The 127148-nt window shown below is 44.3% G+C and overlaps 2 protein-coding genes across 4 annotated transcripts in view; both read right to left on the reverse strand.

Moving 5' to 3' along the window:
- Positions 1–14901, reverse strand: part of LOC130290395 (C5a anaphylatoxin chemotactic receptor 1-like) — a 66257-nt gene extending 51356 nt beyond the window's left edge. Inside the window, exon 1 of the mRNA XM_056537982.1 lies at positions 14818–14901. The gene's annotated coding sequence lies outside the window, so the exon portion shown is untranslated. The remainder of the gene's footprint in view (positions 1–14817) is intronic.
- A 22094-nt stretch (positions 14902–36995) lies between these two features.
- Positions 36996–121578, reverse strand: CCDC9 (coiled-coil domain containing 9). 3 transcript variants are annotated; one of them, XM_056539120.1, is made up of 14 exons: positions 121332–121578; positions 119223–119280; positions 116152–116256; positions 105002–105145; positions 97808–98218; positions 96957–97040; positions 93374–93544; positions 93090–93271; positions 92933–92985; positions 92401–92521; positions 91974–92091; positions 81413–81869; positions 50143–51167; positions 36996–38341 (listed from the first exon to the last, which is right to left on the reverse strand). In XM_056539120.1, the coding sequence occupies exons 1-14, from the start codon at positions 121364–121366 to the stop codon at positions 38312–38314; spliced, it is 2994 nt and encodes a 997-aa protein (XP_056395095.1). In that variant the 5' UTR covers positions 121367–121578; the 3' UTR covers positions 36996–38311. The 3 variants fall into 3 exon arrangements, with proteins under 3 accessions (XP_056395095.1, XP_056395094.1, XP_056395096.1); XM_056539119.1 differs by having other exon boundaries at positions 93090–93274; positions 121332–121569; XM_056539121.1 differs by having other exon boundaries at positions 93090–93274; positions 121302–121398.
- Between the last annotated feature and the right edge of the window lie 5570 nt (positions 121579–127148).

A 127148-nucleotide genomic window follows, 5' to 3' on the forward strand; every position in this document is an offset into this window, starting at 1 on the left:
GAAATTAAGGGAACACTAGTACTGTGTAAGATACAAAGGGGTCTCTACTACTATGGGGGGGGGGGCAAAAAAGGGGCCTCTATTTTTGTGTCAGCTACTAAAGAATTCATCCCTATGAGTCCCAGGGTATGATATATTTATCAAAGTCCCTCGGGGTGACACCCCTAGGGGAAAGAAGCTGTGGTGTCCCGGCACCGTATTGCATACCGTACCTCGTATGGTGGTCCCCAAAGTCATAGTCACCACGTTCAGGTAGGGTCCCCCAGCTGGGACAGCCCCTAGTCGCCTCTCCTCTACTCTAATTTTATAATGTTTCTATGTACATATTTAATAATAGTGTATATTTAATATAATGTATAGTACTTACCTTCGGTCATGTGACTATGTTAATTCCTCTATGGTATGTTAGAGGACCTTTGGAGGTCCTTGGGTAACATGCTACCCATAATTCTATGTGAAGGTGAATGACGGAAGTATTGGACCAATTAGCTCTAGTCCAGCCCCTGCCCATATAAGGGAGCTGTAGACAATGATCGCTCTCTTGGGTTGTTGCTCTCGTGGATGCCGGACTAGCAGGACGGATCTGCGCAACTTTCAAAGACAAGCTAGGCCAGAAACCTACCGGCCTCAGCCTAAACTAAACTGTGAGTTCTAAACTAATCCCCGCTAAAGCTAGCATGACTACTGGACCGAAACTAAATCCCCTTAATCCAGTGGAACAACGCATTTCAGTCTAAGGACTCTAAGTCGCTTAGGGTCCCAACCACTGTCAATCTCCAAGAGACTGTTTAGAAACTGTTCCGGTTATGAAGCTTGCATAAAGTTTTCAGTAAAAGTTCCAACTGTTTTCAGCAAACTCTCCGGTTGGGGACATTCAATTATTCTATACCTCCCTATCTCTCTTGGGAAAGGTGGCGGTAGGACAAGCATTACAGAGGAGCCCTCACCCTGGCATCACGAATAGACAGGGTTACCTAGACACCCTTTAGTCACCGCACAGCTACACTTCATATACCCTATTCCCCCAGGCTATCACAAAGCCTTCTACTTGGTACACACTAAAATATTACTTTTATTGTGTTTGTTAAAATAGGAAAATAATAGAAAACTCACACGTGATTAAAATTATCTATGGCCTGTCTCACTTTTGCATTGGGATTGACTCTCATCCCTTTTACATATACACCCCCCACATACTATTTTGAATCAGTGGGTGGTCTCTCACACCTTCCCAATTGGAGTTTAAAGGGGTACTCCGGTGAAAAGCATTTTTTTTTAATTAACTGGTGCCAGAAAGTTAAACAGATTTGTAAATTACTTCTATTAAAAAAAAATAGTTATCATTCCAGTACTTTTTAGCAGCTGTATGCTACAGAGGAAATTCTTTGCTTTTTGAATTTCTTTTTTGTCTTGTCCACAGTGCTCTCTGCTGACACCTGATGCCCATATCAGGAACTGTGCAGAGCAGGAGAAAATCCTTAGCAAACCTATGCTGCTCTGGACAGTTCCTGACACGAACAGAGGTGTCAGCAGAGAGCAATGAGGACAAGGCAAAAAAGAAATTCAAAAAGCAAAGAATTTCCTCTGCAGCATACAGCTGCTAACAAGTACTGGAAGCATAAAGATTGTTTTAATAGAAGTAGTTTACAAATCTGTTTAACTTTCTGGCACCAGTTCATAAAAAAAAAAGTTTTCCACCAGAGTACCCCTTTAACAGCTCTCTCTATTGAACCGTTGGATGTATATTATGCCACCTTCTATCAGGCTATTGTTATGGAGCGACCATTGTTTAAAATCATTAGCACCAGCCTCCCCGACGTTTCGCCAGACCAATGGCTTTGTCAAGGGTTCATGAGACTACTGGCGATCATGGTGCTGGTTTGGCTATTTATAGTCTTTTATCGTCATGTCACTTTCGGTTCAGTTTTTCCCATATTTCCGGTTTAGGACTACTAGATCTAAACCAATTAGTGTTGAGCGGCATAGGTCATATTCGAATTCGCGAATATTCGCGAATATATGGACGAATATTCGCGAATATTCGAATATTCGTAATATTCTCGTTTTATTTTCGCATATACGAATATTCACGTGTGCGAAAATTAACATATGCGAAAATTTGCCTATACAAAAATTAACATAAGCGAAAATTCGCATATGCGTAAATTCGCATATGCAAAGTTTCGCATATGCGAAAATTCGCACACCAGTCTCACACAGTAGTATTAGAGCCTTCTTACACCACATAAGCTGGAAACAGAGAGGGATGATCACTGTGATGTGTACTGTGAAAAAAAAAAAAAAAAAAAAAACGAATATCCGTAATTACGAATATATATCGCTATATTCGCAAATATTCGCATATACGTAATATTCTCGTTTTATTTTCGCATATACGAATATTCGCGTGTACGAAAATTAACACATGCGAAAATTTACATGCAAAAAATTAACATAGGCGGAAATGCGCATATGCGAAAATTAGCATATGCAAAGTTTCGCATATGCGAAAATTCGCACACCAGTCTCACACAGTAGTATTACAGCCTTCTTACACCACATAAGCTGGAAACAGAGAGGGATGATCACTGTGATGTGTACTGTGAAAAAAAAAAATAAAAAAAATACGAATATTCGTAATTACGAATATATAGCGCTATATTCGTGAATATTCGCGAATATGCGATATTCGCAAATAAAATTCGAATTGCGAATATTCGCGAGCAACACTAAAACCAATTAGAAGTTGCTACCACATAGTGTTAAACGCCCACTTCACTTACCAACCAATAAACTAATGCCACATCTCTATCTCTTATGTCACGTGATCGTCACCTGATGTCTAATGCCATGCGCGTAGTCTCGCGATCTTCCAGGACCTATCATGTGATAGGTCATGTGGTCATTTGAACACCGGAGCAACATCCACGATCAGCGCTTCTCACTGTGCATGAGCGCGATCTTGCCTAGCTACTAAAGAGGCATTTATTCCTATGCCGTGCACTTATATAGTAAGTGCAGTACGGCGGTCTTAAAAGCGTTATCCTGGATTATGCTTTGTGGCATTGCAGCTCAGTTTCACGGAGGTAAGTTGTAATACCCCACACAACTTAAGGACAGGGGTGGCACTTTGCTTTTTTGTTTTTTTTAAGATTAAGAAGCAATTTTTTTTCAGTCCGCATCAGCCTATAAAAGCCATCACCCTATACACCATTGTTTCCTAACCAATGTGCCTCCACCTGTTGCAAAACTACAACTCCCAGCATGCCTGGCCAGCCGTTGGCTCTATATCAACAGTGTCCAACCTGGTATGGTTGGGAGTCGTAGTTTTGCAACAGCTGAAGGCACAGTGGTTGGGATATTCCACTATATACATTTCACTTCTCTTACATACCTTATTTATCTTATCTGTTTCTCCTTTTTCGAGGTTTATCTACGTTTTAACATCTAACAGAAGATTAAAAAGAGAGAGTCTAATCTGCACCCTCCAGCTGTTGCAAAACTACAACTCCCAGTATGCCCGGACAGCTGTTGGCTCTATATCAAGAGTGTCCAACCTGCGTCCTCCAGCTGTTGCAAAACTACAACTCCCAGCATGTCCAGACAGCTGTTTGCTCTATATTAAGAATGTCAAATCTGCGCCCTCCAGCTGTTGCAAAACTACAAATCCCACCATGCCCAGACAGCTGTTGGCTGTCCGGGCATGGTGGTGTGGTGTCCCAGTACCGCATCTTATACGGTCCCTATGTATGTGTGAGTCCCCATAGCCAGAGTCCCTAGGACGTAGGGTTCCCTGTCACTTAATTAACGCCTTGTCGCCTCTATTTCTACTAATAGACCAGTGGTCTATATAAGGTTAATGTAAATATAATGATATATCTGTAAATAAATGGTTAATTACCTGTGCCATAGCATTGCAGGACCTGTGGGTCATGTGACTAAGTGAACTCTATGGTATTAAGCTTAAGGACCATTGGAGGCCCTGTGACGTAAGCATTCCCATTACTCTCTGTAATGGTGAATGATAGATATTCAGACCAATCGGATTCACCCCGCCCCCTGCCCATATAAGGGAGCGGCGGCCATGTTTCTCGCTCTTACCTCATGGGCTGTCATGAGAGAAGGATCTGCGCAGCAACTAACGCAGTGAGTTAGGTCTGAGCCTTGCGGCAACGGCTGAACAATTCAAAGTCTAGAGTGTATCAATCCCCAGACACTCTGCAGCATCACCGGACCTAATAATACCCCTAAATCCGGACGAATCTGCAAATATCTACCCTAAATTCAGAGACTGTATGACTAGCTCAAGGTCCGCAACAACTGCCAGTCACTAAGCAAGATAAGGACTGTTTGTATGAGACTGTTACTGTGTCTTGGATACTGCAAGCACTTAAGTAAAGTTGTTCAAGTTCAATCTCTTTGTGGACCTTCAGTCATTTCATGCACCTATCATTACTGGGAAGGGCAGCGATAGGCCGGAGCATTGACTCAGCATAACAGCCCTCGGCCTGGCGTCACGAACTATAGGGTTAACATTAACCCCTCCTATACCGATACCATACCCCCACTACCATACACACCCCCAAGGGCTACCACAGTGGGAGTTGTAGTTTTGCAACAGCTGAACGCACCCTGGTTGGGAAACACTGCTATACACTGTTGACCCCCCTTACATACCTTATTTATCTTATCTGTTTCTTATTTTTCTTGGTTTATCTACGTTTTAACATCTAACATAGGATAAAAAGAGAGTGTTCAATCTGCACCCTCCAGCTGTTGCAGAACTACAACTCCCAGCATGCCCGGAAAGCTGTTGGCACTATATCAAGAGTTTCCGACCGGCGTCCTCCAGCTCATGCAAAACTACAACTCCCAGCATGCCCAGACAGCTGTTGACACTATATCAAGAGTGTCCAACCTGCGTCCTCCAGCTGTTGCAAAACTACAACTCCCAGCATGTCCAGACAGCCGTTGGCTCTATATCCACAGTGTCCAAGCTGTGTCCTTCAGCTGTTGCAAAACTACAACTCCCAGTATGCCCGGACAGCCGTTGGCTCTATATCAAGAGTTTCCGACCGGCGTCCTCCAGCTCATGCAAAACTACAACTCCCAGTATGTCCAGACAGCTGTTGGCACTCTATCAAGAGTGTCCAACCTGCATCCTCCAGCTGTTTCAAAACTACAACTCCCAGCATGCCCGGCACACTGCTGTACACTCTTGACCCCTCTTATGTATATTATGTTATCTCATCTGTTACTCATTTTTCTAACATAAGATAAAAATAAATAAATGTACTTGTCAGATACAACTGGATGATTATGATAATGGGATCTGTGTCCGATATGTTATTCCGCAGATCTGACCTAGTTTACTGCCCTGGTGACGACCACTCGGCCGGATTAGACTTCCCATTAAATATGTCCCAGGGAGTAGGGATGAGGTTTTAATCCTAAATTCATTGCTACTCCTGCAGAAGTAGAATAATCTGCCTTGTAGCTGCTCATACAGCAGCCGCACAACCTCTGCCTGACAAGGGGAGGGAATTCATCTGCATCACTCTCAAGTTCTTTTAATATAAGAATATGTGAATAAAATGATTCAACATTAAAGGGGTACTCCGTTTTTGTTTTTTTGTTTTTTTTTATGAACTGGTGCGAGAAAGTTAAACAGATTTGTAAATTACTTCTATTAAAAAATCTTAATCTTTCCAGTACTTTTTAGCAGCTGTATTCTACAGAGGAAATTCTTTACTTTTTGAATTTCTTTTTTGTCTTGTCCACACTGCTCTCTGCTGACCTCTGCTGTCCATTTTAGGAACTGTCCAGAGCAGCATAGGTTTGCTATGGGGATTTTCTCCTGCTCTGGACAGTTCCTGATACGGGCATCAGGTGTCAGCAGAGAGCACTGTGGACAAGACAAAAAAGAAATTCAAAAAGTAAAGAATTTCCTCTGCAGCATACAGCTGCTAAAAAGTACTGGAAGGATTAAGATTTTTTAATAGAAGTCATTTACAAATCTGTTTAACTTTCTGGCACCAGTTCATTTAAAAAAAAAAAAAAAAAGTTTTCCACCGGAGTACCCCTTTAACTCCTTCAGGACGAATGGCATAACTGTATGCCCTATGCCCGGTGTTTAAAACGGGGTCACACTGTGACCCCGCATCACACCGGGTCAGTCCCGGCTGCTAACGATAGCCAGGAACCTGGGCTAATAGCGTGCGGCACTGATCAGACCAATCAAAGTTGATCACCGTGTCTAAAAGTGAAAGTAAACGCTTCGTGGCAGCTCAGTCGGGCTGATCAGGACATCGCGATAAAATCGTGATGTCCCGATCAGCTAGCACACGAGCGGAGGTCCCCTTACCTTGCTCCGTCACGTCTGATCGGCGTTTGATTGCTCCAAGCCTGAGCTACAGGCTTGAACAATCGAGCCCCTATCTCGCTGATCCGTGCAAAGCTATGGCTTTACAGGGATCAGTGTAAAAGATCAGTGTGTGCAGTGTTATAGGTCCCTATGGGAGCATAAGAGATCAGTGTGTGCAGTGTTATAGGTCCCTATGGGAGCATAAGAGATCAGTGTGTGCAGTGTTATAGGTCCCTATGGGAGCATAAGAGATCAGTGTGTGCAGTGTTATAGGTCTCTATGGGAGCATAAGAGATCAGTGTGTGCAGTGTTATAGGTCTCTATGGGAGCATAAGAGATCAGTGTGTGCAGTGTTATAGGTCCCTATGGGAGCATAAGAGATCAGTGTGTGCAGTGTTATAGGTCCCTACGGGAGCATAAGAGATCAGTGTGTACAGTGTTATAGGTCCCTATGGGAGCATAAGAGATCAGTGTGTGCAGTGTTATAGGTCTCTATGGGAGCATAAGAGATCAGTGTGTGCAGTGTTATAGGTCCCTATGGGAACATAAGAGATCAGTGTGTGCAGTGTTATAGGTCCCTATGGGAGCATAAGAGATCAGTGTGTGCAGTGTTATAGGTCCCTATGGGAGCATAAGAGATCAGTGTGTGCAGTGTTATAGGTCCCTATGGGAACATAAGAGATCAGTGTGTGCAGTGTTATAGGTCCCTATGGGAGCATAAGAGATCAGTGTGTGCAGTGTTATAGGTCCCTATGGGAGCATAAGAGATCAGTGTGTGCAGTGTTATAGGTCCCTATGGGAGCATAAGAGATCAGTGTGTGCAGTGTTATAGGTCTCTATGGGAGCATAAGAGATCAGTGTGTGCAGTGTTATAGGTCTCTATGGGAGCATAAGAGATCAGTGTGTGCAGTGTTATAGGTCTCTATGGGAGCATAAGAGATCAGTGTGTGCAGTGTTATAGGTCTCTATGGGAGCATAAGAGATCAGTGTGTGCAGTGTTATAGGTCCCTATGGGAGCATAAGAGATCAGTGTGTGCAGTGTTATAGGTCCCTACGGGAGCATAAGAGATCAGTGTGTACAGTGTTATAGGTCCCTATGGGAGCATAAGAGATCAGTGTGTGCAGTGTTATAGGTCTCTATGGGAGCATAAGAGATCAGTGTGTGCAGTGTTATAGGTCCCTATGGGAACATAAGAGATCAGTGTGTGCAGTGTTATAGGTCCCTACGGGAGCATAAGAGATCAGTGTGTGCAGTGTTATAGGTCCCTATGGGAGCATAAGAGATCAGTGTGTGCAGTGTTATAGGTCTCTATGGGAGCATAAGAGATCAGTGTGTGCAGTGTTATAGGTCCCTATGGGAGCATAAGAGATCAGGGTGTGCGGTGTTATAGGTCCCTATGGGAGCATAAGAGATCAGTGTGTGCAGTGTTATAGGTCTCTATGGGAGCATAAGAGATCAGTGTGTGCAGTGTTATAGGTCCCTATGGGAGCATAAGAGATCAGTGTGTGCAGTGTTATAGGTCCCTATGGGAGCATAAGAGATCAGTGTGTGCAGTGTTATAGGTCCCTATGGGAGCATAAGAGATCAGTGTGTGCAGTGTTATAGGTCCCTATGGTCCCTAATAAAAGTTTGAATCACCCCCCCCACCTTTTCCCATAAAAAAAAAACAGTGTAAATAAAAATAAACATATGTGGTATCGCTGCGTGCGGAAATGTCCAAACTATAAAAATATATAATTAATTAAACCGCTCCGTCAATGGCGTACGCGCAAAAAAAATGCCAAAGTCCAAAATAGTGTATTTTTGGTCACTTTTTGTATCATGAAAAAATGAATAAAAAGCGATCAAAAAGTCTGATCAATACAAATATGGTACCGATAAAAACTTCAGAACACGGCGCAAAAAATGAGCCCTCATACCGGCCCGTACGCAGAAAAATGAAAAAGTTATAGGGGTTAGAAGATGAGAATTTTTAACATATAAATTTTCCTGCATGAAGTTATGATTTTTTCCAGATGTACGACAATATCCAACCTATATAAGTAGGGTATCATTGTAACCGTATGGACCTACAGAATAATGATAAGGTGTCATTTTTACCGAAATATGCACTGCGTAGAAACAGAAGCCCCCAAAAGTTACAAAATTAAATTTTTTCTTCAATTTTGTCGCACAATAATTTTTTTTTCCGTTTTGCTGAAGATTTTTTGGTAAAATGACTAATGTCACTGCAAAGTAGAATTGGTGGCACAAAAATAAGCCATAATATGGAGTTTTAGGTGCAAAATTGAAAGCGTTATGATTTTTAGAAGGTGATGAGGAAAAAATGAAAACGGAAAAACCCTGCGTCCTTAAGGGGTTAAAAGTCGAGTACAGAATTAGAAAAACATGTCTGCTTTCTAATAAAAGCGCCTCGCCTGTTCACAGGTTGGGAGTGGTATTGCGGCTCTGTTCAACCTTCTTTAACACCTTAAGGACCATGGACGTGTATACACGTCCAGGCAGGATGCACATTCCCCCACCAGAACGAGTATACACGTCCATGGTTCACGTGGGTGCTGCCCAGTGCACCCACGAGATCGCGGCAGGGACTCAGCTGTAACACACAGCCGAGACCCTGCCGCACTGCCGGTACCAAAGTAAACTGTGATCCCAGCAGTTTAACCCTTACAGCCACGGTCGGAAGTGACCGCGGGCTGTAAGTGTTTTGACAAAGGGAGGGAGCTCCCTCTGTCTTCCCTGCAGCGCCCCGCAGCGCGATCGCGGGGTGCTGTGTGTGATCCCCGGCGGGTGGGGACCTGCCGCACTGCCGGGACCGAAGAAAACTAAACAGACTGGTACTGTGTAGGAAGATGATTTGTACAGTACAGAAATATAGATGGCATGAGAGGGGAGAATGTGGTAATTAAAGCACTGGCATAGCAATGTGCTATGTGAGCTGAAAGGATCACAGCAAGGAAGGGGTTACATCACAGAAACTGGTCTAAGCAGGGGACTGATGATGATAATAATAATGATGATGATGATGATGATGATGATGAACAGAATGGCACTGTGTTGGGAAATGTTTTACACAGTACAGTACTATAGATGGCATGTGATGGCAGAACGTGGTTATTAAAGTACTAGCATGGCAATGTGCTATGTGGATCACAACATGAAGGGGGATACATCAACAAAGCATCCCTAGTCTAAGCAAGGAACTGATGATGATGACGACAATGATGATGGCAAGGTAAACAAGGGTCAGCTGCCCAGAACCTTATGGTTAGTCAGAGATAGAAAGCCTTGCTTTACCTTACAGTCACAGTGCAGGCCCTCTGGAGGAGGCAGACAGGTTTACTATTCATGTACAAAGTCCAAGCTTTCTGCTACACATAACAGTATCTGAGCCTTCCCACACACACACTTCCTGTGTTCTGACCTGGCCTTTCTACTACTGGAGGCGGAATTCCCCTAACAACAGGCAGTGCACAGCAGTTTGAAGGTGCGACGCCTAGTGGCCAAGACTTTAGACCATTTTTCTGGGGTAAGGAGTTATTTTGGTAAATTAAATGATAAGTGATTTACAGATATGTTAGAAATTACATAGTTTATGACATGGAGGAAAGTAGTTATAAACGACGGTGACTATTTATAGAGTAATTCTGTGAATTTAAATGAAACCTCAAGTCATCGTACTTCTCATGCAGTCATGTTCTAGGCCGCTATTGAAACCCAAGTTGGAGAAGATGTTCGATACTGATGTCACCAATACACCCTGGTTTGTCCCTCACTGATAGAGTTAATTTTTTAAGGGAATATGAGTAGTAAAGAACATTGTTTGAGGAATAAGACCTATTATCACTGATAACATAAGTCAGCAGACAGCTAGATCCTGTCCTAGAATTCATAAGATTGGAGGAGATGTTTTACCTTTCAATATTCGGAGGTGTAAAGGATTTAGGCAAACTAGAAGAATGGTCAGAACTCTGGACACTGAAATGTAATGTGGATAAGTGCAAGATAATGCGCCTGGGGTGTAAAAACCCTCGGGCAGAATATAGATTATTTGACACAGCCCTGACCTCAGTATCTGAGGAAATGGATTTAGGAGAAATTATTTCAGAAGACTTAAAGGTAGGAAGACAATGTAATAGAGCAGCAGGAAACGCTAGCAGAATGCTTGGATGTATAGGGAGAGGTATAAGCAGTAGAAAGAGGGAAGTGCTCATGGGTGTATAGGGGGAGGTATAAGCAGTAGAGAGAGAAGTGCTCATGCCGCTGTACAGAACACTGGTGAGGCCTCCCTTGGAGTATTGTGCGCAGTACTGGAGGCCGTATCTCCAAAAGGATATAGATACTCTAGAGAGAGTTCAAAGAAGATACTAAACTAGTACATGGATTGCAGGATAACACTTACCAGGAAAGGTTAAAGGACCTTTATATGTATAGAAGAAAGAAGAGACAGATGGGATATGATAGAGACTTTTATATACATAAAGGGAATCAACACGGTAAAGGAGGAGAACATATATAAAAGAAGAAAAACTACCACAAGAGGACATAGTTTTATATGCAGGGTTTCTGCAGTAATATCAGAAAGTATTCCTTTACTGAGAGAGTAGTGGATGCATGGAATAGCCTTCCTGCAGAAGTGGTCGCTGCAAATACAGTGAAGGAGTTTAAACATGCATGGGATAAGCATAAGGTTATCCTTCATATAAGATAGGGATAGGCGTAAGGCTATCCTTCATATAAGATAGGAATAAGCATAAGGCTATCTTTCATATAAGATAGAGATAGGCATAAGGCTATCCTTCATATAAGATAGGGATAGGCATAAGGCTATCTTTCATATAAGATAGAGATAGGCATAAGGCTATCCTTCATATAAGATAGAGATAGGTATAAGGCTATCCTTCATATAAGATAGAGATAGGTATAAGGTTATCCTTCATATAAGATAGTGATAGGTATAAGGCTATCCTTCATATAAGATAGAGATAGGTATAAGGTTATCCTTCATATAAGATAGTGATAGGTATAAGGCTATCCTTCATATAAGATAGAGATAGGTATAAGGCTATCCTTCATATAAGATAGGGATAGGTATAAGGCTATCGTTCATATAAGATAGGAATAAGCATAAGGTTATCCTTCATATAAGATAGGGATAGGTATAAGGCTATCCTTCATATAAGATAGAGATAGGCATAAGGCTATCCTTCATATAAGATAGTGATAGGTATAAGGCTATCCTTCATATAAGATAGAGATAGGTATAAGGCTATCCTTCGTATAAGATAGAGATAGGTATAAGGCTATCCTTCATATAAGATAGAGATATGTATAAGGCTATCCTTCATATAAGATAGGGATTGGTATAAGGCTATCCTTCATATAAGATAGGGATTGGTATAAGGCTATCCTTCATATAAGATAGAGATAGGTATAAGGCTATCCTTTATATAAGATAGAGATATGTATAAGGCTATCCTTCATATAAGATAGGGATTGGTATAAGGCTATCCTTCATATAAGATAGGGATTGGTATAAGGCTATCCTTCATATAAGACAGAGATAGGTATAAGGCTATCCTTCATATAAGATAGTGATAGGTATAAGGCTATCCTTTATATAAGATAGTGATAGGTATAAGGCAATCCTTCATATAAGATAGTGATAGGCGTAAGGCTATCCTTCATATAAGATAGGAATAAGCATAAGGCTATCTTTCATATAAGATAGAGATAGGCATAAGGCTATCCTTCATATAAGATAGGGATAGGCATAAGGCTATCTTTCATATGAGATAGAGATAGGCATAAGGCTATCCTTCATATAAGATAGAGATAGGTATAAGGCTATCCTTCATATAAGATAGAGATAGGTATAAGGTTATCCTTCATATAAGATAGTGATAGGTATAAGGCTATCCTTCATATAAGATAGAGATAGGTATAAGGTTATCCTTCATATAAGATAGTGATAGGTATAAGGCTATCTTTCATATAAGATAGAGATAGGTATAAGGCTATCCTTCATATAAGATAGGGATAGGTATAAGGCTATCGTTCATATAAGATAGGAATAAGCATAAGGTTATCCTTCATATAAGATAGAGATAGGTATAAGGCTATCCTTCATATAAGATAGAGATAGGCATAAGGCTATCCTTCATATAAGATAGTGATAGGTATAAGGCTATCCTTCATATAAGATAGAGATAGGTATAAGGCTATCCTTCGTATAAGATAGAGATAGGTATAAGGCTATCCTTCATATAAGATAGAGATATGTATAAGGCTATCCTTCATATAAGATAGGGATTGGTATAAGGCTATCCTTCATATAAGATAGGGATTGGTATAAGGCTATCCTTCATATAAGATAGAGATAGGTATAAGGCTATCCTTCATATAAGATAGAGATATGTATAAGGCTATCCTTCATATAAGATAGGGATTGGTATAAGGCTATCCTTCATATAAGATAGGGATTGGTATAAGGCTATCCTTCATATAAGACAGAGATAGGTATAAGGCTATCCTTCATATAAGATAGTGATAGGTATAAGGCTATCCTTTATATAAGATAGTGATAGGCATAAGGCAATCCTTCATATAAAATAGAGATATGTATAAGGCTATCCTTCATATAAGATAGAGATAGGCATAAGGCTATCCTTCATATAAGATAGAGATAGGTATAAGGCTATCCTTCATATAAAATAGTGATAGGCATAAGGCTATCCTTCATATAAGATAGAGATAGGCATAAGGCTATCCTTCATATAAGATAGGGATAGGTATAAAGCTATCTTTCATATAAGATAGGGATAGGTATAAGGCTATCCTTCATATAAGACAGGTCCAGGGACTATTGATAGGATTCAGATTATTGGGCAGACTAGATGGGCCAAATGGTTCTTATCTGCCGACACATTCTATGTTTCTTACCTGGTAAGGGTGCGTTCACACATACAGGATCCTGCGCAGATTCGATGCGCAGGATTTGTAACTGCCGATTAGAAGCTGCGCTCAGTCATTAAGTTTACATTGAAATCTGCAGCAGAAAATCCTTTGCATCAGACCTACATGTGAACGTACCCTAAAGAAACTTTTTCATACATGATCTACAAATGACCGATTCCTTATATCCCTCTTCTAAGCCCAGGTTCACATATCACCACATCTCCAGCATAGTTGCCCTAGACCTTGGTTTTTCCCAGATAAAAAAGAAAAACTATTGCACGCAGCATTTTTTTTTATCAGAGGCAACTAAGCAACTATGTCAGTAGGTCTAAAGGTTTGACGCCATGCTGCCTTTCCACCAATGGGGGACCAGATAGGATGCTAGATGAAACAGATCCAACTTGTTGCCTCCAGCATTCCCAAGCATAGGACACCTTTGAGTTTTCGGACATACGTGCATCCTCCAGAAGTCACACTAGAGTAGTGGTCTCCGAACTGTGGCCCTCCAGATGTTGCAAAACTACAACTTCCAGCATGCTGTCCGCTGGTTGTCCAAGCATGCTGGAAGTTGTAGTTTTGCAACATCTGGAAGGCCACAGTTTGCAGACCGCAGTACAGTGATCCCTCAACTTACAATGGCCTCAACATACAATAGTATCAACATACAATGGTCTTTATTGGACCATTGTAACTAGAAAACAGACTCAACATACAATGTACGGACAGTCCAGATCTGTGAAACGTGTCAATGGCCGGAAGAACCGATCAATCAGAATAGGCATTTTACTAATAAAACCTCTGTATTACTGAAGTGCATGCACTGACTGGTGTCTGGTAGCGCCCCCTACAGTACAGGGAGGTATTACATGTTCTGTACTCTTTACCTGTATTACTGAAGTGTCTGCACTGACTGGTGTCTGGTAGCGCCCCCTACAGTACAGGGAGGTATTACATGTTCTGTACTCTTTACCTGTATTACTGAAATGTATGCACTGACTGGTGTCTGGTAGCGCCCCCTACAGTACAGGGAGGTATTACATGTTCTGTACTCTTTACCTGTATCAGGAATAGCTGCTCCAGATGGGGGTGGCTCCATTTTTCTTTTTTAGGACACTGTGTGTTCTGTACAGGACCCTGAAGAAGCTCCTGTCCTCTACATAGACAGTGATTACAGCTCCCAGCAGATCTTTCTTACTTTTATATATAAGGATTTGCTTTATCTATATTAGTTATCTACTTATTTCTCTTTAATCCTCACTTTTTCCTATTTTTGGGTGACATTTTGGGGCTTCAGAACCAATTTCCAGGTTTCCATAGAGTTCTGGTCTCAACATACAATGGTTTCAACATACAATGGTCGTCCTGGAACCGATTAATATTGTAACTTGAGGGACCTCTGTATTAGATATAAAGACTAGAAGTTTCTCAGGTCCCAAATCCACATGGTCCTTCTAGTTCTATCTGCTTTCAGACAGCACAGGACAATAGTACTTACGTTCACAGAGGATATTCTGGAGACGATATTTCAGGCATCTATACTCCGCTCTCGTCTGTGGAAGTATTCCAGGACCCCAGAAAATATAAGTCATATCTATTTTATCATCTCCAAAGGGTTTGCACTGGAAACTTGCCTGGCTACATAGGTCAGATGCAAGCAGGCATGCCACCAAGTGGAAAAGATGAGTACTACACCCATCGTCTAGAAAGTACAGTGGTCCCTCAACATACGATGGTAATCCGTTCCAAATGGACCATCGTTTGTTGAAACCATCGTATGTTGAGGGATCCGTGCAATGTCAAGTATAGGACAGTGGTCTACAACCTGCGGACCTCCAGATGTTGCAAAACTACAACACCCAGCATGCCCGGACAGCCAACGGCTGTCCGGGCATGCTGGGAGTTGTAGTTTTGCAACATCTGGAGGTCCGCAGGTTAAAGACCACTGGTATTGGAAGTTATACTCACGTGTCCCCGCCGCTCCGGACCGTCACCGCTCGTCACCGCTGCCCTGGATGTCGCCTTCCATCGCTGTGGCCGCGTCCCCGAGGTGTCCCCGACGCTCCGGCAAGGCCTCTGCTTCCCCGACATCCTCGCTCTCCGTCGCCGCCATCACGTTGCTACGCACGCCGCTCCTATTGGATGACGGGACAGCGTGCGCAGCGGCGTGATGACGACGATGGAGAGCGCCGACGATGCAGGGGATCCCGAAGAGGACGCGCCGGAGCCCCGAGGACAGGAAAGTTGATGCTGCCTTCACCATGTGATGGCCTCTGAGACACCATGTTGAAATGATCGTATGTCGGGGCCATCGTAGGTCAGGGGGTCACTGTACACAGTGTTGCTGTATTTATACTCATAGGTTGTCATTTCTGGTATTGGAAAATATTTACTTTGTGGGTTTTCTAGGGAGAGACATTACCGGTAGCAACAACTCATGAAACCAAACATGATTTTTCCCACGACTAGTGTAGCAGTAAAATATGTTCACCCGGGAAAAAGACATGGAGGGGATTTATAATTGGTTTTATTTGGTGTATATTTTTGGTGTATATTTTTGGTGTATATTTTTGGTGAATATTTTTGGTGTATATTTTTGGTGAATATTTTTGGTGTATATTTTTGGTGTATATTTTTGGTGAATATTTTTGGTGTATATTTTTGGTGAATATTTTTGGTGTATATTTTTGGTGTATATTTTTGGTGAATATTTTTGGTGTATATTTTTGGTGAATATTTTTGGTGAATATTTTTGGTGTATATTTTTGGTGTATATTTTTGGTGTATATTTTTGGTGAATATTTTTGGTGTATATTTTTGGTGAATATTTTTGGTGTATATTTTTGGTGTATATTTTTGGTGTATATTTTTGGTGAATATTTTTGGTGAATATTTTTGGTAAATATTTTTGGTGTATATTTTTGGTGTATATTTTTGGTGAATATTTTTAGTGTATATTTTTGGAGTATATTTTTGGTGAATATTTTTGGCGAATATTTTTGGTGAATATTTTTGGTGTATATTTTTGGAGTATATTTTTGGCGAATATTTTTGGTGTATATTTTTGGTGTATATTTTTGGTGTATATTTTTGGGGAATATTTTTGGTGTATATTTTTGGTGTATATTTTTGGTGTATATTTTTGGGGAATATTTTTGGGGAATATTTTTGGGGAATATTTTTGGGGAATATTTTTGGGGAATATTTTTGGTGTATATTTTTGGAGTATATTTTTGCATGATTTTTTATTCATGAATTTTTGCAACACCAGTCTCCCCCATGTGATGTATGAAACAGACTACACTGATAACAATGCTTCTGTTGGGTCGTCATTTTAACAAAACAAAAAAAATGTATCAATGTCAACAAAGAAACTAAAGTTTGTTAATTGACTTTGTTATTTTTAAAGGGGTGCTTTGCCCCTAGGCATCTTATCCCCTATCCAAAGGAAACAAGATAAAATGTCTGATCCCAGGGGGTCCGGCCACTAGGACCCTCCGTGATCTCCGGGCCGGCAGAATACGGCCATGGTTGTGACGTCCCTTTTATGTCTATGGGAGGGGGCGGGACCCCCGCGATCAGACATCTTATCACCTATCATTTGGATAGGGGATAAGATGTCTAGGGGTGGAGTACCCCTTTAGGTATCTTACTTTATGTGAATTAGTTCTTAAAGGGGTACTGCGGAATGTTAAAGGGGTACTCTTGCCCTAAGATGCCTGATCGCTGGGGTCCCGCTGCTGAGGACCCCCGCAATCTTTCATGCAGCACCCCGCTATCATCAGCATCCAGAGCGAACATCGATCCAGGTCTCATGAATTACGATCCGCCCCCTCAATGCAAGACTATGGGACCTTCTATGGGAGGTTTGTAAATGACTTCTATTTAAAAATATTCCTCCTTTCAGTACTTATCAGCTACTGGATGCTCCACAGGAAGTTCTTTTCTCTTTGAATTTCTTTTCTGTCTGACCACAGTGCTCTCTGCTGACACTTCTGTCCATGTCAGGAACTGTCCAGAGCAGGAGAGGTTTAGTATAGGGATTTTCTCCTGCTCTGGACAGTTCTTGACATGGACAGAGGTGTCAGCAGAGAGCACTGTGGTCAGACAGAAAATAAATTCAAAGAAAAAAAAACTTCCTCTGGAGCATATAGCAGCTGATAAGTACTGGAGGGATTAATATTTTTAAACAGAAGTAGTTTACAAATCTGTATAACTATCTGGCCCCAGTTGATTTGAAACAATTTTTTTCCCACTGGAGTACCCCTTTAAAACATACTTTTTAAGATTACAAGAAAAACATTATATTTTGAGTAATCTAAACAAAGCTTTTAAGCCAGGTTCATTTTTTTTTTTAATTCAAATTAAGTTACTTTTACATAAAAATGCTACCATTAGATTTGACTGGTGAAATGTAGGAAAAGTTGTTAAAAAAAATACATATACAGTCTTATTAGTCAAAGCAGGTTTAGTATTCTTAACTTTAATGGGCACTGTCAGATTCAGAAACGATGATGTGTTGTAAATTTTCTGCAAAATATTTACCTTTCTAATATACTTCATAAAAAAAATGTCTTTCCTTTTTATGTCGTCATGAGGGGGCGGGGCTATGACATCTCTAAGGTTCGCAATAGTTTGTTCCAAACGCTGAGCAGCGGAGTACCCCTTTAAAGGGGTACTCCGGTGGAAAACATTTTCAATTCAACTGGTGCCAGAAATTTAAACAGAATTGTAAATTACTTCTATTAAAAAATCTTAATCCTTCCAGTACTTTTTAGCGTCTGAATGCTGAAGAGGAAATTCTTTGCTTTTTGAAATTTTTTTTTTGTCTTGTCCACAGTGCTCTCTGCTGACACCTGATGCCCGTATCAGGAACTGGACAGAAACAGGAGCAAATCCACATTGCAAACCTCTGCTGCTCTGGACAGTTCCTGATACGGACAGAGGTGTCAGCAGAGAGCACTGTGGACAAGACAAAAAAGAAATTCAAAAAGAAAAGAATTTCCTCTGTAGCATACAGCTGCTAAAAAGTACTGGAAGGGTAAAGATTTTTTAATAGAAGTCATTTACAAATCTGTTTAACTTTCTGGCACCAGTTAATTTAACCAAAAAATGTTTTCTACCGGAGTACCCCTTTAAGTTGCAGAGGTTTTTGTGATACCTGACTTTCTACTCATCCTGTTTATAAAGGAATAGTAATACCGCAGTCATCTGTTTTACCCATCATGTTCATAAAGGAAAAAATGCCAATACCACAGTGATCCATCCATGTTCTTTCTGCAGTTCCTTGACCCCTGAGGCTCAAATAAGACTTGAGACATGGTCACTTCGGCAATCCGTGTGCTTTTAATCTCTTAGTGCGACATGCAAACACACAAATACTGCATCATTGGCAAGAGTGAGTGACAGATGTTATGTCCTGTAATCGTCATATGGTTGTATTTTAGCTATGACAGGTCTTAGACATAATAGTAAAATATATGGCTCTATGTTTCAGTATAGCTACATGGACATCTCTATACATAGACATACGTGGACATCTCTATACATAGACATACGTGGACATCTCTATACATAGAGATATGTGGACATCTCTATACATAGACATACGTGGACATCTCTATACATAGACATACGTGGACATCTCTATACATAGACATACGTGGACATCTCTATACAGACATACGTGGACATCTCTATACATAGACATACGTGGACATCTCTATACATAGACATACGTGGACATCTCTATACATAGACATACGTGGACATCTCTATACATAGACATACGTGGACATCTCTATACATAGACATACGTGGACATCTCTATACATAGACATACGTGGACATCTCTATACATAGAGATACGTGGACATCTCTATACATAGACATACGTGGACATCTCTATACATAGACATACGTGGACATCTCTATACATAGACATACGTGGACATCTCTATACATAGACATACGTGGACATCTCTATACATAGACATACGTGGACATCTCTATACATAGACATACGTGGACATCTCTATACATAGGATACAAATAAGAAAAAATGACCTTGGCAGCAGGCGCTCAGGATCCCAAAGGAAGTGGTCACACTCAGGTCATAAAGTGGCAAAGTGCAGCAACTTTATTTGATGTACAGCAATAAAACAATGACGCGTTTCGGGGTGAAACTACCCCTTCATCAGATTGACTGTACTACAGTCACTCTGATGAAGGGATGGTTTCACCCCAAAACGCGTCATTGTTTTATTGCTGTACATCAAATAAAGTTGCTGCACTTTGCCACTTTATGACCTGAGTGTGACCACTTCCTTTGGGATCCTGAGCGCCTGCTGCCAAGGTCGTTTTTTCTTATTTGTATCCAGTTTATCTACAGGACACCATCCGGCTGCACCTCGGACCTTTGCACTGCACAGATCCACACCATATTTAATAACCCCATACGGGGTGATATGCATATTTCCTATATGCTTAAGGGGAGCTGCTAATTTATAGAGCCCGCAACCCCTTCCCGCAAGGGAAAATCCCCCCTCCCTCTATCCAGGGTAACGCACGAGGCGCCACCTTCCGGTCTCTCTTCCCCCCCCCCCCCCCCTTTCTACATCATCTCTATACATAGACATACGTGGACATCTCTATACATAGACATACGTGGACATCTCTATACATAGACATACATGGACATCTCTATACATAGACATACATGGACATCTCTATACATAGACAAAAATGGTTCCTACTAACACAGAGACATGAAAATATCCCCAACATATAAGTCCATATACATTATATTTAAGATACGTGAAACTGGATATTACATGTCACCATGGAGGAGGCATGTAAACCTATGGCTGACCACAGACTAGCATGTCTGTCCATCTCCCCTGATGTGTTCGAAATGTGTACAAAGTCCATTCTGACCCATTCAAGTCAAGGAGGATTGAATTAAGACAGTAATGACAGAATGCGCTCCTTTGGCTTACACCTTGTCACGAGAAGGCGTTCCCGACCCACCATCATTGTCATTAGTCACAAGCAGCTTGAGCTCCACTGGCTTCTTCTGAGGTCCCCCCTGGATGGTCTGTGCCCTCCATTGCTTTAGAGCCACATTTAGGCGTCAGGGGCCCTCCTTCTGACTTGGTGTTGAGCTCCACCGGGGTATGGAGAGGTGTTGGAATCCTCTTTCGAATGTGCAGAAGATGCCCCTGCCCATCTGATCCAGAACTTTGGACTAGGAATGCTTTGAATCCTCTCTTGGATCTACCACTCAAATCGGGCTCCTTGATATGTGATGGCTGGAGGACGAGGGTGGCAAGGTTTTTTCCATCCGGGCTTTGGACCAAATTTCCAGGAGAAGACTCTACCGGGCTCACCTTAGGAGTCGGAGTCCAAATGAGACCATAGATGACGGCCAGAACAATGGCACCAAGAGAAACACACAAGAAATAAGCCACAACGGTCGCAAGCCTGACCCACTGCTTGTTGTTGAGTGCGGAGGTCTTCACCTTTTTGTCCCCTGAAAAATTTGGGTCCTGGTTGGGCATGGCAATGGAATCCATATCCCTGTGCGTCATTGTCTATCCAGTGTGGGGGGAAAGATTGACTAGGATCTGGTTTATCTAATCCACATTCTAGACGGTTATTTCAATGCAGAGGACGTCAGCAAGAGAGGAGACGCAGGAACGAGTGACCATCAGTGCAGCTGACGGGCTGAGAATGCGAGCACTGCTGTGTATTCCCGGGGAGAGGCTGGAGTCTCATCAGCACCACCATCACATCCACCAATCACCAGCCTGCCGCAAACCCCCCTGTGCTCTGCGCATTTGGTCTATTCTGCATGTACCCTAGAGGAGAAATGAGAATTACATTTACGTCAGAAGGTTCTCTGCTACATCAGGCTGTGTCCTCCCTGAGCTGAGCGACAGACACAGACAGCAGGGGGTTAAACCAGTGTCTGACTAAACAGCTTCATCCTGCAATATTGTCTGATACTGTACATTAAAATATAGACAATAGAATAATGAACAATATGTGTAAATGAACTCACAGGATATAAAGAAATTTACTGTAATCTGGTTCCTGGAGTATAAACTAGGATGTATACACACACACACACATATATATATATATACACACACACACACATATATATATATATATACACACACACACACATACATATATATATACTCACACATACATATATATATATATATACACACACATACATATATATATATATATACTCACACACACACACACAAATATATATATATATATATATACTCACACATACATATATATATATATATACACACATACATATATATATATATATACACACACACACACACATACATATATATATATATATACTCACACATACATATATATATATACACACACACACACACACATACATATATATATACTCACACATACATATATATATATGCACACACATACATACATATATATATATATATACACACACACACACATACATATATATATACTCACACATACATATATATATACACACACACACATATATATATATATATACACACACACAAACATATATATATATACACACACACATATATATATACACACACACACACACACACATATATATATATATATATATATATATATATATATATATTGTGAGAGAGAATCCAGAGATTTTGTGTGTACACATATTTGAAACCAGAAGTTTACATACACTATATAAAAAGACACATACCCAGTTTTTCTCACTATCTGACATGAAATCAGAATAAACCTTACCCGCTTTAGGTCAATTAGGATGAGAGAGAGAGAGAGGTGAGAGCATTTTTTAAGACATTTTTATTACTTTCTGCAAAGTCAAAAGTTTACATACATTTCATTAGTATTTGGTAGCATTGTCCTTAAAGGGTAGCTCCCACCATCCATTTTTTTTCTGTCCCTGCCTATTGTCCATCTCTCCCTAACCCCCTCCCTGCCTTTAATTTTTTTTTTTTTTACTATATAATAATGCATTTTTGTCCGCCTGGTAGTGTGCTCACTACCAGGCAGACTTCCCCAGCAGGCACCACGTCACTGATGCCTGCCGGGGCCAACACTTCTACCCGTAGTTCTTCTACACAGGGTGCCTCCAGCTGTTTCACCACTACAACTCCCAGCTTGCCCTGACATCTATTGGCTGTCAGGGCATGCTGAGAGTTGTAGTGGTAAAACAACTGGAGGCACCCTGTGTTAAAAACAATATCCTTCCATGGCCGCGGCGCACCAACCGTCTCCCAATCGCCCCCGCCCCCCTGCCACCTTGTCAGTGTTTTACGCAAACACCCCCCCCCCCCCCCCCCCCCGGAACCCCACTACACGAACCCCGCCGCGCAATTCGCTCCCTCCCTCATACCAAACTGCAGGACAGTCCGGCAGCAGCTACGGGATGCCGGGAGGCCGGGCCGGCATGTGAGGCCAGGGGGCAGGGGAGCCAATGAGCACTTCTTCTGTTCTCAGTGCTCGCTCCCACCTGTCTGATTGACAGGCAGGGAGTAAGCGCAAGCTGAATGAATTAGGACCAATTGCCTGGCCGGCATCGGTCCGAATTCAGGCGTGACGTCGCGCCAGGCTGCAGCCGGCCACTAGGAGAGAGACCCCTAGTGGCTGGTTTTCAAATGTAAAATACACATTGTTAATTAAAAAAAAAAATGTACTACAATTAAAAAAACTGTTGGTGACAGTTAAAAGGGGTACTCCGATGGAAAACAAATATTTTGAAAATCAACTGGTGCCAGAAAGTTAAACAGATTTGTAAATGAAAAATATCAAAATAGATGGACAGCTCACAACTAAAATTGTACGAGGTGAACTGGGTGCAATGTGAAATGACAATGGAATGTAAAATAATAGAGTTCCCAATCCTCAAATACCTCAGCCAAAAAGGTTGTACAATGGATGTTTGGAAAGATGCATAAATTTTATAATAAACAACTTCTACACATAACATTTCTCACAGGACCCGTGTGATATAACATAAAAATATACTTGATAATAAATGGACAATCTATAAAAAGGGAAACCTGTCTTTGTTGTTGTTTAAATCTTAAACTTGGAGGTGTATAAACTCCACATTTAATGACGGGCGATACAGGGGACGGAGCGGCGTGATGTCATGGCTCCTCCGCTTGTGACGTCACGGTCCACCCCCTCAATATAAGTCTATGGGAGGGGGTGTGGCGGTCATCACACCCCCTGCCATAGACTTGCATTAAGGGGACGGGCCGTGAAGTCACGAGGGGCGGAGCCATGACATCACGCCGCTCCGTCCCCTGTATCGCCCGTCATTACGCACAGAGCGAACTCGCTCTGTGCAGCAATGATAGCGCAGTGCCGCAGCGGCGATCCCAGGGGTCCCCAGCAGGGGGACCGCGGCGATCTGACATCTTATCCATAGTTTCAGGTGCTGCACATCTCGTATCTTCACAGCATAGACAATTGCCTTCAGATGACCCCAAAGATAAAAGTCTAAGGGGGTCAGATCGGGAGACCTTGGGGGCCATTCTACTGGCCCACGACGACCAATCCACTTGATGTGTTTCCCTCTTTATGCACTGAAGCTGCACGTTCCCTGAGTTTTTCCAGCAAGATGGTGACCACCACATTAAGGGTGTCAGGTCCAAGCATTCCTAGATGAACAGTTTCCTGGAAAGTGGATTGGTCGTCGTGGGCCAGTAGAATGGCCCCCAAGGTCTCCCGATCTGACCCCCTTAGACTTTTATCTTTGGGGTCATCTGAAGGCAATTGTCTATGCTGTGAAGATACGAGATGTGCAGCACCTGAAACTACGGATACTGGAAGCCTGTGCTAGCATTTCTCCTGCGGTATATATAGTAGTATATAGCAGTGTATATGGATACTGGAAACCTGTGCTGGCATTTCTCCTGCGGTGTATATAGTAGTATATAGCAGTGTATACGGATGCTGGAAGCCTGTGCTAGCATTTCTCCTGTGGTGTATATAGTAGTATATAGCAGTGTATATGGATACTGGAAGCCTGTGCTAGCATTTCTCCTGCGGTGTATATAGTAGTATATAGCAGTGTATACGGATACTGGAAGCCTGTGCTAGCATTTTTCCTGCGGTGTATATAGTAGTATATAGCAGTGTATACAGATACTGGAAGCCTGTGCTAGCATTTCTCCTGCGGTGTATATAGTAGTATATAGCAGTGTATACAGATACTGGAAGCCTGTGCTAGCATTTCTCCTGCGGTGTATATAGTAGTATATAGCAGTGTATACGGATACTGGAAGCCTGTGCATGCATTTCTCCTGCGGTGTATATAGTAGTATATACGGATACTGGAAGCCTGTGCTAGCATTTCTCCTGCGGTGTATATAGTAGTATATAGCAGTGTATACAGATACTTGAAGCCTGTGCTAGCATTTCTCCTGCGGTGTATATAGTAGTATATAGCAGTGTATACTGATACTGGAAGCCTGTGCGAGCATTTCTCCTGCGGTGTATATAGTAGTATATAGCAGTGTATACGGATGCTGGAAGCCTGTGCTAGCATTTCTCCTGTGGTGTATATAGTAGTATATAGCAGTGTATACGGATACTGGAAGCCTGTGCTAGCATTTCTCCTGCAGTGTATATAGTAGTATATAGCAGTGTATACGGATACTGGAAGCCTGTGCTAGCATTTCTCCTGCAGTGTATATAGTAGTATATAGCAGTGTATATGGATACAGGAAGCCTGTGCTAGCATTTCCCCTGCGGTGTATATAGTAGTACATAGCAGTGTATACAGATACTGGAAGCCTGTGCTAGCATTTCTCCTGCAGTGTATATAGTAGTATATAGCAGTGTATATGGATACAGGAAGCCTGTGCTAGCATTTCCCCTGCGGTGTATATAGAAGTACATAGCAGTGTATACGGATACTGGAAGCCTGTGCTAGCATTTCTCCTGTGGTGTATATAGTAGTATATAGCAGTGTATACGGATACTGGAAGCCTGTGCTAGCATTTCTCCTGCGGTGTATATAGTAGTATATAGCAGTGTATACGGATACTGGAAGCCTGTGCTAGCATTTCTCCTGCGGTGTATATAGTAGTATATAGTAGTGTATACGGATACTGGAAGCCTGTGCTAGCATTTCTCCTGTGGTGTATATAGTAGTATATAGCAGTGTATACGGATACTGGAAGCCTGTGCTAGCATTTCTCCTGCGGTGTATATAGTAGTATATAGCAGTGTATACGGATACTGGAAGCCTGTGCTAGCATTTCTCCTGCGGTGTATATAGTAGTATATAGCAGTATATAGAGAAGAGGGTTGCATTGACAATCCAACACAATGGGCAGCACATTGAACACATTTTATAAGTGGTCAGAAACTTGTAAATAACTCATGAAAGAATAAAGTTGCGTTAAAACCAAGAACACCATTGTTTTTCTTGTGAAATTCCCAATAAGTTTGATGTGTCACATGACCCTCTTCCTATTGAAAAAACAAAAGTTGGATTCAAATTGGCCGACTTCAAAATGGCCGCCATGGTCACCACTCATCTTGAAAAGTTTCCCCCCCTCACATATACTAATGTGCCACAAACAGGAAGATAATATCACCAACCATTCCCATTGTATTAAGGTGTATCCATAGAAATGGCCCACCCTGTATAACTGCATTTGGGGTTGAGCCCCTCCTTCCATTTGAGACCACATCTTTATTGTTGTTTAAACCTGTAAGATACAAGAAAAGTGTCCAGTGTGTATGGAAGGATACTTCTGAATATATATATATATAACTGCAAGAGTGATTGGCCGCAATTCACATTCAATAGCAGTTTGTATTAAATAATGCAGTATCTGAATAACTGATGGTACTATGTACCGCTCACCGCTCCTTGAATAATCGCCGTCCACCACTCTGTAAAGGCTCAGCTGATGTATGTAAAAATGACCGGTGTACAGTAAAATATTGCGACTCTGCCAGAACAGTATACAGCCAAGGTGCTCCTTGGTTTCTGACCACAGTGCTCTCTGCTGACACCTCTGTCCATTTTAGGAACTGTCCAGAGCAGGAGCAAATCCCTATAGCAAACCTGTCTTACTCAAGACAGTTCCTGACATGGACAGAGGTGTCAGCAGAGAGCAATAGTCAGACAGAAAGGAAATTCAAAAAGAAAAGAACTTCCAGTGGAGCATACAGCAGCTGATAAGTACTGGAAGGATTAATTTTTTTTTAAATATAAGTAATTTACAAATCTGATTAGCTTTCTGGCATCAGTTGATTTAAAAGAAAATGTTTTCCAGTGGAGTACCCCTTTAAGTAATTCTAGGAGCTGTAGTTTTAAATGGTGAAAACTTCTTTAGCGCTTTCCTCACTGCTGCATACCTAATGTGGGGGTACTATGCTGTCTACCTAATGTGGGGGTACTTTGTTGTCTACCTAATGTGGGGGTACTATGCTGTCTACCTAATGTGGGGGTACTTTGTTGTCTACCTAATGTTGGGGTACTATGCTGTCTACCTAATGTGGGGGTACTATGCTGTCTACCTAATGTGGGGGTACTATGCTGTCTACCTAATGTGGGGGTACTATGCTGTCTACCTAATGTGGGGGTACTATGCTGTCTACCTAATGTGGGGGTACTTTGTTGTCTACCTAATGTCGGGGTACTATGCTGTCTACCTAATGTGGGGGTACTATGCTGTCTACCTAATGTGGGGGTACTATGCTGTCTACCTAATGTGGGGGTACTATGCTGTCTACCTAATGTGGGGGTACTATGCTGTCTACCTAATGTGGGGGTACTTTGTTGTCTACCTAATGTCGGGGTACTATGCTGTCTACCTAATGTGGGTGAACACTGCTTCGGGGGGGGGGGGGAGGGGGAAACAATTGCCTGCCCAGGGTCCAATCGAAATTAAAGATGGCCCTGGACAGAGGTGTAAGCAGAGCGCACTGTGGCCAGACTCTTTCTATATATATATATATATATATATATATATATATATATATATATAAAGAGATGATATTCTTAAAACCAGAAGCAGATGAAATGCGTTAGCAAACCTCTAATATCCTTGCATGTAAATTTGATAATCTATAAATTTGATAATCCAAAATATTTAATAATCCAGCACCTATCAGGCCCCATTGATGCCGGGTAGAGGGAATATAGTTGCTTATTTTCTTCTATATATCATGGTTGGTGGTTGCATTAGGACAAGTCTATGGCCAGTGAGGATCTTCCTTCTATCTATCAGCTGGAGTGTAATGTATGTGAGATCAAGCGCTTGTGATTACAGATCTATAGACTCCATATATGAGCCCCCACAGATAATCTCATTCTGGGAGTGAATGGATGACACAATGGGAGGCTCCCAGACTCGTAATACACTTCAGGGAAAGGCCATTCACTCTACAGCATTTACTATAGAGTCAGGATGACATTAATATAGTGAGATTTAAAGGAAATGTATCACCTAGTTTTTTTTTATATTTTCTTATTGCAATTTTATTTATACTTTTATTTTTATTATTATTATAATTTATCATTATTTAGTGGTCAGTAATCTTGCCTGAGCTTTTTAATTATACCAGTGTTTTCCATATAGTACGTTTTCAGCTGTTTCAAAACTACAATTCCCAGCATGCCCAGACAGCCTTTGGACGCACTGTTTGAAAAACACTTAATGATTTGCTTTACAGCAAGCCCCATGGACATAGACCCAATAAACATCCCCAGACCCTATTGTTTGTATGGGACACGTTTGTAAGCATGCTCTGTGACCTGTGCAGAGAAGATGGGGAGGCTGACCTGCTATTGTCTTCTCTATGTACAAGTGTCACCTAGTAATTCTGTACAGATCACTTTCCAGCAGCCTCCTTCTTATCATCACAGACAAAACAGGAATGCTAAGCTTAGGATTAGGTTTACCAATATTTTTCTAACCAATAGTTTGTCCCCATATTAGCTAGGCAGGAGCATAGTGTCCCCCACATTAGCTGAAGGCAGCAGAGTTTCCCCACAGTAGGTGTAGGCAGCAATGTTCTCCCACAGTAGGTGTAGGCAGCATAGTCCCCCCACATTAGGTGTAGACAGCAGAGTCCCCCCCACAGTAGGTGTAGGCAGCATAGCTCCCACACAGTAGGTGTAGGCAGCAGAGTCCCCCCACATTAGGTGTAGGCAGCAGAGTCCCCCCCCCCCCACAGTAGGTGTACGCAGCAGAGCTCCCCCACAGTAGGTGTAGGCAGCAGAGTTCCCCCCATTAGGTATAGGCAGCAGAGTCCCCCCACAGTAGGTGTAGGCAGCAGAGTCATCGTCGTCGTCCCCATTAGGTATAGGCAGCAGAATTCCCCCCCCCCCCCCCACCCCTATTCCGCATTGTAATAAGAGAGATTGAGCAAAGTGCAGACTGACCCAATTGGTGTTTTTAAAGCCTATTGGAGAAACAAAAGTAAGGAACCCTGATAGGACAGGAGTGAGCACAGAGGAGTGCTAGTCCCTCCCTCACTTAATGGACTTTGTCCCTGCCTGTGCATCAGCTTGGACAAAGATGAACCAGTATTAGAGAAATCGTGTCCTGTGTGTGGCGTCCTCGCCGGACTATGCTGCATTTTTAACGCACGAAAAATAAAGACTGCATTCCACTTCAGCGGTAAGTGCCTCCCGAATATATCTTTTTTTTTATGTTGGACAAAGATGATGCTGCAGCTGGACAGGATTATGTTCTGGGTGGTATGGGGACCCCTAGTGGTGTCTTTTATAAGCCATGATATCTATAAAAAGGAAATAAAATGTTCTTATGAAGTATATTAGAAAAGTACATTTCCATTTAATGATTACATTATTAAACTGTTTGCATCCCCTTTCCCAACAATCCACCATGATGGTTACATCTAAGATTACAAAGAACTAAAGATCGTCTTTTCGAGTACCATGTCTGTCAATTGATCTACCTTTGCTGTATTATCATTAATCTTGTCTGCATTGTTAGATGTTTGGGGGGCGCTTGGTGGCCAAATTATTATTATTATTATTATTATTTTTTTTTTAAGAGCCAAGGCAAGTGCTCTCTATCACCCAAAGTGCAAGAAAAAGTGCAAACGTGTTACACTAAAAAAACGTGCACAGAGGATGGGGTCTATCGCTAAACTCTTCTCCAACAGGAGAGCGGCCCCCCAACAAACCTACCCTTCACCTCCGGGCCAAAAGGCACCTGCAAGGATCCAGGTCCGATGCCCCTTTTTCGCCGAAGCTACTAAGGGGCCGAAAATGCTCCTGGCTTCAACCTAGGCGTTAACCAAGGTATCAGCCAAGGAGCCGTATACTGGTTGTATCTTGACCAAAGCCAAGATGCCCAGGGGTTGCATGGAGGTGCGGAACCTAATGGCCACACACCCCTCCCCTAGACCGCCAGGAGGGACACCCAGAAGGGCTACCGCATCCTGCCAATCCTGTGTACAAAAAACGACACATAAAACTGGCACAGTGACAAACAAAAAATAAGTGGAGGAGTGCAGATATACTGCCCAGTCATCCGGCCGGATCTATAAAAATTTCCCGGATCCTAGCCAGAAGGCCGGGATACCAAGGGTGAGTGCCAAAGGTGAAGAGTAATGGTGCAGTGCGTTCACTCAGTGAGTTATAACACCCAGTGAGTTTCGGCACCTCAGGGTCACCACTCCCCGAGGCACAGAAGTACCTCGGCTCTACACCCCTCTACCTCATAGCGACACCTGGAGGAAACAGGTCATATCAGGACAGCCGTCGAGCTGGTTACATGGCACCAGCCCCGGAACGCCCCGCTCCTCCATGCAGCACCCATCCTACATCAATGGCAGAGACTAAACCACTGATAAGAACAGATACTACACTTCATCTCAGCCAAAAGGCCGCTTGGTGGCCAAATTCCCTACAAACTGCCCACAGGTGACTGCAGACACTAAGGCCACGGTTCCCACAAGAGTATTGCCACCATTACTTTCCAACACCATTCCCATTGCAGAGACAAATAACACAAGACGCGGTTGTTTTATGCTTTATTGTCATATATTAGAGTTACAATGTTTGCTGCAGAGCAACGCAAAAAACTACATATAGAAAGTGCAAACCCTACATAATGCAGCATGGCAGGGAATAGATACCAATGTATAGAAGGTCGGTATATACAGAAATACAGAGCAGGGTTGCTGTGGGATCCACTGGGTATAAATACATTTCCATACATTAAAAAAGAACTCACAGTGTATATATGTTATGTGAACACCCCCTTGTGATGTCACACCACGCCCCCTCCATTCATGTCTATGGGAGGGGGCGTGTCGGCAGACACGCCCCCTCTCATAGACATGAATGGAGGGGGTGTGACGTGACGTCACGAGGGTGCATGTCCGTGAGGTCATGACCACTGCCGCAGGAACCCGGCGTTTGTTTAGAACGTCGGGTGCTGCGGGACATCGCGGGGGGCCCCAGCAGCAGCAGGACCTCTTATCCCCTATGTCTAGCAGTGGAGTACCCCTCCCGTGGAAAACTTTTTTTTTTTTCTTTTTTTTTTTTTAAATCAACTGGTGCCAGAAAGTTATACAGATTTGTAAATCACTTCTATTAAAAAATCTTAATCTTTTCAGTACTTTTTAGGGGCTGTATACTAAAGAGAAATCCAAAAAAGAAATGCATTTCCTCTGATGTCCTGACCACAGTGCTCTCTGCTGACCTCTGCTGTCCATTTTAGGAACTGTCCAGAGCAGCATATGTTTGCTATGGGAATTTTCTCCTGCTCTGGACAGTTCCAAAAATGGACAGCAGAGGTCAGCAGAGAGCACTGTGCTCATGACAGAAGAGAAATCCAAAAAGAAAAGCATTTCCTCTGTAGTATACAGCCCCTAAAAAGTACTGGAAGGATTAAGATTTTTTAATAGAAGTAATTTACAAATCTAAAAGAAAAAAGGGGGTGTATGTGCAGCTCACAATCACAATACACACTGAGGTCAAACTGGGGCATGCAACTATACCCTAATTGCACAAAAAAGACAAGCCAATAGAAAAGAGTTGCCCGGACCTTCTAAGTGAGTAAATAATAAGAATACGGATAATTTAATGAGAAATATTAAATAAATGATTGTCTGGATCGTGCTTCAATGATAATAGTATAAACAGTTTAATAAGATAGGATAAATAGACTGTGGTTAGTTACTTCTCACAGGGCCCATGTGAGAAGAACATATACAATAAAAACAACCTTTAGGTAATAATGTACATGAAAAATATAAAATGACAATAATGCCAAAAATAAAGATAATGTTATGGCATGCTAATATCACTGGCATATAGTGAGTGCAGCTGGTATTTAGCCACTGATATCTACGTGCACGCTGCACAATGTTTTCAACAATTTATGACAGTTTTCAAATGAATGTTACCGGTCCTTTAGGCAGCAGCCTGGGCAAAAAGCGCTGCTTACACAGTGTGTAGATGGTGCCGGTACACTGCGTCCTCTGTGCAACGTCCCAGATGGTATTGGTAAGGTCCAGTGATGTCCTGGTAAGAGCGGAGGCGATTGGCGCTGGCAGGCGCCGGTGATTGCAGATCGCCGGGAGGACGTTGGCGCTGGCAGGCGCTAGAGGTGGAAAGTCCTCACCGCTGGTTAGATGTGATCAGGATCAAACACTGGATACGAGGAGCTCACCTCGTGTTGTCGGCGTGTGACGTCAGCTGCTGCTGGAGCCGAGTTCGTTGCACTGGAGGTAGTTGGCAATGGTGGACCGGACTGGTGTCGGACTGGATGTCCTGATGGTCTTAGTGGTTTAAAAGCGATGAACCAGCTTAGATGGATATGCTCAATATGTATGCCAGTGATCATGCCCAAGTGGACTAGACGCGTTTCAGGGTTATTTAATGTAACCCTTTCCTCAGTAGTCCTGTCTTTAATATTTCTCATTAAATTATCCGTATTCTTATTATTTACTCACTTAGAAGGTCCGGGCAACTTTTTTCTATTAATTTACAAATCTATTTAACTTTCTGGCACCAGTTGATTTAAAAAAAAAAAAGGTTTTCCATGGGAGTACCCCTTTAATATAGTAAATGATGAAGAGTTCATGCAGAACCTGCCAGAAAGGGTTCCCTTCCCATGCAGTGCCCCCACAGGAGAAATAAAGTATGACATAGTACCCATTAGTGTCAATGGCCCTTCTGCATAACGCACGCGCATTACAAGTCCTCCAGGGAGAGCGACTTTTTTGTAGATGCTTTCTGCTTTGACTAACAGAGCTGTAAGAGCCAATTCACACGGCAGAACATCCGCCCAGAAGAATTCCAGGCAGAAATTCTGCAGGTTGTCGCTGACAAATCAGTCATCACTAGGACTCGAAAATCTGCCGACTCCATAGAAGGCAATGCATTCGGTTTGGAAATTCTGCCGTGGGCCCTCATTATTGACCCAATGCCCTAACAGATCTAAATACCATCCAACGGTCTAAAAATAGGTTTCATAAACGACCATGCGACCAGTAAAACATAACGGTGTCCAAAGGTAAACATACCCTTTAAGGGTTAAGTATTATTTATTTTGTTTGTTTTTTTACGACCTTCACGGTTACGTATGTATTCAGTCAAGAGCACAAGAGAGACGTCTGCCATGAACATGATGGTCCCCACAGCATCCCTCTTGTCAAAGATGATTTGTTTCAACAAAGCGGAAACATAATAAATTAAAAATGAATCATAAAAAGCGGATTCTGGGACGCGGTTCAAGTAAGAATACAATAAATAATGATCATGTCCATACACTTCATCACTGTCATATGTACATAAGATGCATAGTGCCGGCTCCTGATACTATGGTAGAAGAGAGATACGATCACTAAAACATCACGTACCAACTCCTGAAGACTAAAAAGAACGGAAAAGAAAGGATCTTGCTATAAAAATAAGATACTGTTAAAGGGGTTATCCAGGAAAAAACTTTATATATATATATATATATATATATATATATATATATATATATATCAACTGGCTCCAGAAAGTTAAACAGATCTGTAAATTACTTCTATTAAAAAATATTAATCCTTTCAGTACTTATGAGCTGCTGAAGTTGAGTTGTTCTTTTCTGTCTAAGTGCTCTCTGATGACACCTGTCTCGGGAACTGTCCATAGTAGAAGCAAATCCCCATAGCAAACCTCTTCTACTCTGTGCAGTTCCCGAGACAAGCAGAGATGTCAGCAGAGAGCACTGTTGCCACACAGAAAAGAACAACTCAGCTTCAGCATAGAAGTAATAAACAAATCTGTTTAACTTTCTGGAGCCAGTTTATATAAATATTTTTTTTTTTCTGGAATACCCCTTTAACATTGAGACAATGCAGCAAGTAGGTGACAAATCTTAAAGGGGTATTCCAGGAAAAAAAACTTTTTCCTTCCAGTAGTTATCAGCTGCTGAAGTTGAGTTCTTTTCTTTCTGACAACAGTGCTCTCTGCTGACACCTCTGTCTGTCTCAGGAACTGTCCGAAGCATTGCTTGCTATGGGGATTTGCTCCTACTCTAGACAGTTCCTGAGACAAGCAGAGATGTCAGCAGAGAGCACTGTTGTCAGACAGAAAAGAACAACTCAACTTAAGCAGTTGATAACTACTTTAAGGATTAAGATTTTTTTAATAGAAGTAATTTACAATTCTGTTTAACTTTCTGGAGCCAGTTGATGTAAAAATAAAAAAAATAAAAACATTTTTTTCCTGGAATACCCCTTTAAGATTTGTCACCTACTTGCTGCACAGTCTCAATGTTAAAGGGGTATTCCAGGGAAAAAAATGATTTATTTATATCAACTGGCTCCAGAAAGTTAAACAGATTTGTAAATTACTTATATAAAATAATCTTAATCCTTCCAGTAGTTATCAACTGCTGAAGTGGAGTTGTTCTTTTCTGTCTGACCACAGTGCTCTCTGCTGACACCTCTGCTTGTCTCAGGAACTGCACAGAGTAGGAGCAAATCCCCATAGCAAATCTCTAATGCTTCGGACAGTTCCTGAGACAGACAGAGGTGTCAGCAGAGAGCACTGTTGTCAGAAAGAAAATAACTCAACTTCAGCAGCTGATAACTACTGGAAGGATTAAGATTTTTTAATAGAAGCAATTTACAAATCTGTTTAACTTTCTGGAGCCAGTTGATATAAAAAAATATAAAAAAAAGTTTTTTCTTGGAATACCCCTTTAAAGGAGTAGTGCAGTGAAGCATAATTTATCTTAAGGATAGGGGGCATAAGTTATAGATTGCGGGGGTCCGACCGCTGGGACCTCCGCGATCTCCTGAACAGGGCCCCAGCAGTCTGCCGGAAGCGGCCACTCCAATCCTTGCAGGAAGCTGCGGCCAACAAGCCCCCTCCATGTATCTCTATGGGATACATAGAGGAGGCGTGTCGGCCACCACTCCGGCCACCACTCTGGCCACCACTCTGCCGAGGCCCTAGTCAGGAGATTGAGGGGGGGTCCCTGCGGTCGGAGCCCCTGCGATCTATCTAACTTATCCCCCCTATCCTTACAGTATTCCTTTAAAGGGGTATTCCAGGAAAAAACTTTGTTTTAAATATATCAACTGGCTCCAGAAAGTTAAACAGATTTGTAAATTACTTCTATTAAAAAATCTTAATCCTTTCAGTACTTATGAGCTTCTGAAGTTAAGGTTGTTCTTTTCTGTCTAAGTGCTCCCTGATGACATGTGTCTCGGGAAACGCCCAGTTTAGAAGAGGTTTGCTATGGGGATTTGCTTCTAAACTGGGCGGTTCCCGAGACACGTGTCATCAGAGAGCACTTAGACAGAAAAGAACAACCTTAAATTCAGAAGCTCATAAGTACTGAAAGGATTGAGATTTTTTAATAGAAGTAATTTACAAATCTGTTTAACTTTCTGGAGCCAGTTGATATATAGAAAAAAGTTTTTTCCTGGAATACCCCTTAAACCCCTGAAGGATACAGCCTAGTATGGGCCACAAGGACACAGCATTTTTTTGGTTTACTTAGACCAGTGTTTCCCAGGTTGTAGTACACTATATGACCTTTTTCTCTCTTTAAGTTCTTCCAGCAAGTTTAAGCTTCTAGGACAGTGTTTCCCAACCAGTGTGCCTCCAGCTGTTGCAAAACTACAACTCCCAGCATGCCCGGACAGCCTTTGGCTGTCCGGGCATGCTGGGAATTGTAGTTTTGCAACAGCTGGAGGAACGCTTGTTGGGAAACACAGCAACAGCTGGAGGAACGCTTGTTGGGAAACACAGCAACAGCTGGAGGAACGCTTGTTGGGAAACACAGCAACAGCTGGAGGAACGCTTGTTGGGAAACACAGCAACAGCTGGAGGAACGCTTGTTGGGAAACACAGCAACAGCTGGAGGAACGCTTTTTGGGAAACACAGCAACAGCTGGAGGCACGCTGGTTGAGAAACATTGCACGTGTCGGATGGTCTTAAAGTGAATGCGCACCCTTACACACAAGTTTTTTTAACATGAGAATTTCCACTTGGTTTTTCTATTTTTTTTGTTTTGAAAAACACAGCGGCCAAATGTTAGCTGAAAATTAATAGGGATTTACGATATGCCAAACCCACTCTGCGTTTAATTTTTTTTATTTTTTTATTTTTTTGCTCCTGGTGTTTTTTGCAGTTTTTGGCTCAGTGGCAGTTTTCTAAAATCCCAGCATGTTGAGACTATGGTGTGTTTTTTGGACAAAATCTCAGCATCTCTCTCCCGGAGAGCAAGAAAAATGCCATGTGGGTTTAACATTGGTGTTTTTTTTTTTTTTTCAGACGTCTCCCCCTCCCCTCAATTTTTTCAATAAAAATCCTTGAAGTCACATGGCTTGTCCTGGTAAAAATGAAGGGAAAAAATGCCAAGACTAAAACCCACTATTTTTGAAAAAAAAAATTTGGGAAAATTTTGGAAGTGCAAAATAACAGGGCAGTTTTTTTTTTTGTTTTTTTTTTGTGGCTTTTTTTTCGGCCAGAAAAAAAAAAGTGGAGACCATAGCCGAATAGATGCAAAATTCTGTGCTGTTTAAAGGGCAACTTTTGTTTTTCCGAAACAGAGCTCCAGATTTCCGGCTGAATTACGGTAATTGATAATGTCTGCCTATAGGTGGCAATAGAGATAGGTGGCTTACTTTATAATGGTTATGCATTGATTTAAAGGGGTGGAAAAAAGTTCTATAAAGATGCCCAGGCTGCCTAATTAAACAAAAGAACAAAACTTATATTTACCTTTCATGCTCCCCCGCTGCTTCCTGTATCGCTGCTCCCGGTCTCCACCACGCTCCTCTTCCCGACGCGGGGTGTCAATACTTCAGCATAGCCAATCACTGGCTAAGACAGGACTGCACCTATCCAGATTGGCTAAGCTACAATGTAAAGTATTGACACTAGAGATGAGCGAACTTACAGTAAATTCGATTCGTCACGAACTTCTCGGCTCGGCAGTTGATGACTTATCCTGCGTAAATTAGTTCAGCCTTCAGGTTCTCCGGTGGGCTGGAAAAGGTGGATACAGTCCTAGGAAAGAGTCTCCTAGGACTGTATCCACCTTTTCCAGCCCACCTGAGCACCTGAAAGCTGAACTAATTTATGCAGGAAAAGTCATCAACTGCCGAGCCGAGAAGTTCGTGACGAATCGAATTTACTGTAAGTTCGCTCATCTCTAATTGACACCCAGCACCAGGAAGTGAAGAGTGATTGAGACCAGGAACAGTGATACAGGAGGCAGCGGGGAAGCAGGGGAGGTAAGTATAGTTTTTATTTATTTAAATATGCAGCTAGGGCATCTTTATTGGAAAAAAAACCTTTCCGCTGGAGTACCCCTTGAAGTTCTTCAAGTGCTGGGTCGGCACTTAAGCCAATTACTGGTCGCAGTGAAGTTCCACCTAATCCAGTGATTGGCTGAGCAGAACTCCCAGAACCAGGAAGGGGAGGCAGGAGGCAGCAGGGGAGCACAGGAAGTAAGTATTTTTATTTTAAATTTTTTTTGTTAAGCAGATATCCTGAGCATTTTTTTTTTTTTTTTAAATCTCTGCTTATTCTAGGCTAAGTAGTCAAGTGGGCTCGGGCAAGTGATCAACAGAAAGCTTTCATGGTTTTACAAAGTGAAATTTTACATCAAGCGTGTTTCATGGAAGTAGAAAAAAAGTGGTTCCTGTTTTTCCAAACAAAATTCTCACATGAGCAGGTGGATTCAACATCTAGTCAGTAATCTGAATGGAGAGCTATGGCCTGCTGATGTATTACAGAACAAAAGAATACTTAAAGGGGTACTCCGCCCTGAGAAATCTTATCCCCTATCCAAGGCTTCGGGCGACCGTGGTCGCTCGTCAACCGGCACGCATTGGAAATTGCTTTGTGCATGCGGATTACCGGGGTGTCGGCCCAGAGATCGCAGGGGGTCCCAGTGGCCGGTCATCAACACTCCCCCCCCGTTATCAGGTATCCTATTCCCTATCCATTGGATAGGACATAAGATGTCTAGGGGCGGAGTACCCCTTTAATACTAATCCGGAACATTGCCCCTTTGCAGCAAACACATTTTGCCCAAAAAGAAAAGATGAAATCTCCCAAAATGCATTCCCAAAAATAATAATATATATTGTCTACTAATGTGTATGTCACTTGTAGTGCACGGACATAGCCCAGATTGCTTATACGCAGGATCATGGGATGAAGACACTGAAGTGATCATTGGAGGAAGACCCCGAACCTTCCCAACCATCGATCTTCCTCATTTATGTAAAATTACCCAAAGACCCCTTCGGCAAGTATTACCACCAGCCATGTGAACACCGGGCGTGATGTGAAGCAATAAATACTGTAGTGGACTAGAATATAAGTGTCAACCCAAGACTAAAATTTTCGGTAGGTCAATGCAATAGCCCAAGCTCGTCTTCACAGGATAGGTGCCGGAGAAACATCCACTGGAGATGTTGACACGTAGTTTGGTCAGGATAATGGTGGAACCTCCATATTTTGCTACAAGGAAGAGAAGAAAGACAAGATGATTGGTTACGATAATGTTGATAGCGATCACCCTAGTCGTGGCATTGTATATACCACTGGTCTCCAAACTGTAGACCTTCAGATGTTGCAGAACTACAACTCCGGCAAGCCCAGACAGCCGTTGGCTGTCTGGGCTTGCCGGAGTTGTAGTTCTGCAACATCTGAAGGTCCACAGTTTGGAGACCAGTGGTATACACGATTTATAAACATAAACATGGTATATATGCAATGTAAAGATAGATGGCATAGCAATGAAACAAGTAGCATGCATAGGTAAGCCGTGCAGCCACTATGCGACCATGCATTCAGCAAATCATGTACCCACCGAATAATAGTAACCTATCGCCAGGTCGTTGTACATGGACATGTACTCCCAAAACCTGAAGAATTAGGGATTGGACCTCCGAACAAAAGTGTCTCAATGCAGGACAGTCCCAAAAAATATGTTGTATAGAGCCAGGTCCAACCTGACACCTCCAGCATAGAGGGGATACCTGAGGGAAGTATATTTGCTTGAAACATTGCCTGTCCAGGTCCCCAAAACCATGCTAAAAAAGCTTCATTCTGAAATGTTTAAATTTATCTGGGGTGGGGGGCCACCATAGAATCCCTGCATCCGTCCTCACTACTTAAAAATCTTATTGAGGTCTTGCTGTGCCAGATCTACATAAATATTACTTAGTTGCCCACTTAGGCAGAATCCCATCCTGGTCAACTTTTCTGGCCTTTAACAAATGGATGGAGGTAGAGAAGATGTGGGTCTCCCCTATACACCCGAGTTTTTTTATATGGTCTAAAGAGTGCAGTGAAAAATAACTTATCCTTTATCCAAAGGATAGAGGATAAGATACATCGCAAGGGGTCCGACCTCTGGGAAGCCCCCCCCCCCCCCCGCGCGATCTTCTGAACAACAGTCTGCCGGAAGTGGCCGTTCCGACCCCCACAGGAAGCCGCAGCCGACAAGCCCCCTCCATGTATCTCTATGGGATACATGGAGGTGGGGTGTCGGCCGCCGCCCCGTGCAGGGGTCGTCACGCCTTCTTTCAGCAGACTAACGGTGCCCATTCAGGAGATCACGGGGGGCCCGGCGGTCGGACCCCCCGTGATCTATAACTTATCCCCTATCCAAAGGAGTTAAATATAATTTATATTTCACTACAGAACTCCTTTAAAGGGAGTGCTGTTAATCTCAGCTTGTTACCTTTATAAAAGATACCTGTCCACAGAAGCATCAATCAGATTCCACACTCTCCACCATGACCAAGACCAAAGAGCTGTCCAAAACCAACACAAGGCTGGAATGGCTACAAGACCATCGCCAAGCAGATTGGGGAGAACAACAGTTTACGCGATTATTCACTAATGGAAGAACACAAAATAATTCTCAATCTCCCTCGTTCGGGGGCTCCATGTAACCTCTCACCTTGTGGCGTTTTAATGATCATGAGAACGATGAGGAATCAGCCTAGAAGTACACGGGAGGATCTTGTCAATGATCTCAAGGCAGCTGGGACCATATTAACAAGAAAACAATTGGTAACACACTACAACGTGAAATCCTGCAGCGCCCACAAGGTCCCCCTGCTCGAGAAATCACATGTACCGGGCCGTCTAAGATTTGCCAATAAACCTCTGAATTATTTGAAGGAGAACTGGGTGAAAGTGTTGTGTTCAGATGAGAACAAAATAAAGCATCATATTTCGAGGAGAAGCCTATGACCCCAAGAACATCATCAAACATGACAGACGTCACGCCCCCTCCATAGACTTGCATTGAGGGGGCGTGGCGGGACCCCCGTGATCCGACATCCAAAGGATAGGGTATAAGATGTCTAGGGGCGGAGTACCCCTTTAATGACTTAAGATGTAAGCAAATTTGGTGGTCAACAACAAGAGTTTTGCCAACAAGTATTGAGTCATGTTTAGCAAAGGGATCAAATACTTATTTCACCGAATAAAATGCAAAATGAATTGATAACTTATTTGAAATGTGTTTTTCTGGATTTTTTGTTGTTTTTCTGTCACTGTTCAAGAAAACCTACCATTAAAATTCTAGATTCTAAAATTCTTTCTCTGTCAGTGGCACCTACAAAATCACCAGGGGATCAAATCATTTTTTCCTTCACTGATCTGAACAAAGATCTGGTGTACCATGGAATGGCTGCTATTAAGTTGGAGGGTAATGTTTGGATGGACCTTAGAAACACCTCTTGACTGTGCATTTAAATACCTTGGCGGACCATGATAAGAGATCTGTATATTTGTAGATAGGACCCATGATAAGACAATATATGTCCTCCACGTTCAATGCATTCATAATGTAAAGTAGTAGGTCCTGACATGAAAAGTATATTCAAGCCAATCACCAACATCTACACAGGGCCGGCTCTGCCTATAGGCAAAATAGGCAGGCACCTATGGCGTCCTCTTGAGGGGGGCGCTGCTCTGCCCTCTGCAACAAACTTAGCCAGCCAGCATCTGAAGCACCCACTCACAGCCAGCACCACTCCCACCGAACCGTCATCCCGACAGCGCGCACCCAATACACCAGAACCCCCCCCCCCAGTACCATAATAATTAGCATTCTCTGGTCTGCAATAGGGGCGCAGCACCACTGCATGCAATTCTCCTCTCTGAGGTCTGTAGAGCATCCTGACAGCGCTTCTTTCTAATAACATCCGTCTCTCCGCCATCCCCCCTCCCCAGTGTGGTAGCATGGAGACATTACATGAGGAGGAGGTTTGTTACAGTGTGTCACCCCAGTAGTAAGGAGATTACATGAGGAGGAGGTTTGTTACAGTGTGTCACCCCAGTAGTAAGGGGATTACATGAGGAGGAGGTTTGCTACAGTGTGTCACCCCAGTAGTAAGGAGATTACATGAAGAGGAGGTTTGTTACAGTGTGTCACCCCAGTAGTAAGGAGATTACAGGAGGAGGAGGTTTGTTACAGTGTGTCACCCCAATAGTAGGGTGATTACATGGGGAGGAGGTTTGTTACAGTGTGTTACCCCAGTAGTAAGGGGATTACATGAGGAGGAGGTTTGTTACAGTGTGTCACCCCAGTAGTAAAGAGATCACATGAGGAGGAGGTATGTTACAGTGTGTCACCCCAATAGTAAGGTGATTACATGAGGAGGAGGTTTGTTACAGTGTGTCACCCCAGTAGTAAGGAGATTACATGAAGAGGAGGTTTGTTACAGTGTGTCACCCCAGTAGTAAGGAGATTACATGAGGAGGAGGTTTGTTACAGTGTGTCACCCCAGTAGTAAGGAGATTACATGAGGAGGAGGTTTGTTACAGTGTGTCACCCCAGTAGTAAGGAGATTACATGAGGAGGAGGTTTGTTACAGTGTGTCACCCCAGTAGTAAGGAGATTACATGAGGAGGAGGTTTGTTACAGTGTGTAACCCCAATAGTAAGGTGATTACATGAGGAGGAGGTTTGTTACAGTGTGTCACCCCAGTAGTAAGGTGATTACATGAGGAGGAGGTTTGTTACAGTGTGTCACCCCTGTAGTAAGGAGATTACATGAAGAGGAGGTTTGTTACAGTGTGTCACCCCAGTAGTAAGGTGATTACATGAGGAGGAGGTTTGTTACAGTGTGTCACCCCAATAGTAAGGTGATTACACGAGGAGGAGGTTTGTTACAGTGTGTCACCCCAGTAGTAAGGAGATTACATGAAGAGGAGGTTTGTTACAGTGTGTTACCCCAGTAGTAAGGAGATTACATGAGGAGGAGGTTTGTTACAGTGTGTCACCCCAGTAGTAAGGAGATTACATGAGGAGGAGGTTTGTTACAGTGTGTCACCCCAGTAGTAAGGAGATTACATGAGGAGGAGGTTTGTTACAGTGTGTCACCCCAGTAGTAAGGAGATTACATGAGGAGGAGGTTTGTTACAGTGTGTCACCCCAATAGTAAGGTGATTACATGAGGAGGAGGTTTGTTACAGTGTGTCACCCCAGTAGTAAGGTGATTACACGAGGAGGAGGTTTGTTACAGTGTGTCACCCCTGTAGTAAGGAGATTACATGAGGAGGAGGTTTGTTACAGTGTGTCACCCCAATAGTAAGGTGATTACATGAGGAGGAGGTTTGTTACAGTGTGTCACCCCTGTAGTAAGGAGATTACATGAGGAGGAGGTTTGTTACAGTGTGTCACCCCAGTAGTAAGGAGATTACATGAGGAGGAGGTTTGTTACAGTGTGTCACCCCAGTAGTAAGGTGATTACATGAGGAGGAGGTTTGTTACAGTGTGTCACCCCTGTAGTAAGGAGATTACATGAGGAGGAGGTTTGTTACAGTGTGTCACCCCAATAGTAAGGTGATTACATGAGGAGGAGGTTTGTTACAGTGTGTCACCCCTGTAGTAAGGAGATTACACGAGGAGGAGGTTTGTTACAGTGTGTCACCCCAGTAGTAAGGAGATTACATGAGGAGGAGGTTTGTTACAGTGTGTCACCCCAGTAGTAAGGGGATTACATGAGGAGGAGGTTTGTTACAGTGTGTCACCCCAGTAGTAAGGATATTACATGAGGAGTGGGATTGTTACAGTGTGTCACCCCAGTAGTAAGGAGATTACATGATGAGGAGGGTTGTTACAGTGTGTCACCCCAGTAGTAAGGTGATTACATGAGGAGGAGGTTTGTTACAGTGTGTCACCCCAGTAGTAAGGAGATTACATGAGGAGGAGGTTTGTTACAGTGGGGCGTCAATGGCTGGGGTCAAGGGGGTGGCAATATTAGCTTTTGCCTAGGGTGGCAAAAATCCTTGCACCCGCCCTGCATCTACATCTATGGAAGATAATAAACATTTCTTATCGATAATAACGGTGAGAAAAGTGTTGAAGTTGTCGGCACATAAACACCTCCCAGCAATACAGTAAACCAGGATAAAATAAGCCGACTGCAGCATTAGAGAAAGGCTTAATGGACGATCGCGGCTCTTGTCATGTATTATTAACTCCCCTCACTCTCTGCAGCTTGTAAGAAAAGGCGAAAACTATATGTAATGTGGAAATATCATCACTTCCTGAACACCCAGTAACCATTAAAATGCCACATTGAATGGTGAACTACAGATCCATCATTGGGGTTATATATCTGGAACAATCCATCATCTCAGAGAGTCCGCTATATCAGAAGTCCCCAACCCGGTCCTCAAGGCCACCTACATTCTGAATTCCCTGAATGACTCCATTGGAGTCACTAAAGGACTGATTGGTGGCCTTGAGGACTGGGTTGGGGGTAGGGTTGCCACCAGGGTTTCCCAACCAGAACACCTCCAGCTGTTGCAAAACTACAACTCCCAGCATGCCCGGACAGCCAACGGCTGTCCGAGCATGCTGGGAGTTGTAGTTTTGCAACAGCTGGAAGCACCGCTGGTTGGGAAACACTGACCTATACTATTTTCTACTATATAGTCCAACATGCTGGGAGTTGTAGTTTTGCAACAGCTGGAGGCACCCCTGGTTGGGAAACACTGACCTATACTATAGACTACTATATAGTCCAACATGCTGGGAGTTGTAGTTTTGCAACAGCTGGAGGCACCCCTGGTTGGGAAACACTGACCTATACTATTTTCTACTATATAGTCCAACATGCTGGGAGTTGTAGTTTTCATTTGGGGCAGCTGCTGAGCCACAGGCTGCATTAGGGCATGCTGGGAGTTGTAGTTAGTAACTAACTGCAACTCCCGAATTTAATAAAAAAGCGATCAAAAAGTCCCATCAAAACAAAAATGGTTCTGTTAAAAACTACAGATCGGGGCACAAAAATGACCCTCATACAGGCCCCTAAAAGGAGAAATGAAAAAGTTATAGGGGTCAAAATAGGACAAAGTTTCCCCCACATACGTGTATCCTGTGATGTCACGCATATATAATTAATTATGCAAATTAGCATGGCAAGAAAGGTGGCAACCCTAGTTGGGGTCTCTGCCTATATGATGAAAAGGAGGTGGTAGCATGTAAAGCTGGTCCTACACATCAGATAGCTGCCATTAGGCCAACAGCCATCTCGCCTGATCCCCCATATATACAAACCCTCACCTCTGGTGAGTGTGCACGTACGTGTCCTGAATGGATAGGGGGGGAGGGGGAGCTATTAAGACTCCTTTGGCGGCAGATTACAACAACATGTCCAATCCTTTTCTGTCCCCCAATGTCTATCATCCCTATCCACATTAGATGGGTTTAGTAGACTTATGTTCCATGTGAATGGCCAGCTTAAAGGGGTACTCCGGTGGAAAACTTTTTTTTTTTTTCTTTAATTCAACTGGTGCCAGAAAGTTAAACAGATTTGTAAATTACTTCTATTAAAAAAATCTTAGTCCTTCCAGTACTTTTTAAGGGCTGTATACTGCAGAGGAAATGCTTTTCTTTTTGGATTTCTCTTCTGTCACGTCCACAGTGCTCTCTGCCGACCTCTGCTGTCCATTTTAGGAACTGTCCAGAGCAGGATAGGTTTGCTATGGGGATTTTCTCCTGCTCTTGACAGTTCCTAAAATGGACAGCAGAGGTCAGCAGAGAGCACTGTGGACGTGACAGAAGAGAAATCCAAAAAGAAAAGCATTTCCTCTGTAGTATACAGCCCCTAAAAAGTACTGGAAGGATTAAGATTTTTTTTTAGATTTAGATTTTTTTCTGTTTAACTTTCTGCCACCTGTTGATTTAATAAAATAAAATAAAGTTTTGCACTTTAGTATCCCTTTAAGAGTCAATAAACCTACATTCGCCACAATTGGGGGAAATTGTATTACAAGCCAGCCAATCAGATGAATTGCCAAGCCCATACATTTTAGGTACAGTGACAGACAACAAGGTGCTAAATTGGAAAGGTAGAGGATGGGTATTATAGTAGGGTAGGCTAATATAATAGGTGGGTACTACCACTCATCATTTACCACATATTTGATCAATTATTTATTTGCACTCTATAAAAATCACATATTGAAGTTTACATAATGTATAGATTCCATAAGGAATTACTAATTCATACCCTAGGGATTTACATGGGCTATAGATACATTCCTATTGAAACCCATGCAAATTGGGACTGTGGTATGGTGCAAGCTTTGGTACACTATATCCAGCCTACAAACTACATCCTTCCAATAATTATCAGCTGCTGAAGTTGAGTTGTTCTTTTCTGTCTGGCAACAGTGCTCTCTGCTGACATCTCTGCTTGTCTCGGGAACTGCACAGAGTAGAAGAGGTTTGCTATGGGGATTTGCTTCTACTCTGGATATTTCCAGAGACAGGCGTCATCAGAGAGCACTTAGACAGAAAAGAACAACTCAACTTCAGCAGCTCATAAGTACTGGAGGGATTAAGATTTTTTTAATAGAAGAAATTTACAAATCTGTTTAACTTTCTGGAGCCAGTTGATATATAAAGAGAGAGTACCCTAGGGTTGTTGTGCAAGAGGTATAAACATAGAAAGCAGTGTATACAATGTACAGTAATAACATTGCTCTCTCCATATACCTGGGAGCTCCGACCATTCTATTTATAGGAGATAAATCACAATGATCATGTAGCTTGAATGGGGAAAAAAAAACATTCAAGACATGTTTGTGACTATGGCCGGTTTCACACGAGCGTATTACGGACATATATTTACGACCCTAAGTCCCAGCCTGCAATGACCCAAAATGTCGGATGTCAGGCCAGGGTTTGCAGTCTTAAAGGGGTATTCTGGCTTTATACATCTTATCCCCTATCCAAAGGATAGGGATAAGATGTATGATCGCAGGGGTCCCGCCGCCAGCATTCTGTGCGGGGTGCTGCCTCCAAGACGGGGACGTGATGTCACGGCTACGCCCCCTAGTGACGTCACCCCACGCCCCCTCCATTCATGTCTATGGGAGGGGGCGTGCCAGCGTCACGCCCCCTCCCATAGACATGAATGGAGGGGGCGTGGGGTGACGTCAATAGGGGGCGTAGCCGTGTCGTCACATCCCCGTCTCGGAGGCAGCACCCCGCACAGAATGCTGGCGGCGGGACCCCTGCGATCATACAAATAAAAAACCCTTACGCTAATTGCCCATTTGTAGACATCATTAAAGGGGTTATCCAGTGAAAAAAAATAGAGCTGATTTCTCCCAAAAACAGCACCACACCTGTCCTCAGGTATAACAACTTGGATTTATTCACCTCAATGGAACTGAGCTGCTGTACTATACACAATCTAAGGACAGATGTGGAGCTGTTTTTCTTTTTTTAAAGAAATTAGCTTTGTTTTTTTCTTCCTGGATTACCCCTATAAAGACAGGCAGATGTCCCTATTTAAAGGGGTACTCCACTGGAAAACATTTATATATTTTTTTTTAATCTACTGGTGCAAGAAAGTTGAACAGATTTGTAAATTACTTAAAAAATCTTCATCCTTCCAGTACTTATCAGCTGCTGTATGCTCCACAGGAAGTTCTTTTCTTTTTTAATTTTCTTTTCTGTCTGACCACAGTGCTCTCTGCTGACACCTCTATCCATTTTAGGAACTGTCCGGAGCAGGATAGGTTTACTATGGGGATTTACTTCTACTCTGGACAGTTCCTAAAATGGGCAGGGGTGTCAGCAGAGAGCACTGTGGTCAGACAGAAAGGAAATTCAAAAAGAAAAGAACTTCCTGTGAACCATACAAGTACTGGAAGGGTAAAGACTTTTTAATAGAAGTCATTTACAAATCTGTTTAACTTTGTGGCACCAGTTGATTTAAAAAAAAATGTTTTCCAGTGGAGTACCCCTTTAAATAGGGACATCTGACTGTATTTATAAGGGTAATCCAGGAAGAAAAAACGGAGCTAGTTTCTCCCAAAAACAGCACCACACCTGTCCTCAGGTATAACAACTTGGTTTTATTCACCTCAATGGAACTGAGCTGCTGTACTATACAAAATCTAAGGACAGATGTGGTGCTGTTTTTGGAAAAAATTTGCTCTGTTTTTTTTCTTCCTGGATTACCCCTAGAAAGACAGTCAGATGTCCCTATTTAAAGGGGTACTCCACTGGAAACTGGAACTTTTTTTTTTTTTTTATCAACTGGCGCAAGAAAGTTAAACAGATTTGTCAATTAATTCTATTTAAAAATCTTTGTCAGCAGAGAGAAAGGAAATTCAAAAAGAGAAGAATTTTATTTTTGAACCTGTGGAGCATACAACAGCTGATAAGTACTGGAGGGATTAAGATTTTTAAATAGAAGTAATTTACAAATCTGTTTAACTTTCTGCCACATGTTGATTTAAAAAAAAAAAAAATTATAATAATAATAATAATAATAACTTTTCCACCTCTTTAAAGCGTCCACGTTCCATGGCAGTGGCACTAAAGTGTAGCCCCTTCGGACAATCCCTTTTTTTATTAGAAGTATCCCACAATAATGAACTGATCACAGAGCGCTGAGACCACCAGTGATCAGCTGTCATCTATGGTAGGACCTGACTAAAACTTTTCAGGTACTCCGTAGCACCACCACAGGGGAAATGAAGAATTACAAGTTGACAATTAGTTGAAATGGGCTGTCCATGTCACACACAGACAAGCTGGGTCCTCCATAACCAGAGAGGATCTTAAAGGGGTACTCCGTTGGGAAAAAAAATTTTTTAAATCAACTGGTGCCAGAAAGTTAAACATATTTGTAAATTACTTCTATTGAAAAAATCTTAATCCTTCCAGTACTTATTAGCTGCTGAATACTACAGAGGAAATTCTTTTCTTTTTGGAACACAGTGCTCTCTGCTGACATCACGAGCTCACGAGCACAGTGCTCTCTGCTGACATCTCTGTCCATTTTAGGAACGGTTTTCTATGGGGATTTTCTCCTGCTCTGGACAGTTCCTAAAATGGACAGAGATGTCAGCAGAGAGCACTGTGCTCCTGATGTCAGCAGAGAGCTCTGTGTTCCAAAAAGAAAAGAATTTCCTCTGTAGTATTCAGCAGCTAATAAGTACTGGAAGGATTAAGATTTTTTTTTAATAGAAGTCATTTACAAATCTGTTTAACTTTCTGGCACCAGTTGATAAAAAAAAAAAAAAAATAATAATAATAAAAAATAAAAAGTTTTCCACCGGAGTACCCCTCCTCTACACTCTGGCACAAAAAACAAAACAAAACAAAACAAAAAAACATTTTTTTCAATGAGGTATTTGAAAATGGGTTTCCTAAACCAGATACATTCATGTGTTGTCTATACCGTATTTATCGGGGTATAACACGCACTTTTTAGGCAAAAATTTTTAGCCTAAAGTCTATGTGCGTGTTATACGCCGATACACCCCCAGGAAAGGCAGGGGGAGAGAGGCCGTCGCTGCCCGCTTCTCTCCCCCTGCCTTTCCTGGGGTCTAGAGCGCTGCTGCCGGCCCTTCTCTCCCCCTGGCTATCGGCGCCGCTGCCCGTTCTGTCCCCCTGACTATCGGTGCCGGCGCCCCATTGCCGGCGCCGATAGCCAGGGGGAGAGAAGCAGCGCCGACAGCCAGGGGGAGAGAAAGGGCAGCGGCACCCATTGCCGGCGCGGCTGCCCCGTTGCCTCCCCCCATCCCCGGTGGCATAATTACCTGGGTCGGGTCCGCGCTGCTGCAGGCCTCCGGCATGCGTCCCCAGCGTCGTTGCTATGCGCTGCATGGCGCGGCGCATGACGTCAGTGCGCCGCGCCGTTCATAGCAACGACGCAGGGGACGCGCGGGGTATACCCCGATAAATACGGTAGTTCTTGTACAATAAAATATTCAACTAGCTTTCACTTACTAAAGCAGTGTTTCCCAACCAGGGTGCCTCCGGCTGTTGCAAAACTACAACTCCCAGCATGCCCGGACAGCCTTCGGCTGTCCGGGCATGCTGGGAGTTGTAGTTTTGCAACAGCTGGAGGCACCCTGGTTGGGAAACACTGAACTAAAGACTGAATGACCTTCAATTACCAGTCAGAAATATACTTATATAAACATATCAATTGTCACTTCCCATACCCCACAGGTACCATAAAGCATAATGAATCAGAATAAGGCTGCATTCACACCACGTTTTTGCAGTACAGTTCCCGTATCAGGTTTTTGATGAAAACTTGATTCCTCAAAACCTGACTAAACTGTATCAAAACGTGTGTACACATTTTAACCCGTATACGGTTAAAAAAAACGTATACAGTTTGAAAAATTTTGTGCGGTTGCATCCATTTTTTAAGAAAAAAACGTATACGTTTTTAACTTTTCACTCCATTATGAATAAAGTTTCACTTGTTTGATTGAAATTCAAAGAAAAAAAACTGTGCAAAGTCAAAAACCGTTCGGTAAAAACCGGCAGGAACCGTACGCACATACAGGTCTCTACGGTTCCCATTGACTCCTATGTTAAAAAAAAAAAATGTATACGGTTTAATACGGTTTTTCACCCGGACCAAAAACCGTGGTAGACTACGGTTTTGGGTACGGGAAAAAAAAAAAAGGAAAAAAACGTACAAGACGCAAAACGGATGCAACTGGATGCATCATTTGGAATACGGTTTTCAATGGAGAGTCAATGCATACGGTTTTCAATACGGTTCCGTACGGTTTTCACATTGATAACGTATACGGGAACTGTAGTGTAAGAACGTGGTGTGAATGCAGCCTGACAAAGCATGCAGAGAAGAAGCACAGATAGTGAGCGAACATTGCCAGAATTACAGCCCGGGACAACACACTGAGTGATGCAGAATAACGGCATGCCATAATGGAGGAGAGTGCATGACAGGAGAGGAGAGACGTGAGCGGCTATGTTCACACAGACGTCTTTCTGTAACAAACCGTTTCAAAGTCAGCAATGTGCACGGATTTTGCAGCAGCAGCATCCAGCACTTCCACAGCTGGCGATGTCTCCTGAGAGATTGCTTGAGCCTCGTGTGAGATTTCTTGGGCGTTTTCGGAAGCTGATGATGTCTCATCTACAGCCGGGGAGGTCTCTTTCAATGGCTGGGTTTCTTTTACAGCTGGTGAGGTCCTTTCTGTAGGTAGAGGGGTCAATGATTCAGCTAAGGAAGTCCCTTCTACAGCTGGGGGGGGCACAGGGGTGGACACTGCTTTAGCTGGGGAGGACACTTCTTCCGCAGGGGAGGTCACTGTTTGACCTGGGGAGGACCCTTCTTTAGCGGGGTAGGACACTGATTGAGCTGGGGAAGACACTTCATCCACAGGGGCGGTCACTGATTCGGCTGGGGAGGACACAGCTTTAGTTGGGGAGGACACAGCTTCAGTTGGGGAGGACACAGCTTCAGTTGAGGAGGACACAGCCACAGTTGGGGAGAACACAGCCACAGTTGGGGAGGACACAGCTTCAGTTGGGGAGGACACAGCCTCAGTTGGGGAGGACACAGCCACAGTTGGGGAGGACACAGCTTCAGTCGGGGAGGACACAGCTTCAGTCGGGGAGGACACAGCCTCAGTTGGGGAGGACACAGCCACAGTTGGGGAGGACACAGCTTCAGTCGGGGAGGACACAGCTTCAGTCGGGGAGGACACAGCCACAGTTGGGGAGGACACTGCTTCAGTTGGGGAGGACACAGCTTCAGTTGGGGAGGACACAGCCTCAGTTGGGGAGAACACAGCTTCAGTTGGGGAGGACACAGCTTCAGTTGGGGAGGACACAGCTTCAGTTGGGGAGAACACAGCTTCAGTTGGGGAGAACACAGCTTCAGCTGGGGAGGACACAGCCACAGTTGGGGAGGACACAGCTTCAGTTGGGGAGGTCACTGCTTTAGCTGTGGATGACCCTCGGGATAAAGAAGTCTCTTCGTCAATAAGAGTGGTCTCTCCTTTTGCGGGTGAGGTTTTGTCTGAAAATAAAAGTAAGAAAAGCGGAATATATTAACAAGGTAGCTACAACGTGCTCAAAAGCCACATTGAGCTCCAGACTACACAAGTCAAACAAACAGCGGCCCCAGATTCAAGGAGGTAGTTATGGATTCTTGAGACTATACTGGAATGGAACACACATCTTTTCTATGCAGTATTTCCGACTGTTGAGACAGACAAGGAAAGATGAGACAGCTATGTTGTGATAGAGCTGTTTTTTCATGCACGTTATGGTATGAACAATTCAGTGTTGAAAGTATTGGGCAAGCACTATGGGGGAGATTTATCAAGGCCTGTCCAGAGGAAAAGTTGCCCAGCTGCCCATAGCAACCAATCAGATCGCTTCTTTCATTTTTAACAAAGCCTCTGCAAAATGAAAGAAGCGATCTGATTGGTTGCTATGGGGAACTGGGCAACTTTTCCTCTGGACGGGTTTTGATAAATCTCTCCCTATTCCTGCACCCCTCCAATGGTACATAATTTAGGAAAACCTGCAAAGTGGAACTACTGTGTAAATACTATGTGGCCCTAGTATGAGGACACCCTGCTATGGGTTGGAGTTACTCAGGTGTATCATTCAGGTCATCTTTGGGCTAATACCAAGATACTCCGGCATGTAGATGTGATCATACACATTAGACAGATGTTGGATTGTGGTTGAACAATTTGTCCACTATAGTTTCACCAATACAGCCGTACACATTATAGTTGTTATTGGCCATTACAGGTGTCCAAACTGGCCATACATGATCACAAAACCAAGATCTTCTGGGAACATTGGTGAAAGGGAAAATCATTTCCAAACGAAAGATCTTTGACCCTACTATCGGACAAAAATTTCAAACATGGCCGACTTTACACGGCCATCACGCCCCCTCCCATAGACTTGCATTGAGTGGGCGGGGCGTGACGTCACAATGTGTATGGTAAGTTTTACAGATATAACAATAATACTATTAAACATAATAGGCATACAAAGGAAATGTTTGTACATCATTTGATCCTACATTATGATTGAGCCCCTCTGAGTGGCGAGGCAGATCTAAGGCCGACCTTGGTATATGACATCACAAGGTTCAATAAACTCAATAAAACTTGTATTTTTATAATTTTGCTGTCCTATTATGGACATAATTCTCTCCATATGGCAAATCTGCTACTTTTTCTTGTTCTGAAACAGTCAAGACACCATACAACTTGTTTTTATCTAAGGTTTTTATCTAGGGCTCAAGTCCTACAGGAACGTGTGGGAACTAAGTTCCTGTACTTTTTCCTCATCAGGAACACCATTTCCATTAGCAGAGGTCCTGTAGGAACAGCTTTTGAGTAGAAATCTTGAGTTAGTTCCCACACTTTTTCTCCCAGGACTTGACCCCTGTTTTTATCTGACACTAAGGGTGCGTTCACACTACCTAATTCCCGCGGAATTCCGCTCTGTGAACCTTAAAGGGAATACATTTTTTTAAAGTCAACTGGTGCCAGAAAGTTAAACAGATTTGTAAATGATGTATAATGGAGAATCACCTGAGCTGCCCAATCTGACACTTATACCCTCAGTGTCCGTAATAACAATATAAACTATAAAAAAAATATTAGGGCTCAAGGTCTGAGATATCTGTACACAATTTATTAAACATTTAATATATTTCCATACAATGGAGTATAAAATGACTCCCTTGTGAGTCATCAGGGACATATCATAAAATAAGTAAAAAAAAATGTTTACAATAAGATAAAAACCTTAATTGAGACCAATAAAAATATATAAAATTGTATCCACTGTAGAAGGTCTGGGTTATATTCTAAGTACTTGTTGCTCCCGATCAGCCACAGGATACAAAGTGGATACAATGTATTGAAGTAAATTAGCTCTTGTAGTAAACTTGCAACAATGTTTCCTTTTGCAGTCACCAATTGACAGATCAATTATTACAGTAATTCAGTTATCACAGTCTTTATGAAAACAGAAACTGCTGCGCTGGTAGCTGAGAAATAGTCTTTGCAAGTATAAAGCAATAATGTAGCAATTCTGTGATAATAAAATAGTCTTTTATATCTTTCTATAACCACTGGGTCTGCTGCGCTGACAGCCCGTATATGTTCTGTGATAGATGGACAGATATAACAGTTATATATGTGCCCAGATCGGCAATAGTAGCAGTCGAAAATAGATAATGTCTCACACACAGCGTGTGCGTGTATGCTCACCGGTCCCTCGGGAAAAGATATTGAACTCTCCGGTGGATATGAGTCCTGCGATACCCGGTATGGTGTAGATGTTGCGATCTCCCAATACCGGTCACGCTGGAACACAAAAGGCCTCCTGCTGGAGTGGGTGTAGTGCGGGCACACCGCTGGAGACTCTGCCTTCTCCTATATCGCGGTGCGGCACAGCCGTGGGCCAGGAGGTTGGGGACTGCAGCGCTTATGCTATTTCCACTGTACCACGTTAGCGGCGTCCTCGTGGAGGTTTGCGCGCGCTACACATGAGATGTGATTGACAGGTATCTGTCTTTGATGTTAAGCAGTGAATGGTGACTTGCGCTTATTGATAATAGTTAGATGGTCTCAATCGTAGATATTGGGGGGGGGGGGGTCGCTGGACACATTTCAGGACCTTCGTGGTCCTTTCTTCAGCAGCTTTAAATAATCATGTGTGTCGGGAGTAAGTATCTTAACATATATACCAATAGTACCTCCCCTACCAATTATGACCTCCCATCCAGTGTCAACAATAGTAGAGGTTACAATTTATGAATGAATGTGAACAAATCCTTCTATGTGGGAAAATAAGATATTTATCAGGACTGTAAATTGTAGGGCTATTGTGTGGACTAGCTTAAATGTACAAAAATATAAAGAATGTTACATGAGAAATGGAAAAACTACAATAAAAATAAAAAGATATATATAATTATATGTAAGTTCCACAGAAATATGAATAATATATATGAGTTCCACAGAACCCATATACAGGTTCTTCTAAAAAAAATAGCATATTGTGATAAAGTTCATTATTTTCCATAATGTAATGATAAAAATTAAACTTTCATATATTTTAGATTCATTGCACACCAACTGAAATATTTCAGGTCTTTTATTGTTTTAATACTGATGATTTTGGCATACAGCTAATGAAAACCCAAAATTCCTATCTAAAAAAATTAGCATATAATGAAAAGATTCTCTAAACGAGCTATTAACCTAATCATCTGAATCAACTAATTAACTCTAAGCACCTGCAAAAGATTCCTGAGGCTTTTAAAAACTCCCAGCCTGGTTCATTACTCAAAACCGCAATCATGGGTAAGGCTGGGTTCACACCACATTTTTCAAATACGGTTACCATATATGGTTTTCCGCTAAAAAACGTATGGCAAAAACCGTATGCAACCGTATACAACCGTATGACTCCAAATTAAAACGTATACGGTTTTTCCCCGTACGGTTCTATCCGTTTGCATCAGTTTTTGCCAACGGTTTTGCTATTTTGTTGGAATTAGTTTTCCAGCAATTTAATAAAGTTACTATTGTTCTGTTGAAATTCCAATCTGCGCATGAGTCAACTCCAAAAATGGATTAGAAAAACCGTGTGCAACTGTATTCTGAAATTCTGTGTACGGTTCTCATAGACAACAATGTTAAAAGAACCGCATACGGTTAACATACGGTTTTCCAACCGGAGGCAAAAACGTGGTCAATAGCGTTTTTGCCTACGGTTGAAAAATCGGCAAAACCGTATCCGAGGCAAAACGGATGCAACCGTACACAACATTTGGAATACGGTTTACAATGCATTCTCTATACATACGGTTTCGGATACAGTCGTATACGTTTTTTTGCGGAAAATTGTATACGGTTACCGTATTTGAAAAACGTGGTGTGAACCCAGCCTAAGACTGCCGACCTGACTGCTGTCCAGAAGGCCATCATTGACCCCTCAAGCAAGAGGGTAAGACACAGAAAGACATTTCTGAACAAATAGGCTGTTCCCAGAGTGCTGTATCAAGGCACCTCAGTGGGAAGTCTGTGGGAAGGAAAAATGTGGCAGAAAACGCTCCACAACGAGAAGAGGTGACCGGACCCTGAGGAAGATTGTGGAGAAGGACCGATTCCAGACCTTGGGGGACCTGCGGAAGCAGTGGGCTGAGTCTGGAGTAGAAACATCCAGAGCCCCCGTGCACAAGCGTGTGCAGTAAATGGGCTACAGGTGCCGCATTCCCCAGGTCAAGACACTTTTGAACCAGAAACAGCGGCAGAAGCGCCGGACCTGGGCTACAGAGAAGCAGCACTGGACTGTTGCTCAGTGGTCCAAAGTACTTTTTTCAGATGAAAGCAAATTTTGCATGTCATTCGGAAATCAAGGTGCCAGAGTCTGGATGAAGACTGGGGAGAAGGAAATGTCAAAATGCCTGAAGTCCAGTGTTTAGTACCCACAGTCAGTGATGGTCTGGGGTGCCATGTCAGCTGCTGGTGTTGGTCCACTGTGTTTTATCAAGGGCAGGGTCAATGCAGCTGCTATCAGGAGATTTTGGAGCACTTCATGCTTCCATCTGCTGAAAAGCTTTATGGAGATGAAGATTTCATTTTTCAGCACGACCTGGCACCTGCTCACAGTGCCAAAACCACTGGTAAATGGTTTACTGACCATGGTATTACTGTGCTCAATTGGCCTCCCAACTCTCCTGACCTGAACCCCATAGAGAATCTGTGGGATATTGTGAAGAGAAAGTTGAGAGACGCAAGACCCAACACTCTGGATGAGCTTAAGGCCGCTATCGAAGCATCCTGGGCCTCCATAACATCTCAGCAGTGCCACAGGCTGATTGCCTCCATGTCACGCCGCATTGAAGCAGTCATTTCTGCAACAGGATTCCCGACCAAGTATTGAGTGCAAAACTGAACAGAATTATTTGAAGGTTGACTTTTTCTTGTATTAAAAACACTTTTCTTTTATTGGTCGGATGAAATATGCTAATTTTTTGAGATAGGAATTTTGGGTTTTCATGAGCTGTATGCCAAAATCATCAGTATTAAAACAATAAAAGAACTGAAAATTTTCAGTTGGTGTGCAATGAATGTAAAATATAAAAGTTTAATTTTTATCATTACATTATGGAAAATAATGAACTTTATCACAGTATGCTAATTTTTTTTTTAGAAGAACCTGTATATGGGTTCTGTGGAACTCATATATATTATTCATATTTCTGTGGAACTTACATATAATTATATATATCTTTTTATTTTTATTGTAAAATTTGGTGCCTAAATCAGCAATTTTGGCGCAAAAAAAGCCAATATGGCGACAACCAAAAAATTAGCCCCGCCGGGAAGAAAAACGTCACACTGCCGCTCAGCCTATCGCCGGCCGAGTCGGGACTTCGATGCGGCCGGTGATTGGCTGAGCGCAGTATGACTCACTGACCACCGGCAACCAGGAAGAGGAAGACCGGAGGCATCGGGGGAGCGAAGGAAGGTATGTACCTCTTAATAATTTTTCTGCTGGCAGTATGTATGACAAATTTTCCTATTCTGGAGTGCTCCTTTAATGTTTCTTCTTAAAGGGGTACTCCTCGCAATCTCCCTGCTGCACCCGGCGTTCGTTAAGGGCATTGGGTGCAGCGCCGGAGGCTCATGACATCACGGCCATGCCCCGCTCTTGATGTCATGGCCATGCCCCCTCAATGCAAGTCTATGGGAGAGGGTGTAACAATCCTCACGCTCCCTCCTATAGACTTGCATTGAGGGGACGTGGCCATGATGTCACGAGCGGGACATGACCATGACGTCACGAGCCTTCGCCTCAAATTGCCAGTCATCCGGCACGGAGCAAAGTTCGCTCCGTGCATCGGATGTCTGGGGTGCTAAAGCCAAGATCGCAGGCGTTCCCAGTGGCGGGACCCCCACCATCAGACATCTTATCCCCTATCCTTTGGATAGGGGATAAGATGTCTAGAGGCAGAGTAAGGATAGCACCACACTGGTGTGTGGAGTCTTATAGGCCATACAATGTTTAACTGGGAAATATGCATAATAACATTTCATCATATAGAATAGAGCTTGTGCTTTGGCGCCAACTTTTGGAGGTAGCAGCCCTATAAAGAGCCTTGAAACAAAAACTGGGAATTATTAGCCAATCTCTTCCAGGAGAAAGAGTTACCCATGTATATAAACCTAATTTTTATTAAACACATATGCTCAAAATAACAGACACTTAAAATCACATAAAAACAGGATATCAGAAAAAGGTGCAGGAGGATCGACTGAAATGGGGGCTACATGCATGGGGATCAGCATATTAACTGAAATACAGCCACATCAGAGCATCATACAGTTTAAGAGCAAGAGCGCTAAAAAGAGGAGGTATCCGGTGGTAAGAGCGCTCAGAAGAGGAGGTATCCAGTGGTAAGAGCGCTCAGAAGAGGAGGTATCCGGTGGTAAGAGCGCTCAGAAGAGGAGATATCCAGTGGTAAGAGCGCTCAGAAGAGGAGTTATCAGGTGGTAAGAGCCCTCAGAAGAGGAGGTATCAGGTGGTAACAGCGCTCAGAAGAGGAGGTATCCGGTGGTAAGAGCCCTCAGAAGAGGAGGTATCAGGTGGTAAGAGCCCTCAGAAGAGGAGATATCCGGTGGTAAGAGCGCTCAGAAGAGGAGTTATCAGGTGGTAAGAGCACTCAGAAGAGGAGGTATCAGGTGGTAAGAGTGCTCAGAAGAGGAGGTATCAGGTGGTAAGAGTGCTCAGAAGAGGAGGTATCATGTGGTAAGAGCGCTCAGAAGAGGAGGTATCCGGTGGTAAGAGTGCTCAGAAGAGGAGGTATCAGGTGTTAAGAGCCCTCAGAAGAGGAGTTATCCGATGGTAAGAGCCCTCAGAAGAGGAGTTATCAGGTGGTAAGAGCGCTCAGAAGAGGAGGTATCAGGTGGTAAGAGCGCTCAGAAGAGGAGTTATCAGGTGGTAAGAGTGCTCAGAAGAGGAGGTATCAGGTGGTAAGAGTGCTCAAAAGAAGAGGTATCCAGAGATAAGAGCCCTCAGAAGAGGAGGTATCCGGAGATAAGAGCGCTCAGAAGAGGAGGTATCCGGAGATAAGAGCGCTCAGAAGAGGAGGTATCAGGTGATAAGAGTGCTCAGAAGAGGAGGTATCAGGTGGTAACAGCGCTCAGAAGAGGAGGTATCCGGTGGTAAGAGCCCTCAGAAGAGGAGGTATCAGGTGGTAAGAGTGCTCAGAAGAGGAGGTATCAGGTGGTAAGAGCCCTCAGAAGAGGAGATATCCGGTGGTAAGAGCGCTCAGAAGAGGAGTTATCAGGTGGTAAGAGCACTCAGAAGAGGAGGTATCAGGTGGTAAGAGTGCTCAGAAGAGGAGGTATCAGGTGGTAAGAGTGCTCAGAAGAGGAGGTATCATGTGGTAAGAGCGCTCAGAAGAGGAGGTATCCGGTGGTAAGAGTGCTCAGAAGAGGAGGTATCAGGTGTTAAGAGCCCTCAGAAGAGGAGTTATCCGATGGTAAGAGCCCTCAGAAGAGGAGCTATCCGATGGTAAGAGCGCTCAGAAGAGGAGTTATCAGGTGGTAAGAGCGCTCAGAAGAGGAGGTATCAGGTGGTAAGAGCGCTCAGAAGAGGAGTTATCAGGTGGTAAGAGTGCTCAGAAGAGGAGGTATCAGGTGGTAAGAGTGCTCAGAAGAAGAGGTATCCAGAGATAAGAGCCCTCAGAAGAGGAGGTATCCGGAGATAAGAGCGCTCAGAAGAGGAGGTATCCGGAGATAAGAGCGCTCAGAAGAGGAGGTATCAGGTGATAAGAGTGCTCAGAAGAGGAGGTATCAGGTGGTAAGAGTGCTCAGAAGAGGAGGTATCAGGTGGTAAGATCGCTCAGAAGAGGAGTTATCAGGTGGTAAGAGCGCTCAGAAGATGAGGTTTCTGGTGGTAAGAGCCCTCAGAAGAGGAGGTATCCGGTGGTAAGAGCGCTCAGAAGAGGAGGTATCCGGTGGTAAGAGCGCTCAGAAGAGGAGGTATCCTGTGGTAAGAGCTCCCAGAAGAGGAGGTATCCGGTGGGAAGAGTGCTCAGAAGAGGAGGTATCCGGTGGTAAGAGCCCCCAGAAGAGGAGGTATCCGGTGGTAAGAGCCCCCAGAAGAGGAGGTATCCGGTGGTAAGAGCCCTCAGAAGAGGAGGTATCCGGTGGTAAGAGCCCTCAGAAGAGGAGGTATCAGGTGGTAAGAGCGCTCAGAAGAGGAGGTATCCGGTGGTAAGAGCCCTCAGAAGAGGAGGTATCCGGTGGTAAGAGCGCTCAGAAGAGGAGGTATCCGGTGGTAAGAGCGCTCAGAAGAGGAGGTATCCGGTGGTAAGAGCGCTCAGAAGAGGAGGTATACGGTGGTAAGAGCCCTCAGAAGAGGAGGTATCCGGTGGTAAGAGCCCTCAGAAGAGGAGGTATCCGGTGGTAAGAGCCCTCAGAAGAGGAGGTATCCGGTGGTAAGAGCCCTCAGAAGAGGAGGTATCCGGTGGTAAGAGCCCTCAGAAGAGGAGGTATCCGGTGGTAAGAGCCCTCAGAAGAGGAGGTATCCGGTGGTATGAGCCCTCAGAAGAGGAGGTATCCGGTGGTAAGAGCCCTCAGAAGAGGAGGTATCCGGTGGTAAGAGCGCTCAGAAGTAGGACATGGACCTCGTTCTGAAGATCGCGGAGAGTCCCGTGGTCGCTCCCCTCGCGATCACACACACCTGAGGATAGGGGATACATTTTACATAATCGGAAAACTCCTTTAAACAATGATAGACTATTCTTCAAACTGAGCTGCAAAACCAGGTATCCCACATGACACAGACAATACATTATTTCAAATCAACAGTATGTAATGCTAACTTTCCCCTGAGGTGGCGCTGCATAGAAATTGTACGCTTTTTCCAATATTTATGTACAAATTACAGATGATCACTAGAGTGATCTGCTTTGTAATAACAAGTAAGGATTGTCCAAATTGGAGAACCCCGGGAAATCTTATCCAAAGTATAGGGGATAAGATGTCTGATCGCGGGGGTCCTGCCGCTGGGACCAGACATTCTTTTAGAACACTTGGAGCAGGCGGGGTCATGATGTCACGCCCCCTGAATGCTAGTCTATGGGAGAGGGCATGGCAATCACCACGCCCCCTCCCATAGCCGTGCATTGAGGGGCGTGACAGGATATCAGGAGGGGCGTGGCGGTGACATCACAACCCCGCCGAGTGGATTACCCCTATAAGACCGAGGTACCCATGTTTAACCTGTTCTGAATGTAACCCCTCATGGTTTTACTGAACCAAACAGAACCATAGATCTGTAAGTAAGTTGTGTGTTACTGGTTCAGTAAGATCCAAATAACCCCAAGCAGGCCCAGAATATGTCCTTGGGCATGCAGCTTTAAAAAATAAAAAAAAGCTGTGGGCAACTTCCCAAAAGATTTAGATTTTACTGTCAATAAGCTTATAATGAGCTTAGGGCACCCAAATCGCACACATTTTAAGTTTCTTGACATGCCCTTCAGTTCCTGAGGTATGTGAGTTTATAGTTTGTCTGACAATTCAGGGGATCATTTAGATGGAAGTGAACTTAATTTTAAAAAATCAGAGAGACAATCAGGTGATGGGCGGGATTATACAATCAGGGGGGGGAGAATGTTGTACACTGAGGGGCTTGTATGCCAAATACATACCCTCTGACGGTATATCCCCACCCATCACCTGTTAGTCAATCCAAATATTAAAATTAAGTACACGCCCATCTGACTGATGCCCTGAATTGTCAGACATACTATAAACCCTCAAATCTAATGAACAAAAGGGTTTATCAAAAAAAAAACTGTAAGAAAAAAAAATCAGGGCGCCCTAAAATATTTAAAGATTACCTGTCATCAAACCATATTTTCTAAACTAACTCTGATTATATTCCCTAATTACTCCTAACACCTGTTCTGCCCTAAAAAAATAAAAAATTCTGAGCATTAAAAAGCTCTGTATCATACCTTCCCCCTTGCTCACATTGTGTGAGCTCCCGGCAGCAGAAAGTGGGCGTTCCCCAGCAGGGGCAACATCACTTAAGCCTGCAAAAGCTGTGACTCGCCATGCCCGACACGCACTTCCTGAGTTTGGACTTCTGCAAGTCCGGGTGGAGACCAGATTAACTGTTTGGGAACAGAACAGAGCCACCTAGTGGCCGTTTTTTCAATCAAATTAAAAACATATAAAAGGTTGAGAATTTTACCGGCAAGTAAATAGCAAAGTGTCTTATAATAACATAAGGAACAATACATTAAAAGTTTAGTTTGGTGACAGGTACACTTTTTTTTTTTTTTGGGGTGGGGGGGGAGGTGGGGGGGGGGGTATGTGACCACAGATCCTCTTCAAAAAGAAGGCCAGTGTGACTCAACCTGAGTTGGGCTTTATCTTCTCATATCCATATTGGTCAAATCCGCCAAGAGGTATTATGCAATTGTAGAAGAAGCAGAGGGTGTTACCACATACCACGTTGGGAAATATGCTGAAACACTCAAAAAGTCAATCAGCAAAAACAACCATCACAATGTTCTTTGAGAGATATTATAGGGCAAAGATGATTTCCCGAAATTGTGAAACCATATGAGTTAATCTGCGGCTGAAGACACAATTGTAGCTATTGTTGCTAAGCACTTTCATATATCATTTTTATTTAATTTACTGTGGTCCTGCCTCCTTTTTATATTTCTTTGCAGAACAGAAGTGCACAATAGGAGAACATTTCTATTTATAACATCCTTTTTGTTAAGGGCCAATATTTTGGTTATTAGTCTGTAGTCGCCCTACGGGTCACCACCTAGTCTTTCCAGTTATTGAAAGTGAACCTCTCATGTAATTCATTTTGCATGATCTAAAAACAGAGGGAGAGAAGTATATAGGTAAACCTGGTGGGAGAGGAAAAGCAACAATAATGCTCTTATCCAGTTCTCAAGGGGCGTGGCTGTATGGGACTTTTGGAAGGGGCGTGGCTTTATGGGGCCTGTGTATGGGGCGTGGCTTTATGGGGATTGGGTATGGGGCGTGGCTTTATGGGGCCTGTGTATGGGGCGTGACTTTATGGGGCTTGTGTATAGGGCGAGGCTTTATGGGGCTTGTGTATGGGGCGTGGCTTTATGGGGCTTGTGCAAGGGGCGTGGCTTTATGGGACTTGTGTATGGGGCATGGCTTTATGGGACTTGTGTATGGGGCGTGGCTTTATGGGGCTTGTGTATGGGGCGTGGCTTTATGGGGCTTGTGTATGGGGCGTGGCTTTATGGGGCTTGTGTATAGGGGGTGGCTTTATGGGGCTTGTGTATGGGGCGTGGCTTTATGGGACTTGTGTATGGGGCCTGGTTTATGGGGCTTGTGTATAGGGGGTGGCTTTATGGGGCTTGTGTATGCGGCGTGGCTTTATGGGGCTTGTGTGTTGGGCTTGGCTTTATGGGGCTTGTGTATAGGATGTGGCTTTATGGGGCTTGTGCATGGGGCGTGGCTTTATGGGGCTTGTGTATGGGACGGCTTTATGGGGCGTGGCTTTATGGGGCTTGTGTAAGGGGCGTGGCTTTATGGGACTTGTGTATGGGGCGTGGCTTTATGGGACTTGTGTATAGGGCGTGGCTTTATGGGGCTTGTGTATGGGGCGTGGCTTTATGGGGCTTGTGTAAGGGGCGTGGCTTTATGGGGCTTGTGTATGGGGCGTGGCTTTATGAGGCTTGTGTATAGGGGGTGGCTTTATGGATCTTGTGTATGGGGCGTGGCTTTATGGGTCTTGTGTATGGGACGTGGCTTTATGGGGCTTGTGTATGGGATGTGGCTTTATGGGGCTTGTGTAAGGGGCATGACTTTATGGGGCTTGTGTATGGGGCTTGTCTTTATGGGGCTTGTCTTTATGGGGCTTGTGTATAGGGGGTGGCTTTATGGGGCTTGTGTATGGGGCGTGGCTTTATGGGACTTGTGTATGGGGCGTGGTTTATGGGGCTTGTGTATAGGGGGTGGCTTTATGGGGCTTGTGTATGGGGCTTGGCTTTATGGGGCTTGTGTGTTGGGCTTGGCTTTATGGGGCTTGTGTATAGGATGTGGCTTTATGGGGCTTGTGGAAGGGGCGTGGCTTTATGGGGCTTGTGTATTGGGCATGGCTTTATGGGGCTTGTGTATGGGGCGTGGCTTTATGGGGCTTGTGTATGGGGCGTGGCTGTATGGGACTTTTGGAAGGGGCGTGGCTTTATGGGGCCTGTGTATGGGGCGTGGCTTTATGGGGCTTGTGTATTGGGCTTGGCTTTATGGGGCTTGTGTATTGGGCTTGGCTTTATGGGGCTTGTGTATAGGGCATGGCTTTATGGGACTTGTGTATGGGGCCTGGCTTTATGGGGAATGTGTATGGGGCGTGGCTTTATGGGGCCTGTGTATGGGACGTGGCTTTATGGGTCTTGTGTAAGGGGCGTGACTTTATGAGGCTTGTGTATGGGGCGTGGCTTTATGGGACTTGTGTAAAGGGTGTGGTTTACAAGCCAGACCAACACATTCACACAGAAATGCCAGCTTGGGGTGTAAGGTAGGACTGAGCTGTAATGAAGTGATCGTGGTTGAAGGACCTGTGATGTGGGTATATCAGGCGTATTCAGGATACTGTGAATAGGGGATAAGTACTTACAGTGGGGCAAAAAAGTATTTAGTCAGCCACCAATTGTGCAAGCTCTCCCACTTAAAAAGATGAGAGAGGCAGTAATATTCGTCATAGGTTATAACCTCAACTATGAGAGACAGAATGAGAAAAGAAAAATACATAAAATCACATTGTCTGATTTTTAAAGAATTTATTTGCAAATTATGGTGGAAAATAAGTATTTGGTCAACATATAAAGTTCATTTCAATACTTTGTTATATACCAACCGACAGAGGTCAAACGTTTTCTGTACGTCTTCACAAGGTTTTCACACACTGTTGCTGGTATTTTGGCCCATTCCTCAATGCAGATCTCCTCTAGAGCAGTGATGTTTTGGGTCTGTCGCTGGGCAACACAGACTTTTAACTCCCTCCAAAGGTTTTCTATGGGGTTGAGATCTGGAGACTGGCTAGGCCACTCCAGGAACTTGAAATGCTTCTTACGAATCCACTACTTTGTTGCCCAGGTGGTGTGTTAGGGATCATTGTCATGCTGAAAGACCCAGCCATGTTTCATCTTCAATGCCCTTACTGTTGGAAGGAGGTTTTCACTCACAATCTCACAATACATGGCCCCATTCATTCTTTCCTTTACACGGATCAGTCGTCCTGGTCCCTTTGCTGAAAAACAGCGCCAAAGCATGATGTTTCTACCCCCATGCTTCACAGTAAGTATGGTGTTCTTTGGATGCAACTCAGCATTCTTTCTCCTTCAAACATGAGTTGAGTTTTTACCAAAAAGTTCTACTTTGGTTTCATCTGACCATATAACAATACTCTTCTGGATCATCCAAATGCTCTCTAACAAACTTCAGATGGGCCCAGACATGTACTGGCTTAAACAGGGGGACACGTCTGGCACTACATGATTTGAGTCCCAGCCTGGTGCAGGTCTACAATTTTGTTTCTGGTGTCCTTCGACAGCTCTTTGGTCTTGGCCATAGTGGAGTTTGGATTGTGACTGTTTGAGGTTGTGGACAGGTGACTTTTATACTGATAAGTTCAAACAGGTGCCATTAATACAGGTAACCAGTGGAGGACAGCGGATACTCTTAGGCTAGGTTCACTCTACAGAATTCCACTTTGAAATTGCAGGCAGAAATTCCACTTGCTAAAATGTATAGTGTAGTGAATGGTTTTCCGTTCACAAATTCACACTTTGAAATTTGTGAAGCGGAATTTGTGAACGGAAAATCCACTTGGAAATTTCCACTTGATGAATAGCGTTGCTCATTCTTCAGGCAGAAATACTCACAGAACACATTGCAGTCTATTGGGGACTGCAGTGGCTGTGCGGTCCTAGTGCAGACTGATTCAGTAGGTGCTGGCCGCACTCTGAATTTCCAGGCAGAAATTTTCTGCTCGAGGATTCTGTAGTCTCAACCTAGCCTTAAAGAAATTGTTACAGGTCTGTGAGAGCCAGAAATCTTGCTTATTTGTAGGTGACCAAATATTTATTTTCCACCATAATTTGCAAATAAATTCTTAAAAAATCCTACAATGTAATTTTAGGGATTTTTTTTCTCATTCTGGCTCTCATAGTTGAGGTATACCTATGATGAAAATTACAGGCGTCTCATCTTTTTAAGTGGGAGTACTGACTAAATACTTTTTGCCCCACTGTATGTACCAGAGTGCCACTTTAAGGGGCAGAGTGGTACAGTTAATTGGGGGCTGGGGAACAGTTTATTAGTGGAGCTCAGAGCTTTGGTATCATTCATTGTTTCAGGAGCACAGTATGTGGCAGTATTATATTTAGTAGCAGTGTGGGGCAGATTATATTCAGGAGCACAGTGTGTGGCAGTATTATATTCAGGGGTACAGTGTGTGGCAGTATTATATTCAGGAGCACAGTGTGTGGCAGTATTATATTCAGGAGCACAGTGTGTGGCAGTATTACATTCAGAAGCACAGTGTGTGGCAGTATTATATTCAGGAGCACAGTGTGTGGCTGTATTATATTCAGGAGCACAGTGTGTGGCTGTATTATATTCAGGGGTAGTGTGTGGCAGTATTATATTCAGGAGCACAGTGTGTGGCTGTATTATATTCAGGAGCACAGTGTGTGGCTGTATTATATTCAGGAGCACAGTGTGTGGCAGTATTATATACAGGAGCACAGTGTGTGGCTGTATTATATTCAGGAGCACAGTGTGTGGCTGTATTATATTCAGGAGCACAGTGTGTGGCTGTATTATATGCCGGAGCACAGTGTGTGGCTGTATTATATTCAGGAGCACAGTGTGTGGCAGTATTATATTCAGGGGCACAGTGTGTGGCAGTATTATATTCAGGGGCACAGTGTGTGGCAGTATTATATTCAGGGGCACAGTGTGTGGCAGTATTATATTCAGGGGCACAGTGTGTGGCAGTATTATATTCAGGGGCACAGTGTGTGGCAGTATTATATTAAGGGGCACAGTGTGTGGCAGTATTATATTCAGGGGCACAGTGTGTGACAGTATTATATTCAGGGGCACAGTGTGCGACAGTATTATATTCAGGGGCACAGTGTGTGGCAGTATTATATTCAGGAGCACAGTGTGTGGCAGTATTATATTCAGGGGCACAGTGTGTGGCAGTATTATATTTAGTAACAGTGTATGGCAGTATTATATTCAGGGGCCCAGTGTGTGACAGTATTATATTTAGTAACAGTGTATGGCAGTATTATATTCAGGGGCACAGTGTGTGACAGTATTATATTCAGGGGCACAGTGTGTGGCAGTATTATATTCAGGAGCACAGTGTGTGGCAGTATTATATTCAGGGGCACAGTGTGTGGCAGTATTATATTCAGGGGCACAGTGTGTGGCAGTATTATATTCAGGGGCACAGTGTGTGGCAGTATTATATTTAGTAACAGTGTATGGCTGTATTATATTCAGGGGCACAGTAGGTGGCAGTATTCAGGTCATACTGGGAACAATAGATGACATCTTCCATACTTCAGTAGTATTAGGGTGATAATAAGGTTCTGCTACAGACAGCGCCTCTAGGTGTGAACCAGATCTGAGCAGTGAACATGGACCTTCACCCTATGGTAGACCTGGATAAGTGGACTAACACAAATATCTGTACAGAGATCCCACAACTTACAATATTTTCACCATAAAGTGGAAAACCGCATGCAATGTCACATACACAGTTGATGTTCAATAAATGTGACTGGATGGAAAGTCAACCAGTAAGCATGAGGATTTCCCCAATAAAACCTTTTGTACTGTCCTTTTCCTGTGTCAGGATGAGCAGCTTCTTTAGGCAACATGATGATGATCTCCGTGTCATTTCTCTAGCACACTGACCCTCATTTACAGAGACTTGAGTGTCGGTTGGGTTATTTTTTTCAGTGTACTCGTCTTTTTTTTCCCTTGTGATTTACTAATCTGTCGCCCAATTTCCCTTTCTTTCTGTCTTTCTGTCGCAGGTTTTTTTTCTGTCGCACAAAATTTATTCTCTGCGACAGAAAAAAGTCTCTGCAAATTCTGACTACATTAGTGCTTGTACTACTACCCCCAGCATGGAACAGGGTCTGTTCCATGTTGGGGGTAGTAGTACAGGGGCTGGGGGATTGATTGCACCGGGTCTCACTTCTGAGACCCGATCTGATCAGAAGTTATTAAGCAGGGGAGCGGGCGGCATGTTCCGATCCCCTGCAATGTACTGTAAACTTTCATTTTTAAAAATTCCCCACCAGGAGCCCTGAATAGCCGGGACCGAGGAGCCAATCAGGGCTCCTGGCAGGGTTTTAAAATAGAAGCGCTGTGGTGGGCAAAGATGTATAGAATCGCGCGGGGGGGGGGGGGGGGTATATATCTGGCCCCTCCAGCGTTTCTATATATATTTCCCCCTGCTACGCTATATCAAACTTAGTGCCCGCTGTGCTTGAATAAATGTACTGCCCCCCCAGCGCTATTATACATCTATACTGACCCCCGCTGTGCATATATATATATATATATATATATATATATATATATATATATATATACATATACACACACACACACACACACACACACACACACGCTGCCAATGAATGAAAACTCTATTAGCGGGGGAGCGGAGGGCTGCTACCTGCTCTCGCTGCTAAGAGTTTGTCATTCATAGCGGGCAGCAGCTGCATATCATGCTGTGGGGGTCAGACATATGGATATATGTCTGACCCTCACATCATACATATACAAATGCCGGCTCACCTCTATGAATGACAAGTAAGCTTTTAGCAGCAGCGCAAGCCTCCCTGCACTGCTTTACTTGTCATTCATAGAGGTGAGTCGGCATTTGTATATGTATGATGTGAGGGTCAGACATATATCCATATGTCTGACCCCCACAGCATGATATGCAGCTGCTGCCCGCTATGAATGACAAACTCTTAGCAGCGAGAGCAGGTAGCAGCCCTCCGCTCCCCCGCTAATAGTTTTCATTCATTGGCAGCCAGGGGAGGGAGAAGATGAAGATTAATTATGCGCAGCTTGGGGGGGGGCAGTATATACATAAATATATATGTGCAGCGGGGGTCAGTATATGCGCAGCGGGGGTCAGTATAGATATATAATAGCACGGGGGGGGGGCAGTACGTTTATTCAAGTGCAGCGGCCACTAAGTTTGATATAGCGCAGCAGGGGGAAATATATATAGAAACGCTGGAGGGGCCAGATTTATACCCCCCCAGCGATTCTATACATCTTTGCCCACCATAGCTCGGCCCCGGCCATTCAGGGCTTCTGGTGGGGAATTTAAAGATTAAAGTTTACAGTACATTGCAGGGGATCGGAAGCTCCCCTGCTTAATAACATCTGATCGGGTCTCAGAAGTGAGACCCGGTGCAATCAATCCCTCAGCCCCTGTACTACTACCCCCAACATGGAGCAGACCAGGATTCACTCCGTTTTGAGTAATTTCCCGACAGCTTTGAGCTGTCGGATTTCTGTGAAGCAAAACTCACAGGTTTTCCTGTGAGTTTTCTTCACACTGGGAGTCTTTTTTTCTCTTTTTGTCGGGAACACGCCCCTTTTGTCAGGAACACGCCCCTTTTGTAATTTTTTTTCACTCTGAGGGATTTTGATTTTGTCGGGTTGTGCACCAGATTCTGGCGCAGACAGAATTCTGGCGCAAAACCCGACAAAAAGTGTCGGGATCCTGTTAGTAAATGAGGGCCACTGTGTATACTGTACAGGACCCTGAAGTTGCTGCCATTTACTGCTCCCAACCTTTATTTCTGACCTTTATATAAGGACCTCTGATCTGTATTCATTCTCTCCTTATTTACACAGACCATATCCGCACATATTTTTGACGTCTGTAATATGGGCCAAGGATTTGCAGCCGTATTTAGAGATATAAAAATACATCCTGATTAGTGTGAACGCAGCCTCCTGATACTATAATTTTCTAATTACAATGGTCACCCTGAAATAAATTAAATGTGAAACATGAGGAGCCACTGTGTAAGTAAATTTTCTAACTAATGTTCGAACGATGACACCTGCAGGTTACTTTTTTGGACTTAAAAGGGGTACTACGGTGGAAACTTTTTTATTTTATTTTTTTATTTTTAAATCAACTGGTGTCAGAAAGTTAAAACAGATTTGTAAATTACTGCTATTTAAAAAAAACTTAATCCTTCCAGTATTTATTAGCTGCTGAATACTACAGAGGAAATTATTTTCTTTTTGCAACACAGAACTCTCTGCTGACATCTCTGTCCATTTTAGGAACTGTCCAGAGTAGGAGAAAATCCCCATAAAAAGCATATGCTCCTCTGGACAGTTCCTAAAATGGACAGAGGTGTCAGCAGAGAGCACTGGGCTTGTGATGTCAGCAGAGAGCACAGTGTTCCAAAAAGGAATACATTTCCTCTGTAGTATTCAGGAGCTAATAACTACTGGAAGGATTAAGATTTTTTAAACAGATTTGTAAATTACTTCGATTAAAAGGTAGGTCCCACCATTTTTTTTCCTGTCCCTGCCTATTGCCAATCTCTCCCTATCCCCCCTCCCTGCTTAAATTTATAATTTTTTTTTTTTTAACTATATAAACAAATGCCTTTTTGTCTGCCAGGTAGTGTGCTCAGTACAAGGCAGACTTCCCCAGCAGACGCGACGTCCATGATGCCTGCTGGGGGGGGGGCCCGACTTCCGCCCTTAGTTCATCTACACAGGGTGCCTCCAGCTTTTTTACCACTACAACTCCCAGCCAATAGATGTCAGGGCATGCTGGGAGTTGTAGAACAATACATTTGTTATGGCCGCGGCGCTAATCATACACCCCCCCTAAAGGATAGGGGATAAGAGGTCTGATCTCCCTGCTGCACCCAGCGTTCATTTAGAGCGTCGGCTGCAGCGCCGGAGGCTCGTGACATCACGGCCGCGCCTCCTCAATGCAAGTCTATGGGAGGGGGCCGTGACATCACACCCCTTCCCATAGACTTGCATTGAAGGGGGCGCGAACGTGATATCAAAAGCCTCCGGCGCTGCACCCGACGCTCTAAATGAACGCTGGGTGCAGCAGGGAGATCAGACCTCTTATCCCCTATCCTTTAGATAGGGGATAAGATGTCTAGAGGCAGAGTACCCCTTTAAGTCCAAAAAAGTAACCTTCAGGTTACTAAGCTAAAAATAATTCCCGTTTTTTTTGGAACCAAGACTGTATCTAACCAGAATATTAGTGATAAGACTTGGACCATATTCCAGCCACCTCTGTAGAAAATGGAATACCGGATATTAGAATTTTTGTATATGAAAGTGATTGTACAGAAGTAACTGACTGAGGTTTTCGCATTTGTGCTGGGATTTCCTGATTGTAGAGAAAAAAACCAATGATATAGTGTCTGGACACAACTTCTCACCTTATTGATGCAAATGACACTGTAAAAAAATTGTTAGAAAACAATAATTAAAAATACTAAAGCCATTTTCTATGGAGCAGAGAGAAGTTTCCATACATTATTGTCCACTATGGGGGAGGAGTTATCAAAACCTGCGCAGAGGAAAAGTTGACCAGTTGCCCATAGCAACCAGTCAGATCACTTTCATTTTTAAAAAGGCCTCTGAAAAGTTAAAGAAGAGATATGATTGGTTGCTATGGGCAACTGGTCAACTTTTCCTCTGCACAGGTTTTGATAACTCCTCCCCCTATGATTCTGCATTTTCTCTTTAAGTCTAACCAGCAAGTTTAAGGTTCTAGGACAGTGTTTCCTAACTAGAGTGCCTCCAGCTGTTGCAAAACTACAACTCCCAGCATTGCTGGACCGTCAAAAGGCACTACTGAACTGTTTCTCATTTACAAAATAAAAAAACGTATTTTTCGCCGTATAAGACGCACCTTTTCTTCCCCGAAACTGGGGGGGAAAAAGTCGGTGCGTCTTATACGGCGAATAGACACCTATCGCGGCGGTCCCTGCGGCCATCAACGGCCGGGACCCGCGGCTAATACAGGACATCACCGATCGCGGTGATGCCCTGTATTAACCCTTCAGAAGCGGCGATCAAAGCTGACCGTCGCGTCTAAAGTGACACTAACCCGGCTGTTCAGTCGGGCTGTTCGGGACCGCCGCGATTTTACCTCGGCGGTCCCGAACAGCCCGACTGAATAGCCGGGTTAGTGCTTACAGGACACCAGGGGGGACCTTACCTGCCTCCTCGGTGTCTTCTCCATTCAGGGATCCCCTGTATGGCCGGCGCTCTCCTTCCTCGGCATCACGTCGTCGCGTACGTACGTCGGCGTGCGTAACGACGTGATGGCGGCGACGGAGAGCGAGGATACCCGGCTGGCAGCAGAGATGATCCGGAGCGACGGGGACACGGCGACAGCGATGGAGCGACATCCAGGGCAGCGGTGACGGGTCCGGAGCGGCGGGGACATGTGAGTATTACCTCCTATGCAGTGGTCTTCAATCTGCGGACCTCCAGATGTTGCAAAACTACAACTCCCAGCATGCCCGGACAGCCAACGGCTGTCCGGGCATGCTGGGAGTTGTAGTTTTGCAACATCTGGAGGTCTGCAGGTTGAAGACCACTATTGGGTTCAAAATCTTTATTCTTTTTGATTTTGCACCTATAAATTGGGTGCGTCTTATACGCCGGCGCGTCCTATAGGGCGAAAAATACGGTACTTTTTTTTTTTAAAGGGATTTAATTTCCGCAAAATGTGCAAGTAAACAAAACAAATACCTTAAAATAAAAAATTATACCCTCAGAAATGCATAAAATAAAAAAATATTTGTCCATACCTTTTACAAAGATATGTACAACACACACGAGAAAAATACTCAACACCTTTACTTTTACAGTAACACCAAGTATTTCATTAAAGGAGAACTCCAGTCAAATGAGAATTCAGATGCGGCTCTTCCCCTCCAAGTTGTGAGAAGAGAAGAAAAGAATGCAAAAATAAAATATATAATAATTTTTACACACACACTATATATTTTATACACTGCTCAAAAAAAATAAAGGGAAGACTTAAACAACACAATGTAACTCCAAGTCAATGACACTTCTGTGATATCACACTGTCCACTCAGGAAGAAACACTGATTGACAATCAATTTCACATGCTGTTGTGCAAATGGATCAGACAACAGGTGGAAATTATACTCAATTAGTAAGACACCCCCCATAAAGGAGTAGTTCTGCAGGTGGTGACCACAGACCACTTCTCAGTTCCTATGCTTCCTGGCTGATGTTTTGGTCACTTTTGAATGCTGGCGGTGCCTTCACTCTAGTGGTAGCATGAGACGCAGTCTATAACCCACACAAGTGGCTCAGGTAGTGCAGCTGATCCAGGATGGTACATCAATGCGAGCTGTGGCAAGAAGGTTTGCTGTGTCTGTCAGTGTAGTGTCCAGAGCATGGAGGCGCTACCGGGAGACAGGCCAGTACATCAGGAGACGTGGAGTAGGACGTAGAAGGGCAACAACCCAGCAGCAGGACCACTACCTCCGCCTTTGTGCACGGAGGAGCAGGAAGAGCACTGCCAGAGCCCTGCAAAATTACCTCCAGCAGGCCACAAATGTCCATGAGGGTGGTATGAGGGCCCGACGTCCACAGGTGGGGGTGGTGCTTACAGCCCAACACTGTGCAGGACATTTGGCATTTGCCAGAGAACACCAAGATTGGAAAATTCGCCACTGGCACCCTGTGCTCTTCACAGATGAAAGCAGGTTCACACTGAGCACATGTGACAGACGTGACAGAGTCTGGAGATGCCGTGGAGAACGTTCTGCTGCATGCAACATCTTCAGCATGACCGGTTTGGCGGTGGGTCAGTAATGGTGTGGGGTGGCATTTCTTTGTGGGGCAGTAATGGTGTGGGGTGGCATTTCTTTGTGTGCTTGCCAGAGGTAGCCTGACTGCCATTAGGTACCGAGATGAGATCCTCAGACCCTTGTGAGACCATATGCTGGTGCGGTTGGCCCTGGGTTCCTCCTAATGCAAGACAATGCTAGACCTCATGGGGCTGGAGTGTGTCAGCAGTTCCTGCAAGAGGAAGGCATTGATGCTATGGACTGGCCTGTCCATTCCCCAGTCTGGGAGGACATCCCTCAGGAGACCATCCACCACCTCATCAGGAGCATGCCCAGGCGTTGTAGGGAGGTCATACGGGCACGTGGAGGCCACACACACTACTGAGCCTCATTGTGACTTGTTTTAAGGACATTACATAAAGTTGGACCAGCCTGTACTGTGGTTTTCCACTGTGATTTTGAGTGTGACTCCATATCCAGACCTCCATGGGTTGATAAATTTGATTTCCATTGATAATTTTTGTGTGATTTTGTTGTCAGCGCATTCAACTATGTAAAGATGAAAGTATTTCATACGATTAGTTCATTCATTCAGATCTAGGATGTGTTATCTTAGTGTTCCCTTTATTTTTTTGAGCAGTGTATATGCACATATATATTTGACCAAATGTTCAAAAACAGACTGAGGGGGAGAGAAAAGAAGAAAACAAACTGAATTTTTATCACATGGTAGAGCTCTCCTTTAATGCAATATTACAGCTAGCATTACAAAGTACAATATTCACAATAAGACAATTAAAAAGAAAAATAAGTATAACATTTATTCAGAAGAATAATAATAAAAATAAAATAATAATTCTACACTTAACACTGCCTTGTCTGAATTGACTGCTTTATGGCAGTGTGTTATATCAGGTTACAACCAGCAGGGGTCACTGCCACACAATTATAAGCAGATATGACACTTCTACATACAAGAGGATATGAACATAATAAAGTCTGATGGATTTTCCATGATTCTGTGCTAGAATACAATATTTCATCACAAAACTAAAAAAAACACAAGTAAACAAACGTCATTAAAAAGTTTTACACAATTTGGTAAATAAGACTTGTGCAATAACGGGAAGTAGAAGATGCTGACTGAGGGCTGCAAATTCACTGAAATGTTTCCAAGCTGCCATACCTGACACTGCGCATAAAACAGCGTTTAAACAACCAGGTGCTTCCAGCTGTTGCAAAACTACAACTTCCAGCATGCTCGGACAGCCAACGGCTGGTTGACCACGATTTTCGGCCTGAGTCCAAAGTCAAAGGCGCTCGGAAAATTACCCGAATGTAGTCACTAGGCGACTACAATCGGGTCCGTGCGGCTATAGTAGGGAATGCACACATAGGATTGCAGCTGGTTAGCGATTAGAGTTTAAGAAGTCGTATCTGTGCCACAAAAGGCACTCATTGTAATGTGAAAATGCCTAAGATTCATCGCTGCGTGATTTTCTTTACTTTCCAACCCAGGGGAAGCAGAGAATTATTATATTATATTATTATATATATATTATATATATTATATATATTATATATATATTATATATATATATATATATATATATATATATATATATATATATATATATATATATATATATATATTATATATAAAAAAATATATGATTATATATATATATAATTATATTAATATATATATATATATATAATTATATTAATATATATATATATATATATAATTATATTAATATATATATATAATTATATTAATATATATATATTAATATATTATATGATTATATATATAAATAATTTTTTTTTTTTTTTTTTTTTTTGCTAGTGCATGGGTATGGTAGAGCCTGCACAGGTTCCTGTCCAGACTAGTACAGATACACAAGCTATTAGGCCTACATTGTCCATGGTAGTTTCTAATTCAGTTGCATTGCAGTGAATCCAGTAATATTTTACATTTTAAACATTTTTACACATCCAGCATTTACTGTGTTTGAGCATATGTAAAGATAAAGCAATATTAAAAAAAAAAGGAATGCATGATTGGAGCATGGGTAAAATTATGACAAATACCAGCGGTCTCCAAACTCTGGACCTCCAGCTGTTGCAAAACTTCAACTCCCAGTATGCCCGGACAGCCTACGGCTGTCCGGGCATGCTGGGAGTTGTAGTTTTGCAACAGCTGGAGTTCCAGAGTTTGGAGACCACTGGCCTATACTAAGAATAGGCCATCATTATCAGATCAGTGCGGTGCAGACACCATTAACCCCTGCAGATCAGCTCCAAACATGGTTTAGTTGCCAGGCAGGGTTACTGCGGCTTAGCACACATTTAGGTTAAAAAGGGGTACTCCGGTGGAAAACATTTTTTTTTTTTTTTCAAATCAACTGGTGCCAGAAAGTTAAAACCAATTTGTAAATGCAAAACTCTCGAAATAGAGAAATGAATCGCACTCACCACGTTTGAAGTCCCGATTTGATAAGATGTTTTATTCCATAAATGCTGGTGCAGACATTACAGGATGATGTAAAACCATGGTGTTACAGAGAGAGAGAGCGCGCGAGACAGAGAGAGAGACAGAGAGAGCGCGCGAGACAGAGAGAGAGAGAGCGCGCGAGACAGAGAGAGAGAGAGAGCGCGCGAGACAGAGAGAGAGAGAGAGCGCGCGAGACAGAGAGAGAGAGCGCGCGAGACAGAGAGAGAGAGAGAGCGCGCGAGACAGAGAGAGAGAGAGAGCGCGCGAGACAGAGAGAGAGCGAGAGAGCGCGAGACAGAGAGCGAGAGAGCGCGAGACAGAGAGCGAGAGAGCGCGAGACAGAGAGCGAGAGAGCGCGAGACAGAGAGCGAGAGAGCGCGAGACAGAGAGCGAGAGAGCGCGAGACAGAGAGCGAGAGAGCGCGAGACAGAGAGCGAGAGAGCGCGAGACAGAGAGCGAGAGCGCGAGACAGAGAGCGAGAGCGCGAGACAGAGAGCGAGAGCGCGAGACAGAGAGCGAGAGCGCGAGACAGAGAGCGAGAGCGCGAGACAGAGAGAGAGAGCGAGACAGAGAGAGAGAGCGAGACAGAGAGAGAGAGCGAGACAGAGAGAGAGAGCGAGACAGAGAGAGAGCGCGAGACAGAGAGAGCGCGAGACAGAGAGAGCGCGAGACAGAGAGAGCGCGAGACAGAGAGAGCGCGAGACAGAGAGAGCGCGAGACAGAGAGAGCGCGAGACAGAGAGAGCGCGAGACAGAGAGAGCGAGAGACAGAGAGAGCGAGAGACAGAGAGAGCGAGAGACAGAGAGAGCGAGAGACAGAGAGAGCGAGAGACAGAGAGAGCGAGAGACAGAGAGAGCGAGAGACAGAGAGAGCGAGAGACAGAGAGAGCGAGAGACAGAGAGAGCGAGAGACAGAGAGAGCGAGAGACAGAGAGAGCGAGAGACAGAGAGAGCGAGAGACAGAGAGAGCGAGAGACAGAGAGAGCGAGAGACAGAGAGAGCGAGAGACAGAGAGAGCGAGAGACAGAGAGAGCGAGAGACAGAGAGAGCGAGAGACAGAGAGAGCGAGACAGAGAGAGCGAGACAGAGAGAGCGAGACAGAGAGAGCGAGACAGAGAGAGCGAGACAGAGAGAGCGAGACAGAGAGAGCGAGACAGAGAGAGCGCGCGAGACAGAGAGAGCGCGCGAGACAGAGAGAGCGCGCACGAGACAGAGCGCGCACGAGACAGAGAGAGAGAGGGCGCGAGACAGAGAGAGAGAGAGAGCGCGCGAGACAGAGCGCGAGACAGAGAGAGCGCGAGACAGAGCGCGAGACAGAGAGAGAGAGAGCGCGAGACAGAGAGAGAGAGCGCGAGACAGAGAGAGAGAGCGCGAGACAGAGAGAGAGAGCGCGAGACAGAGAGAGAGAGCGCGAGACAGAGAGAGAGAGAGCGCGAGACAGAGAGAGAGAGCGCGAGACAGAGAGAGAGAGCGCGAGACAGAGAGAGAGAGCGCGAGACAGAGAAAGAGAGAGCGCGAGACAGAGAAAGAGAGAGCGCGAGACAGAGAGAGAGAGCGAAACAGAGAGAGAGAGAAACAGAGAGAGAGAGAGAGAGCGAGACAGAGAGAGACACAGAGAGAGACTGGGAAAAGGAGAATAAATGCATTTATAGGCTGCAGCGGTGCCTGATGGAAATTTCTATTTCTCTTGCCTGAGAAAACAGATTTGTAAATTACTTCTATTAAAAAAATCTTTACCCTTCCAGTACTTATTAGCAGCTGTATGCTACAGAGGAAATTCTTTTCTTTTTGAATTTCTTTTTTTGTCTTGTCCACAGTGCTGACACCTGATGCCCGTATCAGGAACTGTTCCAGAGCAGGAGAAAATCCCCATAGCAAACCTATGCTGCTCTGGACCTTTCCTGACACGGACAGAGGTGTCAACAGAGAGCATTGTGGACAAGGCAAAAAGAAATTCAAAAAGAAAAGAATTTCCTCTGTAGCACACAGCTGCTACTAAGTACTGAAAGGATTAAGATTTTTTTTAATAGAAGTAATTTACAAAAATCTGTTTAACTTTCTGGCACCAGTTCATAAAAAAAAAAAAAAAAAAAGAAGGGGTGTTGGCACCAGACTGATTTTGATATTGACAAGCTGTCCTAAATATAGGTCAGTAAATGGCCAGCTTTTGTGCCGACCCCAGAGAGGAGATTCGAGCCCCCATTATGGAGGTGACAGGACAGGGGATAAATGTCTGATCACAGAGAGGACTGAGCTCTGGGAGCACCTAGAGCAGTGGTCTTCAACCTGCGGACCTCCAGATGTGGCAAAACTACAACTCCCAGCATGCCCGGACAGCCAACGGCTGTCCGGGCATGCTGGGAGTTGTAGTTTTGCCACATCTGGAGGTCCGCAGGTTGAAGACCACTGCCCTAGAGCATACATTGGCAAATACTGGCGTACCCTTTAACCCTTTAAAAAATACTTGCACATAATCAACACTTTCCAGCCTTGATTATAGTTGTGTAGCGAGAGACTGTATACCTGCCCCTTACCAGACGAGCAGCCCGTAGGGTGGTCTATGTTACATCGGGTTATAAATGCACATCAGCATGGCATGAAGAGAATTCACAGACAGGTGATGGGACCAAAGCCCCCTGACTTCAGCCCTGCGATTCTGCGCCCGATGCCATGCATAAAAACGGGATTTACTCGCCATATAATCCATGCAGATCAAACGCATACGGCCAATCATTCACTATCCAAATCACAAGCGCTGCGGGAGGACACCTGGCAGGAAGCGGAAGGGTTAATAGCTGACTTTGTGCTGTCTCCTCTCATAGCCTGCGGGTTTGGGAAGAACAGAAACTTCAGTCCATGTGAAAATAAAAAATATATTTATGAATTATATATTCCATAATTCCATCCCCATCATCCACCCATCTTCTCCCAACATGTGTTCGTACCAACTATGCAACTCTTAATCTACAGTGGTCCCTCAAGTTACAATATTAAATTGGTTCCAGGACGACCATTGTATGTTGAAACCATTGTATGTTGACACCATAACTCTATGGAAACCTGGTAATCGGTTCCCAAGCCCCAATAGGTCATCCAAAAATAGGAAAAAGTGAGGATTAAAGAAAAATAAGTAGATAACTAATATAGATAAAGCAAATCCTTATATATAAAAGTAAGAAAGATCTGCTGGGAGCTGTAATCACTGTCTATGTCAGTGTTTCCCAAGCAGGGAGCCTCCAGCTGTTGCAAAACTACAACTCCCATCATGCCCGGACAGCCAAAGATTGTCCGGGCATGCTGGGAGTTGTAGTTTTGCAACAGCTGGGGGCACCCTGCTTGGGAAAACACTGGTCTATGTAGAGGACAGAAGCTTCTTCTCCTGTACAGTGCACAATGTCCTAAAAAAGTGACATGGAGTCGTCCTCACCTGGTGTCCAAAGGAGCAGGTAACCCTGGCACAGGTAAAGAGTACAGAACATGTAATACCTCCCTGTACTGTAGGGGGCGCTACCAGACACCAGTCAGTGCATGCACTTCAGTAATACAGGGGTTTTATCAGTGAACGCCCATTCTGATTGGTCGGTTCTTCCAGCCATTGACACATTTCACAGATCTGGACTGTCCGTACATTGTATGTGGAGTCTAGTTTCAAGTTACAATGGTCTAAAAAAGATCATTGTAAGTTGAGGGATCACTGTATATGCTGCTTACATGCGTCAGATCACTAAAGATTTCGGTATCAATGCAGTGTGTATAGAGCTCAATATACATAGATTGAACTGCATCCAGACATGGACAGGAAATTGTGCATGTCATGCCAGACTTCCTCCAGCAGGGGGTATCTGAAGGAAATCAGGACTAAACTTCCTGTTCAACTTGTGTCTGTACGCCAGTGTTTCCCAACCAGGGTGCCTCCAGCTGTTGCAAAACTACAACTCCCAGCATGCCCGGACAGCCTTTGGCTGTCCGGGCATGCTTGGAGTTGTAGTTTTGCAACAGCTGGAGGCACCTTGGTTGGGAAACACTTCTGTACGTGGTGAAAAATCTAAACAAGCAGAGCAGCAGTGTAAAGCATGGAGGATGTATAGAGTTACTGAATAGACAGGAGGCATCTTTCAGACTCTCATAGCTAAAAAGCAGCCAACCCTAAATAATCTCTATAGAGAGTAGGCACTACCCAAGCTCCTCATCCCAATCGCTACACATAAAAGCAATGGTAGGTTTCATTTAGATGCAACGTCAGAACCATCTTGAAGACCCTTCTCTTCGGGAAACGCTGAATTTCGGCATGTCTGAACAACCTGCAGCTCTTCAGCTATTGTAAAGCTACAACTTCCAGCGTGCCCTAAGACAGTGTTTCCCAATCAGGGTGCCTCCAGCTGTTTCAAAACTACAACTCCCAGCATGCCCTTGGCTGTCCAGGCATGCTGGGAGTTGTAGTTTTGCAACAGCTGGAGGCACCCTGGTTGGGAAACCCTGCCCTAAGAGCTTACACCCATCAAGGCTTATATTGGTGTTATAATTTTGCAACTTCTGGAGAGTCACTGGTTGGGGAGCACTGCCCTAATTTACAGGGTCATGTGACTGTTCCCCACTGCTGCCACTAATTCTTAAAGGGGCACTCCAGTGAAAAACACTTTTTTTCTCTTCATCATCGTCATCATCAACTGGTGCCAGAAAGTTAAACAGATTTGTAAATGACTTCTATATAAAAATCTTAATCCTTCCAGTACTTAGCGGCTGTATGCTCCACAGGAAGTTCTTTTCTTTTTAAATTTCTTTTCTGTCTGACCACAGTGCTCTCTGCTGACACCTCTGTCTCATGAACTATCCAGAGCAGGAGAGGTTTGCTATGGGGATTTGCTCCTAACTCTGGACAGTTCCTGGACAGAGGTGTCAGCAGAGAGCACTGTGGTCAGACAGAAAATAACTTCCTTTGAAGCATACAGCAGCTGATAAGTACTGGAAGGATTAGGATTTTGAAATAGAAGTAATTTACAAATCTGTTTAACTTTCTGGCACCAGTTGATTTAAAAAAAATAAAAAATATAATAAGAATAATAATATGAATAATAATAAAATAAAAAATTATATATATATAGTTTTTCACCAGAGTACCCTTTTAAAGTGCAAACTATAAAAAGGCTTTTTCTTCCTTTAAAATGATTGTGCAACTTGTTATGAGCCGGAGTCTCCTAGGTAAACCTAACCGTGCAGGATCCAGCACTGTAGAAATGTAATGGTGTTGGGTCTGACGCTGGTACGGAGACCAAGCAGGAGGCTCATAATGCATTTCGATAGTTGCTAAGGACTGGGTAAGTGGGGGGGGGGGGGGTTGGTGTGCGGTCACGCCGATAAAGGTATTTAGATATCAAATTTGTGAAGCATGTAATCTTGACAAATATACTATAGTTCTAATATATATGGCTGCACTATATTCAAAACAAAAACACTGTAGTTCCACGTTAAACCCCAGTTACCATATTTTGCCAACTCATGCCAGTGCTTCCCAACCAGGCTGCCTCCAGCTGTTCCAAAACTACAACTTCCAGCATGCCCGGACAGCCAAAAGCTGTCCGGGCATGCTGGGAGTTGTAGTTTTGAAACAGCTGCAGGCACCCTGGTTGGGAAACACTGAATCATGCCAATGCGCTTGAGATGTGGCACTAGAAAGTATATGGGTATGTTCATACACAACAGAAATGCTGCAGATACTGACTTGAAATTTTAAACTAATTGGGAAAATCTGCAACAAATCTGCAGCATTTCAGTCTTGTGTGAATATTCTCTCATACAAAACCGTATGGTCTTTGGCATTCACTGACCTGGAGGTGAGGATTCTTCTTTATTGAAGCCCCTCGTGCTGTCGGCCTGAGGAGGACTGTCTTCATTGCCGCTTCCTGGAGGAGATAACAGCTCCATCTCCTCCCCCCAGTCTGTTACTGGACGGTGTCCTTCGGGGGAGAAGGGGCTGGTGGGTTTGGACTCCACTGCTCGCTCCTCACTACTCATGTTGGGGGGAGGCATAGTCAGTTTAGGGGTCTCCACTTGCTTTGGTAGCCTTTGTTCTTTAGGGGTAGCTGGAGGAGCATCTTCAGCTTCTAGAGAATCTTCCTCCTCATCCTCCTCCTCCTCCTCCTCTTCATCACCACTAGCGTCCGTCCATTCTTCATCATCTACTACATCATCATCATCATCTTCAGTTAGATTTTTCTCTTCATCTTTTGCAGCTGCTGACACTTCAGATGTTGGCTTCTTTGGTTCTTCTGTCTTCTTTGTTTCCTGTAATGGAGAAGACAAATTAATACGAATGAGCAGAGTAAAAAAAAAAAAATTTACTAGGAAAGGTTAATGGTCTATTCACACGTACAGGATTCTGCGCAGATTTTCTGCTGCAGATTTAAATGTAAACTTAAATGACTGAACACAGCTTGAAATCCTGCGCATCAAATCTGCGCATGACATTTGTGCAGAATACTGTACGTGTGAATAGACCCTAATGGACCTGAACATGTACAGAAGAAAGAAGAGACAGAGGATATGATAGAGACTTTTATATACATAAAGGGAATCAACACGGTAAAGGAGGAGAACATATATAAAAGAAGAAAAACTACCACAAGAGGACATCGGTTTATATTAGAGGGGAAAGGTTTCAATATCAGGAAGTATTACATTACTGAGAGTAGTGGATGCATGGAATAGCCTTCCTGCAGAAGGGATAGCTGCAAATACAGTGAATGGGGGAGATTTATCAAATCCTGTCCAGAGGCAAAGTTGCCTAGTTGCCCATAGCAACCAATCAGATCACTTCTTTCATTTTTCAGAGTCTTTTTCAAAAATGAAAGCAGCGATCTGATTGGTTGCTATGGGCAACTCAGCAACTTTTCCTCTGGACAGGATTTGATAAATCTCCCCCTATGAGTTTAAGCATGCATGGGATAAGCATAAGGCTATCCTTCATATAAGATAGGGATAAGCATAAGGCTATCCTTTATATAAGATAGAGATTGGTATAAGGTTATCCTTCATATAAGATAGAGATAGATATAAGACTATCCTTCATACATGATAGAGATAGATATAAGACTATCCTTCATATAAGATAGAGATAGGCATAAGGCTATCCTTCATATAAGATAGGGATAGGCATAAGGCTATCCTTCATATAAGATAGGGATAGGTATAAGACTATTCTTCATATAAGATAGAGATAGGTATAAGGCTATCCTTCATATAAGATAGAGATAGGTATAAGGTTATCCTTCATATGAGATAGAGATAGGTATAAGGCTATCCTTCATATGAGATAGAGATAGGTATAAGGCTATCCTTCGTATAAGATAGAGATAGGTATAAGACTATCCTTCATATAAGATAGGGATAGGCATAAGACTATCCTTCATATAAGATAGGGATAGGCATAAGACTATCCTTCATATAAGATAGGGATAGGTATAAGGCTATCCTTCATATAAGATAGAGATTGGTATAAGGTTATCCTTCATATAAGATAGAGATTGGTATAAGGTTATCCTTCATATAAGATAGAGATAGGTATAAGTATAAGACTATCCGTCATAAAAGATAGTGATAGGCATAAGGTTATCCTTCATATAAGATAGGGATAGGTATAAGTCTATCCTTCATATAAGCTAGAGATAGGCATAAGGTTATCCTTCATATAAGATAGAGATAGGTATAAGGCTATCCTTCATATAAGATAGGGATAGGTATAAGGCTATCGTTCATATAAGATAGGAATAAGCATAAGGTTATCCTTCATATAAGATAGGGATAGGTATAAGGCTATCCTTCATATAAGATAGAGATAGGCATAAGGCTATCCTTCATATAAGATAGGGATAGGTATAAGGCTATCCTTCATATAAGATAGAGATAGGTATAAGGCTATCCTTCATATAAGATAGGGATTGGTATAAGGCTATCCTTCATATAAGATAGAGATAGGTATAAGGCTATCCTTAATATAAGATAGGGATTGGTATAAGGCTATCCTTCATATAAGATAGAGATAGGTATAAGGCTATCCTTCATATAGGCCAAATGGTTCTTATCTGCCGACACATTCTATGTTTCTATGAGCTTTAACCCAATCCCATTCTTTGAAATGATTTACAGCAAATAATTTAGCATATACACCAGGCTGATATCATGGCTATAAAGCAGGGGTCCTCAAACTGCGGCCTGCGGAGCGCATTTACCTGGCCCGCCGGGTGTTTTTACCTCAGGACATTCCTGTGTTCCGAAAGATGCTTTCGGAACACAGGGACACCTCTGTTAAGTCCCTGCATCCCCGCGTTTACTTTAAATGGGCACTGTCAGATATAAAAACTTTTGATATGTTGTAAAGCATGCAAAAACAATAGGTTTTGTAATTGCTTTCATTAGAAAATTTTCAGTATTTCATAGTGAAAAAGCCAGTCAAACAACTGCCCCCCCCCCCCCCCCCGCCTCCTGGAATGCATTCAGTGCTTCTGTGAACACTGCTTCGTCCTGGACGTTTTGGAGGGGGGAGGGGCTGTACACACTGCAGAGACTCATGTGAAGAGAAGAGGAAGGGGCAGGAAGCCTGCTGCCATCTCTCACACAGCAGACGTGTGTGTGTGTGTGTGTGTGTAATAAAGGGGGACTATAGTCATATCCTCCAGCTGTTTCAAAACTAAAACTCCCAGCATGCCTGCACAGCCAAATGATGTGTGGGCATGCTGGAAGCTGTAGTTTTGCAACAGCTGGAGGCACCCAGGTTGGGAAGCACTGGACTGTGGAGAGGGAGGGGGAGGAGGGGGAGTGGTTATCACAGTGAGTACCCGCCCCCCTGCTTCTGGTAGATAAAATTAAGGTATTTCAGAAATAAAGCTAATTCTGAGAGAAATGTAGGTCATAGACACATACAAAGTACATGTACATGATCAGGATGAGATACTGAGCAACATATAACAGTTTTGTTTTTTTGAGTGATCCGACAGGTACGCTTTAAAAACGCGGGGACCGTCGGGAACTAGCGCACGCAGGGACGTCACTCACATCCCATATGTGCGCCCATGGCAACGGAGCGTGGAGGAGCCGGGAAGAAGAAGGACGCGCGCTGGTAGTTGGTAAGTGTTTACCAGCAGCGTGTCAGCTTTGGTGTTCCGACCACCGATCCTCCTGTCCTGCCATGGCCGGAACACTGAAGTGGGGCAGTACACAGGCATACAGCCTCCAGCCATACTGTATCGCTGGGGAACATGTGCACCTAATGTGGGGGAGCTATACTGCACCTAATGTGGGGGGGGGGACGACTATACTGCACCTAATGTGGGGGGGGGGGGGGGGACTATACTGCACCTAGTGTGGGGGGGGAGCTATACTGCACCTAATGTGGGGGGGGGAGCTATACTGCACCTAATGTGGGGGGGGAGCTATACTGCACCTAATGTGGGGGGAGCTATACTGCACCTAATGTGGGGGGAGCTATACTGCACCTAATGTGGGGGGAGCTATACTGCACCTAATGTGGGGGGAGCTATACTGCACCTAATGTGGGGGGAGCTATACTGCACCTAATGTGGGGGAGCTATACTGCACCTAATGTGGGGGAGCTATACTGCACCTAATGTGGGGGGAGCTATACTGCACCTAATGTGGGGGGAGCTATACTGCACCTAATGTGGGGGGAGCTATACTGCACCTAATGTGGGGGGAGCTATACTGCACCTAATGTGGGGGGGCTATACTGCACCTAATGTGGGGGGAGCTATACTGCACCTAATGTGGGGGGGCTATACTGCACCTAATGTGGGGGGGCTATACTGCACCTAATGTGGGGGGAGCTATACTGCACCTAATGTGGGGGGAGCTATACTGCACCTAATGTGGGGGGAGCTATACTGCACCTAATGTGGGGGGAGCTATACTGCACCTAATGTGGGGGGAGCTATACTGCACCTAATGTGGGGGAACTGTGCTGCGTACTTAAAGGGGTAGTCCACTAATAAGATACATAAGTGTGCATAGGAATTTATTCATGTTTTGTTATCTATAGCCCAGTTTAAAAAGTTTGAGGACCCCTGCTATAAAGGATGTACGCTGCTGAACTATTAAAAGCCTAGGAAGTGGTATCCACCCTGTGGACCGCTAGATGTTGCTAAACTACAACTCCCAGCATGCCCGGTCCACAGACTGGAGACCACTAACCAAAGGAATTGATTCAAACAGCCAAGCACTGTAGTCTACAAGGGTGCCTGGGTGGGAAGGAGCAGTCCTCTAGAACAGCCAGTTACATCACTACTGTGACACAGAGACATCCATACATGGTGGCTGTGTCTAGTTCTTAACCCCTTAAGGACACATGACGTTCTCATACGTCTCCATTTCCGAGTCCTTAAGGACACATGACGTATGAGAACGTCATGTGCTTTACCGGCCCCCCCACAGCCATCTGGAGCGGAGCCGCTGCCCGATGCCTGCTGAAATCGTTCATGATGACCCCCCCCCCTGTCGGCGATGGCCGCAGATCGCTGGACAATTTAGCCCAGCGATCTGCACCGGATTCCGGGTCAATGGGGTCTCCAGTGACCCGGAATTACTGGCTGATCGGGGCCGTCTCTGACGGCCCTGAACAGCCATAGCCAGCAGGGGTGAGGTGGCACTGGTACCACCTCACGATCGCCCCTATTCGTCGGCCGGTTTACCGGACGACCAATCAGGGCACCGGCTGCGAGTGTCACTCCCGCAACCTGCTCCGCCCCTCTTCCGGAGGACGTGAGTGGGTGCGGGACGTGGACCCCGGCAACTGGGGTCCCCGATCCCCAGCGTCCCTGTTGGAATCGGGGCCCCAGGAGCGGCGACGAGGGACTGACCTGCAGCGTGGATCAGCAGTTGGACGTGAGTGAGAGCCTCCTGCTGTTGCTTAGCAACAGCTCCCAGCATGCAAAAAGGGCATGCTGGGAGCTGTAGTTATGCAACAGCAGGAGGCAGACCACCACAACTCCCAGCATTCCCTTATGGACATGCTGGGACTTATAGTTTTGCAACAGCTGGAGGCACATTTTTTCTATGGAAAAGTGTACCTTCAGCTGTTTTATAACTACAACTCCCAGCTTGCACAATCAGCTAAAGTGCATGCTGGGAGTTGTAGTGATGCATCTGCTGGTTGCATAACTACAACTCCCAGCATGCCCGTTGGCTGTCGGTGACTGCCGAGAGTTGTAGTTTTGCAACAGCTGAAGGCGCACTGGTTGTGAAACAGTTTTTAAAAATTTTTTTTTACTTAACTCAGTGTTTCACGACCGGTGTGCCTCCAGCTGTTGCAAAACTACAACTCCCAGCATGCACCGGACATGCTGGGAGTTGTAGTTTTGCAACAGCTGGAGGCACACTGGTTGTGAAACACTGAGTTAAGTAGCTGTGTCTCCAGCTGCTGCATAACTACAATCCCCAGCATTCCCAGCCAAAGTAGTATGCCTCCAGCTGTTGCAAAACTACAACTCCCAGCATGCACTGATAGACCGTACATGCTGGGAGTTGTAGTTTTGCAACAGCTGGATGTTTCTCCCCCACAATGTGAACATACAGGGTACACTCACATGGGCGGAGGTTTACAGTAAGTATCCGGCTGCAAGTTTGAGCTGCCAGCGAGAAACTACTGTGAACCCCCGCCCATGTGACTGTACCCTAAAAACATTACACTAACACAAAATAAAATAAAAAGTAAAAAACACTACATATACACATACCCCTACACAGCCCCCCCTCCCCAATAAAAATGAAAAACGTCTGGTACGCCACTGTTTCCAAAACTGAGCCTCCAACTGTTGCAAAACAACTACTCCCAGTATTGCCGGACAGCCACTGACTGTCCAGGCATGCTGGGAGTTTTACAACAGAGGCACCCTGTTCGGGAATCACTGGCGTAGAATACCCCTATGTCCACCCCTATGCAAGTCCCTAATTTAGGCCTCAAATGCACATGGCGCTCTCACTTTGGAGCCCTGACGTATTTCAAGGCAACAGTTTAGGGTCACATATAGGGTATCGCCGTACTCGGGAGAAATTGCCTAACAAATTTTGGGGGGTATTTTCTGCTATTACCCTTTTTAAAAATGTCAAATCTTTGGGAAACCAAGCATTTTAGGTAAAAATTTTTTTTTTTTTTACATGTGCAAAAGTCGTGAAACACCTGTGGGGTATAAAGGTTCACTTTATTCCTTGTTACGTTCCCCGAGGGGTCTAGTTTCCAAAATAGTATGCCATGTGTTTTTTTTTTTTTTTTGCTGTTCTGGCACCATAGGGGCTTCCTAAAAGCGGCATGCCCCCAGAGCAAAATTTGCTTTCAAAAAGCCAAATGTGACTCCTTCTCTTCTGAGACCTGTAGTGCGCCAGCAAAGCACTTTTCACCCCCATATGGGGTGTTTTCTGAATCGGGAGAAATTGGGCTTCAAATTTTGGGAGTTATTTTCTGCTATTACCCTTTTTAAAAATTTTACATTTTTGGGAAACCAAGCATTTTAGGTAAAAAAATATATATATATTTTTTTTTTACATATGCAAAAGTCGTGAATCACCTGTGGGGTATTAAGGTTGATTTAATATATCAACTGGCTCCAGAAAGTTAAACAGATTTGTAAATTACTTCTATTAAAAAATCTTAATCCTTTCAGTACTTATGAGCTACTGAATTTGAGTTGTTCTTTTCCGTCTAAGTGCTCTCTGATGACACCTGTCTCGGGAGCTGTCCAGAGTAGAACCAAATCCCCATAGCAAACCTCTTCTACTCTGTGCAGTTCCCGAGACAAGCAGAGATGTCAGCAGAGAGCACTGTTGCCAGACAGAAAAGAACAACTCAACTTCAGCAGCTGATAATTATTGGAAGGATTAAGATTTTTTAATAGAAGTCATTTACAAATCTGTTTAACTTTCTGGAGCCAGTAGAAATAAAAAAATAAATAAATAAAGTTTTTTCCTGGAATACCCCTTTAAGCTCAGGGACATTTATTTCAATGGACTGAGCAGCAGTACTGGACATAGCCACTAGTCTAATGTTGTGTTAGGTCTCCCATGCGCTGCCCCCAGAGGCCTGGACTCTCAGATGTATCAAACTCTGTGTAGAGGAAAAGTTGCCCAGTTGCCCATAGCAACCAATCAGATCACTTTCATTTTTTCACAGGCCTCTTTAAAATTTAAAGAAGCGATCTGATTGGTTGCTATGGGCAACTTTTCCTCTACACAGGTTTTGATAAATCTCCCCCTATGTCATCTCTGAAGGGGTCCTGTGGTGTCTGGCACAAGGATGTCAGCAGCAACTCTTAGTACTGTATAATTGTGAGGCGCGGCCTTTATGGTTCTAATTGATAATGGCCCCTACATGCTTGCCTTTTATCCATAGTGACTGCTCCCCATACACATTAAAGCGTTCCTGTCACTTATTTACAGCTGTATTTCCCATTAGGAGCAGCAGACCCCACTGGATAGCTGTTCTGGTACCTTTCCTGGAGCCGATGGCGTTTGACAAACTTTCAAGTGCTTTTTATTTCCCAGCCAAGTGTCAAAGAGGCAGAGCCAGAGGAGAGCTCTCATACTTCTCATACTTAATATTACAGAAAAACTCTTCCCCTATCCGCAGGATAAGTTTTAGATCACGGGGGTCCGACCACTGGGGACCCCCCGCAATCTCCAGAAAAAAAACCCTGGCTCTCCCTGGGAACGGCGCATCACAAACTATACCCCCCCCCGCCCATAGTGGGGTTCGTCACACCCCCTCCATATATCTCTACGGGAGAGCCGTTCATCGATCTTCGGGCCCAGTGATCCCACTCCCTGCGATCTAAAACATATCCCCTATACTGCAGAAAGAAGAGACGTTTATCTGTAGTTTTAAAGGGTTATGCCGGTGGAAAACTTTTCGTTTTTAAATCAACTGGTGCCAGAAAGTTAAACAGATTTGTAAATTATTTCTATTAATAAATCTTAATCCTTCCAGTACTTCTTAGCTGCTGAATACTACAGAGGAAATTCTTTTCTTTTTGGAACACAGAGCTCTCTGCTAAATCACAAGCACAGTGCTCTCTGCTGACATCTCGGTCCATTTTAAGAACTGTCCAGAGTAGGAGAAAATCCCCATAGCAAACATATGCTGCTCTGGACAGTTCCTGGACAGATGTCAGCAGAGAGCACTGTGCTCGTGATGTCAGTAGAGAGCTCTGTGTTCCAAAAAGAAAATAATTTCCTCTGCAGCTAATAAGTACTGGAAGGATTAAGATTTTTAATAAAAGCAATTTACAAATCTGTTTAACTTTCTGGCACCAGTAAAAAAAAAAATAATAATAATTCCACCGGAGTACCCCTTTAAGTAGTAGACATCTACTTTAAGTGTCACAGCCTTGCACACCACTTCCCCCTCACCTTCTCCTGGAGTAGCCTATAGAGCCCTGTACACCAAATAGCAGCACTTTAAAAATAGTGGCTGAGAAGAGTATTACCTGTACTGGTCCACAGCGCTGATTTCCACCATGGACTATTATAGCCTATGGGTGACAGATGCCACCTGTTTAAAGGGGTATTCCAGGCAAAAACGTATATATATATATATATATATCTCTCTCTATCTATCTATCTATCTATCTTAATCCTTTCAGTACTTATGAGCTTCTGAAGTTAAGGTTGTTCTTTTCTGTCTAAGTGCTCTCTGATGACACGTGTCTAGGGAAACGCCCAGTTTAGAAGCAAATCTCCATAGCAAACCTCTTCTAAACTGGGTGTTTCCCGAGACAGGTGTCATCAGAGAGCACTTAGACAGAAAAGAACAACCTTAACTTCAGAAGCTCATAAGTACTGAAAGGATTAAGATTTTTTATTAGAAAGTAATTTACAAATCTGTTTAACTTTCTGGCACCAGTTGAAGGGAAAAAAAATAAATAAATGAATTATATTTTCCTGGGGAGTACCCCTTTAATCCCCGAGGGTGAACTCTAAGACAGGCTAGTGTAGACTATGCTGTTGGCACCAATCCCCTAACAGGCTACATGTTACATTTATGCTCCAATATCTCTTCTGTGGGATCTGACTGGATGGACTATCCTTCACTCTACATCAGTGGTCCCAAACTGTGGCCCTCCAGATGTTGCAGAACTTCAACTCCCAGCATGCCCGGACAGTCAACGGCTGTCCGGGCATGCTGGAAGTTGAAGTTTGGCAACATCTGGAGGGCCACAGTTTGAGACCACAGCTCTACATGATTATCCATGAGCCTTTGGGCATTATTGACCCTGTTTCCAGTTCACTGTTGTCTCTCCTTGGAGCACTTTTGGTAGTTACCATCCACAGCATACTGGGTATACCCAAAAATAACTGCCATTTTGGAGATGCTCTGATCTAGTCCTCTAGCCATCATAATGTGGTCCTTGTCAAAGTCGCTCAAATTCTTACGTTTCCCCCATTTTCCCTGCTTCTAAAACAAGTTCATGAACGGACTGTTCACCTGCTGCCTTATATATCCCACCTCTTGACAGACCCCATGGTTATAAGACAACATGTTAATGTTGATTAAGGATCGACCGATATCGATTTTTTTTAGGGCCGATACCGATTCAGAGATCCCCGCCACCCACTTCTCTCCCCCTGCCTGTCCTGGGGTCCTGAGTCTAACCACCACAGTTGCCCCATCCTCTGCCCACATACCGCCGCCCCCCCCCCCCCATCCTCTGCCCACATACCGCCGCCCCCCCCCCCCATCCTCTGCCCACATACCGCCGCCACCCCATCGCCTCCCCCCATCCCCGGTGTTATAATTACCTGTTTCTGTGGTCCGCAATACTCCTGCGCTGTCACTGTGCGCACTGACGGTGACGTCACTAGTCATTACGCAGTGCAGCGCACAGCAACAGCGCAGGAGCCAGAAGTATCGCGCACCCAGGGAACAGGTAATTATAACACCGGGGATGGGGGGGAGGTGATGGGGCAGCGGTGGCGGTATGTGGCCAGAGGATGGGGGAGGCAATGGGGCAGCGGCGGCGGTATGTGGCCAGAGGATGGGGGAGGCAATGGGGCAGCGGTGGCGGTATGTGGCCAGAGGATGGGGGAGGCAATGGGGCAGCGGTGGCGGTATGTGGCCAGAGGATGGGGGAGGCAATGGGGCAGCGGTGGCGAAGGTCTTCTCTGGCTGGGGGGCATTATCGGTAATTGCCAATACTAATAATGTCCAAAATCGTGATTACCGGCCAAACCGATAATCGGTCGATCCCAACCAGTGTGCCTCCAGCTGTTGTAAAATTGCAACTCCCAGCAACAGCTGGAGGCCCACTGGTTGGGAAACACTGGTATATACTATACACTACAGGGCTGCTCTGCAGTTAGAGTTCATACAGGCTGTGGCATACAACTTACTGCTTTCTCTACACAAGTCTCCTTCTCTTTCTCCTCTGAGGGTAGGTGCTTATCCATTTCATTTCCAACATCTTCATCATCATAATCATCATCCTCTTCCCACCGGCTATCGTGCATGCTGTAGGAGAACGTAAAAAAACATGACTTTAGCCTAATAAACTATATACCCTTAGCACAATACATATCTAGGACTAGTACAGCCTTATAACAACACTTGCTTTCTACTATATAAATGTGAAGTGTAAAATATATATATCTCCCCATCCCCCTCTCTCTCTCTCTCTCTCTCTACATCCATCCGTCCCTCTATCTCTATTCTAGTCATTTTTTGTAGTTCTCTTAGAAGGGTAAAAACAAATGTAATATATTTAGCACCTGAATGATTTCGGATGGACACCTGTTTTTTAGAGATTTCAGCAAGACCCACCTGTAAGGTTTATTCCCAGACCGTCCTCTATTTTGATTCCTCCTCTGTGATGGTCTTTTTATACTCTCTGGAAGGAATTCGGCCATAGTTGGGGGTTTGGGAGCCCCTCTTTTTCCTTGGTCTGTCAAGAGAAGCAAGCGAAGCATTAAATAGGGACAGAGTATCACAGAATCAGCCCCCTTAATCAATGTGGGAGCTTAACCCCTGGAGAATATACGCTGTACATGTACATCGTGGGGTTCTGCAATCACCGCGTCCTCCGACACTGATCACAACAAGCCGGCTGCTGTTATGGATGGTGGCAGACATCAAAGATTTAAATAAATACCATTTAAAATAACCCCCCTCCCCCCATAAACATAGTGTTATTTTTCAATTTTCCACCACAAATATTTTTTGTTGCGCCGCACATTTTATGTTAAAATGAGTGATGTCATTACGCAATTTCAATTGGTCATGCAAAGAACAAGATCTCCCCCCCCCCCCCCCCGCCCCTCAAATGTAGGAATAAAACAGATTTAAGTATACTCGCCTCTCCTGCTGATCGGTTCTTCCTCTACATGGGGCGTACCACCCTCCTTAAACCTGTTTAAAAGAAGAATGCTGTAATACCTGGGGAGTCACATGTAACTGTACATACATGTTGTGCACTCATGACTACATCTACACAAAGCGTCCCGGCTACATACATGGTATCAGTTTTTTCCGCATCCCACTCTCGCCTCCACTGTCCGGTGGGCTTTCTGTGCCGTGCCAGTCTTTCCTGATCGATCTGGTCTCGCTCTTGTTTCCATCGTACGTATTCTGCGCGTTCTTTGCCGGTCATCGACATAGTCATATCCATCTGATTCTTTCCTCCGGACCTCCGCCCCTTCTAAATATAAGTCAGTAGTGAGAATTTTGGATAGCTGAGGCTCAGCAGTAATACATACAATAAAACTTTTAAAGCGCTGCTCTATACACATATACTTACATGACTCTCCTTTTCCCGGTCCATGCCAGTTTTAACCTTTTCAAAGTCAGGGCCACCCCAATTTCTAATGTGCCTGCGGCTTCCCTCCTTCCTGTCAACATCTACGATGGGGCCCGTCCTCCTAGGATCATCAAGGAAGTTGCGGATTGGATTTTTCTCCCTTACTCCATCCTACAAAATAAACATTCAGAGGTGTGAAAGGATAAGGAAGACGTGCCGGATGGTTTCCCATGTTTAACCCGTTAAGGACCCAGGGCGTACCTGTACGCCCGTGGGAATTTCGGACCCTGTGCAAACCCCCTGGGCAAATCGCCGGTCAATTCAGATCGGCTATTTGTGGCGATTCCGGGTTAATCAGGTCCCTGGTCACCCAGAAAAAAAGGGCGATAGGTGCCTTCTGACACGGCACCTATCACCCTTTAGCAGCAGGAGTGAGGTGGCACTGTCCGGTAATTTGTAAGAAACATAGAAAAAAAAAAAAAATGTGCCTCCAGCTGTTGCATAACTACAACCCCCAGCATGCACAAGCTACCAAAGGGCATGCTGGGAGTTGCAGTAATGTGCCTCCAGCTGTTGCATAACCACAAGTCCCAGCATGCCCATCGGCTGTAAGTGCATGCTCAGAGTTGTAGTTTTGAAACAGCTAAAGGCACACTGGTTGCAAAACAGTTTGTTACCTCAGTGTTTTGCAACCAGTGTGCCTCCAACTGTTGCATAACTACAACTCCCAGCATGCACGGACAGCCAAAGACCATGCTGGGAGTTGTAGTTTTGCAACAGCTGGAGGTTTGCAAATTTTCTGCTGCAGCTCAAACTACCAGCAGGAAACTCGCTGTAAACCCTTGCCCATGTGAATGTACCCTAAAAATACTACACCACACAAAATAAATTATTACATTTTCACCAAGAAATGATGCAAGTATCAACAAAAATTTACCACTAACATAAAGTAGAATATATCCCGAAAAAACTCTCGGAATCAGAATGAAAGGTAAAAGCATCCCAGAGTTATTAATGCCTAAAGTGACGGTCAGATGTGCAAGAAATGCTCTGGTCCTTAAGGATCCAGCCCATTTTCACCTTAAGGAGGTACTCCAGGGAAGAGTATAAATAGGTATACACACACACACTTTAATAATATATTATATATTCTACATGTGTATGTATGATAGAGATACAGATATCTATATCTTAGTCTACAGCCACATTACCTGGATATATTCTCTTTAAAATTATCCTGCCCGATATGCATGGCTCCCTTAGCCCTCTCTGGCTGCTCAATATTCTTTGTCATGCTTCCCCCCCACTTGCCACATGTCAACTACATCACTGAGTAGTCATTGTGGCTCTGCTTTTTCTGTCATCCAGCTCCCTCTCTGAGGGCAGCCCCCACCCTCCTGCTCTGTAAGCATATAAGTTCAGTGTGTGATTGGTTGAGGCTACACACAACTCCCAGCACTAAAAGGAAGCATGACATCAGAGCAAGACAGAAACCATGAGGTCTGTCTCTCTCAGGAGGGTGGGGGCTGCTTTCATAGAGTGACTAGGACCAAGACAAGGTGGATGGCAGGAGGACTACTTTCCCTCACTCCCTGCATGTAAGTAACAACTGAAAGAGGGGAAACTGCTCTATATAGCTAGTGAATGATAGTTAGACAATGAAACAGGTTAATTAGAGGAAAAGGATGGACTATGGGTTAGTTTCTTAGAGTACCCGTTTAGTTTTTTATTTTCAATTCTGCAGGTTTCAGGTTTATTTATTTGTTTGCAGAATATCCACACAAAGCTTTTTCTTGTGATCCGTATTGTAGGAAGTGCTGTCTGTTTTTTACACTAGCCATCTGATGTGCAAACTCCTTTCCACCTTTAAAAGGTGCTAGGGGTGTGTTTGACAACAAGCCTGCTGACTGTTTCCAATGATAAGCGGCAGATTGCAGACATCTACAAATAAGTTACCTTTGGATATCTAATAATACACTGCTCAAAAAAATAAAGGGAACACTAAGATAACACATCCTGGATCTGAATGAATGAACTAATCGTATGAAATAATTTCGTCTTTACATAGTTGAATTTGCTGACAACAAAATCACACAAAAATTATCAATGGAAAACAAATTTATCAACCCATGGAGGTCTGGATATGGAGTCACCCTCAAAATCACAGTGGAAAACCTCACTACAGGCTGATCCAACTTTATGTAATGTCCTTATAACAAGTCACAATGAGGCTCAGTAGTGTGTGCGGCCTCCACGTGCCCGTATGACCTCCCTACAATGCCTGGGCATGCTCCTGATGAGGTGGTGGATGGTCTCCTGAGGGATGTCTTCCTAGACCTGGACTAAAGCATCCGCCAACTCCTGGACAGTCTGTGGGGCAATGTGGCGTTGGTGGATGGAGAGAGACATGATGTCCCAGATGTGCTCAATCAGATTCAGGTCTGGGGAATGGACAGGCCAGTCCATAGCATCAATGTCTTCCTCTTGCAGGAACTGCTGACATATTCCAGCCACATGAGGTCTAGCATTGTGAGGAACCCAGAGCCGACGGCACCAGCATATGGTCTCACAAGGGGTCTGAGAATCTCATCTCGGTACCTATTGGCAGTCAGGCTACCTCTGTCAAGCACATGGAGGGCTGTGCGGCCCCCAAAAAATGCCACCCCACACCATTACTGACCCACCGCCAAGACAGTCATGCTGGAGGATGTTGCAAACAGCAGATAGTTCTCTACGGCGTCTCCAGACTTTGTCACGTGTGCTCAGTGTGAACCTGCTTTCATCTGTGAAGAGCACAGAGCGCCAGTGGCAAATTCGCCAATCTTGGTGTTCTCTGGCACGTTGTTGGGCTGTAAGCACAACCACCACCTGTGGACGTTGGGCCCTCATACCACCTTCATGGAGTCTGTTTCTGACCGTTTGAGTGGACACATGCACATTTGTAGCCTGCTTGAGGTCCTTTTGCAGGGCTCTGGCAGTGCTCCTCCTGCTCCTCTTTGCACAAAGGTGGAGGTAGCGGTCCTGCTGCTGGGTTGTTGCCCTCCTACATGTCTCCTGATGTACTGGCCTGTCTCCTGGTAGCGCCTCCATGCTCTGGACACTACGCTGACAGACACAGCAAACCTTCTTGCCACAGCTCGCATTGATGTGCCATCCTGGATGAGCTGCACTACCTCAGCCCCTTGTGTGGGTTGTAGACTCCGTCTCATGCTACCACTAGAGTGAAAGCACCGCCAGCATTCAAAAGTGACCAAAACATCAGCCAGGAAGCATAGGAACTGAGAAGTGGTCTGCGGTCACCACCTGCAGAACCACTCCTTTATTGGGGGTGTCTTGCTAATTGCCTATAATTTCCACCTGTTGTCTGTTCCATTTGAACAACAACATGTGAAACTGATTGTCAATCAGTGTTCTTCCTGAGTGGACAGTGTGATTTCACAGAAGTGTCATTGACTTGGAGTTACATTGTGTTGTTTATGTGTTCCCTTTATGTTTTTTGAGCAGTGTATATTACATTGCCCAGATTCTGCTCTAAAAGCAAAGTCACAACTGTGGTCCCAGAAGGACTCCGGCCAGTGCTCACCCTCTGGCTCCTTTCATATTCTGCAATCTTCTCCATCTCCTCATTCATCTTTTCTATATTCAGTTTCCTCTTTTCCTCCCATTCCTGAAACAGAAAGGCAACATTTTAAGGGTCTCAAGTAGAGATGAGCGAACTTACAGTAAATTCGATTCGTCACAAACTTCTCGGCTCGGCAGTTGATGACTTTTCCTGCATAAATTAGTTCAGCTTTCCGGTGCTCAGGTGGGATGGAAAAGGTGGATACAGTCCTAGGAGACTCTTTCCCAGGACTGTATCCACCTTTTCCAGCCCACCGGAGCACCGGAAAGCTGAACTAATTTACTAATTTATGCAGGATAAGTCATCAACTGCCGAGCCAAGAAGTTCGTGACGAATCGAATTTACTGTAAGTTCGCTCATCTCTAGTCTCAAGCTTTTCAGCATGTAGAAGCCATAGTCTGTATAGTTACCATTCACATAAGTCCTTGTTTTTTTAGATTTCCTATCTCGGACACACAGTCTGGCATTTTTCTTAGAAAGACAATAGACCAGTGTTTCTCAACCAGCTGTTGCAAAACTACAACTCCCAGCATGCTTGGACAGCCTTTGGCTGTCCAAGCATGCTGGGAGTTGTAGTTCTGCAACAGCTGGAGGCACCCTGGTTGGTTTGAGAGACAAACTCTATGTTTACAAGTGTCAGAAAGTGTAAAATCTCACCCATACATGGGCAGAACATGCAGATTCACACCCAGGACACCGCCGTGGCAAAGCCAACAGTGCCCATGTGCTGCCCCCGTGTTCTCTTCTTGTACCCAATCTCTTATTCAGAACCATAAAGTAAAGAAACAGAAAATGACAAGCGATTCCAATACCTTCACTTTTCTGTCAGGTCCTGGAACACCATCCACCGGTCCTCCAATACCACCGCCTCCTCTGCCACCCATGCCACCGCCCCTGCCTGGACCTCTTCCACTTCGCTCCGCTCCTCTGGGGGACGCAGACCATCGCTCTCCAGGAGGATCCTCATTGGGAATCCTCGGACTTCTCTTTGGCATGTCAGCGACTGGATTCCTCCTCCCTCTTGCCGCCCTTTCAGATGGATGACAGTCATCCCCTTCTCCTTTAAATGGCTCCACATGCTTATCTGCTGGGGGGGTTCGCCCACCTGAGTAAAGTCCTGTGCGGCCACTGGTCCTGTGAGTGGGACTTCTCGGGGAGGTTTCAGAGCGGGGAGAAGTACGTAAAGCTTTGGGCGATTTCCCATCATTAACGACTCTCTTCTCCTGAAATAAAGAGACAATGAACGGTGGTGAAGGGAATACCTGTGGCAATAAAAGAAATTGCTACTGTTTCTTTAACCCTTTAGCAACCCTGGAAATTAGAATTTAATTGAGCACGGTCATTAAAATATATATATTTTTTTCAAAGATACAGCAGGTAAAATAAATAAGATTTGTAATTTACTCCTTCTAAAAAATAAAATAAAAAAAATATATATGTCTTTATGTCAGTCACTTTCATGGCCTTAGAAATCTGGTCACTAGGGGTCTCCCTTCTGCTCCAGACTGCATTCGTCTGCTCAAAAGCACAGACTTTGATACCTACTGGTCTCTTTAAAAATGAAAGAACAATCTGACTGGTTGCCATGGGCAACTGCACCACTCTTACTCTGCACAGTTTTTGATAAACCTCGATCAAAGGCGCACGTTACAAATCTTTTTTATTTACTTTTTTTTTTTTTTTTTTTACCTGCCGTATCATACGAAAACTATATATATATATATATTTATATATATATATATTTATATTTTTTTTTTTTTTTTTTTATGACAGTCCCCATTTAAGCATAATTTTTTTTCGCCTAGCTTTAAAGCGGTACGCCGGCCCTAGACATTTTATCCTCTATTAGAGATGAGCGAACTTACAGTAAATTCAATTCATCACAAACTTCTCGGCTCGGCAGTTGATGACTTTTCCTGCATAAATGAGTTCAGCTTTCAGGTGCTCCCGTGGGCTGGAAAAGGTGGATACAGTCCTAGGAGACTCTTTCCTAGGACTGTATCCACCTTTTCCAGCCCACCGGAGCACCTGAAAGCTGAACTCATTTACGCAGGATAAGTCATCAACTGCCGAGCCGAGAAGTTTGTGACTAATCAAATTTACTGTAAGTTCGCTCATCTCTATCCTCTATCCAAAGGATAGGGGATAAGATGTCTGATGGTGGGATCCTGCTGCTGGGGACCCCCGCAATCTCTCCTGCAGCACCCACTTGTCATGAGCTGCACAAAGCTAAGATCGCTCCGTGTCTGACGACTCACGATACAGGGACCAGAGTATCGTGACATCACAGCTCCGCCCCCTTGTCACGTCACATCCCATCCCCTCAAGGCAAGCCTATGGGAGGGGGCGTGGTGGTAGGGGATAAGAAGTCTAGGGCCGGAGTACCCCCTTTAATAGCCATGAATCTACAGAGCCATGTGAGAGCTTACTTTTTTTTGGGACCAATTGTACATTGTGTATATTGACACCCTTTATTTTTCCATAAAATAAGCTGCAAACCTTTGCGCCATTCACTGTGCGGTCAAGCCGACATGTTATCCTGATTTTTAACATCAATACACTTACAATGATAGTCAAATTTTTATTAATTTGTTTTTCACTTTTCTGTCTAAAAAAATTAATAAAATAAACCGTTTGGGAGCTCATGATTTGCACCATGATCTGTAGTTCTTATCAGTACTATTATGTCAGATTAGACTTTAATTGCTTTTTATTCAAATTTTTTATGGGATGTGATGCAAATAATGAAAGCCATACGCCATTCACTGTGTGGGATAAAGGGAGATTTTTTGTACTCACCGTAAAATCTCTCTCTCGTGGCCTTAATTGGGGGAAACCTATACTGAGGGGTATATGCTTTAGCCACTAGGAGGCGCTGACACTAGGAAAAAAAGTCGGCTCCTCCCTGGCAGGATATACCCGCCCACTGGAAGGGAGGTAATCAGTTTTGTCACAAAGCAGTAGGAGAAGCCAACAAAGACATATGTCCAAAGGACCCTGGAAAAGAATTACAGATAAAGAACCAAAAAAGATCATCTGGATAAAAAAAATAAAAAAAATAAAGAAATGGGTGTGTGCAGTGTCCCCCAATGATGGCTCCAAGAAGAAGATTTTACGGCGAGTACAAAAAAAAAAATTTAAAAAATTTAAAATAAAAAAAAATTTAAATCTCCTTTTCTCGGTCGCTCTTCATTGGGGGACACCTATACTGATGGGACGTACCAGAGCTGTCCCCTAGGGTGGGAATAACAACCACTAGAAAAAGGGGATCAGTCCAGAGACCGAACCCACCTCGCCTGTAAGGTCTGCGGACGAGACCCCAGGCCAGAGACAACAGAGGCCCAGAAACTGAGCTCCCAGAAGATCCCCCGTCCATGGAGATGGACTATGACGCCAAAAGGAAGGGACCGTCCTTTGCGGAGATGACACCTTCGGTTCATATAGAGAGACATGAAAAAGTCAACTAGGAAGCCAGATGGGCCAGAACCATCCTGGAAGGAAAGAAGCAGGAAATCAATCCCAAGGAACACCGAACCAGACCGAGGGCTAGCCCGTCTGGGAAACAAAAACAGAAAAAAGGACACAGAGAACCCCATCCAGGGTTGACCGATTCCAGAGAACATGGCGGAAAGGTGCCAGGGAGAGCAGCGTACACCTGAGCAGAAGGAGAGCACAAAAGGAGAAGACCAGAAAACACTGGAAAAAAAGGCGGAAACCGACTTAAGAGGCCTGGTGCATAAGATCAATGACCTGAACATTTGGAGACCCAAAACCCCTGTCTCAGGGTCCCGCCACAAGCACCGGAAAGGTGAAATCAGCTCGACTGGTGTAATCCGGACGACTGGAACGCCCTCCATCTCAGGAGTAAATGGACCTCGAAGGAGGAGATGGAAAGTAATAACAGCCAAAAAAAGTAATGGAACACCCTGAAAAGGAGCATCCAGGAACACCGGGGAGACAGACATGGGAACTGGAGGTTTCGAGTCACTTGGCAGACGTACACGGAAGGAAAAACAGAAGGAGCAGAATACCCTGAAAAGGAGCATCCTGGACACCAGAGCCACTGACATAGGAATCATAGGTCCCTGCGTCTCCTGGAAGACTCCCACCTGAAGGGTACGTAAACCCAACGGCCGAGAAATGCTCCAGGAGACCAGTCGAGACAAGAAGAAGTGCGGTACAGAAAGACCGCCCCACAATTGGATCACAGAGAAGTGAGGGCAGGAGAGCTACACATGCCCGAGACCTCAACCACCACTAAGGCCCAAAGAACCAGGATGGCCGACCTAAAAAAAAAGAGAAGGCACGCTACAGCAGTCTAGGATAGCGTCCAAGACAAGGACACTAACCGGAGTTGGAGCCCAGCGGTCCAAGTGGACCAGAGCACTCCGAAGCAACTGAAAATTGGAGGTAAGGGGGTGCTGAACTGACTGTCGCCCCAACAGGCACCATGCCAGAAAAGAGGTGCTCAACTGCCGCAGGCCTTTAGAAAAAGATCAAAGGAAGGCCCGAGGCACACACCACCGAAAAGAAGGTAGGGTGGGCTCAATACGTGCAGAGGACCTAAGCACACGTAGGGAGACAGACATGGTTACCTCACGATAGTAGCGAGGTACCAAGACTGCAGACACAAAGGAACCGCAGACATCCAAAAGTCCGGCAGTATGGAAGACAGACTCCGCACCCTATGCTGCGTCACAACCATGCCCCTAGCAGACCAATGTGGCACTTTGAGAAAGGGGAACAGAGAGTGCTGCTGTTGCTGTGAAATGCCCAGGAACCTGCAGGAAAATGCCCACACCCCATCTCCTAATGGTGCCACACACCAGGACTGCTATCTCAGATGCAAGAGATGAAGGATGTATGTGTGGCAGGAAACATGCAGACAGTGCAGGCATAAAAGTCCAATAAACCCACAGAGACACACCTTGTGGAACTTCACATGGAAGGAGTCACCGGACTGCAGTCGCGGGAGTGGCAGGAATGGGGAGGTGACCTGGTGGATTAGAAAACCATGCAGACAGTGTCTGGCTATCTGGCATAGGGACCATGGCTACACCGGGTCCCGCATTCAGAACCACACACAAAAAATGGGACACCAGCTTTAAGCCATGCGAGCAGACATGAAGAGAGGGACCTGGTAAGTAGAGAACCCCACGAACCAGCATGTGGTGCATTGTATAGGGCCCATGGAGCAACATGGGGAGACCCACTCAGAACTACGCCTTGGCAGTGGTTATCTGAACTTCCACCACGGTGTCGGAAGTGTATGCTAGTTGACCCGACGTAGCAGTAAACCACACAGGTGATAAGGGGACACAGGCAATAACTGTGCCCCTTTGACGCATGTGGAAACTCAGGGGAAGTCTAAAAGCCATGGATAGAATCCCTGCCTCCCTGGGAGATTGGGGGAGGCTTAGGAGCCGTGGATTGTATCCCCGTGCCCTGTATAGGGTCCATAGGGCACTCCAGATCACTCCACCAGACACTGATGCCACAGATACATCAGCCCTTGGAGAAGTGACAGGCTGCAGAGAAAACCATGCAGACCACTGTCTGGCTTACTGGTATGGGTCCATCGTAGACAGTGGGTCACTCCAGCGGTCACCTCACACTAGAAGTGGGGTACCGTAATCCAGCGCCAGACGCAGTTGTGAGATGAGCGACAGGCAAAACTACAGTCTGGCCTAATGAGAGCAGGTCAAATCCATGTCCACTCAGGGACACTTCCACGGAGACCTCGCACTGAACGTGGGGATGCGGCAGCCTGTGAAGGAAAGAATAATGTGTGCACACCTCAAGAACACGACAGACATGTCATGGCAACCAGCAGTAGAGGAGAAACAGACCTGTCTGTAACCCTGGTATCTTCCAAGGAATCATGAAATCCCTGGAAATGACCCGCCAAGGCGAGTCACATACGCTCCATGACAGAGCAAGAACCCTGCTGAAAGTAGGTATGCCAGAGACATATCCAATGTAATGTGCCATATAAAAGGTCCCACACAGGGTGATTGAGACAATAAAAGGGGCCCCCAGAAAAAGAGCCCAGCAGATATTAAGCTGAAAAGAACAGTGTACCCAGAAGTCACAAGGGTGCAAAGGAAAATAAGGCACAATTTAATTATAGGCCACAAGAGGGCGCCAAACACCACTAAATGGCCTGAGACCAGCAGCAGAGATTAACTTTTTTTTTTTAACACACACAAACCAAAATGGCAGAAAGGAAGCCTGGTAGCAAGGCGCCGCGCTGAATATGTCTGCATGATCCCCGAAGGTAGAACGGCTAGGAAGCCCACAACATATCCTTCATGCAGGGACACTAAGGAATGCTCATGGGACAGCCCTAGTCAGCGACGGTATGGAGCAGCACGCTTAGAAGCGCCTGCTAAGGTTAAGCTCCGAGGCTAGGGGGACAAGAGTGGTCCGGACCGGAAGAACTCCCACCAGGTTGTAACTTAGGGAGGCCTAAGGAGCCGCTCAGATAATGGAGCACCAACGACCCTCGCAATTGAGGAGGGGCAGAGCAAGATGCCGGTGGAGGGGCGGAGCTAGACGCCGCTGGAGGTGCAACCACCACATCCGTGGGTAAGCACCCGCCAGCCACAGGAATGATCCACGGGGTGCGTGAACCTGGGGAGGAGGCGCTGCCTGGCCTCCTGGTCCGCGAGCTCTCAGGGGGAGATGGGCGGAGCCACGTGCCGCCAAAGCCCCCTGAAAAATGGAGGAGGCGTTGCATGGCCTTCTGGTCACGTGCTGGTTCAGGGGAAGAAGAAGGGCGGCCATATGCCTCCATAACCACGAACTCCCGGCTGAACCCCAGCGCGCTGTCAACCCTTGCAGTAGGGGAAAACATAGCTGGCGGAAAGGAGGAACAGCAAGGCTGTTCAGGGGTGAGCCGGAAAAGAACGCCTGTGGAGGGAGCTGCTGCAAAGGGCCAGTGGCTGTCCCATGGAACCCTGAGCAAGCCCGGTAATAAAGGACAGAGTGCCGTTTTAGAGAGGGTTAAAAGGGGGGAGGTACATACTCACCTGCGGACGCCATCCTTTATACTCACCCTGAAGTCTTCAACCAGCTTAAGGCCACACTGCATCATACCAGGCTAAGATAGCTGGGCGAGCAGGGGCAGTGAGGGACCCGGACCCAGGGTACAACCTCCAGGCGCTGGCCATTGGCGAGAAGGGGTTAACAGTACATAACTCGATGTCTGTGCCCCTTCATCGCATATGGGGGAACAGGTGGCGCCATGCTCCTGAACTCCCACCCTGAAAAAGAGAAACAAAAAGGGAAGAAACAGCTCTTACTAGAAAATAATAAAAGACGACCAGGTCTGGGGAGCTCCCAGGCCTGTGTCTGCCTCCTACTGACACTAGCTAAAACTGATTACATCACTTCCAGTGGGCGGGTATATCCTGCCAGGGAGGAGCAGACTTTTCCTGGTGTCAGCGCCTCCTAGTGGCAAGAGCATATACCCCTCAGTATAGGTTTCCCCCAACAAAGAGCAACCGAGAAATAATGCTATACCTTAACCCCTCAAGGACTCAGGGTGTTTCCACTTTAGTTTTTTCCTCCTCACCTTTTGAAAATCATAACGCTTACATTTTTCCACCTACAGACCCATATGAGGGCTTATTTTATGCGCTACCAATTTTACTTTGTAATGACATCAGTCATTTTACAAAAAAAAAAGAAAAAAAAAAAAAAGCCATTTTGTAAATTTTGGGGGCTTCTAGTATGAAGGGGTTAATTTAAGCATGTAAACATTTTGTTAGGTTTATTTTACGCTTTATTAGTCCTTTTATGAGCAACAGTTTGATTGCGCAGAGATCAGTGCATGAGGGTGATCCACACCACTGCCTCACCAATGACAGCTGTAAGTGACATTTAGATGCTGCTGTCAATGTTGACGGCGGCATCTACACAGTTAATAGTCTCTGACCCTCAGACTCCCCCTGACCACAACACGTACTTTACATTGACTAGATCTCTTCACAGAAAAGACTTACCCCGGCAGAAACATCAAGCGTGATAGAGAAATTCTCCTTCTCCTTCCGGGCCTTGTCCGGTTCGCCATCAGGGTGTTTGGCTTTTCTTGGGGTGGTCACAGCGATTCCCTCTTGTTCAGCCATCTTGCGGTCCTCCTCTATCATCTGGGAGCAAGAGACAGACACATTTTAAGGGAGAATATAATAAAACAGAGGTCTATAAGGCATACTTATATGTGTATGTATTAGATAACAGCAGATTATAGCAGGGATTCATTCCTTATATCAGTGTTTCCCAACCAGGGTGCCTCCAGCTGTTGCAAAACAACCGCCCGGAAATCCATCATGAACATGCAGGGCTCTGACTTTGTCCTGATGGAGACATCTATGAAACTAAGCAGGAATCTGTGTATAACCTTGGCTGGAATCTCCAGACAAATTTGTTATAAATCTAGGGGACAGGATACTACACATGACATCTCCCTGTGTCACAGTCATTAGTGTCCCCCTCATCTCCCTGTGTCACAGTCATTAGTGTCCCCCTCATCTCCCTGTGTCACAGTCATTAGTGTCCCCCTCATCTTCCCTTGTGTCACCATCCTTCGTGTCCCCCTCATATCTCCTCATGTGTCACAGTCATTAGTGTCCCCCCAAACTCTCGTGGGTTACAATCATTAGTGTACTCTTCCTCTCTTCTTATGTGTGACCATCATTAGTGTCCCTTCCTCTCTCACCTTGTGTAACCATCAGAAGTTTCCCCCTCTTCTTGTGTGTCACAATGATTAGTGTCCCCCTCATCTCTCACTATCTTTAGTTTAAATACCTCCGTCTCCATTCCAATGCTAATCCCCCATTCTGCCTGCGGCAGGCCCTTTGGGGGTACAGAAGCAGCAAATGTCACGTGATCACAGCAGCCAATCAGCAGCTTTAGCGATCTCACTCCGGAGGGTGACTGCCGTGGGTACCTGAAGTCGCTGTGGTCACCTGATGTCCACTGCTCATGTACCACTGTAGCGCCAACCAGTCGAACAGGGGACAAGCGCGGAAATGGAGGTAAGTAAAACAGTTTTGTATTTTTTAAGGATAAACAACCTCTCTTGGAAAGGGCTGACAAAAACCTAGGCGCCCCAACAAAATTCACCATGGCAACCTGTCCCTGACATATTCTAATAATACATGAACCCATGTGCTGTGCGAACACAGGGCAAATTACAACGAGAATGATAGAACGATAGGCTTTATAATCACATGACCATAGGGCTGGTGAGCGTATACTCCTTTAGGGTCTATTCACACGTACAGTTTTCTGTGCAGATTTGATGCGCAGGATTTTCTGCTGCAGATTTCAATTTAAACTAAATGACTGAGCGCAGCTTCAAATCCTGCGCATCAAATCTGCGCAGAACACTGTACGTGTGAACAGACCCTTAGGGTTTGTCCACACTGAGGAATTGGCAAGGAATTCTCGCTTAAAAATTCTGCTGTGGAATTTCTGGGGGGGTTTTTTCATGCTGAATTTGTGAGGAATTGATGCAGAATTCCGCACGGAAATAGGCAATTTTTTTGTTTCTTCTTTGCTGGACGACAACCAATTAGAATTTCTTTTTCTTGGAGAGGAATAAGCGGGAGGAATTACTTGAGCAAATTCCTCTCCAATTCCTTAGTGTAAACATACCCTTAAAGGACAACTGTAGTGCAAGACTTATATATTGTTGTGCCCGGGCTGCAAAAATTTACTAAATAAACTTTAAAGGGGTATTCCAGGAAAAAAAACTCTTTTTTTTATATCAAGTGGCTCCAAAAGTTTAACAGATTTGTAAATTACTTCTATAAAAAAAAAAAAAAAAAAAATCTTAAGCCTTTCAATAATTATCAGCTGCTGAAGTTGAGTTGTTCTTTTCTGTCTGGCAACAGTGCTCTCTGCTGACATCTCTGCTTGTCTCGGGAACTGCACAGAGTAGAAGAGGTTTGCTATGGGGATTTGCTTCTAAAATGGGCGGTCCCCGAGACACGTGTCATCAGAGAGCACTTAGAACGAACAACTCAACTTCAGCAGCTCATAAGTACTGAAAAGATTAATATTTTTTAATAGAAGTCATTTACAAATCTGTTTAAGTTTCTGGAACCAGTTGATTTAAAAAAAATAAAAATAAAAAAATAAACATTTTTCCTGGATGTCCCGCCCAGGCCAGTGATAGGCTGAGCGCACTGGCCAGAGCTTCTTACATGACAGTGCGCTCAGCCTATCACCGGCCGGCGGGACATCGCTGCGGCCAGTGATACGCCAATGGCTCTGTGACAGCTTCATCCCCAGGAAGTTGAATGAGGTTTGCACCGCCGGACTGTGAGGCCGGTACCGGACCGACGGCGGCATGTAAGGTAAGGAAGGTATGATAAAGTTTATTTTAGGGAAAGGATGGACAGCTCTCAGGATCCCCAACATGGCTGTACACTCCAAAAAAGTGGCAATAAATCAGCAAAGGTATCCAGTGGTATTGATGAATTTTTCATTCGGATCCCATAAAAACCACATGCAAGCGGGATATCAGCCATCAAACAACTCTCAGTAGGTGTGGACGCGTTTCAGGTATGCACCCTTCGTCTTCGCACATTACATACAGGTAGTAACCAGGTATATATGGGAGTTTAAGAGGGGAGGGGTGGAGTCAGGACTTAGTCCAAAATGTAACTCCTTCAACTCCCCCCAAAAAAACTACACCCTAACAAACATATAAGATTGAACCTGGTAAACAGCTGCATATACAGTGTACGTCAAAAATAAGCTCCAGTACCAAAACACTATAGAAAAGTCATTTCATTTTATAAAAAAACTAAAAACCATTTTCTCGGAAAAACCGCACCATGTAAATTGAATTAGAAAAAGTTTAATTGCAAAAGTTAAAAAGGAAAGAAGATAATTAGTAGTGCAAAATTAGGTCATTTCTCAGATTCAAACCATAAATGTTAAATAGTTTGAAGATTATTTATCCAAAATACTTCTCTTTTGCGCAAAAGTCTCATACGATCACCACCTCTTGGGGGTCTTCGAACACACTCGATACCGCAAAAAAAAAAAAAAAAAAAAAAAAAGAAAAAAATACAAAAATAAAACCTAATTCCGAAACGTCACCATGATGAACACCTCGAAAACGTCTAGAGACCCCAGAGATGTTCGCATGGTGCGGATTGATTGCGGCTCGAATGTTAGGGTGTAGTTTTTGGGGGAGTTGAAGGAGTTAAATTTTGGACTAAGTCCTGACTTCACCCCTCCCCTCTTAAAATCCCATATATACCTGGTTACTAAGGGGGGGATGTGGGGGGGGTCAGTCGCGGAGCTTATTTTTGACGTACACTGTATATGCAGCTTTTTACCAGGTTCAATCTTATATGTTTGTTAGGGTGTAGTTTTTTTGGGGGGGGGAGTTGAAGGAGTTACATTTTGGACTAAGTCCTGACTCCACCCCTCCCCTCTTAAACTCCCATATATACCTGGTTACTACCTGTATGTAATGTGCGAAGACAAAGGGTGCATACCCGAAACGCGTCCACGCCTACTGAGAGTTGTTTGATGGCTGATATCCCGCTTGTATGCGGTTTTTATGGGATCTGAATAAAGAATTCATCAATACCACTGGCTACCTTTGCTGATTTAAAGTTTATTTTGTTTATTTTTGCAGCACGGGCATAGGGATATATAAAAGTCTTGCACTGCAGTCGTCCTTTAAATGGGCACTGTCACCAACTTTATTTTTTGATATGTTGTAGTACTTATGTACTAGGGATCGACCAATTATCGGTATGGCCGATCTTATCGGCCGATAATCACGATTTTGGGCATTATCGGTATCGGCAATTACCTTGCCGATAAGCCGATAATGCCCCGCACCGCCCCCACCGCACCGCGACTGACCCCCCAAGCCCCCCCCCCGTAGTGCTGGGCGGTATACCGGTATGGATTTTTCCCCATACCGCTATACCAGTCGGTCCCCTCCCCCACCCTCCAAGTCAATAAAAATAAATAAAATAAACTTACCCGTAATGGGGTGGTCCGGGCCATCCATCCTTCCTTCCTTCCTGTAGTGTCCGGCGCCATTCCGGGTGGAGGGTGAACTGGTACGGGCTGTCCTTCTCCGGGGGTCCTCTTCTCCACTCCGGGCAGGCTCTGGCCTAGTACGCTGCATAGACGCCGCTACGCTGTGACATCAGGTGCGTCGCTGCGCACGGGTGTCACTGCGCAGCGGCATCTATGCTGCGCTACTAGGCCGGAGCCTTCCCGGAGTGGAGAAGAGGACCCCCGGAGAAGGACAGCCCAGACCAGTGCATCCTCCACCCGGAATGCCGCCAGACACTACAGGAAGGATGGATGGATGGATGGCCCGGACCACACTGACAGGTAGGGGAGAGCAGCGGGTGCTGGCGGCGGCGGCCTATAGCACCGCAAAAGCCACTGCAGTGCATTGATTTAAAGCGCCCGCTTTAAAATCAATGATCTGCAGCGGTGTCGCGGGGGGATAAATAGCCGATAACTTATACCGGAATATCGGTATAAGTTATCGGCTATCGGCCCTAACCTCCACCGATTATCGGTATTGGCCCTAAAAAACAGATATCGGTCGATCCCTATTATGTACTACAACATATCTCTAATATATTGAAGCAAAGAGGATTGGTAGAAAAAGTCGGCAGACTCACCAAAGACTTCTTTTCCAGGGTAGTTTCTTTATTTAATACTCACATATAAAAAGGTAGATACAAAAGGTGGGAGAGGGATCACAGTGGGGGGTATTCACTGTCTGGCGACAGACTCTGTTTCGCTCGGTACTCGAGCTTCTTCTGGCCTGAACAACTAGGAATAGTGGGCTGGTTCTTATACAGGTGGGTTCACAGGTCTAATTTCTTAGTACCTCCCAGCTGTAGTGACGTCTGGTGTGAAGGCGTTAGCTTAAACACAAGCATAGATTACGCCTTCCGTATACCTTCTGTCATAAGAAAACAGCTTATTATAATAAAAAAGAAGAGTGATTTAAAAACAAGGGGCATAATCCACTTTGTCATTCAAGCCTAAAGGACCTGTTGCTGCGGTATGGATAATCCAATATGTTTCTCGCTGCAACAGGAGGCGGTTGAGATCAATACCTGGTCTGTATTTAACTCTCTCCACTCCGGAAAAGATAAGTACTTCTGGTTTTCCGCCGTGGGCTTCCACTACATGGGATATTAGGCGAGGTGCCCCTTTAAGTGTGCGCAGTGAGTACATATGCTCACGTATTCTCGCGCATAACTGGCGTATAGTTTTTCCAATGTAGTAGAAGCCACACGGGCAGTATATAACATATACTACATGTTTGGTACGGCATGTTATTAAATCTGTAACAGTGTGGGTTATTGGGCCCATTCGCATCGTTTTCAATTGTGCATTAAATTTGCAAAAATTGCAGGATTTACAAGCATAATTCCCCTTTGGTATAGAACTTTCTAACCATGTTACCTCTTTCTTAGGGAGTGTTTTTCGACTTTTTTACAGAATATCGCCTATCGATTTGTTTTTTCTATATGAAATAAGTGGTTTGCGGTTGGCTACTTCTTTTATGTCGGGATCCCCCTCTATAATGTGCCAGTTCCTTCTAACCGCTTGTTCGATTATATGGTTTATAGGTGAATTCTGGAACGTAAAAGAGAATCGTTTTTTAGTTGGTTCCGATTTTTTCCACTTTTTGCCCACTAAAAGATTTTTTCTATCCAAAATGTCTGCTCGCTCTTTTCCATCTTTTATCAGCTTACTAGGGTAGGAGCGTTCTAACAGGCGTTTAGTTAAATCTTCTGCTTGTGTGTTATAAGACTCATCAGATTCATTGTTTCTCCGTAATCTTACGAACTGACCATATGGGACACCCTTCTTCACTGAACTAGGGTGAGAACTGTTGTAGTGAAGAAGGGTGTTCTTAGATACGGATTTTCTGTATCCTTCACTTGTAAGTCTGTTGCCTGTCACTACCAGTCTCAGGTCCAAAAATTCAAGTGAGGTACCTCCGTAGTGTGAGGTGAAAGACATATTCACTGTATTTGTTAAATTAAGGTGGGTGACAAAATCATTGAACTGAGATTCTGAGCCTGACCATGCTATGAGAATATCATCTACATAACGCATGTACAATTTCACTTGTGAGATGTATGGGTTCTGCGATGAAAAAATAATTTGGCTTTCTAAGACTGCTAGGAACAAATTTGCGTATGTACAGGACACCGGGGTACCCATCGGGGTCCCGGTGTCCTGTCTATACCACTGGTCAGCAAATTGAAATGTACTGTTACTTAACAAAAAAGTAAGTGCCTCCTCAATAAATAGGATGAATTCTGCAGACTTATTAGACCATTTTAGGAATTCTTTTACAGCTCCTATACCAGCTTCGTGAGGAATTCTAGTATAGAGGCTGACCACGTCAATGGAACAAAGGTTCCAGCCTGATTCCCAATTCATTGTTTGGATTGTTTGTAGTAAGTGTAAAGTATCTTTAATGTAGGCTGGTATAGAGGGGAGTAGAGGAGATAGTAACCATTCTAAATAGTGAGACAAGTATTCGGTAGTAGACCCCACTCCCGAGACGATGGGGCGTCCCGGGGGTGGGGTCTGTGCTTTGTGTACTTTGGGAAGGTGGTACCATGTTGCAGGTTTGGGTGCCTCTGGTATGCCAGAGGCACCCAAACCTGCAACATGGTACCACCTTCCCAAAGTACACAAAGCACAGACCCCACCCCCGGGACGCCCCATCGTCTCGGGAGTGGGGTCTACTACCGAATACTTGTCTCACTATTTAGAATGGTTACTATCTCCTCTACTCCCCTCTATACCAGCCTACATTAAAGATACTTTACACTTACTACAAACAATCCAAACAATGAATTGGGAATCAGGCTGGAACCTTTGTTCCATTGACGTGGTCAGCCTCTATACTAGAATTCCTCACGAAGCTGGTATAGGAGCTGTAAAAGAATTCCTAAAATGGTCTAATAAGTCTGCAGAATTCATCCTATTTATTGAGGAGGCACTTACTTTTTTGTTAAGTAACAGTACATTTCAATTTGCTGACCAGTGGTATAGACAGGACACCGGGACCCCGATGGGTACCCCGGTGTCCTGTACATACGCAAATTTGTTCCTAGCAGTCTTAGAAAGCCAAATTATTTTTTCATCGCAGAACCCATACATCTCACAAGTGAAATTGTACATGCGTTATGTAGATGATATTCTCATAGCATGGTCAGGCTCAGAATCTCAGTTCAATGATTTTGTCACCCACCTTAATTTAACAAATACAGTGAATATGTCTTTCACCTCACACTACGGAGGTACCTCACTTGAATTTTTGGACCTGAGACTGGTAGTGACAGGCAACAGACTTACAAGTGAAGGATACAGAAAATCCGTATCTAAGAACACCCTTCTTCACTACAACAGTTCTCACCCTAGTTCAGTGAAGAAGGGTGTCCCATATGGTCAGTTCGTAAGATTACGGAGAAACAATGAATCTGATGAGTCTTATAACACACAAGCAGAAGATTTAACTAAACGCCTGTTAGAACGCTCCTACCCTAGTAAGCTGATAAAAGATGGAAAAGAGCGAGCAGACATTTTGGATAGAAAAAATCTTTTAGTGGGCAAAAAGTGGAAAAAATCGGAACCAACTAAAAAACGATTCTCTTTTACGTTCCAGAATTCACCTATAAACCATATAATCGAACAAGCGGTTAGAAGGAACTGGCACATTATAGAGGGGGATCCCGACATAAAAGAAGTAGCCAACCGCAAACCACTTATTTCATATAGAAAAAACAAATCGATAGGCGATATTCTGTTAAAAAGTCGAAAAACACTCCCTAAGAAAGAGGTAACATGGTTAGAAAGTTCTATACCAAAGGGGAATTATGCTTGTAAATCCTGCAATTTTTGCAAATTTAATGCACAATTGAAAACGATGCGAATGGGCCCAATAACCCACACTGTTACAGATTTAATAACATGCCGTACCAAACATGTAGTATATGTTATATACTGCCCATGTGGCTTCTACTACATTGGAAAAACTATACGCCAGTTATGCGCGAGAATACGTGAGCATATGTACTCACTGCGCACACTTAAAGGGGCACCTCGCCTAATATCCCATGTAGTGGAAGCCCACGGCGGAAAACCAGAAGTACTTATCTTTTCCGGAGTGGAGAGAGTTAAATACAGACCAGGTATTGATCTCAACCGCCTCCTGTTGCAGCGAGAAACATATTGGATTATCCATACCGCAGCAACAGGTCCTTTAGGCTTGAATGACAAAGTGGATTATGCCCCTTGTTTTTAAATCACTCTTCTTTTTTATTATAATAAGCTGTTTTCTTATGACAGAAGGTATACGGAAGGCATAATCTATGCTTGTTTTTAAGCTAACGCCTTCACACCAGACGTCACTATAGTTGGGAGGTACTAAGAAATTAGACCTGTGAACCCACCTGTATAAGAACCAGCCCACTATTCCTAGTTGTTCAGGCCAGAAGAAGCTCGAGCACTGAGCGAAACAGAGTCTTTCGCCAGACAGTGAATACCCCCCACTGTGATCCCTCTCCCACCTTTTGTATCTACCTTTTATATGTGAGTATTAAATAAAGAAACTACCCTGGAAAAGAAGTCTTTGGTGAGTCTGCCGACTTTTTCTACCAATCCTCTTTGCTTCAATATCTGTGACTTATTACTCATAGTCAGAGCACCACCAATACTTCGGGGAACACTCCAACACGTCCCGTAGTCCAATTACATGAGAATATCAGTAGCAGTGCCGGACATTACACTCTTTGTTTGAATATCTCTAATATACTTTTATTATTATTATTTTTTTTATTTTATTAAAATGCTTTAATTTACCTTTGAAAACCGGCCACTAGGGGGTCTCCCTCCTAGTGGACGGCTGCAGCCTGGCGTGACGTCACGCCTGAAAAAGGACTGATGCGGCCGGGCATCGGTCCTTTTTCATTCAGCCTGCGCTCGCTCCCTGCCTGTCAATCAGACAGATGGGAGCGAGCGCATTGGCTCCCCGGTCACTGGCTGGGAGGCCACTCCTCCTGCACATCGCCGCCGCTGTCCCTGCACGCCCGCTGCCGGACTCTGCAGTAAGTGTGATGAGGGAACGGGGTATGCGGGGGTGGGGTTTGTGATGGAGGGAACGGGGTATGCGGGGGGGGGGGGTTTGTGATGGAGGGAACGGGGTATGATGCGGGGAGAGGGAGACGGAGGGGACGGGCATGTAACTAACTAATAGTTTATCTACACAGGGTGCCTCCAGCTGTTTCAATACTACAACTCCCAGCATGCCCTGACAGCCAATAGATCTCAGGGCAAGCTGGGAGTTGTAGTGGTGAAACAGCTGGAGGCACCCTGTGTAGATGAACTAAGGGTGGAAGTCCCCCCCCAGCAGGCATCAGTGACGTGGTGCCTGCTGGGGAAGTCTGCCTGGTAGTGAGCACACTGCCAGGCAGACAGAAAGTTATTTTTAATATAGTAAAAATAAAAATTAAATGCAGGGAGGGGGTTAGGGATAGATTGGCAATAGGCAGGGACAGAAAAAAAAAAAATAGGATGGTGGGAGCTACTCTTTAACCCCTTAAGGACGCAGGACGTAAATGTACGTCCTGGTGAGGTGGTACTTAACGCACCAGGACGTACATTTACGTCCTAAGCATAACCGCGGGCATTGGAGCGATGCCCGTGTCATGCGCGGCTGATCCCGGCTGCTGATCGCAGCCAGGGACCCGCCGGCAATGGCCGACGCCCGCGATCTCGCGGGCGTCCGCCATTAACCCCTCAGGTGCCGGGATCGATACAGATCCCGGCATCTGCGGCAGTTCGCGATTTAAATGAACGATCGGATCGCCCGCAGCGCTGCTGCGGGGATCCGATCATTCAGAAGGCCGGACGGAGGTCCTCTCTCCTTCCTCCTTCCTCCGTGCGGCTCCCGGCGTCTCCTGCTCTGGTCTGTGATCGAGCAGACCAGAGCAGGAGATGACCGATAATACTGATCTGTTCTATGTCCTATACATAGAACAGATCAGTATTAGCAATCATGGTATTGCTATGAATAGTCCCCTATGGGGACTATTCAAGTGTAAAAAAAAAAATGTAAAAAAATTTAAAAGTTAAAGTAAAAAAAAAAAAGTGAAAAATCCCCTCCCCCAATAAAAAAGTAAAACGTCCGTTTTTTCCTATTTTACCCCCAAAAAGCGTAAAAAAACATTTTTTATAGACATATTTGGTATCGCCGCGTGCGTAAATGTCCCAACTATCAAAATAAAATGTTAATGATCCCGAACGGTTAACGGCGTGAACGAAAAAAAAAAAGTCCAAAATTCCTACTTTTTTAATACATTTTATTAAAATAAAAAATTATAAAAAATGTATTAAAAGTTTTTTATATGCAAATATGGTATAAAAAAAAAGTACAGATCATGGCGCAAAAAATGAGCCCCCATACCGCCACTTATACGGAAAAATAAAAAAGTTAGAGGTCATCAAAATAAAGGGATTATAAACGTACTAATTTGGTTAAAAAGTTTGTGATTTTTTTTAAGCGCAACAATAATATAAAAGTATATAATAATGGGTATCATTTTAATCGTATTGACCCTCAGAATAAAGAACACGCGTCATTTTTACCATAAATTGTACGGCGTGAAAACAAAACCTTCCAAAATTAGCAAAATTGCGTTTTTCGTTTTAATTTCCCCACAAAAATAGTGTTTTTTGGTTGCGCCATACATTTTATGATATAATGAGTGATGTCATTACAAAGGACAACTGGTCGTGCAAAAAACAAGCCCTCATACTAGTCTGTGGATGAAAATATGAAAGAGTTATGATTTTTAGAAGGCGAGGAGGAAAAAATGAAAACGTAAAAATTTAATTGTCTGAGTCCTTAAGGCCAAAATGGGCTGAGTCCTTAAGGGGTTAAACGGCTAAACAGGTGGTACCGGACTGTGAACACTCCCCATCTGCTTTACAATAGAACTATATAAAGAATATATATATATTACATATCATAACCTCCACCTAGAAGAATTCTAATCTCTGCTTATTCATAAAGGCTGGGTAGGTGCACACCCTGCTGGGGTTACATAACACAGGGAAGATCTACCTGGTGTCTCCTGACCAGAGCCTCGTTCTTCTTGCGCAGAGCTTCGATCTTCCGGTCCAGCTCAGCATCCTTCTCTTCTTTGGACTTTACGTCCAATACCGAAGCCTGTGACAACAATCACTCCCATCATTCAACAGATCACGTAAACTACACTAGGTAGACGAGTCATTTAGCAAAACTACAACTCCCAGCATGCCCGGACAGCCAATGGCTGTCCGGGCATGCTGGGAGTTGTAGTTTTGCAACTTGGATGTCAACACTGGCATAAACATTTTAAAAGGGGGTGAGGGGCACTGCTTGGGATCCTGGCCCCCTATAAGGCTAAGTTTCTACTTGGTGTTTTTTTCTTTTTGGGGGGGGGGGGGGGGGGGGGATGTCAATTCTGCCGCATGGCGTTTTTTCGGCCCAAAAACGCTGCGGCCAGATGTTAGCTGTAAATCAATGAGAAATCGCAAAATTATTTTTCCACTTGCAATTTTTCATTTTTTTTTTTATTTTTTTTTTTTAATCCTCTTAGCGTTTTTAAGCTTCTTGGTGATTTTGCAAAATCGCAGCATGTTGAGTCACTGGTGTTTTCTTCCCTGAAATCGTGGCATTTTTCTCCCATAGGAGTCTATGGGAGTAAAAAAAACGCCAAGAAAAACACCATGTGGGTTTTAACTTTTTTTAGCGCTTTTCAAGCGGTTTTTATTCTCTTTTGGACTTTAGCGGTCAAAAAAAGTGATGGAGATGCCTTTTTTTAAATAAAATTTCGTAGGGTACCATAAAAAAATACAGTAGTGATGGAAAAAAATTGTATCTTTTTTATAACAAAATTTTTAAACAGGGATCAATTTATGTGGGCGAGTAGGGCATTAAAACTGTAGCCCACAATAAAAATGTAGTGTGTTTTTCACTTTTTATACTTTAGGTGGTACTACTACTCCCAGCATGGAACACACACTGTTCCATGATGGGAGTAGTAGTTACCTGTACTAATTGACAGATCGCCCCGGGTCCGTTGTGATCCTCCTGTATAATGTATAGATGCGGCCGGCCGCTCTTCTATGGTCCCCTGCTCTGATGTATATATACACACACACATTCATATTTACCACAAAGCTGTGATTGGCCAGATGGTTCCAGCCAATCACAACTCTGTGGGAAATATGAATAGGTGTATATATATATATATATATATATATATATATATATATATATACACACACACATCAGTGCAGGGGACCATAGAAGAGCGGCCGCATCTATACATTATACAGGAGGATCACAGCAGGTGTCAGGAGTGACATGCACTGTGATCATTCCTTAACTGCAGGTACTACAGCTCCTAACATGGAACAGAGTGTGCTCCATGATGGGAGTGGTAGTACCTGCAGTTAAGAACAGATCACAGCAGGTCTCACTCCTCCTGACATCCGCTGTGATCGTCCTATCTATACTCCGGCCAGTGATATGAATAGAACATCACTCATTCATATTTCCCTCTGAGAGCTGTGATTGGCTGCAACTAGAGATGAGCGAACTTACAGTAAATTCGATTTGTCACGAACTTCTCGGCTCGGCAGTTGATGACTTTTCCTGCATAGATTAGTTCAGCTTTCAGGTGCTCCGGTGGGCTGGAAAAGGTGGATACAGTCCTAAGAAAGAGTCTCCTAGGACTTTATCCACCTTTTTCAGCCCACGGGAGCACCTGAAAGCTGAACTAATTTATGCAGGATAAGTCATCAACTGCCGAGCCGAGAAGTTCGTGACGAATCGAATTTACTGTAAGTTCGCTCATCTCTAGCTGCAACCATCCGGCCAATCACCACTCTGGACGGAAAATATTAATGAGTGATGTTCTATTCACATCACTGGCCGGAGTACAGAGCAGAGATGCGAGTGCTGTATAGAGCCGCTCCGCATCTCTGCTATATTATGGGACGATTGCATCGGGCGATATGTCTATTAGTACAGGTACTACTACTCCCATCATGAAACAGTGTGTTCCATGCTGGGAGTAGTAGTACTACCTAAAAAATGTTAAAAATAAAAAAAAGAGAAAAAAAATAAAAATAAAAGTGAACACACACACAGTTTATTAAAAATAAAAATTTCGTTGTAAATATACATATCTCAATTTCATTAAATACATTTTTTTTACCCCCATCACTACTGCATCCTTTTTTTTAGTACCCAACAAATTTTGGGTACCAGAAAAAAAACGCCAAAGGGGCCAGAAATGCAATTTCCACACAAATGAAAAAAAGCCAGAAAAAGGAAATTGCACTGGCGTATTTCTTTCGTTATTTTTTTGTCCCTAACCAAAAAACGCAGGACAAAAAAAACAAGTGGAAACTTAGCCTTAGCGTTTATCAGCAGATTGGGATGTCCTAACCTGCTGTTTCCCAAACCAAAAAAAATTAAAAATTATAAAAATTTATTTTTGACACGTCAAAAGTTTTGATCAGTCGAGGTCTGAGTGTTCAGACCCCGACCAATTGTTAAAGTGTACCTGTGGTCAACAAAAAATTTTTATATAATGTAGATAATACCATTATACGTATATTTGTAATATACATTGGTTAAAAAATGTGTATATTTTTGTCTCTGCAGCTATTGCCCGTGTGTCTCTATGAGGAGACCAAATACAGGAAGTGAGGGTGGATGAGCAGGGATCTGTGCAGTAAGAAAAAGCAGGACAGTGTGCACTGAGGCTCTATAACATGCTCCTGGCTCATACATCAGGATGATTGACAGGCCAGGAGTCTGCACAGATCCCTACTTGTCCCGCCCCCACTTCCTGTATTTGGACTCCTCATAGAGACACACAGACAATAACGGCAGGGACAGCATTTTTTTCACCCATAAATATAGACATTTAAAGTAATTCTTCGCTTCTGTAGAAAGTTCTCTTATACTAGTTCTCCTATTCCCTAAATCTAACCAAGGAGAACGAGTTTAGAGATGACCCCCAGATCCCACAGGGGGGGGGGGGGCTCCCCTCCCCGTACAGACTGCTAGGTGACCCCCACATATCACAGCAGGAGTAAGAAAATAGATCCCTTTAAATATAAGCATGCCAACTTTACCATTGTCGTATGCGGAGGTGCCAGGCCGGATCTCGGGGGAGGGGGAAGGGTCTTCTTTCTGAAGAACAAAAACGTCAATGCTTTTATATATAGAGCATTAAATCTAGAAAAAGATCATAGAAATACCACAGAATCCAAAAGGTAACATCACATCTTCTTGTCTGTATTCGGGATCTACCCCCCCAACCAATGCAAAATGAGGAGGGGGACTGGACTCAATACTGTCATATCAGAGGCAAAGCAGAGCGTCACCTGGTGGTCAACACTGCCAGTAGAGATGAGCGAACTTACAGTAAATTCGATTCGTCACGAACTTCTCGGCTCGGCAGTTGATGACTTTTCCTGCGTAAATTAGTTCAGCTTTCCGGTGCTCCCGTGGGCTGGAAAAGGTGGATACAGTCCTAGGAGACTCTTTCCTAGGACTGTATCCACCTTTTCCAGCCCACCGGAGCACCTGAAAGCTGAACTCATTTACGCAGGATAAATCATCAACTGCCGAGCCGAGAAGTTTGTGACGAATCGAATTTACTGTAAGTTCGCTCATCTCTACTGGCAGCCATCGGGTTAGAGATTAGCTCTATAGCAGTGGTCTTCAACCTGAGGATAGGTGTGGTGCTGTTTTTGAGCTCTGTTTTTGTATCTCTGGATAACCCTTTTAAAGGGGTACTCCACCCCTAGACATCAAAAAGATAGAAGATAACAGGTCTGGCCGCGGGGACCCTCCATGATCTCCGGGCTGGTGCTTCGGTCATGGAAACCTGGGGCTTCTGTGATCGTGACGTCCCCTCCATTCATGTCTATGGGAGGCTGTGTAATAGCCGTCACGCCCCCCTCCCATAGACATGAATGGAGGGAGTGTGGCGGCTGTGTTCGCCAGTCATCCGGCACAGAACAGACAGGGGTGCTGCGGCAGAGAACGTGGGGGTCCCCAGCGGCAGGACATGGTATCCCCAGTCATTTGGATAGGGGATAACATGTCTTGCAGTGGAGTTGCTATTAATTATTATTATTATTATTAATAATAATAAATAATATTACTACTTCTTCATCAGGGTAGGTCAAAAATATTTAATCAGTGAGGGTCCCACACCTGGCACCCCCCCTTTTAAAGTCAACTGATGTCAGAAAGTTAAACTGATTTGTAAATTACTTCTTTAAACAAAAACAAAAAAATATCTTAATCCTTCCAGTACTTATTAGCGGCTGTATACTACAGAGGAAATTCTTCTCTTTTTGGATTTCTTTTCTGTCACGACCACAGGGCTCTCTGCTGACACCTATGTCCAGAGTAGGAGAAAATCCCCATAGCAAACATATGCTGCTCTGGACAGTTCCTAAAATGGACAGCAGAGAGCACTGTGGTCATGACAGAAAATAATTTCCTCTGTAGTATTCAGCAGCTAATAAGCACTGGAAGGATTAAGATTTTTTTAATTTTTTTAATAGAAGTCATTTACAAATCTGTTTAACTTTCTGGCACCAGTTGATTAAAAAATAAATAAAATAAAAAAGTTTTCTACCGGAGTACCCCTTTAAGTTCAATAGAACTCAATGAGAAAAAAAAAAAAAAAGTGTTATTGTCCATTTTTTGGAGTCTACAGCACGTGAACTGTTTCCCAACCAGGGTGCCTCCAGCTGTTGAAAAACTACAACTCCCAGCATGCCCGGACAGCCAAAGGCTGTCCAGGCATGCTGGGAGTTGTAGTTTTGCAACAGCTGGAGGCACCCTGGTTGGGAAACCCTGGCCTATGACCACGTTACCATATTCCCGCAACATGGCACAGTCATTGGCAACTCTACCTCAGACTGAACATTTCCAGCTGTGTTCACACTGTGCGTTTTCTTGTCTAGAAAGAAAACGCATACGGCACCCTGAGAACTACTGTCTGATCGCTAGGACTGTGAACACACACGTGCGACAAACAACGCAGCAGTCACCACAGAGCCTGAGCTGACAGATCACCTACCTGCGCCACTATGCAAACCCCGGTACTGCCCCCTACAGTCCTCCGCTGTAATAGCACCATCCCCCGGGGTGTCCCACCACATATAGCCCCCCATAATGCCCGTAATACACACCTGGAGATAGAAGGGTTAATCCCCGCTCACCTGCTGCCCTGTCCGCTTTCCGGCTCCAATAACATGCGTGTTCCTCTTTAAACCACGCCCCTCTCCAACGGCGAAGCGTACATGGGGCGGAGCTTATTATTGACGTCCTTGCGTAAGCTGGCCATGGGTTCAGCGTCAGCCATCTTTGTTGTGGGCAGAAAGTCTTGCAGACCTGGCTGAACCTTGTAGTCCTCCGTCTAGGAGGTGTGCAGGGACAAGCCCTCCTGGTTTACATGCACTGGGAGAGAGCCTTGGAGAAGCAGCTTTTATCCTTTAGTGATTGACTGTGCCTTTGTATAGGTCAGTGGTCTCCAACCCGTGGCCTTTTAGATGCTGCAAAACTACAACACCCAGCATGCCCTCACAGCCAACGACCATAAACGCTACGGTTAGATGTTAGCGGGGAGTCAATGTTAACCGCTTTATGACCCTACGAATTTTGATTTCTGGATTTCGCTTTTTTTCCTCCTCATCTTATAAGGCGCTTTTTTTTATTTTTCCACTGACAAAGTTGTATTAGGACTTATTTTTGGTCAGACATGTTGTACTTTTCATTGGCGCACTTTATTTTATCACTAGCTTAGTACCTGGCTTTGCCCTTTTTTTCCTACCTAAACCTTGTGGGGGAGGAAAAGCAACATAGGAAGAAGTACTTGTCCTCATATCCCGACATCATATCCTGTCCTAATATCCCATCCTTATATCCCTTCCTCATATCCCGTCCTCATATCCTACCCTCAGATGCCGTCCTCATATCCCAACATCATATCCTGTCCTAATATCCCATCCTTATATCCCTTCCTCATATCCCAACCTCAGATGCCGTCCTCATATCCTGACCATCCTCATATCTCATCCTCATTTCCCGCCCTCATCTCCTGCCTTCATATCCAGACCTCATATCCCAACCTCATATCCCATCCTTATTTCCCACTCTCATACCCTGTCCTCATATCCCGAACTCATATCTTGACCTCATATCCCAACTTCAGATCCCATCCTCATATTCTGACCTCATATCCCGTCCTCATATCCCATCCTCATATCCCATCCTCATGTCCCCTCCTCATATCCCGTCCTCATATCCCATCCTCATGTCCCATCCTCATATCCTGTCCTCATATCCCATCCTCATATCCCATCCTCATGTCCCATCCTCATATCCCGTCCTCATATCCCATCTTCATGTCCCATCCTCATATCCTGTCCTCATATCCCATCCTCATATCCCATCCTCATATCCCATCCTCATGCCCCATCCTCATATCCCATCCTCATATCCCATCTTCATGTCCCATCCTCATATCTCATCCTCATATCCCGTCCTCATGTCCCGTCCTCATATCCCGTCCTCATGTCCCGTCCTCATGTCTCATCCTCATGTCCCATCCTCATATCCCATCCTCATGTCCCATCCTCATATCCCGTCCTCGTATCCCATCTTCATGTCCCATCCTCATATCCCATCCTCATGTCCCATCCTCATATCCCGTCCTCATATCCCATCTTCATGTCCCATCCTCATGTCCCGTCCTCATGTCCCATCCTCATGTCCCATCCTCATATCCCATCCTCATGTCCCATCCTTATCTCCCGCTCTCATACCCTGTCCTCATATCCTTTCCTCATATCCCGCCTCATATCCCGTCCTCATATCTCATCCTCATATCTCATCCTCATATCCCGTCCTCATATCCCATCCTCATATCCCATCCTCATATCCCATCCTCATATCCCACCCTCATATCCCATTCATATCTCCCGCTCTCATACCCTGTCCTCATATCCCATTCTTATGTCCCATCCTCATATCTCATCCTCATGTCCCATCCTCATATCCCGTCCTCATATCCTATCCTCATGTCCCATCCTCATGTCCCATCCTCATGTCCCATCCTCATGTCCTATCCTTATGTCCCATCCTCATGTCCCATCCTCATGTCCCATCCTTATCTCACGCTCTCATACCCTGTCCTCATATCCTTTCCTCATATCCCGCCTCATATCCTGTCCTCATATCCCATCCTCATATCCCACCCTCATATCCCATTCTTATGTCCCATCCTCATATCCCATCCTCATATCCCGTCCTCATGTCCCATCCTCATGTCCCGTCCTCATGTCCCGTCCTCATGTCCCGTCCTCATGTCCCGTCCTCATGTCCCATCCTCATATCCCATCCTCATATCCCATCCTCATATCTCATCCTCATATCCCGTCCTCATGTCCCATCCTCATATCCCGTCCTCATATCTCATCCTCATATCCCATTCTCATGTCCCATCCTCATATCCCGTCCTCATATCCCATCCTCATATCCCATCCTCATATCCCATCCTCATATCTCATCCTCATATCCCGTCCTCATGTCCCATCCTCATATCCCGTCCTCATATCTCATCCTCATATCCCATCCTCATGTCCCATCCTCATATCCCATCCTCATATCCCGTCCTCATATCTCATCCTCATATCCCGTCCTCATGTCCCATCCTCATATCCCATCCTCATATCCCGTCCTCATATCCCATCCTCATATCCCATCCTCATATCCCGTCCTCATATCTCATCCTCATATCCCATCCTCATGTCCCATCCTCATGTCCCATCCTCATATCCCATCCTCATATCCCATCCTCATATCCCGTCCTCATATCTCATCCTCATATCCCATTCTCATGTCCCATCCTCATATCCCGTCCTCATATCTCGTCCTCATATCCCGTCCTCATGTCCCGTCCTCAGGTGGGGCTGAGTTGTGATGAAGAGATTGTAGGCTGAAAATAGAAGGGGGCGTGGTTTTGTGGAAGTGGGCATGACTTGTAAGCTGGACCAATGTACAAAAAGGGTAGAAAATAAAATGGGTGTGGACTAAATGGTGGGTGTGGCATTGTGAGATGGGGTGTGGCATGCAGGAGGGGTGTGGCTGGACTGACGCACTTACCAGGAGATGCAGAGCTTGGGGTAAGGTAGTGGAAGTCCTATATACTTGCATGGGACTTAAGACAAAAACCCATCCTTCACGTAAGGGGGCAGGTTAGGGTTAATTTAACTATCATATATTTTTATTTGACATATAAGTAACGTGTACTAAGTTTAATAAAAATATCTCCAGCTCTCTGAGAGGTTCCCTAGGTGCTCTACATTTACCGGATACCTAATATAGTCTACATATTCCTAATCGACCGCGACTGTTCTTCGATTGGATCCCCTGGGAGTCAGAGGAGCGGCTGCTAGAGCCGACTGTGGCTTCCTGTGTGGGGAACCGCGCTCGGTATTCACTTGTCAAATACAGTCATCCCTCAACATACGATGGTAATTCATCCAAATAAACCATCATTAGTTGAAACCATCTTATGTTGAGGGATCCTTGCAATGTTAAAGGGGTACTCCGGTGAAAAACTCAACTGGTGCCAGAAAGTTAAACAGATTTGTAAATTACTTCTATTAAAAAATCTTAATCCTTTCTGTACTTATTAGCTGCTGAATACTACAGCGGAAATTCTTTTCCGTTTGAAACACAGAGCTCTCTGCTGACATCATGACCCCAGTGCTCTCTGCTGACATCTCTGTCCATTTTAGGAACTGTCCAGAACAGCATATGTTTGCTATGGGGATTTCCTTTTACTATGGACAGTTCATAAAATGGACAGAGAAGTCAGCAGAGAGCACTGTGCTCATGATGACAGCAGAGAGCTCTGTGTTTCAAACGGAAAATAATTTCCACTGTAGTATTCAGCAGCTAATAAGTACAGGAAGGATTAAAGGGTAGCTCCCACCATCCTCTTTTTTTTTCTTTCTGTCCCTGCCTATTGCCCATCTATCCCTAACATTTTTTTTTACTATATTAAAAATGCTTTTTTTTCTGCCTGGTAGTGTGCTCACTACCAGGCAGACTTCCCCAGCAGGCGTGACGTCACTGATGCCTGCTGGGGGGGTCCGACTTCCGCCCTTAGTTCAACTATACAGGGTGCCTCCAGCTGTTTCACCACTACAACTCCCAGCTTGCCCTGACATCTATTGGCTGTCAGGGCATGCTGGGAGTTGTAGTGGGGAAACAACTGTAGGCACCCTGTGGTGAAAACAGTCTCAGCCGCAGCTGCCACATATCCTGCTCCCCCAGACCCCGCCGTGCAACACCCCCTCCCGCCGACCGCCCGAAAAAGACATTCCGCTCCCTCAAACATTGCAACTCCCAGACCATCCCCCACCCGCCCAAAACTACAAGAAGAAAGTAATTTGAAAAGTATTATAAGACCTCAGATTAGACTTACCCATCCGGAGGATCAGTGCAGCAATGAGTGTGAGCGCGCTGCCTCCGGACAGGGTAACGGGGGCGGACGGGGCCAGTGGAGCTGGCCAATGTGCGCAGCCCCAGCTATCAGCGTGCTCGCTCTCGCCTGTTTGTCAGGCGGGAGCGAGCACCGCAGTGACTGAATTTCGACTCATTGCCAGGTTTAAATGACTACCCCTAGTGGCCGAATTTAACCCCGTAACGACGCAGGACGTATATTTACGTCCTGCGCCGGCTCCCGCGATATGAAGCGGGATGGCGCCGCGATCCCGCATCATATCGCGTTGGTCCCGACGCTCATCAACGGCCGGGAACCGCGGCTAATACCTCACATCGCCGATCGCGGCGATGTGCGGTATTAACCCTTTAGAAGCGGCGGTCAAAGCTGACCGCCGCTGTGAAAGTGAAAGTGACCCGGCTGCTCAGTCGGGCTGTTCGGGACCGCCGCGGTGAAATCGCGGCGTCCCGAACAGCTTACAGGACACCGGGAGGGCCCTTACCTGCCTCCTCGGTGTCCGATCGGCGAATGACTGCTCCGTGCCTGAGATCCAGGCAGGAGCAGTCAAGCGCCGATAACACTGATCACAGGCGTGTTAATACACGCCTGTGATCAGCATGAGAGATCAGTGTGTGCAGTGTTATAGGTCCCTATGGGAGCATAAGAGATCAGTGTGTGCAGTGTTATAGGTCCCTATGGGAGCTATAACACTGCAAAAAAAAAGTAAAAAAAAAAAAGTATTAATAAAGGTCATTTAACCCCTTCCCTAATAAAAGTTTGAATCACCCCCCTTTTCCCATAAAAAAAATAAAACAGTGTAAAAAAATAAATAAATAAACATATGTGGTATCGCCGCGTGCGTAAATGTCCGAACTATAAAAATATTTCATTAATTAAACCGCACGGTCAATGGCGTACGCACAAAAAAATTCCAAAGTCAAAAAAAGCGCATTTTTGGTCACTTTTTATACCATTAAAAAATGAATAAAAAGTGATCAAAAAGTCAGATCAAAACAAAAATCATGCCGATAAAAACTTCAGATCACGGCGCAAAAAATGAGTCCTCATACCGCCCTGTACGTGGAAAAATAAAAAAGTTATAGGGGTCAGAAGATGACATTTTTAAACGTATAAATTTTCCTGCATGTAGTTATGATTTTTTCCAGAAGTGCGACAAAATCAGACCTATATAAGTAGGGTATCATTTTAACCGTATGGACCTACAGAATAATGATAAGGTGTAATTTTTACCGAAAAATGTACTACGTAGAAACGGAAGCCCCCAAAAGTTACAAAATGGCGTTTTTTCTTCGATTTTGTCGCACAATGATTTTTTTTTCCGTTTTTTTGGGTAAAATGACTAATGTCACTGCAAAGTAGAATTGGCGACGCAAAAAAATAAGCCAAACTATGGATTTTTAGGTGGAAAATTGAAAGGGTTATGATTTTTAAAAGATAAGGAGGAAAAAACGAAAAGTGCAAAAACTGAAAAATCCTGAGTCCTTAAGGGGTTAAAGTATATTAG

The sequence above is a fragment of the Hyla sarda genome, chromosome 9 (assembly GCF_029499605.1).
Source record: "Hyla sarda isolate aHylSar1 chromosome 9, aHylSar1.hap1, whole genome shotgun sequence".
NCBI classification, from domain to species: Eukaryota; Metazoa; Chordata; class Amphibia; order Anura; family Hylidae; genus Hyla; species Hyla sarda.

Bases quoted from the DNA above. Each gene is read 5' to 3' on its own strand.
- CCDC9 (XM_056539119.1), bottom strand. From the start codon at position 121,366: ATGTTATTGGAGCCGGAAAGCGGACAGGGCAGCAG. The intron at 92,092-92,400 runs GTGGGTCTTGCT...GTTCTCCTACAG, and splicing joins TCTGGGAATAAACCTTACAG to CATGCACGATAGCCGGTGGG. The intron at 38,342-50,142 runs GTTTGTTACAGA...TCTTCCTTGTAG, and splicing joins ACATTGCTGACTTTGAAACG to CAAAATATGGAGGTTCCACC.